This window comes from Panthera onca, chromosome B1, assembly GCF_046562875.1.
Source record: "Panthera onca isolate mPanOnc1 chromosome B1, mPanOnc1 haplotype 2, whole genome shotgun sequence".
In the NCBI taxonomy this organism is placed as follows: domain Eukaryota; kingdom Metazoa; phylum Chordata; class Mammalia; order Carnivora; family Felidae; genus Panthera; species Panthera onca.
This window is the reverse complement of record NC_138342.1, coordinates 132759440-132903618: the sequence shown is the minus strand read 5'-3', so window position 1 is coordinate 132903618 and position 144179 is coordinate 132759440. Positions and strand designations below refer to the sequence as shown.

The 144179-nt window shown below is 37.8% G+C and overlaps 1 long non-coding RNA gene across 1 annotated transcript; it reads right to left on the bottom strand.

Annotated features, from left to right (window-relative positions):
* Positions 1–127871: 127871 nt before the first annotated feature.
* LOC145715414 (uncharacterized) lies at positions 127872–131151 on the bottom strand. The gene is made up of 2 exons (XR_014137550.1): positions 130822–131151; positions 127872–130361 (listed from the first exon to the last, which is right to left on the bottom strand). It is a non-coding gene; the product is annotated as an uncharacterized LOC145715414 (long non-coding RNA).
* Between the last annotated feature and the right edge of the window lie 13028 nt (positions 131152–144179).

Genomic DNA, 144179 nt, shown 5'->3' with positions numbered 1-144179 from the left:
GTGAGAGGAAGACCTGAGCTAAGATCAAGAGTCAGATGCCTAACTGTTCCAGGCACCTCTGGAACAGAGTTTCATTGGAGCATAGCCATCCCCATCCACTTCAGTACTGTCTAAGGCTGGTTATTTTCAGTGCCATAGCAGAGTTGAGGAGTTGTGGCAGAAACCTTCTGGCAAGCAAAGCATAAATTATTACCTGGCCCTTTAGTTTCCCGATCCCTGATTAAGAACAAAGTTACTGACATTTTGCAAACAAATTACTTTCCAAACTCCAGTAGTTATCCAAATAAATGTTTTCGCTTATATGTCAGGAGAGCGGAAGGAATTTGAACAAGAGAGACAGCTGAACTGTCATCGTTTCTTTACTGCAGCTACCTTTCTCTAACTCTCCGACGTATCTTAAGTGTCTGAATTCTCTAGCGGTTTATGGACTTAAACTGACACTGAAATATGCCAGGATTCTAACCTACATAACCTCTTAAAATCTTATCTTGATTGATTTCATTCCTCAGAATTCTCTCTATTCCATACTATTATTTGGCATTTTATTTACATATTATAATAGACTGGATTATTTGGTACATATGTCCTCAGTGACCTCTTTCTATTTAAAAAAATAGTTCCCTTGACATTTTCTTGCCAAAGGTATTGGCAGACACTATTATGCTCTATTTATACTTCAATAATTTTCTTGAAGGAAGATGTAATTTTCCTTAACATTTAATCCTAATGTAAAATTAGCGTACTTTATTTAGCAACATCATTGTTAACCTAATGGCTGCATTATAATTAATGATAGAGAAAGGCAGATTAAGATGACAGATTTATCATTATGCTTAGCAAAACATATGATACTAGTACTTTTAAGGGGATGCATTTAGGTGCTATTTTAAATAGCACTTAATTGGATATATTCAAAGATCTTCTCTTAACAGAAATTAGAGTCAACCTGAAGCAAGTCTCTGGATAATTCAAGTGAAAAATATCTTCCCTTGATTTTCTAGGTATTTTTAGATTTTGTTTTTTTTTTACATGTGTGATGTGTAAATATCTGTGGTGGGGTAAATAGATGATTACTAGATAGATAGATAGATAGATAGATAGATAGATAGATAGTTCTTGCCTGCAGGCTGGTCTATAGGAAGTATTTGACAAACAGTACTGTTTTTTTTTCCTGTACATTCTTTTCCTTCTCGCCAATAGATATCAGAAGTTGGGAAGGCCTTTTGAAAATTCTTATTAACAGAATTCATGAAAATGGCCAAATTGGGTAACCATCACCTTACAGTTTTCTTGTTAGACCTGAATTATCCAAGTAAGCTTTTTATATGAACCATCCAACCAGAAATTTGATTGCTTCATTTGGAACTCTGTAAATATAGGCTGGAAAAACAACCATATTTAGGGGGCAACGAAACCTGGGAGGATTGTTGTCCTATCACCATAAATGACATTCTTCACATTATTATAACATTAAAGTCTATCTGTGCACATCATACTCACAGCATGTAACTATTCAGCATCTACAAAGGTCAGAAAATAATTGCTGAAAAAATATGAGAGCTGCTAGATCATTTGCTCTAACACCATTACTTATATGGCTGAATAGTACAAAGTCGTGTGCGTAGGAAGACAGCACCATGCTATAAGTCACAGGGGTCTGATATTGTGTAATCATAGAATGTGCAGAAGGAAGCAGATAGAACTGAAAAGAGGAGGCTCAGATAAGGCATTTATTCTAATTACCTTACCCAGGAAAAGGAAGTGGATCCAGAGAGCAATTCTTGTACGTATCTGTACATATCCTTCAGGGACTCTTCATCGTATTAAACTTACAGGCATCCTGTGGGTTCTTGAAAAAAAAAATGTTTATTTATTTTTTGAAAGAAACAGAGACAGAGCATGAGTGGGGGAGGGGTAGAGAGGGAGACACAGAATCTGAAACAGGATCCAGGCTCTGAGCTGTCAGCACAGAGCCAGACATGGGGCTCGAACCCACAAACTGTGACATCATGACCTGAGCCACAGTTGAACGCCCAGGTGCCCCTTTAAAAAAAAATTAAATGCTTATTTATTTCTTGAGAACTGTGGATTCTTTCAATCCGTACTCAATTCCCAGTAGTTGCCAGAACAAATCATGTGATTTCTTTTCTCAGAGTTTACTTAGTAGGCTCTTTTTTTCTTTCTTTCTTTCTTTCTTTCTTTCTTTCTTTCTTTCTTTCTTTCTTTCTTTCTTTCTTCCCCCTGCTTGCCTAGCTACTTCCCACACCTTCAGGTCCCAATTTAAAACTCTCTTCTTTGGAGTGACCATCCTCAACTCTTAGAATTTATTTTGATGCCCCAATGTTCTCCCATAGCATTCCTTTTTCATTACACTCATAATTATTTGTTTCATATATAGTTTCCTCAACGAAATGAAGTCTATACCTAATGTATGTGCTCACTGTTAGTGTAACATGTGTATTTCCAGTGATGAGGTCAGTGCCTGGCACTTTCATACTTAATACACCCCTGTTGAAGGTACAAAACAGACTTCTGGTGAGGCAGCTCTAGAAGTTTCAATGCTGCATTTAGTCTACTGAGAAGCAGACACCAGGATAGGATCAGTCAGGCCAGAGGTTCATTTGTGAAGGGAGCAAGAGAAAGTGGGGAGAGCCTTCAGACTGTGATGCAGGCCTGACTTCTGTGGAAGGGGGAGGGGAGGGAGGAGCACTGAGTAGAAAGAATGCTCTACTACAGTGCAGTTGAGGCCAATGGGGAGTCACAGAGTCAGAGGTGACCACGGGAAGAGTATTGGATCTTCCCAGAATGCATCTTCTTGTGGATGCCCACCATGCTCAGTTACAAGCCAGGAGCAACAATGGCAGCAGATCCAGAGAGGCAGTGGCCACCAGGGCCATCACCCAAATATACTCCCTGTGGCAGGAAAGCAGAGTAGCACATTTTCATGGCTGCCGCACAGGAACAGGGAGACTCCCTACCAAGAGCTTTGGGGGATGCTCATTTATACAAAACCACTAAAATTGAATGAGTCCAGTTAGTGTAAGGACAACTTGCTATGCTAAGGAAAAACATTGACTCATATCTTATTTGGCTTGGATATTTTGATCTAGTGGTGGTAAAATTTTGCTTCTTGTTTTTACTTTTCCAAAATCAAAACAAAATATTAAACCTTCACAAGAAGATGTGGGAAAAAAGGTTAAAATAGTTTTGTTAGGTTTAAAGGTTAGAATAGTTTAAAGGTTAAAACACTTGAACTGTATGGACTACTTACTTATGCTACCAGTGGAACAGGTAGCATGATTTTCCTCACTAATCATTTCTGACGTACTGCTGGTAGGTTACCATGAAAGACCAGCGAAGGCAGAAAATCCCACATGATGCCTTTAATGTTTAGTGAGTAGGCAGGCAGTATGCCTCTGGCATCTATGATACCCCTTAATTCCTGGGTTTGGTTGTTACATTTCAACCAACTAGGCCATTTACATTTTTTTTTAAATATGAAATTTATTGTCAAATTGGTTTCCATACAACACCAAATGCTCATCCCAAAAGGTGCCCTCCTCAATACCCATCACCCACCCTCCCCTCCCTCCCACCCCCCATCAACCCTCAGTTTGTTCTCAGTTTTTAACAGTCTCTTATGTTTTGGCCCGCTCCCTCTCTAACTTTTTTTTTTCCTTCCCCTCCCCCATGGTCTTTTGTTAAATTTCTCAGGATCCACATAAGAGTGAAAACATATGGTATCTGTCTTTTTCTGTATGACTTATTTCACTTAGCATAACACTCTCCAGTTCCATCCACGTTGCTACAAAAGACCATATTTCATTCTTTCTCATTGCCACGAAGTATTCCATTGTGTATATAAACCACAACTTCTTTAGCCATTCATCAGTTGATGGACATTTCAGCTCTTTCCATAATTTGGCTATTGTTGAGAGTGCTGCTATAAACATTGGGGTACAAGTGCCCCTATGCATCAGTACTCCTGTATCCTTTGGGTAAATTCCTAGCAGTGCTACTCCTGGGTCATAGGATAGATCTATTTTTAATTTTTTGAGGAACCTCCACACTGTTTTCCAGAGCAGCTGCACCGGTTTGCATTCCCACCAACAGTGCACACACATCCTGTTTCTCCACATCCTCTCCAACATCTATAGTCTCCTGCTTTGTTCATTTTGGCCACTCTGACTGGCATGAGGTGGTATCTGAGTGTGGTTTTGATTTGTATTTCCCTGATGAGGAGCGATGTTGAGCATCGTTTCATGCGCCTGTTGGCCATCTGGATGTCTTCTTTAGAGAACTGTCTATTCATGTTTTCTGCCCATTTCTTCACTGGATTATTTGTTTTTTGGGTGTGGAGTTTGGTGAGCTCTTTATAGATTTTGGATACTAGCCCTTTGTCCGATATGTCATTTGAAAATATATTTTACCATTCCATTGGTTGCCTTTTAGTTTTGTTGATTGTTTCCTTTGCAGTGCAGAAGCCTTTATCTTCCTGAGGTCCCAATAGTTCATTTTTGCTTTTAATTCCCTTGCCTTTGGGGATGTGTCAAGTAAGAAATTGCTGCGGCTGAGGTCAGAGAGGTTTTTTCCTGCTTTCTCTCCTCTAAGGTTTTGATGGTTTCCTGTCTCATATTCAGGTCATTTATCCATTTTGAGTTTATTTTTGTGAATGGTGTAAGAAACTGGTCTAGTTTCATCCTTCTGCATGTCGCTGTCCAGTTCTCCCAGCACCATTTGTTAAAGTGACTGTCTTTTTTCCATTGGATATTTTTTCCTGCTTTGTCAAAGATTAGTTGGCCATACTTTTGTGGGTCTAATTCTGGAGTTTCTATTCTATTCCATTAGTCTATGTGTCTGTTTTTGTGCCAATACCATCCTGTCTTGATGATGACAGCTTTGTAGTAGAGGCTAAAGTCTGGGATCATGATGCCTCCCACTTTGGTCTTCTTTCTCAGTATTACTGTGGCTATTCAGGGTCTTTTGTGGTTCCATACAAATTTTAGGATTGCTTGTTCTAGCTTTGAGAAGAATGCTGGTGCAATTTGATTGGGATTGCATTGAATGTGTAGATTGCTTTGGGTAGTATTGACATTTTAACAATATTTATTCTTCCAATCCATGAGCACGGAATGTTTTTCCATGTCTTTGTATCTTCTTCAATTTCCTTTATAAGCTTCCTATAGTTTTCAGCATACAGATCTTTTAAATCTTTGGTTAGGTTTATTCCTAGGTATTTTATGATTCTTGGTGCAATTGTGAAAGGGTCAGTATCTTTATTTGTCTTTCTATTGCTTCATTATTTACATTTTTTAAACATTTATTTATTTTTAAGAGACAGAGAGACAGAGCATGAGTGGGGGAGGGCAGAGAAAGAGGGAGACACAAAATCTGAAGCAGGCTTTAGGCTCTGGGCTGTCAGCACAGAGCCCGATGCAGGGCTCGAACCATGAGATCATGACCTGAGCCGAAGTCGGATGCTTAACCAACTGAGCCACCCAGGCGCCCCCAAACTAGGCCATTTAAAACAGGAGGATGTATTGCCTTTGTTACTAGATTTATTTAGCAAGCAAATTGAAGTTGATTTGAATGACATAATCATCCCCAGCAACAAAAAGCTAAAAAACCAAACAAAAACAAAAAACAAAACAAAACAAAACAAAACGAAAAAACCCCAAACCATAAATTCTCTGTCTTTAAAATATTGCAAGACTTGGGGGCTATACGCTGACAATGCTTTATGTCAAGATCTTTGATACGCTTCATGCAAAAGTCTTAAATCTTGGCAGCTAGGAGTGGGCTTTAGGAAACTATTTTGTTCAGTGTATCAAATAGGATCAAACTAGGGAGGCCTCTACAGACGTGGGTTAAACCGCAAAGTCTGCATTCAGTGAAGATACCCCAACTCACCTCGACATGTTTCGAAACTACTAAGGACTCCTTTTTTGTTTGTTGTAGTTGGAGCACTGATTTTTAAAAAGTCACCGAGGAGCTCAGTTTCATCTAGAAGCCTCTGAGGTAGCCTAGAATTTATTCAAGATCTGGCAAGAGTTTGCCTAAAATGACCTATGAAATTAGGTTAAAAGCGTTCATTTTGAATAGTTGATTTATTTCTTCCTTTGAAAAGATGACATTTGCGAAAGTGGATGATATGTGAAAAGGATTCTCAAGGATAAGGTAAATAACAGCACCATTCTCAGCACCAACTAAAGAATATTTTCAAGTTATTACAAAGTTAAAAAGCTGAGCTATAAGAAAGAAAGATGCAAAGTATGTTTTTACGAGTGAGACCAATAATTCTCTGGTGGCCTTTTTGGGGGGCCATTCTATTCAGTACTTCAGTTCCCATAACTCTATTCGCCATTTTTTTTTCTTTAACTGAACACATTTATTGAGTGCCAACTATGTGCCAAGCACTGTTCAAGGAGCTCGGGATACAGCTAAAAAAACACATCCCTGACCTCTTGGAGCCCACTTTAGAGGAAGAGAAAATAGTTAATGATCAGGTACACAAGTAAAAATATTGCATGCCAATAATGATTAAAAACTATGAGGAAAAAATAAGCATAAGAAGGGACTAGATAGTGCCCAGGAAAGGGAAGAGACAGTGGAGTTGAATGTGATTTATTGTGATTTATAAAATTCCTAGGTATATTACTCAGTTCAGGCCACTGTAACAAAATTCCACAGACTGGCTGGCTTAAACAGCAAATGCTTCTCACAGTTCTGGAGACTGGTAGTCCAAGATCAAAGTGGTAGTCCAGGCGGTTCTGAGGAAAGCCCTTTTCCTGTTGTACAGACATCCTCTTTCTCATTGTATCCTTACATGGCAGAGCAGAAAGAGGAAGCCTCTGTGTCTCTTCTTATTAGGGTACTAATCCCACTCACGCTAGGGAGTGGGAGGCTTCACCATCACGATTTCAGCATATTCAAGGACCTCATTTCTTAAGACTATCGCATTTGGCATTACGATTTCAACATACGAATTTGGGGGGTGTGGGGGGACACAAGTATTCAGTCCACAATACGAGGCCTTTTTGTTTTTATTAAACTTGTGGCTCCTGGTGAAAAATCTGTCCATGATATTTTCAAAGAATTCGAAGCACGGTCTACATTTGCAGACTAGGAAGGTGAAGATTTAGAAGCCAGAGAAGGAAGAAGATGGGATCCAACTCCAGCCCCTGAGAAGGGCCATTCATGCTTAGGTTACATGTGAGATGCTTCCATTTACTCAAGGTTTGATTGACAGATTTCTTATTCACTCATTGTTGCTCACACCGTTCACTACTAGGATCCTTATTGCACAACCCCGCCTGGACTTTGTAAATTTTTCAGTCACTACCTAATTTATCATCAAAACAGGACCCTCTTAAGAGTGAGAAGGGAACACCTAAAAATTACACCAAAATAACGCAAAATAACCCAGGACTGTTCCAGGAAATCTGACATGCGTGGTCATTCCACTTTAAATCCAGGAACTCAGCATCTTTCACATCAGCCCTGGGCACTGGAATCTGCTGAAGCCGGGAACTCTGAGCCGGGCATCAAGGCTTGTGAGATGCACCCGGCAATCATTCCTCCAAGTCTTGTTAATCTAGTAGGGTGCCTCAAGAGAGCTGGGCACAGATCTAGGATACCAAAAGTCTAATGGACCTCATCTCTGCCTCAGACTCAGTGAACCTCATCATCACCTTCTGGGCTGGACCCTCTGCCTTCTTCAAAGGGGTGGGATTCTCTCATCCTTAATTGTAAAATATCCTCCAGAGTTTAGACTTTCAGAAAAGAAAAGCCTGAAAGAAAATGTCTTTAGGTATTTTTTCATTTGAGAGGTGGTCAGAGATTACCAATAGGGAGATCAAAGGCCTGCTTCATTACTCATACAGCTGACTGGGGAGTGTGGTTTTAGATGTGTGGCCAAGTGGGCTTATAAATACTTTATCTCCTGGGAATCAGATGCATCCACTTAGCCGTGGGCGTAGTTGGACAATGTCAGGTCTCCTCGGCAGGGGCAGACCCGACTCAGAAAGGTCACAGTACGAATGAGTAGAGGTTGTGGCAAGCTGTTTCCCAAAGACAGAGCCTAGGAAAAGTTCCAGTTCCACACTGCAGATAAATTACTTTTCCTGTCATGGTGACCTGTAAGTCCACAGTAGGGAGGGAAACCAGAGCGATTCTGTAGCCCAACTTCCTGACTATGGGAACCCATGACAAGGGAAGGGTGGTTTCCCCACGGGAACGCTCATTCTCTGATTTGTCCACAGCAGCAGAACCAAAGTAAAGTTAGCAGCAATGAGTATTTCTGCCCAAGTGGTAGGCTTTATGAGTACAGATCCTCTTTTAAAAAAATATTTTATTTTGAAGTAACCCCTATACCGCAGGGTGAGAGTCAACCTCACAACCCTGAGATCGAGAGTCACACACTCTACCGACGGAGTCAGGCACACCGTATACAAATACTCTTTAAAAGAAACCAGATTTCTTTCCTAATGTGTAGTTCACAGTGGGTCTTCAAACATATTTATTATGTATGCCTGCACAAGCAGCTGAATGATGACTTTCATGTTATTTCTTTACACAGAAACCATTAAATGACTCACTTTAATTTTTAAATCAAAGTGGTGTTTTCTTATCCAGTCTAGAGCTTTCATATCTGGTCCTAGCAAATCTTTCCACATTATATTCTACACTTGACCAACAGAATCTTCCAATTCTAATCCGCAGGGGCTAATGGCATGCTCGTTTTCATTTCTAATTGTTTGGATCATATTGTTTTCCTTCCTCTCTCATTCTATAATACCCAGTTCTATTCTATTTCCTTCCTACCCATTCTATAATACCCAGTTGAAATTTCACTTTTTCACTTGAATTCAGGAGGATGGGTAAAATAGGTGATGGGGATTGAAGAGAACACTTATCATGTTGAGCAGTTGAAAATTGTTGAAAGTAACATAATGGACTTGAAACTAACATGACACTGTATGCTAACTATAACAGAAATAAAATGAAAAACATGAATGAATAAATAAATAAATAAATAAATTCTTAATCGAATTACACAAGATTTCTTTTTTTCCCCCAGACTGCTATGACTTATACTGACTTGTCCAATTCAATCGTTTTTTTTTCCCAAATGTTTCCTTGCATGGATATTGAATTTTTCAGGTGTATACGTGTTTTCCCTTTAATGAGTAGGAGTCTGGAAGATAAGAAACATACCTACTTTTTTTTTTTTTTTTTTTTTTTTTTTTTACTTTCTCTCATGCCTAGAAGAACACTGAGCAGGCAATAGTGGCTCAGTTCATCTCCTGAGTGTGTGATACATAAACAAAAACCTGATGTGCTGTGTCATTTCCTGCCTGTGCTCTGCTGTTTAATGACCAGCAGAACATCCTTCACAGCGAGTTATGCTTCTGAGTCAAGCCGCATTGTAATCAAACATTCTCCAAATGAAGTCAGATTTTAAACTCCAGTCACTGTTGTCTCCTTCCGAGCAGAGATGACTATTTTTCTCAGGCAATTCTGAGACATAACCCTTCATCAAAATTAGCACCTAATTATTATTAGTAGCAGTACATCAATTAAAATGAATACATAATTTTATATCAGTTTAGTTTGCACATTACATGGTACCTTCTCCTTGCTTTAGCTTTAGAATATGCTTATGTCATACAGTAAAACTGGGGGCAGAAATTTTTACATTTTTAGATGGCAACTTGCAATGATATCATATGTCTAAAAATGTATAAAAACTTGGTTAATTAATTCCATTTCTATAGCCTAAGGAAACAGAAGTATGTGCAAAATTTAGTTAAGGATGTTGTTTATTGGGGCATTATTTATAAGGATGAGAAGTCGAAAACTAGTTCTATGTCAAGAAATAGTAATTGAGGGGTGCCTGGGTGGCTCAGTCAGCTCAGTGTCCAACTTCGGCTCAGGTCATGATCTCCCAATTTGTGAGCTCAAGCCCCGTGTCAGGCTGGTGCTGACAGCTCAGAGCCTGGAGCCTGCTTCAGATTCTGTGTCTCCCTCTCTCTCTGCCCCTTCCCCACTCATATTCTCTCTCAAAAATAAATAAACATTAAAGAAAAATAGTAATTGATAAAATTAAATTCTGATATGTGTATTATATATATGTGTGTATTATATACAAATATATGGTTACTAAAAGCATGCAAAATAATTTTATCAACATGTAGATAAGTTATGGTAATAAATGGTTGATGAACACCATGGATGATATATCATATTAAAAATATGAAATATACAAATAAAAAAATGGAGGAAGGTGCAAAACCTTTGCACAAAGGCGGTACTGTGTTACTTGGTGAGTGGGGTAATACATGTTTTTTTCTTCTATTCAATTACTAGTAATCCTATAATTATTTTGCTTAGCTTGGGGTTGCTTTGCCAATACTTAAAATTGGAGACAATTTTAAATTTAAACCTAAATATTAAAGTATGTTATTGTCAAGAGAATTTGAAAAATATGCATTCAATAAATTTAACTATGGTTGTGAATGCTCAGTTAACTTCGGTGGTAGGGATGTGGGATGGGGCGGACCTATTTCCACGGTAAATGAGCTCTAGGTCATAAGAAAGGAAAAGGTTACCAAGGTTTGAAAAATATCCTCTACCTGTGACCACTGGGAAAAAGTGCATCATTTTCCAAAAGCAAATGGCCTCTATGCACAGTAATCTGCTTCAGCAGTCTGTACAGTTTTATTTGCCTCCTCCCAATGATGTACATACTAATTTGTCATGAAAATTCCCTCGTGTGCTATGGAGGTCACAGAGTTAATGACAGAGGCAAGGTTTACAGGCAGTTCTTCCTTTCTACAAACAATGATAAACTGTCATATTCTGCTTATTATAAATACGTTTGAAAATAGCAATGAAAAAATAAATATTTTCACAAAGAGAATGAAGGCAATAAGAAGAAAAGACTAGATTGGTGTTTATGAAAGATGTCTGTAGAGTTTATAACAACAATAGTTATTATTGTCATAGTACCTTTATCCTGTCTTTATGAGAACAGTTTAAACAATAATTCATTAAGATTTGTAAGTGGATTTAAGGAATGACTCACTGTTACTCTGTTCTTTAGTGTCTGAGCCCTTATGTATATCCTACTGATTTTTACATGTATTTACTGAGTGCCTGCTGTGTGTTTCCAATCCTGTGCTGAGGTTTAGTAGTGAAGAGTCCCTGCTCTTAAGAAATTGAGGATTCCAGGGGCACCAGGGTGGCTCAGTCAGTTAGGCGTTTGACTTCGGCTCAGGTCATGATCTCATGGTTTGTGAGTTCAAGCTCCACATCAGGCTCTGTGCTGACAGCTCAGAGCCTAGAGCCTGCTTTGGATTCTGCGTCTCCTTCTCTCTGCCCCTCCTCCACTTGTGCTCTGTCTCTCTCTCTCAAAAATAAATAAATGTAAAAAAAAAAATTAAAAAAAAAAGAAATTGAGGATATTCCAGGGGCGCCTGGGTGGCTCAGTCACTTGAGCATCTGACTCCTGATTTAGGCTCAGGTCATGATCCTGGGGTCATGGGAAAGAACCCTGTATCGGGCTCTGTGTTGAGCATGGAGCCTGCTTGGGATTCTCTCTCTCTCTCTCTCTCTCTCTCTCTCTCTTTCTGTCTCCCTCTGCCTGTATCCCCCCCTCATGCTCCCTCTCTATCTCTGAAATAAAATAATAATAATAATTAATAATAATAATAAAACAAAATTAAGAAAATAAATTGAGGATTCCAATTTGTATTCGCATGTTTTTTACTATAAGCTAACATTCTTGGCTCTTAGCACACTCCCATGGTGTTTTACACGGGTTGTTTTGGAAAGAAATAATAGTAGAGGCTTTTCCCTTATTTGCATAACGCCATCACAGGAAGGTCTCCAGACCAAGCCTTTGCAAATCTGAGATGCCTGAGCACAACCCACAGAAAAAACCCTTGGGAATCAGTATCCTGGGAAACCTCAACCAGCTAAATCTTCCATGTCTTACTGCTTTAACCACACTTTGCCTAATATATCCTGCCTCAGGCTTTAATATCTTTGATCCATCCCACCTTCTTTCCCAACGGGGGGGCCTTTTCTTGGCAGGCTCCTGAAATCCCATCAGAAATGTCCCTTCTTCAATGGAACTTCTCTCATCTCACTACCTAAATTAGGTCTCCTCTCGTTATTTTTGGTCTAACCACCTGCACCCCTCTCTGTTTGTTCCTTTCCTAGCAAAAATGACAGCCTGTAAACATCTTGTTCATTTCCTATTTACTCATGTATTGTCATCACATCTCTTAGACTGTAAGCTGCATGGGGGCAGTGATTATGTTCACCTTCATTACTGAATCCCTAATTCCTGGCATAATTTATAGACATCTAAGAGACACTCTGTAACTATTATTTGAATTAAAAAAAAAAAAATGAATCAATTAACTGGCTGACTACCATCACCTTCCTTTGGCAGAGAGTTTCCCAGAAGTTCTCTCTGGAATGTTGGCAAAACTTTGGTTTGTCCCTCTTGAAGCACATTGCGAACCGACCTCTGTATATGAGTGATTGTCTCCATGCAAAGACTATCTTAAGTGCTGTCTTCCTGAGCAGCGTACTGTGAGTGGGACGGGTCCATTTAAAAGATTTGGGCATGTGACAGAAATGTAATATTCAATTTTAAAGCAAACTCAAAGAGGTTAATTATCTTTTCCAAGGTCAATGTTCGAATCTGGATTTGTCTGACGTTAAAGCCTGGGCTGCGTCCATGCCAAACAAAAGCCCTGGCTGATGTAATGAGATTGAATTTCTTATCTGCCGACTTCAATCCCAAATGGCATTGTATTCTGCACCTCTGGAAGAGAAAAAAAAAAAAAAAATGGGAGGAGAATTGTTGCTAGGCAACCAAGGTACCAGGATGTCCTGGTTGCAGCATAATCGGTTGGAACCTGGCAAATCTCCCAGATTAGAATAGCAGGAATAATTATTTATCTGGCCTTTAATATCCTCTCAGGGTTGCCTTGAATTCCAGTCTCTCATACGAAAATTGTAAACATTGTTTTCAATTTCACATCATCCAAAATGTAATTATGTTCCTCGGGATAATGTAAAACTCTATTGGCTAATGATTTAACCTATTGATGAGTTTCTCCCAAATTATAGTATTATGGCCCTGGGAGAGTTTCTGCGTGAGCCATGATTTTCAAAAAGGAAGTTTTCTTCGTTTTAAGATGGTTTTATGTCACTTGAATGAAATCGCACATCCAGACAATTCCATGACTATTAAATTCTGTAAATATAACGAGTAATTTCTGATTCGTTTCAGCAGTAGATGTAAACTGATAGTCGTTAATCAGTCTCACATTCCCAAGGAAGATACTAAGCCAGCCGTGCAGAACATCCAAAGAGAGGTTCCAAAACTATTGTGTGACACTTATGCACTCCCTGCAAATACAGAAGGTTTGAAATCAAAGTGGCGAGGAGAGTTCAAGATGGTTAAGCCTCCTCTGGAACCAAGCTGTGCTGCTGCGTGCCCACCCCTCCACACCCCACAGTCACAGTGAAGGGGTGAGAGCCATTTATTCACCTTAAGACTAGTGAGGGGAACTTCAACCACCCACCAAAACAAGTTGCTGTGGGCCCCCTGCATTCGAAGGACAAAGTGAACCAATAATGGCTTTTACCTGAAAAATCTCAGTTGTTTGGGTGCCTGGGTGGCTCAGTCAGTTAAGTGTCCAACTCTTGACTTTGGCTCAGGTCATGATCTCATGGTTCATGGGATAGAGAGAGCCCCACATCGGGCTCCATGCTGACAGTGCAGAGCCTGCTTGGGATTCTCCATCTCCGTCTCTCTCTGCCCCCTGCTTGCTCATGCTGTCTCTCTCTCTCTGTCTCTCTCTCAAAATAAATGAATAAACTTGAAAAGAAAGAAAAATCTAGGTGGTCATAAACTGCCCTAAGCAACCTTAAATCAGAGCTGGGAGTAAATTTTGAAAAGCAACCACACAGGCACTGATTACAGTTCTAAGGTTATGTGTGTCCCATGGATCCGTGGGCAAGACCTGAGAAGGATGAGAAGGGTGCCCGATGCCTCTGGTCAGAGGGCCCCCTGGAGGGGCAGAAAGACCTCCTGAGAAAGATGCTAGAGGTGTTCAAAATTGTGTAGCTGGGGACAAAGTAAGGAGTCATGAATGGCCAGCCAGAAATAGCAGTTCCCAGTCATGGGAGATAGGGCCAATGTCTGTAACCGCTCTAAGACAGAAAATGCCAGTATCTGGCTGAGTCAAGAGAGGAGAAGTTACTCTCAGCCCTTTGTACTGTAGGCCTCCAGCTGGAGCAGGGCCAAGCTGGGAGACAGAAGGCCTTTAACTGTTAATCAACACTCCGGCTGAGATTGTTACACTAAACTAGACGTTTTAATTACTAAACAGACTCTGTTTGGGAGTACAAAGTAGCTGAAGGTCTCTTCACTATGACAGTGTCCAGAAGAGGTATGGAGCCTGTCTTAGAGTGCGTGGAGAAGAACCAGCTCAAGAGTGGCATTCCTGAACAATGAGGGGAAATAACATAATGGTTTTCTTTGTTTCTTTCGATCCTGCTCCTTCGTGCCCCTGGTTTCCCATGTCTTCCTAATTGGGAAAGCTCCACTTGGCGTTCCTGGACTTTTTGACATAATTTCAGACACTTGATAAATGAATCCCCTAGTCCACAGAAAATAAACGGTGAGTGGTAGGGAGGGTGATAAAGAGTCACGGTAAAATGAAACACAGTGACAAAAATTAGACATGGTAGACACCACTCAAACTCCATAGTATTTGTGAGTTTTCATTAAATACAGCAAAGGCTCATTAATGTGAGGTAGCCAAGCAGAACTGACAGGCTGTCTTGCATGTGCCAGGCATCCACTGACACTGACACTGCTTGTGATGCCCTGGACCAGAGCTTCTCCGTGGGGGTGCTGCCAATGGGGTACAGCTGGGTCAAGCCAGAGAGGACAGAGGTTGACACACCCTTGCCTCTTCCCCCCCCCCCCCCCCCCCGGTAAGCTGCTCAGATATGATCATTTCTACACTTGCCCTGATTTGCAAAATGTTGAGAAGGAGTCCTCTAGGCAATTCTGTGAGCTGGATATGAATACTCCTATTTTATAAAGTAGGAAGTGAAAGCTCATAGAGATGCCCAGTAAATTAGCACTAAAGAACTAACGTTCAATCTAACTTAAACCCTCCACCATATATATTTTTCCAAATTAGCTGCAGATTATGAGGCTGCTGCTTTTCACTATGATTACAAAGCATGACTTGGAGAATGATATTTCCAGAGTGCAGTATAACACCTTGATTAGAGCTTTTGAGCAATCTAATATTATTTATTTGTATATAACTGATAGGTATATTCACTGTAAATAAGAACTAACACTGTATGTAAGGCATTATTCTAGGTATCTTATATGTGTTCCTTTATTTAATCATAAAAAATCAACGGGAGACACCATTTTTACCCTCATATTACAGAGGAGGAAACTGATACAAGGAGAGTATAAGGAACTCATATGACACAGTAAAGTAAGCAGAATCAGGATGCAGGCTTAGCTGGTCTGACCTCAGAACCGGGGCACCTAACAACAACTGAACACTGCCTTTTTTTACTGGATAAATATTGAATTAATATATAAGTGACAAAAGCCATGGAGAAAAGAGGGTAATTAAAGTTAAAGTCAATGACATATCAGTTATTTTAAGGTTATTTGGTCACAAATTAGAATTCATATAAAGTTAATTTGGGTAACGAAAAACAAATAACCCAGTGAAGAAATGGGCAGAAAACATGAATAGACACTTCTCTAAAGAAGACATCCGGATGGCCAACAGGCACATGAAAAGATGTTCAACATCGCTCCTTGTCAGGGAAATACAAATCAAAACCACACTCAGATATCACCTCACGCCAGTCAGAGTGGCCAAAATGAACAAATCAGGAGACTATAGATGCTGGAGAGGATGTGGAGAAACAGGAACCCTCTTGCACTGTTGGTGGGAATGCAAATTGGTGCAGCCGCTCTGGAAAGCAGTGTGGAGGTTCCTCAGAAAATTAAAAATAGACCTACCCTATGACCCAGTAATAGCACTGCTAGGAATTTACCCAAGGGATACAGGAATACTGATGCATAGGGGCAATTGTACCCCAATGTTTATAGCAGCACTCTCAACAATAGCCAAATTGTGGAAAGAGCCTAAATGTCCATCAACTGATGAATGGATAAAGAAATTGTGGTTTATATACACAATGGAATACTACGTGGCAATGAGAAAGAATGAAATATGGCCTTTTGTAGCAACGTGGATGGAACTGGAGAGTGTGATGCTAAGTGAAATAAGCCATACAGAGAAAGACAGATACCATATGGTTTCACTCTTATGTGGATCCTGAGAAACTTAACAGAAACCCATGGGGGAGGGGAAGGAAAAAAAAAAAAAAAAAGAGGTTAGATTGGAAGAGAGCCAAAGCATAAGAGACTGTTAAAAATTGAGAACAAACTGAGGGTTGATGGGGGGTGGGAGGGAGGGGGGAGTGGGTGATGGGTATTGAGGAGGGCACCTTTTGGGATGAGCACAGGGTGTTGTATGGAAACCAATCTGACAATAAATTTCATATATTGAAAAAAAATAAAATGAAAAAAAATTCAAAAAAAAAATAAAGTAATTTGGGTAAGAAAAACTCTCTAAGGTGGGACAGAGCAGAGCAAGCACCAGGTGGTAGGAAAGCAATAATGACACTCTTAGACTGTAGAATTAGAGCCACATTTCAAATCCATGCTTACCACTATGTGGTCTTGGACAAATTCTTTCAGATTTAAGCTTCACTTCCTTCCTTATAAATCTGGGTGATTGTAATACCCTGGGATCATTGGATGACGTTATGTAGGTAAAGAGCTTAGCACAACATTGCCACATAACAAGCAGTCAATGGTAGTTAACATCATCATATGTCTCAAATAAAAACATGCTATAAATAATAACGGCAGTAGCAATACTTTACTTTTCAAAATATCGAGAAAAATTGTTACAAAGATTAAGATTATAATCTTAAATTTAACATGGTAAAGCAAAAATATCCAGATCTGAATAATTTTTGCCCTTCCATCCATTGACAATACAGAGCAGAAACCAATTCACTAACCTCTGTAACTTTGAGAAACTGATCATCTTTCTAAGCTGTAGTTTATTTATACATTAAATAAAATAAATACTGTTACCCAGGAATATGAAAATAAAATAATGAGACTGTAAAGCTTATTTTGTAAACTGTAATATATATGTTATATACACACACATATACAATATACATACATATATACACACAGGGGTAAAGAATTGTTGTTATAGGAAAATGTAGGTCATAATAAGGAGTTGTAGAGGGTCAGTCTTCAACAAGAATACCAGTGCTCAAATTTGAATTTCCAATGTTGTTTACTTTTGTCTCAAAATGACATTTATTTATTTGAAATGATATACTTACCAGACAAAAACATGTATGTTTACTACATTTCCAAAATATCAGTACTTGTTATACAGAGATCATATTTTGTTACTCTAGAATCTTAGGTTGAAATGGTGTGGGCTTTAAGAATGATGAGGTTTTTATTTATAATTAAGATGATCTCACTGCGTGATTTTAGCATATGATTTAATCTTTCTATGCTTTCTATGTGATGGGGGTTATAAACCTTACTCTTTCTACACTATAAGTATGTTTCAGTGAAATAGTTTGCCTGATCGTATGTTGAGCCCCTCAAACTGTTGGTGCTTTTCAATCGTATTGGGCCATTTTGAGTATTTCCTATGTGTTTGAGAGGAGGGCATTGACCAAATCAGATGGGGAAAGATAGTTATTTCAACTCGACTTATATTCACTTAGCCCTTACAATATGCCTATCAGTGACTCTCCACTCTATTAGTATTTGCTGCTTGTAATTTCTACCTAATACCAGTTTCCTTATCCAACTCTTTTCACTGTAATTTTAATATTGGAACTATTTTAGCAAGGGGCCAGGGGGTGTGGTTAGAATCTGGAAGATTCCAGATTAATGGTTTATTCACTATGTATGCAGCATCACTTGGGAGATGGGATCTCTGTGGGAAGATGGAATGAGTAGCAGTAGATGGGTGTCCAAGTTTATAGGCCCAGGGCAAGGGTGAGCTGGTCAATCTCTAATCATGGACTCTGGAAGGGAGGGCAGATTTGAGTGTTTGCCAATTTCTGTTGTGTAAATGCTCCCCCACTTTGGCTGATTTCAAGCTACTAACATAATCTAATTGAACAGGAAGTTGGGAGTCTATGAGCATAAGTAACTCTCTTGAGTCAGTGTGGTCCAGGCTCCCATACAACACTGGATCTGGGGCATGACATGTAGAAGGAAAAAGCACTGTGCTTGTCCTGCCCCCCCCCCCAAAAAAAAAACACTCGCAAGATTTGCTTTTTAGAAAGAAATGATGAGAACCAAAACCACATTTGTTATCTTTCCATCCCAAAACTAGAGAATTTCTGAGAACAATAATTTGAAGCTTTATTTTCATGGTTTCACCATCTTATTTAGGAAAATCACAGTTATACAAAGTCTCCCATCCCTCTTACAAGATATGTCCTCCTTTATATTCTGGCACTAATGAACTTTAATTGCCTTTTTTTTTTTTTTTAGCTAGGAATTTCTTTTCTATTTTTCATTTTTTAAAATAAGGGTGCAATTGTGGCAATTGGGCTGTTGCATTTACTTATTTTTCTGGATGAATGTAATTATTTTGCTCCATATAACATAATATTTCTTTGGTTTTTTAAGTATGAAAGGAGTCAAGACATTTAAAGCTGGGGCTGAGGTTATTTTTTCTAAATATAAGATTGTTATTCCTTTTTCAAAAATGTTTATTTATTTTGAGAAAGAGAGAGAGAGTATGTGATTAAGAAAGGGCAGAGAGGGGCGCCTGGGTGGCTCAGTCGGTTGAGCGACCGACTTCGGCTCAGGTCATGATCTCGTGGTTCGTGAGTTTGAGTCCCGCGTCGGGCTCTGGGCTGATGGCTCAGAGCCTGGAGCCTGCTTCCGATTCTGTGTCTCCCTCTCTCTCTGGCCCTCCCCCGTTCATGCTCTGTCTCTCTCTGTCCCAAAAATAAATAAACGTTAAAAAAAAATTAAAAAAAATAAATAAAATAAAATAATAAAAAATAAAAATAAATAAATAAATAAATAAATAAATAAATAAAAAGAAAGGGCAGAGAGAAAGAGAGAGAAAAACAATCCCAAGCAGGCTCTGCATTGCCAGCACAAAGTCCAATGTGGGTCCAATCTCATGAACCATGAGATCATGACCTGAGCCTAAATCAAGAGTTGGATGCTTAACCGATGGAGCCACCCAGGTGCCCCTAAGAATGTTATTCTTGAATTGTGGTTTATATATACAATGGAATACTACTTGGCAATGAGAAAGAATGAAATATGGCCTTTTGTAGCAATGTGGATGGAACTGGAGAGTGTTATGCTAAGTGATATAAGTCACACAGAGAAAGACAGATACCATATGATTTCACTCATATGTGGATCCTGAGAAACTCAACAGAAGACCAGGAGGGGAGGAGAAGGGGGGGGGGGGGAAGAAGTTACAGAGAGTGAAGGAGGCAAACCATAAGAGACTCTTAAATACTGAGAATAAACTGAGGGTTGATGGGGGGGAGGGGTGATGGGCATTGAGGAGGGCACCTGTTGGGATGAGCACTGGGTGTTGTATGGAAACCAATCTGACAATAAATTTCATATTAAAAAAAAAAAGAATGTTATTGTTGGATAGTAAGGTTCTTACACAGCCAATGAGTTTAGTCACTGTAACATTGTGATGCATATGTTCATAGAACATCCTGGCTGCACTTGTGAGTTTTGGCAGTGAAAAGCAGACACAAATCTCTGAATGGTCATTCCAATCTAGGAGGGAAGATCCAAAGATTAATACCATATGATACCAAAGATACGACATATGAAAAACATGGTGGATAAACTGGACTTTTTGAAAATCAAAAACTTCCACTCTGTGAACGATAATATCAAGAGAATGAGAACAAATCAGAGACTGGGAGAAAATATTTGCAAAAGACCCATCTGATAAAGGACTGTTTTCTGAAATACACAAAGAACTCTTAAAAGCAGCAATGAGAAAACAAGCAACCTAACTTAAAAATGGGCCAAAGATTTAAACAGACACCTTGTCCAACAACAGATACAGATGGCAAATGTGCACATGGAAAGATGCTCCACATCATGTCATCAGGGAAATGTAAGTTAAAACAAAAATGAGATACCATTATATACCTGTTAAAATGGTCAAAATGCAACATGAACTGAACATACTCCACATGTGACCCAGCAACTTCACTTCTTGTTGTCCGTCCAAAGGAATTGAAAATTGATGTCCACATAAAAACCTGCAGTATAAGCATTAAAAATGTTTCTAGAAGAAACATTTATTCATACTTGCCAAAAGTTGTAAGCACTCAAGATGACCTTTTCTTTCTTGATTAACTTCTTTGTTTCAAATTTTTATTTAAATTCTAGTTAGTTAACATATAGTGTAATATTGGCTTCAGGAGTAGAACTTAGTGATTCATCTCTTACATATAACACCCAGTGATCATCATAACAAGAGCCCTCCTTAATGCCCATCACCCATTTAGCCCATCCCCTGCCCTCCACTCTCCGTCAACCCTCAGTGTGTTCTCTATAGTTGAGTTTTTCATGGTTTGCCTCTCTCTCTCTCTCTCTCTCTCTCTGTTTTTTTTTTTTTTTTCCTTCCTATACATTCATCTGTTCTGGGTTTTTTTTTTCCAAGTGGTCCTTTAGTAGGAAAATGGATAAATAAACTGGTGCAGCCAGGCAATGGAATATTATTCAGCATTAAAAAGATCTAAGCTAAAAGCCATGAAAATACATGAAGGAACCCTAAATGCACATTACGAAGGGAAAGAAGTCAATCTGAGAAGGCTACATACTGAATGATTTCACTGATACAACATTCTGGAAACAACCAAACTGTAGAGACAAAAATCAATGGTTGCCAGGGGAAGGGGAGAGAAGGCATAAATAGGCAGAATATGGAGGATTTTTAGGGCAGTAAAAATACCCTGTATGATATTTTAATAATGAATACATGGCACTATACATTTGTCCAAACCCATAGAATGTAGAACATCATGAGCAAACCATAAAGTAGACTATGGGTTTTAGGTGATTATGATGTGTCAGTGTAGTTTCATCCTTGGTAAAAAATGTACCATTTGATGAGTGATGTTGATAATGTGGGAGGCTGTGCATGAGTGGGGTACAGGAGAAGTCCTGCACCTCCCTCTCAATTTTGTGGTAAACCTGAAAAAATGTTGTAAATTTTTCTTTTTTTTTCCAAAAAGAGAAAGGAGGGGCTCCTGGGTGACTCAGTCAGTTGAGTGACCGATTTCGGCTCAGGTCATGATCTCATGGTTTGTGGGTTCGAGCCCCGTGTCAGGCTCTGTGCTGACAGCTCAGAGCCTGGAGCCTGCTTCAGATTCTGTGTCTCCCCCTCTCTCTGCCCCTCCCCTGCTCATGCTCTCTCACTGTCTCTCAATAATAAATAAAACATTAAAAAGAATTCAAAAAGAGAAAGGAAAAATAACTAATGCCACAGAAGATCCTAGAACAATGTATTCCCTTCATAATATTATCTTTATCCAGTCAGGTTGCCACTGATAAATCCAATGGAATCATACAATAGCACCAAATTGATACAAACAGCATTCTCCTCCAATGATAAGTTGTTCTGGCAGTTGGCGACAGGGTTGGGGGTCTCCTGACCCATAGTCCAGTGTCGTTATTCTATGGCACAGCCTCTCACCTCAGGCACAGATGTGGCTTCTCTCTATAAAAGCTGTGCCAACTAAGATATAACTAGACCTATTCAAGAAGTTGCCACCAGGATCTCAAAAATAGACTGAGTTAGCGGGCTGTTTATCTCTTGCTGTAAACAATGAGTGATTTAGAAGGGCCTGACACCTGAACAAGACACAGTGTGGTTTCCCTTGTTGGCCTGTGTGTTTCTTATGGCCTCCAACTATTATATTTCAGATGCTTGGAACTGACAGAGCCGTGGATGTGCAGTAGGCATTGGAGATGCGCAGCATTTTGTGTGAGGGAGAATAATGCCACACTTAGAAGTAGAGATGAGGGGGGGCGCCTGGGTGGCGCAGTCGGTTAAGCGTCCGACTTCAGCCAGGTCACGATCTCGCGGTCTGTGAGTTCGAGCCCCGCGTCAGGCTCTGGGCTGATGGCTCGGAGCCTGGAGCCTGTTTCCGATTCTGTGTCTCCCTCTCTCTCTGCCCCTCCCCTGTTCATGCTCTGTCTCTCTCTGTCCCAAAAATAAATAAAAAACGTTGAAAAAAAAAATTAAAAAAAAAAAAAAAAAAAAAAAAGAAGTAGAGATGAGGGGCGCCTGGGTGGCTCAGTCAGTTAAGCGTCCGACTTCAGCTCAGGTCACGATCTCGCGGTCCGTGAGTTCGAGTCCCGCGTCGGGCTCTGGGCTGATGGCTCGGAGCCTGGAGCCTGCTTCCGATTCTGTGTCTCCCTCTCTCTCTGCCCCTCCCCCGTTCATGCTCTGTCTCTCTCTGTCTCAAAAATAAATAAAACGTTTAAAAAAATTAAAAGAAAGAAGTAGAGATGACAGATGGTTTTGACTGAGGTAAAAGAAAATAGCTTTATTTTCCATGCTGATACCTATATGATTTCATACACATAAAATGAATTTTAATAACTAGCACAGGTTAAAATAAACAAACAATCCTTCTTTGAATTATTTGGGAAGGATCCCCATGGTTCTCAAAAGAGGCACAATGTGTCGTCTTCATGAAGAACCAAGTAAAAACTGTTATACAGAGAACGCCGCAAAAGAGAAAGAGATAACCTTATATTCACTGAAGCCTGGAAGATTCTTCTATTTCTCCCTTACCCAGTCAGGTTTTTTTCCAGTCCCTGGAGCCCCTAAGAAAAAGAGACCCAGTTTCTCGCCACTTGATCAGTCAATTAATCCATCGGCATATATTTATGTATTTTAAATAAGTATTTCAAATATTCCACCATTTATGAGGCTGTCAAATAAAATCTTTACCGACTGAAAAACTTTTGTTGCAGAATTATCTTTTTGACAAGAACCCAAAAGGATAAAAAAGCTCACATTCTGCATTCAAGCAATTATGTAACAATACCCGCTGTGACACACACACGCATAAGGAATTAGAGGGAGGTAGACTCTTGGATTGTTAAAAGAAAAGAAAGTGACAATAAAATCAAGGCCTCACCTCAGATCCTGAATCACAATGGGCCACATCTGCAGAAATGACAGAATCTTGACATCTGAAGGAACCGTAAGCGATTTTCTCATGACAGCAGTATAAAATTCTTCTTGAAGACAGCCTGGCAAGATTGCAGGAAAGAATAAAAAAATAAATAAATTAAAAAAAAAAAAAATCACAAATTTGGAAATCTCAAGGTCAAAAGACAGCAGAATTTCAATTAATGAAATCATTAAATGTCACTTCATCTTTGGTGGATGGAAATTAGATAAGTTAACAGCATCACGGCATAGCTGTCCTCTCAAGGGTCAGAGGTCCATGGCAGTGCATGTTTACCCAAGACCCTCCCTTCGAGACCCCTCTTCCCAAGATTCACTGTGCGAACATTGTGGGAAACATGTTAAGGAAGCTTTCATGTACATGCAGTTTCACTCTGTGCAATTCAATAGAATGGACACACTTTGAGCAAACAAAAACCTATTAAGAGTTTAAACATATAGTGTTTTCCTGCATTATCATTTTCTGTCCGACAGGAGCATTATGCTCATCTCCTCTCATATCCCAGACAAATCTGTCAGAAATTCCTCTCCAGAACACATCAGAGTCCAAACCACTCCCCACCACCCTCACTGTTACAATGCTCATTGAAGCCACCAGAATCTCTCATCTGGACAATCACCTCCTAACCCGCCTCTCTGCTTTTACCCCTGGTCTTCCCAACGCAGCAGACAAGCTGATCCTGTGATCCTTTTAAAATCTAAAATGCATTTTTAAAAACCCAGCAAGTTACATCATGTTACCCCTGTGTTTAAATACTGCGTTGCGCTCTGAGACAAAGCCCATATCCTCCCGGTGACCTACAATCTGGCTCCTCTCTACCACAGTCTCCCTTGCTCCCTCTGCTCCAGCCCCGCGCAAGCCTCCTCCAGCCTTTGGCTTCTGCTTGGAAGGCTCCGCCCCAGGGAAGGGCGTGGCTAAGTCCCTCCATCAAGAGTCAACTGTCACTTCCTCAACGAGAACTACCCTTCCCACTCCAAATCTCCCCACCCTGCTCTACTTTTTTTCCCTCTCATTTTTAGAGACAAAGTGCACACATGCCCAAGTGGAGGTGGGGGGCGGAGAGGGAGAGAGAGAGCAGGAAAAAGGAAGGGCAAAGGGAGAGAGAGAGAGAGAATCTCAAGCAGCCCACCCCCCTGGGATCACGACCTACGCTGAATTCAAGAATCAGAGGCTTGGGTGCCTGGATGGTTCAGTTGGTCAGGCGTCTGACCCCTGATTTCGGCTCAGGTCATGGTTTCGTGAGTTTGAGCCCCACATCGGGCTCTGTGCTGACAGTGCAGACCATGCTTGGGATTCCCTCTCTCTCCCTTTCCCTCTGGTCCTCCCCTGTTTGTGCTCTCTCTCCCTCTCTCAAAATAAATAAATCGATTTAAAAAAATAAAAAAGAGCCAGAGGCTTAACCAGTTAAACCATCCAGGTGCTTCTTTTCTTTTCTTCTTTTTTTTTCTTACAGAACTTAGCACCTAGTACTATACTAAACGGCTTGGGTTTTAGTTACTATTAATCATGTCTCATTGTTATAAGTTCCCTGAGGAATGAGGAAGGAGGGTCTTTGAGTCGACCACTGCAGTATAACATTCTGCGCACCTAGTTATTTCTCAAAAAAATACCTATTTGTTGAATGAATAAATTCTAGACCGTGGCATAAAAGCTCCAATCACTGGAGCGCTGGGTTGAAATTTACTTGTAAAAAGACTGTGCTTGCTTGGAAGACATAAGAAAGTAGGGCCACACCATAACGGCATATGAAATAGTTTGCACATTGAGATAAGTGATTATAAACCATGTCATCAACATTTTGAATAGATCATCCAAATTAGGATGTGATGAAGAAATCTCATGTTAGGAAATAAGAAATAATTCGTGAATAAGAGTTAAAATGACCAATCTGCTTAGAACGATTTCTTAATTCATTTACATAAAACGAGGATAATGACATTTGAACAGCCACTCTGTTTTGCAAAAAAAATGTTCTGCGTATTCCATAGTGCTCCTGTTCCTGGTAGTGCTGTTAGTTTATGGGAAGGCTCTCTTCCAGGTTCATTATATATGTTCTCTAATCTTAAAAAAAAAAAAAAAAAAAAAAAAAAAAAGGTTAGGGGTGCCTGGGTGACTAAGTTGGTTAAGAGTCTGACTCTTGCTTTCGGCTCAGGTCATGATCCCAGTGTTGTGGGATCAAGCCCCACATCAGGCTCCTCGCTGAGTGTGGAACCTGCTTAAGATTCTCTCTCTCTCCCTCTGCCCTACCCCTGCTCACACACTCTCTCTGTCTCAAAATAAATAAACAAACAAAAAACAACACTTACTCTTAAAACAAATAAAACAAAACAAGGTTAGTATAAGGTCCCTGTTCAACAGAAAGAAAGTTGAGGCTCAGGGGCTATTCAAAGTCTTGTTCAAGCTTACTCAGTTCATTTAAGATTCTACTCATGTGACATCTTTCAAGATGGTGCCAAAGTCTAGTTGATGAGTCTATCTTCCATGTTCAAAGAGCTCAACATGCTGGCACAACAGTTTACTCAATGCTTCTGTGACAATTTCCTTATGTTTACCTTTCCCGCTCCTTGAAGAGATATCTTTGATTCATATTTGTTTCAGCTTTGTCTACAGCAGTTTGGGCGTACTAAGTTAACAAACTAAAGCCATCCTGCAGATATTTTGGTAATAGCATCTGTCATTTTGATGTTCCATGATATGATTCTTTCATTTGCATTTCATAATTTCACGCTGGAAAGGAAAAATTATGAGTCCTAAGATTATGGCAAACCTACTTAGATGAGCCATCCTAAGTTCAGAGACATTTAAATATGATTCGTTGGAATCTGTCCTAATTAATTGCCAACATGATCTGGGTACAAGCGTTCTTTCAGTGTTTGTGGTATCTTTTCTACAACTTCTTAGCTCATATCTAAGAAAGTTGTGTTAATACACCCCCAAACCACTCTGGCTTTACGATGATAAAAATAGAGTAAACTAAGCATGTAAAATGAATGGGTTTAAAAAAAAAAAACATTAAGTAAAATGCATTTTTTTATTGGCTTTAACAAAAATTATCTTTAAGGAAACATTGGGCTGCAAACAGAACAGAAACTTAATTTCCAGAAAATCTGGAAGGATATTAACATGACTACCATTGTATGAAACTTGTGGCACATAAGTGTAGAGCTCACTGAATTTTTACAACCTGAACACCTATGTAACTGACAACCAAATAAAGAAACAGAACTGACAGGATGCCAGAAGCCGCCCTTGCTCACCACTCCCTTCCCTTCCAGCCACTACAATACCGCCCCCTCCCCCAATACAAGGGTCATTGTTAGGCTTGGTGAAGTTCTTGATTCTTCATTTCTTTTCAAATTATTATTATTTGTTCAGCTCTGTTGAGGTATAATTGACACCTAAAAATTGCATATACTTAGACTGTCCGAAGTGATGTTTTTTTAAGTACATGTCACAACGATTTAACAAATGCATCCATTGTGAAGTGATTACCACAATCAAATTAATGAACACATCTATCAACCTAACATAGTTACCTTTGGTGCCTGTACATATGGTGAGGATACTTAAGATCTCTTGGCAAATTTTAAGCGTACGATACAGTATTGTTTCCTATACTCACCACGCTGTTCATGGTGACTCTGAGCAATATTTTCCCATTGCCCCCAACCCCTGGCAACCACCCTTCTACGCTCTGGTTTCATGAGCTTGACTTTTTTAAATTGCACGTGTAAGTGAGATCATGCAGTATTTGCCTTTCTGTGTCTGGCTTATTTCACTTAGCATAATGTTCTCCAGGCTCATCCACGTTGCCGCAAATGGATTCTTCACTTTTTTATGACATTTCTACACATTTGGAGATGAAATTCATCTTGGAGGTTGCCACTCTACAAATGGACAAAAGTTGTCGAGCTGGCACATCGTGGGTTGTCTTGAAAGCAAGACAAAGCAACACACTTTTTTCTTCATTGTCTTCTTCTCTCAACAAGTAGATTCAAGTCCGATAGTTTATGTCTTCATGTTCATCTGAATTTTCTGGAATGCATAGGTTATTTAAAAAGAAGTGAAGGAGAACCTGAAGAACTCTCCCTTGATAGTCCCAACGTTTCCAAAAAATAATTATTTTAGACATGTAAACATGGCCTTAATCTAGAGAAAGCTTTGCAAGAGAATCTTAAGAACCTTAATCTTAAATATTCAGGGTTCTCATTCTTTCATATTAAATGTCTTATCATTGACAATATTGTGGTTTTATTTTTATATCTAATGGACTGACCTTTTACACAATTTCTTTGGTAATGTTAGTATGAGTAATGTTAAAAATGTCCAAATGAGGTTAATATTTTGGTCAAGGAGGGACATAGTGGTGCATATGCCATGGTCAGAGTTTTCTTAAGGGAAAATCATGCTGGGAAAGCAGTTATGTTGAAACTAATCTGCTTAGTGTCATGAAGAGGAATTTTGTAAGTAGCGACATCTGTTTGACCTATCACATGGAAAATGCAAACATTCTGCCTGTGTAAATTTACAGCAGATTCTATTTGCTACCAAAACCTCAGTGGCTTTCTCTTAGGCTTACTCAGGAAATAAAGGATATTTATTTTGTATGCTTTTATTTTTCTAAATATAAAATAAGATACATTAATTATAAAACTTTGTAAAGTTGAAAAACAAAAAGAAGAAAAAAATCATCTATAATCCCCCTTTTCACAAATAACTCTTAAAATGTTACTCTATATATTTTATTTTATTCTTGCATGTATGTGTACACATATTTTTAACAAGATAGGATAATATTTTATGTGTTGTTTTATAATATGATTTTTATCATTTATTAATGCATTTTAAACATATTATCACATTATTAATTATTTATTTGCAAAAATGTGTTTTATTTCCAAGCTGTATTTCAATAAACATACAGGTGAAATTGCTTTTATAAGTTTTTTGTCTGTTTTATACCCAAATATAGACACATATATGTATAAAACATATATATGCACATGTATATATGAGTGTATACATGAGTAAGCAGATTATTTGTATTATTTGCCTATGTTTCCACTGGTGTGTTTGGTATTTCCATTGGTATATTATTTTCTAAGGAATCAATGTATTAAGAATTTAGTTGTTAGACTTTAATGACTCAAATAATTCCCATTTTAAAATTTGTCTTTCAGAGTTTGTCCGTTTTTTTAAATTTACATTTAGAATTCTTTTCTTTACAGATTCTTTCTTTAGTGTGAGCTTTGGTAATAGATTGCCCATAACACAATTATGTAAATATTCACCCATATTTTCCTTTACTCCATGCATGATTTAATTTTTTAATAGTCTTTAATATTTTTCTGCAATAATATAACTTCAGAAGACCTGCAGAAATAGCACTTTACCTCAAGATTATTACCTAGTTATAAACATACTTGTTGGATAATTCATTCTTTATCCACTGATTTAGAATGAATTATCATCTACTAAATTCTGTTTTTTTAATGTTTATTTTAGTTTTGAGAGCGATAGAGTGTGAGCGGCAGTGGGACAGAGAGAGGGAGACACAGACTTCGAAGCAGGCTCCAGGCTCTGAGCTGTCAGCACAGAGCCCGACGCAGGGCTCGAACTCACAAACCATAAGATCATGACCTGAGCTGAAGTCTGATGGTTAACCCACTGAGCCACCCAGGTGCCCCTCATCTACTAAACTCTTATAGTTATTTTGATCTATTTCTCAACTTTCTACTCTGGTTCCATTTATGTAATATTTTATCATTGTTATACAAGTTTGTTTAAACTTTTTGATCTTGATAATGCATTTTAATTTCAAATAAGGCGTATCTCTTTGCTTAATTCATAATAATAACAATAATAATCCACTACATTAATAGTAAAATAATATTATATCACTATGCATCCATTTATTCCCTCCAAGACTTTGGCTTTTGTTATCATGCATTTTGCTTCTACATATGTTATAAAAAAAAACCTTGCAGTATATTATTATTTTTGCTCTAAGCAAATACCTCTATAGACATATTTACACACACATTTACCATTTCTGCAACTCTTCATCCCTTTGTGTAAATCTAATTCCATCTGGTGTTGTTTTCCTTCTGCCTGAAGGACTTCCTAGATACATCTCAAAAGTCTGCCAGTTAAAATTTGTCGAGCTTTTTTTTAATATACTAAATGTCTTTATTTCACCTTCAATAATTAGAAGGATTTTTTTTTCTGTGCATAGAATTTTTTTCTTCATCAGCTTTCAGTACTTTAAATGCCGCTCCAATATTTTCCAATTGCATTGCTTTCAACACAAAATGTCCTGTCATTCTTTATTTTTCTGTACTTTTTTTTAAGTTTATTTATTTATTCTAGAGAGAGAAAGAGAGAGAGAGAGAGTGTGTGTGTGTGCATATGAGAGCAGGGGAGGGGCAGAGAGAGCGGGAGAGAGAATCCCAAGCAGGCTCTACACTGTCAGCATGGAACCCAATGCATGGCTCCCATTCACAAACCATAACATCATGACCTGAGCTGAAATCAAGAGTCAGGTGTTTGAGCCACCTAAGCACCCCACGTTTTTCTGTACTTCTACGTCTTTCTTTCTATGACTTCTCTCAAGGATTTTCTCTTCATCTCTGTTGTCATCATTTTGATTATGATCCTTGCTTTATTTTTCTTATTTTATTAGATCAACTGGAATTTCCATATCAAAATTAATGCATAGTTTTAGTAGAAGGCATTATCACCTTCTTGAGTTTAGTGAGTATGCCAATGATAATGGCAAGGATTATAATAGTTATCATTATGGTGAAGGCAATGTTACCTCACAACATTGCACTAATCAAACCAAACATAGTATAGCATAGTAAAAAGAACAGGGTTTCAAAGTGAGTATAACATAAGCCTTTATCCTTTATATTTAACCTATATCCTTTATATTAGTTTTGCTAATATTTTGGAGAGTAAATGAGATGTAATTCTTCACTGCTTTAACCCCGGCGGTGTTGTGTGACTTATTTCTATGACCTGATATAATCATCACCTTGCAAAGTGCCTTTGTAATGGGCTTAATGTCATGGGCCTCTGTCACTATCATAGAACATATCTCAGTAGCCCCTTCTTTTTTTTTTATTTTTTTATTTTATTTTATTTTTTTTTTAATAATTTTTTTTTTAACATTTATTTATTTTTGAGACAGAGAGAGACAGAGCATGAACGGGGGAGGGCCAGAGAGAGAGGGAGACAGAATCTGAAACAGGCTCCAGGCTCTGAGCAGTCAGCACAGAGCCCGACGCGGGGCTCGAACTCACGGACCGCGAGATCGTGACCTGAGCCGAAGTCGGACGCTTAACCGACTGAGCCACCCAGGCGCCCCAGTAGCCCCTTCTTTTAAGGAGGCTGAGAGATATATGGAACAGATCTGGACCCACAGACCCTTGGTGTGAGTAGAGCTACCCCAGCCACTGCATTCTGAAACAAAGCTGCACCAGCCAACTTAGATTTGTGAGAACAGACGTTTGCTGTTTTCTACCACTGAGTTTTGGGATCATTTGTTATATAGCATGATAGTAGAAATAGCTAGTGAATACAAGTCACTCCTTCTAATACTTTGTCACTCAGTATTCCATTTATTCATTAAAAAAATTTACTAAGCACCTATTCTATGCTGAAATGATGATAGGTACTAAAGTTGCAATAGCAAACAAGATAGAAACAATACTACTCTCATGATACTTATATTATCTGAGGATGCAAAGAGAAACAAAATCAAATGGAACAAAATAATTTCAAATGATAAGTTTCAACAAGAAAACAAACAACAAGCTATAATGAGTCACAACATGCAGTTGTTTACTTTCAATAGGGTAGGAAGGAAAGTATTCTGTGAGCCGTAAAAGATGACAAGGAGTTTGCTATATGCTATCATATACTAATTTAGAATTTATTCTGAGTGTAATGAAGAATCATGGAACGATTTTAACCAGGGAAGTGACATGATATACCTTTCATTTGGAGAAACTTAATTTCTCTCAAAAGAATAGATTAAAAAGGGCAAGAGAGATCAAACAGGACTCTGGACTCGAGGAAAATTGCAGGAACCCTACCTTGGAATTTTCGTTATCTCATCTCTTCGGGAAAAGTGAATCCCTATAGAGCTTCCTGGGTTTGTGTCACAAAGTAGCAAGAGAGATGTCAAGAAGAGAAATGTGGCCCAACATACATTCGCCACCCTGTCCAGGGATCAGTAGTCAGTCCATGGAGGGTAGTCCAGGTAGATGACAAGAGGCCTAGCCAAACAACTTCTATAGAAGTTAGAAGGTGCAGGGAGATGCCAAGTAGATAACTCAGGGGAGAAGTTACGACACTTTTCTTTCCCCACCCACCCCAAAAATTATTTCCCCACCATATATGAGATAGGAAAAATTGGTCTTGAATGGGAAGTGTCTATTGCTTGGGGTTACAGGCAAAATGAGGAAAGGGGAAGTGTAAATGGGGTGTCCAATGTCTACTAGCTCAGCCTACCTCATTTTACATCACCGTTCCACTGAGGCATCTCAGCACACCCCAAAGGTGCCACAGAAGGTGATTTAAACATAACTGTCCTAAGGAATTAGTCCTTGGTAAGGTGCATTTAATGATTTGATGTCTGCACTCTCTGGTCTGCTGCTCAGTGAATTCCCGCTTTTCCTCTATGCCTACGTCCAGCCATGTCAGACTGTCTCCAGTCCCTGCAGTGCACTTAGTTATTTGTGTGTCTGTTTCTCTCTCTCTCTGTCTCCAAAACAATGCTGTCTTTGGATCTGCTAGCCAAACATTGACTGATTTTGAGAATCTTCCTGACGGTCTTGGATTAGACTGAGTACATGTGTAGCATGGATGTTTCTGTGCATAGATGTCCACAAACCAGTTTTATTGTGAACCGACTGAGATCAAGGAGTAAATCTGGGTGTATCTTTTGTCTTTACATCCTGTTGACTAGCACATGATCGTTGACATATAGTCATAATAGATCACATAGGGGAGTATTAGTTAGCCATCGCTTTATAATTAGCTATCCCAAAATATAGCGACTTAAAACAACAAACTACAATTGCATACATAAGTGGACTGAGCAGTTGTGCCAATCTGGATTGGGTTTGGTTCATCGTGGAGGCCTTGCTTATGTGTCAGCCTGTGGTCAGATGTTGGTCCAAGGTAGCTTGAGCTGGAATGACTCATCGCTATTCCTTTAGGCTCTCCTCTACGAGCAGGATGGGTTGGGCATGCTCGAAAGGTAGCAGTAGTCTTCTGAGAGACTGAGCAGAAGTATGCAGGAAAGCCTTCTGAGCTCGAGGCCCTGAATTGCCACAATGGCCATTCTGCCATATTCTATTGGCCAAAAATCTTTTCAAAGTCCTGATTCATGGAGAAGGAAAATAGACCTCACTTCCCAAAGGGAAGAGTAGCAAAGCCACATAGCAAAGGGTACGGGTATAGGGAGGAATGAAGAATTGTGGCCATTTTTACTATTAATTTATAACAGCGGGGGTTTCATAAATAAAAATGTTGATTGCATTTGACAATTACGTTGATGTACTGTAGAACTACTTGTGCAAGACCTAAGATTGTCCTGAGGAGTGGGTGGGATGCAAATAGGATCCAAGATTTTTTTAATGTGATTTATTTATTTCTAAAGTTTATTTATCTCTTTTATTTAAGTTGACTCTACACCCAACATGGGACTCAAACTCATGACACCGAGATGAAGTCATGTGCTCTTCTGACTAAGCCAGCCAGGCACCCCTAAAAATGTAATTCAACCTTAAAGGAAAACAGCAAAGTTTATTGAACAATATCACCCTGGCAGGGTTGTTGGGCTTCACAATGGGATTGGGCATTTTTATAATTTAAAGATGTAATAAACTTAAATGAAAATACTTAGAGAGAGGAAAATGGTTGAAAAGGATTAGAAATCAATTCCCCAAGAAAATTTGAATGTTTTTTTGACTTAAGTAGCATTAATTTTAATTAGAGAAAGAGAGATACAAACAGATAATATTTATAGGTGGTAGTTCCTACAGGGGCCTTGTGTAGATATCTACAAATGTATATAAATATATATAACATATAAAACATATGTACATGCAGAAATGTATATCTTGCATCATTTTACAAATATAATAGAAAAATAATACATATTTAAGGAAAACATATAGAGAAAATGGGCTCAATGAAAATGTGTTGCTTTCCACAGAATGTCTATTCCCTTGTAATTTCTTACAAAATCTTTTGCACTGTCCTGCAATGTTTTATTTATTTATAATTGTCTTCAGAACAATAGAAGTTTGCCAAACTAAGAACTAGGTATAATTAAAGAGAGATATTTCTCTCCTGTGATGTGAATCTCCTGTAGAACCCTACTGATTGTTGCATAATAATTGTTAACATTCTTAATTCCATGAAGAGTATCAAACCATGAGAAACCTCTAGATATGTAGGACAAACTGGCCTTGCCATTCGCCTTGCTGGAATACCAGACAACAGTTTTGATGGCTTATGTTCATGCTCCATCAAAATGACACTCCCTGCAAGTGATCTTTTCCTGTGGCTTGAAACCATGTTCCAGCTGCCCAGGACCATCAGTGCAAAGTGCAGATGTTGGGCCCCTTGTTCAAAAAGCAGGAAGAAAGCTTTTGTCTTATTCTGTGGTCCATAGGTCCCTCTCCACCTGCTTTGGTATTTTTGATTTGCTATAAGATGTCAAGCTCCCCTGGGCACAGGGATACTCACATGGTAAGTGCAGGCTATTACAGATTCCTGGGGTCCTTGCACACCTGACCTTTGCTGTGTTCAGACTCAGTCCCCTGCTGGAGTAGAAAGCAATAGCAGTTACTGGGGAGTAGGTAGCCAAACACCCTCCCAAGGTGGCAGGAATGCAGCAAGGGGCTAGGGGTGATGGTGGCAGTAGGGGCTGGAACCATGCTTACACTGAGGTTTTACGTCTCTGGTAAATGATTCACTCCCATCAGCTGTCACGTAGAAACACAAATTCAAAGAAAATTGTTAAGAATTTCAAGAACATGATAATAGGGCATTAAACTAAGAGAAACCCTACTTCTGAGTGTGGGGCCTTGCAGTAGAGCTCCTATCACAAGCTCTGTGAAGCTGGCCCTGTTGCTGCAATTGTCCCACTGTAAAGACAAACCTGGACCTTCTGTCTCTGTCCAAGCCCCAGACATTGGTGTCCCGGCCCTGCAGTTTGACAATGCACTCTAACTAACCTTTGATTCTTGGCTACCGCTGCTAGGAATGAGGATGCTCCAGTCCTCCTCCCAACCTCCCCAGGCTGGTATTCTCTAACGTTGGGTTCCTGAGCCCCATCTGTCCGCTGATGGAGGAGACTGGATCTCTGTGTCCTGAATTTCCAGGCATCCTGACCTTGTTCTCAGCTGCTCCTCCATCACTGAACAAAATAAAATTCAGAGACCAGCTGGCTCTGATGTCATGCTTTCTCCTTCAGAGTAACTATACCTAAAATTTCCATGCTCAATGGGACACATCTCCTCTCTGCAGCTGCATTGAGTGAATTACATGGAACAAATAATATGTACTTCTCAAGCAAGCTGATTCCAGCAGAGATCAACTTCCCCATTTTTCATTGAAAGCTTCCCATCATTAAGGCCACCTATGTAGCTTATTCCGTCTCTCTAGGGAAGGGCTTGAAAAACATGACTCTCCAAAACAGTCACATTCTGGAATAGCTGAGACAGTCCTGGAAACTTAGTTCAGCCTGGGCTGGGTGGGCTGCTTTATCTGAGTGGATCTATTCTGCCATTTCCCATGAGATCAGCCATAGTGCTGGGTCCACTCATAATAGCAGAGTTTCAGGGACAGAACATTGTCATGAACACTGAGCGTTCATGAACACTGAGACCATCCAGGTCTGGAGAGGCCAACTGTAGGGAGCTGTGGGCAGATGCCGGGGCTGAGATTCAGCCAAAGTCACATAGTCCTAGAGACACAGATTACAGAAGAAGTCCTGTCTGCAGCAAGAGACTAGTAGAAATTTATCTCTGTTGCAGGGTCTTTCAACTTCAAGGGATTTTGACATGTCCAACCTTCCATCATAGCCAGTCACTCTTCCCCTTTAAAACATTGAATCACCTCATGGAGATTTTTGATAATGGCATTCCAAGTTTTATGCCTTGGTTTTGAAGTATAGCACCATTTTTTAATCTTAGAATACAAATAGAAAGAGCTGAATAACGTAAGGGATTGCCACAACTTTTCTTCAGGAAACCATGTCTTGGATTTACTTTTCCACATAGTAAGAACATTATTTTATTATTCATGACATTCACATAAAGGCTACATTTTATTCACTACATAGCATTGTCTCTAATTCTTATCAACAATACACACTCTTTATCAACAAAATGTTTGTCTTTCATAGATTATCAAACTACCTCATAGCAGAATGCAATCCAACATTTTCACCCCGGGCTTTTCTAGAGCTTTCGGTTTCATGTCTATCACCCACTTTCCAAAGACCAAAGGCCCCTGGTTCAAAGATACAAGTTTGTGATGAATTCTAACTCCCTTCTAGACATAAAATCTTACATGACCTTGACTGGGGCCATATTATTATTTGAGGTTCCTCAAGGTGACAAAATTGATGCACTTCAGGTGAACATTTTTTATGCAAAATTCTATTTCCCATAATTTCCTAGGGGTTCCACATGCCTTTTGTTTCCAAGTAACACTGCTTGCTTAGTGTTTGGGAAGATGCACAAGCTCCAGTCTTCCAGCAGAATACTGCTCTGTCCCTTTAGGGATCACTGGGGACACTCCTAGCAATGAGAGAGGAAGTAATGATTTTTTTTAATTAATTTGCTCAGGAGAGCAATTATTAGTGTGGGTGAAACCCAATTACAAGTTCATTTCTTTTTGGAGATACAAACAGATATGTTTCTGTCATAAGTATAGACACACTAATATAAAAAGGATAAGAAACCCGAAGATCTGAAGGTAGAGAGTGTAGGCATGATAGTCTTAAATGTCACTCATTTGTTCTGAAGATCTATATACTTTTTACCTTTCAGGAGAGTTTGGAACCATCTTTAACAGACCTTTCTTGAGAAAAGCGATCATAATTACATCAGTGTGTAGGGCTGCTGTAACAGAGTACCACAAACTCGGTTCCTTAAACAGAAGAGATGTATTGTCTCATAGTTCGGGACGGTTGGTCCTTCCAAGGGCTGTGAAGGAGAATCTGTTCTTTGCCTCTCTCTTGCTTCTGGTAGTTTGCTGGCAATCTCTGACTTTTCTTCGCTTCTGCTGCATCATCTTGATTTCTGCTTTCATCTTTCATGATGTTCTCTCTATGTGCATGTCTGTGTTCCAATTTTCGCCTTTTGTAAGGACTGCATTCATACTGGATTGGGGCCCACCCTACTTTGTATAACCTCATCTAGACTAATAAGTCTGCAACAACTCTGTTTCTAAATAAGAGCATATTCCTAGGTGCTGGACACTAAGTTTTCAACATATGACTTTGTGAGGGATACGATTCAATCCAAACAATAACCTGTTTGACTCATCTGCACCCAGGAGTAGATGAATCATTAAAACAGCGGTGTCAGTGGTTTCAGATTCCATTTAGTGGATTTTCCCAGGTTTGCTTATGAATCTACTTTAAATATTTCTCAAGGGACATTAAAACCTTTTGTTCTGTAAACCCAGGAAACCTCAAAGTGCTCCATCCACAGGGTCATAGTGGTCTCCAGCAAGAGTTGGTGGTTGCACTTTTGGGACCAACCCAAGGGGCACTGTTCCCCAAAACAATCTTTGTTTCTCTCTTTTTTGTAATATTGTAAACTTCTGAACCTAAGCACCCAGGGAAATTCAATGTTTTAAATGTACAAGCTTTATATCTTAAGCCTTGAAAATAGAACTGTTCAATTAGAATTTTGTGTGTGCAAACTCTATATCCAATGCGGGACTTCAACTCATGGTCCCAAGATCAAGAGTTGTATGCTCCACCGACTGAGCCAGGTGACTCTTCATCTCAACATTGTAAGTTTGAGCTTCACATTGGGTACAGAGATTACTTTAAAGAATTAAAAATCTTTAAAAAAAAGAACTATTCAACTATTATAAGTGGAATACATGGTGTTCCCCTATTTGTTCTAACAAGATTTCATTTACATAAAATGATAAAAAATTTCTATGCATAATACTGTTCTATTATACCGTGTAAATGAAATATTTCCCCAATATGTATTCTTTTATAATCTGAAAATCAAATTGAAAATGGACCTTGCAGGGCTTTGGAACAAAATAAATCATTTGGCAAAATGAAATGGAGAAAGTTTACTTTTAAAGTTAAATATACTCTTTAAAAAAGGATATAAAGAACAAAATACTTTAATCACAGACATTACAACAGCAAAAAAGAGGCATAAAGCACAGAAGTAAAGAATATCTTGCAATTTTTAAATGTTGCACATTAGGAGAAATGTATTTCATGAGTAAGAATGTCATTAAGTATCACATGCCAATCAATTTCTGTTCACCTTGCTCCTGAAATGACTGTCGACTAGACTTATTTAGTTCCACACTCACTTCTGAAAAGCAAAGTTGATGGGTCAGTTACTGAAATATGTGAGAAGTGGAGCTGGAAGAAGCAAGAGATTGATAAACTGTCAGAATTTTGTCAGTTATATAGCAAGAATGACAAGTCAGGACAGTTGTGAGGCAATGACTGGAAAATGCCCAAAGAAGTAGGTATAGACCTCACCCCAAGGAAAGGGTTGTCAGGCTAAATGTCAAGACTCTGTGTAGTAAGGCAAATTCAGATACCCTCTGGAAAGCTGTTAATATTCAACTAATGTTTCTGGGAGTCTCAGAACACATATGTTCTCCCTTTTATGTGAAGACCAGTTTTCCAATAGAGAATATTCTTTGAGAAAATGTAAGGGACATCAAGAGCAGCATCCAGGCCCCTGGGTTTTGGGAAGCAGCAGACATGAGTCAAGGACTTTGATCCTCCAAATCAAGGGTTAGACAATCCTGGATTCCCAGATCTCAGTGAAAGGCAAAGTAGAGACTGGAAAGTCTTGGGAATCACTAATAGGAGTCAGAAATGAGAAAATCATCCATCAGTGACTCAGATAGAAGGAGCACTTCAATGTTTTACAATAGCTTCTTGATGGGACCCCATTCAGGATATGTGGGGCCGAAAGTTTATACATTCTGGAGAGGTGGTTCTCTTGAAAAAAAATCATAAATACAAAACCAGGTATGAATGTAAATACTAATTTTAGAATGACAAAGGAAAAGACAACCAAGTTCCGGAGTCTGAGAGATTCATCTTCTTTCTGAAATATTTTAAGCCAATTTACCAAAAAATGGTTTCCTAGTTACACTCCCTGATTGCAGCCTGGGATTTCCTCCCATCTGGAATATGTTTACACCTCACAGCAACTCCCAGATCTCAAGGATTCCATACAAGGAAGGAGACCTGAAGCTTAATCTTCTTTATCTTCACTAGAAATCCATCTTGTTCTGATTCAACATAATACAGATCTTGAATGATCAGACTTGTACTTAAAAATGGCAGTCAGGGGCGCCTGGGTGGCTCAGTCGGTTAAGCGTCCGACTTCGGCTCAGGTCACCATCTCGCGGTATGTGAGTTCGAGCCCCGCATCGGGCTCTGTGCTGACTGCTCAGAGCTTGGAGCCCGTTTCAGATTCTGTGTCTCCCTCTCTCTCTGACCCTCCCCCGTTCATGCTCTGTCTCTCTCTGTCTCAAAAATAAATAAATGTTAAAAAAAAAAATTTTTTTTAAATGGCAGTCAGTGTAGTTCTGAGTCCTATTAACATTGTGGGATTCTAAATCTCGGAAACCAGAAACTTATGGATTATCTGGTCTAAACCGAGTATTTGTCATATAAATGTATTTGTAAACTGAAGCCCAGAGAGTTAGAGAAATACTAAGGATGCCAAGCCAAGCTCCTCGCCTGATGCCCTTTCCATTACAGGCCACTCATTGTCCACTGCTAACCTGCCTTCTTTTGTATCAGAACCAGAGTGTTAGCTTGAAGAATATGTGATTTATTCCATTTTTACTAAACAGCATTCGCTGAGGGTTACCTCAACCTATATTCACAGCTGAATGAAAAGGTTTTGCACTTCCTTCTTCCTAAGCACAGTAGTTCAGCTGAGCAGGACAATGAGCTGAGATGACAAATGATTCTAGGTCTGTAAGTCTAGCACCCCAAAATGGAGTAATATCTGTTAGTCACTCGTAGACCAAATAGTGTTGGATACATTCTTATAAAGTGCTAAAAATGTTGCTTCTATTAATACTAATCCCTACAAATATAAGTATATTGGAGTTATTTGCATGCTATTATTGATATAAGTATCATCTAAAAGATGTGACCACTGTCACCGTTCTGTGTCTCACTAGACAGCCTGAGTCAGCTTTATGCCATTACCGTATTATCTTTCTGTTACGGTTTGATTTTCAACGAGGCTCACACTACTGAGTCCCATCTTCAGGTTTAGTAAACGGGATTTATTTTCGAAGCTCTTCAAGTCAAGTGGTCTCACTTCACGCTTGGTTCTGGAAGACCTGTGCCTCATCACTGTCTTCACATCTGCCTTCTATTGACTGTAACAAAGTTGTTTGCTGAGGTCATTTCTCATTTGGCTCATGAATCCTGACCTCTAAAGCGACTTCCTTATACATATTGTCTCAGAAAGAAAGAATTTGACTCAAGTATCTTAATTTGTGGTACTCTGTGCATTTGGAGTATGACTAAGAAACACTACTGCTTTCTAGACGGGATCACTGGGTCCATGGTGGGTGTCAGCAGAACTGTCTCCCTTCATTATTATTATTATTTTTTTTTACTTTGCCCTCTCCAGTCCCTATGAATATGAACCTCAAATGGGCACCTTCTGTAGATCTGAGCCTTTATTCCCAAGTCCATTATCCAGGGTTCAGGAATGAGTCTCCACATCCCAGCACTTCTTACCTTGACACAGGGATTGCTAATTCGTGGATCCTACTCTGAACTTCAGTCCCACATTGATGCCATAATCTGCCTACTTACCTGGTTTGCTACTGCTGCTGATTTTCAATAGGGAGTTAGTGGTGGTCTTATTCTGTGTGTGTGTGTGTGGTTTTGATTTTTTTTTATTTTAATTTATTTTTGAGAGAGAGAGAGAGCAAGCAGGGTAGGTGCAGAGAGAGAAGGGGAAAGAGGCTCTGAAGTGGGCTCCAAGGCACTGACAGCAGTGAGCCTGACGCAGGACTAGAAATCACCAACAGTGAACCATGAGATCATGACATGAGCTGAAGTTGGATGCTCAACCGACTGAGCCACCCAGGTGCCTCTCTGTGTGTATTGTTCTATTATATGTCTATTATACATTTTTGTGTGTTCTAGTATATGTCTAAATTATCCACCTATATTCATTCAACAAATATTAAATACTTATTAAATGTTAGGCACTTACTAAATATTAGGCAGAAATGATGATATACAAAACATACATCGTATATATGAGACTGAAGTCTAGGCTTTCTTCCTATCTGTCGACTATAAGTATGAACTGTGAATTAACAAACACTTGAAGAAGCATGATATGTCTCTATTTCCTATTTTCATAGACACTATGTATTTTGATTGTTTTATGTTCTGATTGGTTTAGGGTTGACAGATGACCTCTTTCATTTAGACTTTCATACTGAAATATTTTAGATCTCTGTAAATTAATTTAAAAAATGTACTGTACATCTGCTCTTGTTTCCATGTGAAGCATGTGAATTAAAGTGGATCATGGTTCCATGATCTGAAGAATGATTACTTGAGGTGATTTCAAAGACAGAACAGAGTTTACTCAAGTGAAACATTTTTCTAGGGGAGTAGTTACAAATCCTTTTACAGTTTTGAAATTGAGTTTGATAATGGCAGTCTAGAGAAAAATTAATACGGGTAGACTAGTTTACAACAGAAATCAGTTTTCTAAAGGGACTAAGTTGAATTTTCTCAAGAAATGTAAAGTAACCTGTGAATCTTTCACTTTTCTAGAAACAAGACTAGGAAAATTCTATACCAGAAGAATCCTAATACTCAAGCATCATGGGAATTTTTTAATCTATTTTAATGAAGAAAATGTTACCTATCAGCTTATCACTGCTATCACTGCTAACCAAGTAAAATAATGCAAAAAAACAAAACAAAACAAAACCAAAACAAAAAAAAAAAGGCAACAACAACAAAAAAACCAACAACTGTATTCTACTCACTGATTTATAAATCAGTACATTCTATAATTTTTTCCAGGTATTAGAAAGTGTTGTCAGGGACACCTGGGTGGCTCAACTGGTTAAGTGTCTGACTTCGGCTCAGGTTATGATCTCAAGGTTGGTGAGTTTGAGCCCCACATCGGGCTGGCTGCTGTCAGCACAGAAACTGCTTCAGATCCTCTATCCCCCTCCCCTCCCCCTCATGCTCTCTCTCTCTCAAAAATGAATAAATATTTCAAAAAAAAGAAAAAAAGTGTTGTCAGAATTGTGCAGCAATTTTTGAATAAACTCAATGGTATGATTAAAACAATGTGCAGCTTATATTTACAACACTTTGCAACCAGAAAGGATTATTTTTGTTATATACCTTTGGAGCCCTTTTGAAGTTTGTTTCAGGTGCCTACTCTGCTCTCAGTTTGCTTCTTCACAGGTCAAGGATAGCACTGGGCCTCAGCTGTCCTTTTAGCCTGTTTGGACAATGTGGATAGTCATTGAGTTATTCAGAATGACTCTCTCAGGAACTGGATTAAGACACAGAGAAGCTTAGCATTAGTCAGTGGTGGTCCTTGGAAATAGGAAAGTCCAGAGACTGGAGAACAGGGGAGGTCACTTGGGGCTGTACTCGTGAAAGAACCCAGAGGGATAGTCTGCAGAGAAATGCATAGTGACAGGGATGAGGGGCAGAAAAAGGATATGCTTTGGCTCTTACTGAATTATCTCCATACCCTGCCCTTGAGTTCTGGGAGTTTCAGCCAGCCCCACCCCACAACCTATTGACTCTTGATGGTAAGTAAATCCCCCTTTGTATAACAGGAGTGAGCGTGTTTCTGTTTCTTGCAAATACGCCTCAGTTAGCTTTTTTGATAAATGATCACATCCTCTTTAGCTCATCAAAGAGCTTAACAAAAAATTCAAAATTAGGGTGATTGGAATATGAAAATTGCTATTAAATTTTCCTTAGCACCGGCATATTTTGGAGGGATTATTAGAGTACTATTAAATGAATAGGTACTTATGCACATTTTATGATGTATGAGGGTACTCAAAAAAAATCTTCAAAGTTCTCTGGCTGTGTGTGGTGTATGAGAGCATCAGAGGCGATATGTGGTTCTTCTTCCTCTCAACTGCCTGTCTCCAGCACACCCTCATCAATGTCTTTTTCAGAGCAGCTGGACGAGCAACGGGGACACAAGGAGATTAGTGAATATTCGTGCATTTTAGCTGCTGCCAAGGTGAATCTTTCCAAATCCTGATTATGTTTATTTAAGTGAAACATCTGCCAGTAAAAACGAGACATGTTTATGGGTAACGGCAGTCCTATGGCTTCTGTTTTCTGAATAATGATAATACTGACACTGGCTGGACAGCCTCGTCCTTGGGGATTTTCTTTTGTTTTTATTATTATTACTAATACACTCTTTAGAGTGAACTTCTTGTGCCACTGGGATTGCTAGCAGCTACCGCAATAAAAGAGTTGTTTGTGGCCTTTCCTGTTGAAAAATGGCCGACGGGGGAAGGGAAGCACTCAGGAAGCAACTGAGTTTGTGAACATAAACAAAGGGGGACGTTTCTTTCCAGAGTTTAGACACTAACCAGTGATGAACCAGCTGAGAACTGCGAGAACACAGTACATTCTCACAGATACGAGTGGCCCAAGTGTGAATTGTTCTGGGTTCCCCCCCCCACCCCCCCGCCAGGATTCTGGGAATAGGAATAAATACGAAGTTGTCTACTATCTGGGGATAAAATTACAGAAGATAATGTCGTCTATGTAAATAATAGTAGAAGTAATAATAGAATTACAGAAGATGATAAAGTCTCTGTAAATAAATAGACTTAAATTGCATTTCCTGAGTATAAATATTTCCATTATCCTACCCATAACTTTATTTGAAAACAAAACAAAAAAATGGACTATTAGAAAACCATCAAACTTGAGACCACATTGAACAAATCATTCAGGGTGAAGTGAAGAACGGTTTCTCTAGGGCTAAGACGGATCAGGCATAGTCCCTGGCCTCATGGATGTTCAGACTAGTAGAAGTGGCAGAAAGGCAGGCATATATGTACTTGCTTGTACCATGTACTGACTGAATGGGAATCATAGGGCTGGCAGTGAGGTTACAATAGCAAATGTAGCAACATATCCCTGCTTTTGTGGACTGCATTCATTTCCTAGGGCTGCCCTAACCAAGAACCACAAATTACATGACATAAAACAACAGATGTTCCTTCTCTCACAGTATGGAGGCTAGGAGCTGGAAGTTGAGGTGTGGGCAAGGTCATGCTGTCTCCAAAGCAACCAGTGGGGAATCCTTGTCTAAGTAGGTTCTGGTGGCCCTCGGGCATTCCTTGACTGTAGCAGTTACAACTCCAATCTCTGTTTCTGTCTTCAATGGCTGTCTTCCCTCTGTGTCTGTCTTCACCTCATCTTTTTGTTGTTGTTGTTTATTTATTTATTTTAAGAGTGAGAGAGAGAGAGAGCACGTGAGCACAGGTGAGGGAGGGGCAGAGAGAGAGGGAGAGAGAAAATTCCAAGCAGACTCTGCAAGATCAGTACAGAGCCTGATGCAGGGCTCAAACTCAGGAACCGTGAGATCATGACCTGAGCTTATCTGACTGAGCCACTCAGACGCCCCCCCCTCTTTATCTCATCCTCTTATAAGGATCCTGTCATGTTGAAAGAGGGGCCCACCCTACTCCAATATAACCTCATCTTAACTAATTATATCAGCAATGACCTATTTCCAAATAAGGTTACATTCTGAGATACTGAGGATTAAGTCTTAAATATGTCTTTTTTGGAGACAAGATTTAATCCATAACATGGAGCATCTTAGGGAATCATAAAAGTGAAACAATCACGACTCTAGAAAATCATGAGATATAAAGATAAAGGAAGAATTGATAAAGAATTGCTGACCCATTTGAGCCTGAGACAGACGAAGATGATGAAGAGGTTTATTATCCTAGTTCTCTGGTTCATTACCATCTTCAAACCAACCTTGTTCTAAACTGAGAATACTGCTCTCGCCTCCCTCACCAAACACTTCTGCAAACTAAACACAGTAGGTGCAATTTTTTACCTGGAATCTACTGTGACAGGACCTGGATTCCCTGCCACCTACTATCAGACATCCCACATCAGAGAATTCACCTTGGCGACCCCCTGGCAAACCTCTGTCACCAGGATTCCCTAGTCAGCTACTTCAATAAGGGCAGAACTAAAATCCAAGTTATAACTATGCTCAGACCTCATCTTAAAGTGCTGAAATCACATTACTCCAAAATTCATTTCTTGGTCCTCTGACCTTATGTGAAAATCTTTCAAAAATCTTCCTATGATGGTGCCTCCATATTCCTTCTGCAGCCTTTCCCCATATGTGTGGGTCAGCCAATGCTTGGCCTTGCCTTCTACCATTGAGTCCCAATTACGACATATTGATGCATGGAAGAAAACAAGCATGGGGCGCCTGGGTGACTCAGTCACTTTAAGCATCTGACTCCTGATCTCAGCTCAGGTCATAATCTCTCAGTTTGTGAGTTTGAACCCCACATCGGGCTCTGCACTGGTGGTGCAGAGCCTGTTTAGGATTCTGTCTCTCTTTCTCTTGTTCCTTCCCCACTTGTGCTCTTTCTCTAAAATAAATAAGTAAATAAATAAACTTAAAAAAAAATAACACAAGGAGGTTGGCAAGAGTAGCAAGAGGATATATGCTACTATTACCTGGGGAACAATGGATAGTGTCTAGACTACATGAGGAATAGTGAGCCTGCAGTATGATTATTATACTAAACACAGACTGGACTGAAGGAAGTCGGCTCCATAAAGAATCTGGGGCTTGAAGGTGTTGCAAGCCATTCGTATTATCAAAATGAATCAATCTAACTGTTAAGGTTACCTCTGAAGGTTTCAAGTATATAGAAACCAAACCAAGAAAACTGTTTGCAGAGTATACAAGCATAGTTTTATCTTTCCCATTGTTAAAGGAAAATACCCTAACACAAAATACATTATTTGCAGTTTTTCAGAACAACAAGCGAGTTTATTTTGAAAATGGAGCACACTATTGATTTTCCAGCAGACACTTTATCTAGACCGCATTTTCAGGGAAAGGAGTATACATTGATCTTCACAATGGCCCATTCAATACAAACCTTGTCCCAGAACAGGTATTTCCAGTGGTACACTTGCATGAATAAATACAATAACTACTGCTTGAAAGAATGACACATTGTGTGAGCAGAGATTTCAATAGCACCAAAGGAGTTCAAAGTCACTGTGACATTACTAGGCACAAAGAATAGGCTTGGCCAAAGGCACCTCTGTGGTTTGGTCAAGGAGCTTGTGATTATTTCCTGAGGTGTTTACCCATCAAACTTCTGGTTCTTATTTTGAAAGACTGAAAAACACACACCCTGGGGCACCTGGGTGGCTCAGTTGGTTAGGGGTCAGACTCTTGATGTTTTGGCTAGGTCATTGTCTCACTGTTCATTGAGTTCAAGCCCCAAGTCAGGCTCTGCATTGGTGGCACAGAGCCTGTTTGGGATTCTCTCTCTCCTCTCTCTCTGCCCCTACCCCGCTCATGTTCTCTGTCTCTCTCTCTCTCTCTGTCTCTCTCTCTCTCTCTCTCTCTGTCTCTCAAAATAAATGAACACACACACACACACACACCCCTTATCCTGTTACATTCTTCTAAAAAGTTTTAACCTTTTTTGTTTATGAAAATAGTACAATCTCCCCACTCCAGAACATCTATTATTTTCCTAAATAAAGGAAAGTACTCAATAGAACTAGTTCTCTTTGATTCAGCTTGTTTATAAGGTTTTTCTTTCCTGCTTTAATTTTGAAACATTAAATTACTGTACAAAATGACAGATAGAATCTGGCCTGTTGTTTTATGTGGATATCTTCCAGATTAGAGAATATTTATAGAAGTTTTTGTAATAAAACATGTCTTCTGGAATTGTACTTCCTAGTAAGAGCTGCATTTTACCCAACCACTTCCCTATTCTTTTACTACTAATAAAAATATACCGACTATGATCAGAGAATTTTTTCCTGCAAATTGACCAAAAATTGCAAAAGTTCCCTTAATTTGGGTGTTCAAAAAGTCTGTCTGGAAAAAATAAATTTCAAGAACTATGAGAGATATAATGAAAACACACACAAAAAATAACTTTGGAGAGTAGTTAGGAAAAATTATTCCAGGTATAAGGAAAAGCTTGGAGGTCTGCATGATTCATGATGGCAACAATAAATAAATCCACTTAAGATACAGGCAGAATGCTAAGAAGAATCTCAAAAGTAAGGACATTCTTATTAGAGCCTAAAATTAGTAGCTGACATTTACTGAGGGGTCACTATATGCCAAGTCCTGTGCATGAATTACTTGATGTAACTTCCTTCCAGTTTTATAAAGTAGACACTACGATTGTGCTTATTTCATAGCGATTAAATTGGGGAATTAGAGTAATTTGCCTCAATGACCACAGCTTATAAACCAAGGCTCTATGGCCGCCCACAGGATGGCTGTGCCACAGGGCCAGCTGGCAAAAGGAGGTCTGGACCCAGATTAGAAGAACTGTAATACTGTTTAAAATGTTTGCAACTTTTGGTTTGTGGGGAAATTGACCAGTTCACACAGATATTAATAGTTTATTTTCCCTTGGAGAAAATCAGAGGTAACACAATTAGATACAATGGTCATTACTTTGATTTCTTTCTAAACGTAACTTGTCCCTATAAGACATATAAGAAAGCTTGTAAATAGAATTCTTTTTTTTTTTTTTTTTTTTCTATGTTTTTCCCTTTCTCACCTGCCCCTAAGGTGCAGACAGTGGATGGAGTTAATGGTACTTTACCACTCAGGGCACTTTGGCATCACTGGTCTTCGTAAAGCCCTTCTGTTTTTCTCTTCATCCCATCCTCACTCTCATTGTACTACAAATGTGTTCAATGACCACCCCAGGTTCTAGACATATCCTGATGAGTTGTGTGGAATTTTTTCTGACTGAATCCGTCACTGGGTAGACCCCATTCCTTTTTCTGAGTAAGGCTGAATGGAGCTCCAGAATGAACTCACACTGTCTTCTCACCAAGCCTGAATGAGGATTCCCATTTTTTCTGTCCTCGTCAAATTTTACTGTTTTTGTACTTTCCACATTGGTCTCATTTGAAGAGCCCTAAAGAATCCTGTCACTGTTCTCATTCCTAGTGTGAGCATTTTTCTTGTCATACACTTGGCCATTCAAGCTTCCCCTTTGGAACTGTTTATGTAGTGAACTTACTTATTTTCCTAGGGGGTGTCTTCTTTTACTCAGTGAGATATTTCCCAACTCTGACATCATAAATATATTCTCCTTTATTTTTGTCTAGTATCTGTTCATTTTAACTGCCAAATTGAGGACTTAAATTAATCTGGAGATTATTTTTTGTTTACATGTTCCACAATTTTATTTTACTCCATATAATGAAGCCTCATGAAATTATCTACCAAATATTCTTTCATTGTTATTGTTGATGATGATAATAGAGATTGAATCTACCTTTATTATGTACCAAATTTCCAAACAAACTAGACTCTGGGGTTTGTATTGCATTTCACTGGTCATTTTGTTCCTAGGCTAGAAACATGCTATATTATTTTATTTTAACTTCTTTACAATGGAATTATGGAAAGTCTTCATACATGTTAGGGTGAGTCTCCTTTGCTCTTCTTATTCTTAATCTTTATTATTCATACAGTCTTGTATTTCCATATAATTTTTAAATTTAATTTTGGTCAATCCTTTAAAAAATTCTGCTGACATACTTCCAAAAAATGCACTGAATTTATAACCTGATTTGAGAAGAATGGCATCTTTACAATGTTAGATTATGCCAGGCATGAACAGCGTTTAGGTTTATTTAGGATTTTTTGTGTGTGTCTTTTGATAAAGTTTTTCATATAGATTTTGTTATTTGCTTATTATATATTGTAACATACAACAGAGAAGAGTGCACATGCTGTGGAAATAGCTCCAGGAATTATTAAAGTGATCCCATCCATGTAATTGCCACCTACATAAAAAATAGGAAAATTTATCAGCACCCCAGGAGTTTCCCTTATTCCTGTTCCCAAGAAAATTTCCTTCTCCTCAAAGTAAATGCTATTTTGATATCTAATATTCTGGTTTAGCTTTTCTAATTTTTAGGTTCTATATAAGTGGAATCATACAGAATAGTGTTTTCTGTGTCTTATCACTTACCATTAAGTTGGTGAAATTCATCTATGGTGTTTTATACAATAGTAGTTAATGGCTATAATTTTGCCCAATTTTTTTGCCTTTTCCCTCCTTTTTTTTTTTTTTTTTAGTTTTTAATATTAATTCCAGTATAGTTAACCTAGAGTGTTCTATTAGTTTCAGGTATACAATATAGTGATTCAACAATTCTATACATTATTCAGTGCTCATCATGATAAGTGTACTCTTCACCCCCTATACCTATTTCACCCACCCTGCTACCCACCTCCTCTCTGATATGCTTCATTTTAAACTTTATTTTTTTAGAGAAAAAGATTATGCAAGTGGGGGAGAGTTGTAGAGGGAGAGAGAGAGAATCTTAAGCAGGCTTCATGCTCAGTGCAGAACCTAACATGGGGCTCGATCTCATGAGCATGAGATCATGACCTGAACCGAAATAAAGATTTGGATGCTCAGTGGACTGAGCCAGCTAAGCATCCCATGATAATGCTTCATTTTAAACAAGTACCCTCTGTTAAAATAATTTTTTTCAACAAAACATTTTTTACTTGACTCAGAATACATGGCTCTAAAAGATATATATAAAACATTTCATCCAAGAAATATAGATTACACATTGTCTTCAAGTACATGCAGAAGAATTCCCTGGTTAAATTGCATTAAAAAAAAAAGACATGACAAATATCACAAATTTAAGAGGACTGAAATCATATCAAGTATATTTTCCAACCACAATGCTACAAAACTAAAGATCAACAATATAACAAAGCTGGAAAACATATAATGTAAATATTAAATATTTAATATGTAAATATTAAACACACTACTGCACAAGCAATGGGCCAAAAAGAAATCAAATGGCAAGTCAAATTATGTCTCAAAAGAAAAGAAAAAGAAAACACGATATTCCAAAACCTATGGGATGCAGAGCAAAAGCAAATGTTAGAATGAATTTGTGCTATAAATGCTTGTATTAAGAAAAAAAAATTCAAATACACAACTTGATATTATACCACAAGGAATTAGAAAAAGAAGAAACTTAGCTGTAATTTAGTAGAAGCAGAAGATAACAAAGACAAATCAGAAATAAACTAAAGACCAGAATAAACAATAACATAACACTGAAAGTAATGACCAGTTTTTGCAAAAAAATAAACAAAACTGGCAATGCTTTAACTACATTAACTAAGAAAAAAAAAAAAAGAGAGAGACAACTCAAAAGCCAAAATGAGAAACGGAAGAGACAACAATACAACAGATAACTACAGAAATACATAGTGTGATAACAGAGTACTATAAAGAATTATATATTAACAAATCAGATAACCTATTTAAAAAAAACCAGATAATTCCTAACAATGCTTGTAACCAAGATTGAATCATGAATCCTGAGTCCAAGAAATAGGAAGTCTTCTTAGACCAATAACAAGAGTGAAAGTTGAATTAGGAATCAAAACAGTTTTGCCTATATTTATTTATGCACTTGGAAATTTGGGTTATTTCCAGTGTGGGCTGTTATAAAAAAAAAAAAATCTACTATGTACATACAATTTGGCAGATACCTACCAAGGAGTGAAATTGCTGGGATGTAAGTATTCATATGTTCAGCTTTAGTCAATAGTGCCATGAGATTTTCCCAAGTAATTGTAACAATTTACTTTCCTACCACCAGCAAAAAATTCCATTTACTCCATCTTCTCAACTCAGGGTACAGCCTGCCTTTCTTTTTTGTTGTGTCCTTAGTGCATCACAATGGGAAGAACATGGTGTTGTTTTGTCCCCTTAATTAAGCATGTTAACTTTGCTGACTTGATTAATGTGGTATCTGCCACTTTAATTTTTTTTTTTTTTCAACGTTTTTTATTTATTTTTGGGACAGAGAGAGACAGAGCATGAACGGGGGAGGGGCAGAGAGAGAGGGAGACACAGAATCGGAAACAGGCTCCAGGCTCCGAGCCATCGGCCCAGAGCCTGACGCGGGGCTCGAACTCACGGACCGCGAGATCGTGACCTGGCTGAAGTCGGAGGCTTAACCGACTGCGCCACCCAGGCGCCCCTCTGCCACTTTAAATTTAAGAGTTTTCCTTTGTAATTAATAAGTAACTTGGGAGAGATAATCTGAACCTGTGTAAATACTTTGTTCCTCTTCTGCCTTTCACCTACTGATGATATTCTAACTATATTTTTCTCCTTCCTCTCTCTCTACCGATACAGATATAGATGATATAGATATAGATATAGATATAGATAGATATAGATATAGATATAGATATAGATATAGATATAGATATAGATATAGATATATAGACATAGATATATCAGGCTTTGTGTTGTAAAGTAGCTTCTGTCCTTTTAGAACATACCTTAAAAATTTCAGTCATCTGATATATGCTATAACTTGTTTCATGGCTCAGCATGTGATTTATCTTGGTGAACACTCTATGTGTGCTTGAACTTTATACAATGAATATTTATGTTTTGATAGAATAGTATTTTGAAGATTTCATTCATAATTTTTAAATTGGGATGAAAGAAGGCCTAAATTCAAATTTGAAAGGTAATTTAGACTCCTGGAAATATATAATTTAGTTATTGGAAATGTGCTCTATTATTTTTAATAAATTAAAATGAAATTCTCCTCAAGATCTAAGTGAGTAAAGTACTATTCTTTCATCTTCTAGCACGTTAAGAGCTTAGAGGCACCTGGGTGGGTCAGTCTGTTGAGTGTCCGACTTTGACTCAGGTCATCATGATTTCACGGTTTGGTTTGTGAGTTTGAGTCCTGCGACCAGCTCTACATTGACAGCATAGAGTCTGCTTTGGATTCTCTGTCTCCCTCACTCTCTGACTCTCTCTCATAAATAAGTAAATAAATGAATAAATAAACCCTTATAATAGAACCACAACACAGGAGCTGCTGGGTCCATTTTGTGATCCTTCACTCACCAGAAACATCTTCCATTTCAGTGTGTGTCATGAAAGGTCATCTACAATTATGGAGTCTCTCCTCACTTGCCTTTCTGCCTTTTCACCATACTGTGGTATTCCTCACATTTTATGTTTATAGGATTCCTACAATATTTTTGTTAAAACTACATATTCTTGGTACTTGCTTTCATATATTCTGATTCTTCAGATTTTAGATAGGGCTCAGGATTTAGCATTAAAAACAAACAAAATCCAAGCAGATTTGAATGCAGGTGGTTGGGGTTTACATTTGAGAATGCTGCCTGTATAATGTCTTCACTCATCCTGATGTTTAGGCAGATATTGATGAATCTACCCTTTTTCAATCCTTTGTCTTTTGGCACCAAAGGGCATAAGAAGTGGGCTCCTGGAATATAAATAAGTACATTGACTCACAATAGCAACAACAGGTGTTTTACTGCAGTCCCAAATCTTTTTATTTTAAGTTTATTCATTGGCACAAAAACAGACACATAGACCAATGCGATAGAATAGAGACTCCAGGATTGGACCCACAAAAGTATGGCAAACTAATCTTTGACAAAGCAGGAAAGAATATCTAAGGGAAAAAAAGACAGTCTCTTTAACAAATGGTGCTGGGAGAACTGGACAGTGACATGCAGAAAAATGAAACTAGACCACTTTCTTACACCATTCACAAAAATAAACCCAAAATGGATAAAGGACCTGAATGTGAGACAGGAAACCATCAAAACCCTGGAGGAGAAAGCAGTAAAAAACCTCTCTGACCTCAGCTGTAGCAATTTCTTACTTGCCACATCCCCAAAGGCAAGGGAATTAAAAGCAAAAATGAACTATTGGGACCTCAGGAAGATAAAAAGCTCCTGCACTGCAAAGGAAACAATCAACAAAACTAAAAGGCAACCAACAGAATGGGGAAAGACATTTGCAAATGACATATCGGGCAAAAGGCTAGTATCCAACATCTATAAAGAACTCACCAAACTCCACACCCGAAAAACAAATAATCCAGTGAAGAAATGGGCAGAAAACATGAATAGACACTTTTCTAAAGAAGACATCTAGATGCCCAACAGGCACATGAAAAGATGCCCAACATCACTCCTCATCAGGGAAATACAAATCAGAACCACACTGAGATACCACCTCATGTTGGTCTGAGTGGCTAAAATGAACAAATCAGGAGACTATAGATGCTGGAGAGGATGTGGAGAAACAGGAACCCTCTTGCACTGTTGGGAATGCAAACTGCTGCAGCTGCTCTGGAAAACATGTAGAGGTTCCTCAGAAAATTAAAAATAGATCTACCTTATGACCCGGCAATAGCACTGCTAGGAATTTACTCAAGGGATAGAGGAGTGCTGATGCATAAGGGCACTTGTACCCCAATGTTTATAGCAGCACTTTCAACAATAGCCAAATTATGGAAAGAGCCTAAATGTCCATCAACTGATGAATGGCTAAAGAAAGTGTGGTTTATATACACAATGGAATACTATGTGGCAGTGAGAAAGAATGAAATCTGGCCATTTGTAGCAATGTGGATGGAACTGGAGGGTATTATACTAAGTGAAATAAGTCAGGCAGAGAAAGACAGGTACCGTATGTTTTCACTCATATGTGGATCCTGAGGAACTTAACACAAGACCATGGAGGAGGGGAAGGGGGAGAATAAAAGTTACAGAGAGGGAAGGAGGCAAACCATAAGAGACTCTTAAATACTAAGAACAAACAGGGTTGATGGAGGGTGGGGGAGAGAGGAAACTGGGTGATGGACATTGAGGAGGGCACCTGTTGGGATGAGCACTGGGTGTTGTATGGAAACCAATTTGACAATAAATTATATAAAAATAAATTTAAAAAAAGTTTATTTATCTTGAGAGAGGATGAGAGCATGTGCAAATGGGGGAGGGGCAGAGAGAGGGAGAAAGAAAGAATCATAAGCAGGCCCCACGCCGTGAGTGCAAAGCCAGACACGGGGCTCAATCTCACAAACTGAGAGATCATGACCTAAGCCAAAACCAAGAGTCGGATGCTTAACTGACTGAGCCACCCAGGCACTCTTGCAATCCCTAACCTTAAGGTTTGAATATCAATTCACAAAGGCATTTTTCTTGATTTAAGCTTAAATACAATAAAAGGCTAGACTATCTAACAATCAGAAATTCTAAAGCATATCATTCACAAAGTAATAAATTATCTACACAGAAGGAAGATCTACTAGATAAAAAATATAAAGAGTATCCTCAACGTAGATACCCTATTACATGGTGCTAATCATTCCTATTGCTGAGTATATAGTATAAACAATAGAAAGCCAGGACTCTGTGTTTCCCCTATGAAGCATCCTCTCTGTGGTGGAAAGTTAGTAGAGCCAATGTGAAGGCATCTACTCTCTGCCAGGGATGTTAATATTCTCATATATGCCAACTAAGGAAAGTTAAATCACTGCTTTTTAGTTCTTTATAAAGTTTTTAATTCTTCACCCATCTCTTTCAGTTGCTCTGAAAATGTGTATTTCTGTGATAAATTGCACAGGTCTTTGAAGAGCTCTACTTTCCAGCACAGCATAGTATTAATAGCTCTATTTTAATTGGATAGAACTTTCATTTTCATTTTTTTTTTTTTGAGAAAACCAATCTGTGCTAGTTGTGGAAACAATTATCCAACATTCAGCTTAAAACATCTATTAGAACGATCTCTTGGGAAAGTCAAAAGCCAGCCAGGATTAGTTCTCCAAGAGGGAGGACAGTTGTTTACTCTCAAATGTCATGCAATCCAGCAAATCTGTAAGGTTTATTTTTAGCATAAATTTAGCTATTTCATTTTCCCCTACAACTGAGTGAGAACATTAAAATGATTAACATGGTCCTAAATCACTGAACAACCTCATGTTAGAAAGACAGGAATTAGACAATGTACATAAGGAAATTGAGAAGGGCTGTGAAATTCTAATTTCCACCTCATTTTTCTTGTAATATTTTCCAAATATTCTTTCTCTAATATTTTATGTGATCCAATAGTAAAAAATAGAATAGACAGTTTCAAAGAAGAGTAATATTGACGCTGTCTTTAGAGAAATCATTCTGAAGACTTTGGTGTCTTTTTAAATTCCTTATTATAAAATAATAACTGCAAATTTAACAACAATAATAATTATACTAGTAAGCACCTGCTTAAGTTCCAAGATCACTGAAACAGGAAGGCAAAGTAGTAAAAGAGACTCTCTTTGAAAATACGTCTTCTTAGGTAACTGACTTACAGAAGGCCAGTTGACCTCTGGGGATATGGTTTTCTTAACTTATTGAATTTAATGTCATTATAGATGTATTCATAAATAAAGAAGCAGAAATAATATTCAAACATATCTTTAAAATGACAAAACACAATCTATTACAGTAAGGAAATAAGCGTTCTGTTAATAGCCTGATTTCTAGGCCTAAATAATTAGATTCTCAAGTAAATCGGTAGTTTCTATGAGCTTCATCAAAAATGAAAAGAATTGGACTGAATCAAGTGTTCTTTACCTGGGTTATGATTTGTGACCTCAGAGGAAGAAAGCAAGCCTAACACAATATGAAAACATTTGAAGAGGGCCCACAGCTTTCTGTTTGAATTGTCAAAACAGTCCAAGGCTAGGAACACACTAGAAAATCCCCATGTCCCAGTTGCTCTGAAATCCTAAGCTTTGTATGACTTTCAATTCCATTTGGGTTCTGATTAAGGAAGATTCCCTTTTTCGGTGAACTTATAGTCCAAGTGATTATATATTATAAAATCTAAATTGCCCTTTGTCCATCAGAAATATTTTCTTATAAATAAAAATATAGAATGATTAGCCTTCCTCAGCATAATATTCTGCAAATTAATTGTCATGAAGTTCCTGAAACATTTTTGTTGTGTACAAAGATGGCCCAAGTTAATTACAAATTCCATTTACAAGGAGAAATAATGTCCATAAAAAGAAAAAGAAAAGTTGTTTTTATATGTAATAGGATTTGTCTTGAAGAACAGATGGAAAGTAACCCAGAAGCAGGTGGGTTATGTACACATTGGTTATGTAAGAAGATGCAAAAGCTTTGGCTTAATGAGAAAGTCATCTTCAGTTAAGAGCGTGGGAAGACATTTTTCCATTGAAACAAAGGCATAATGATGAAATACTAAAGCTGTCAAAATAGAAGTTGCTTTAGCAACTGTGTTGAGTTTTTGTCTTGGTGTCTAAAGAAGGGAAAACTGCAGAGATGGAGCAGGTACAAAATAAGGTGAACCTGAGCTGGGTATTGACAGAATGGGGTAATGCGTTGACATCTGGTGGAACGTGTTTCTGGCTTAGTCAGTTTTATTCTCCTAAATCTCTCTTCTCCTTGTGAATTGTCTCATGTGACAACATGCAGACCTTAGACATATAATAAACTCAGCCTCTGATTTTGAATTCCCAGAATATAAAGATTTTTGTTTGGACATCCTGGGGCTAATCTGTGGTGAGGTTCCTAGGAAATTGCTTGAGTTCTTTAGACTCTTAAAAGCATACATTACTTACGTGAGGTTTTTTTTTTTGTTTGTTTTCCTAGTCTGTTTTAATACTTTTGACTTTGGAACTGCATGCATGTTAAGTAGAGATGGTATAGGAGAAAAGAATGGAAGGATATTCCTTCTGGCTGGATTTGAATTATGAATGAACTAGAGGTGTGTTGTAAGTGTCTCACATCAAACAGGATGAAACACAGTCTAGTGACTATTGATAAGAATGCATATGCCTTAATATGAATTCAAGTGCTTTCCAGAAAAAGGAAAAAAAATCCCTAAAGTGATGTTGGAAGAAGATGCTAACACTAGAAGGTACAGAGGCTGGGCTAGAAGTGATTGAGAGCTTTTAGAAGTGCATTCATTCACTTTCTCCATGTGCTATGCATTGGAAATTCAGAGAAGAAAGCAAAGTTGCTGCCCCAAGGAGCTATGAGTTTTGGGATTAAGAAAGGTAGAAAGATTTCATTCTTTTTCATTGCCGAGAAAGAAGATGTGGTTTATATATACGATGGAATACTACTCAGCAATGAGAAAGAATGAAATATTGCTATTTGCAACAACATGGATGGAACTGGAGGGTATTATGCTAAGTGAAATAGGCCTGTCAGAAAAAGACAGAAATTATGTTTTCACTCATATGTGGAATTTGAGAAACTTAACAGAAGACCAAAGGAGAAGGGAAAGAAAAGTAAGTTACAGAGAGGGAGGCAAACCATAAAAGACTCTTAAAATACAGAAAACAAACTGGGGGTTGATAGGGGTGGAAAGTTGGGGGGTGGGGAAAATGGCACATGGGCACTGAGGAGGGCACTTGGTGGGATGAGCCCTAGGTGTTGTATGTAAGTGATGAATCACGGGAATCTACTCCTGAAGCCAAGACCACATTGTAAACACTATATGTTAGCTAATGGGACAGTAATTGAAGAAGAAGAAGAAGAAGAAGAAGAAGAAGAAGAAGAAGAAGAAGAAGAAGAAGAAGAAGAAGGAGGAGGAGGAGGAGGAGGAGGAGGAGAAGGAGAAGAAGAAGAAGAAGAAGAAGAAGAAGAAGAAGAAGAAGAAGAAGAAAGAAAGAAAGGTGGAAAGAACAGAAATAAAATTGGGATGGCAAATTTTCAGAATGCAATGACTGAGAGTAGAAGTAGCCTACAGAAGACTGGTTAGAATGTTATGTTTTTAAAAAAACAGAGAAAAGTAATAGTAAAATCATTGGTGGAAAGATCTCAGGGACTCTCTCCTTAGTGACTACTGAAGTGACTGTGGAGAGTGGTTTTGCCGTGAACTTAAGGGGCTGCCCTGGGTTTCAAGACACTGATAGAACTTTATTCATCTGGAGCCTTGAAGAAAACAGAAAGAAAAATTGAGTCTTGCACCATAGGGTGAAAAGTTCAAATGAACTAGCAAAAAAATGAAGTCAAGGAGTCAACAATTGGAAGTAGAGGGAAAGGGAGCCTAGAAGAGCTTCTTTAACATATGTAAACCTTTTAAGCTGAGGCAGTAACTGGAGTCTGTGTGCCTATCATTCAACTCTTGCATATGAATTATATCCTGAGAATCCCTGCCTCTGAGGTAAAAATAGTCATGCAGGTGAACAGGCAGGACCTGCACCATACCTCATAGTGCCTAGTGAGGGAAGGATACCATCAGAGAAGAGAAAGGAGACAGACTACTGACATCTAGGCCCTCATACCAAAGGGACAAATATACTGTAACCCTGACATGTTAGCACTCAATAAATGTCACAGTAATGGAATAAGGAAAGAGAGGTACAGATGTCCAGTTTTCCAAAGGAAAAGTATTCAAGAGCTATGTTGCAAGAACTCAGAGGAAATTTCTTTGGGAATTTGTATAGGGACATTGGTTGGAGACAACTGAAGATCAAGGTTATAAGGCTTCAAACTCTAGGAAACAGAAAAGTTAAGCTGTGATTTATTTTCTGTGTTAGAGAGTAGGTTTGGAGGATACCACAAATTACTTTCAGGAAGATTTAAATGTCTTTGGTTTTCACTTCACCCTTCGACAATTTTTGGAACACTTTCCCCTTTCAGAGGTAGTAGTCTTTTGTTGTTGTTATTTTTTTTAAAAAGTCGTTTTTTATTTCTTATTTTTGAGACAGTGAGTGGGGAAGAGGCAGAGAGAAGGGAGGGGATAGAGGATCTGAAACAGGCTCTGTGCTGACAGCAGAGAGCCCCATGCGAGGCTGGAACTCATGAACCATGAGATCACGACCTGGGCTGAAGTTGGACACTTAACTTACGGAGCCACCCAGGCACTGCCATAGGTAGCAGTCTTATTTATTCCTGGATTCTCAGTGGAAAATAAATGGCACTTGTAGACAGAGTGAAGGAAGACACATATGGCTTCTTGATCACTACACTATGACATTACTGATCTTGCAGTAGTCGCTTGTTGTTGATTATCTAGCTTTATCCCTTACCTCCTCAAATCCATGTCTTTATCCCCTGATGATCTTATCCTCATTATGAATTTATCCCCTTCATACTTAACCAGATAGCCAGCATGTGGAAAGGAATTTATTCTATGTAATTTAAAATGGGGAATCAGAACCATTCTGTGGAGGTTTCCAGGGAACAATTTAAGATAAATAAAAGTAAGAAGTCTCTAGGAAGTCTTCAAGTTTTATGAAGTTGTAATGACTTGGCTGGTAAAATAGTGAATTCGGTACCACCAATGTTATTCACAATGAGGCTGGATGGCCCCTTAGCAGGAAGTAAGGGAGAAATTTCTTGCATTGAATAGGAAGGTTGTTAGATGACATCTTTGGCTTTACTTCCTTAATAGGAGCTAGATGGTGGAGCTCCGGGGGAACAGAGGGAAAGAGGCAAAGCTCTTTAAGCTGTGGTGTAAACTCATTGCTCACACCAAGTATGTAAACAAACCCACACAATGTTTATAAACAAAGTAATTTGGAATTCAAGAAAGTTGTCCAAATTTCATGAACCAGACAGTTAAGCTCAAGAGCTCAATTTACAAAGCCAAGAAAGATTAAAAAAAAAAAAAAAAATCAAACAAGTCCAAACACAGGAGGGAATTAAAAAAAAAAGAAAAGCTGGCATTGTCATTTGCAGAATTCTAAGAAAGGGACAGTCCACACACACACACACACACACACACAAATAATAAATAAATAAATAAATAAATAAATAAACAAACAAACAAACTTAAAAATATTTTTCTTAAAGCAAGTCTCTGGCTTGCCTCTGATTTATGTGAGAAAGGAAGAATAGGAATCAGGGCCAGGATCGGTGATTACTGTACCTATAGTGGTGAGTGAAGGCAAAAGCTGGGGTCTGAATGTTGAGAAGAGGTGGCCACGTGAAAGTCTAAAAATGGAGCATTTCCAGAAGAAGACATGGTGAGAGTAGAGTCCTAAAGTTGAGAACAAGCTTGATGGGTTCTGGCAACCAAAAAGAAGGTCAGAGGGGCTGGAGTGTAGCGAATAGGGGGAAAATGGAGGCAGATAGGTTAAAGAGATAGGCAGGGACCTCGTCATGTAGGGTTTTGTAGAGTTTATTTAAAAATTTGGAGTTTATCTTGTTCCTAAAGAACACCACAAACTTTTTGGCCTAAGTAACTAGCAGTGAGGGGAAAACAATATTCATGGTATGAGACACATACTCTTTACCTCAGACTATCATGGAAGACAGAGAAAGTTGAAACAAGGGCCTTAATCATATTTCTAGCAATGAATGCCATTAGGGTTTTGAAATGTAGGACCTGCATTCATCTTGGTTATGGGAAAGAGCTCCAGTCTTCAGGAAGGCCTAGCCATGAATATAAGGCAGCAATGAAACCTTCGGTCTGAGGGAAGTTGGAGAAGTACTTCAGATCCAGAGTGGTTAATGGGAGGTTGTAAATTTTAGGAATAGGGGATATTGATGGTATATAATCCCATGAGTAAGTCAATGTGAGAAGATAGAATGAGCCCAAATGCAAAAAAAAAAAAAAAAAAAAAAAAAATGGCCCCTTGGTGGCTAACTTTGAAATCCAGGATTCTGGGTCAGATCTATCATGAAAGAGAAAAAACTGAGGAGAGGACAGCTGACTAGCCAATGATATTTTGAAGTCCTCACAAGTTTGCGGTGCTCATGGTTCTTATGGAGCTGCCTATGTCCACCAGTAAGTGTGACAAGTGAAGGCTCCAGGTAGGAAAATCTTTGAGGCTTGGGAAGCTATAAACAGAGACATTCAACAGGGCAGATAAGAAAATTGCACTATAACGTTTTGTTTTAAGGAAATGGAACCTACTCAAACCACTATATTTATAAGTCATACAACCAAATGAATGTTTCTCCAAAAGAATCTTGGGAGCCAGACACCAATTCCAAAAATGCTTTTATTTCTTATGGAAACTTCAGAGCTCTTTTACAAAACATGTCCATCTGCATACCTGCATGAATATACGTTTCTTTCTTTAGTAACATTTCTCTTTTTCTGATCTATGACTGAAGGCTGGTTCTCAAGCCAAACCTACTTAAAAGAATAAATATATGACACCATTTGTGATTTTTCAAAAAAAGAATGTTCTTTTAAGTTTTAAGGCATTTTCAAAATTGTTTTGAGCATGACACTGTCATAAAACATGGGATTCCAAAGGAACTACGGGATTATTTTGCTTTTATCCATAACGAGTTCTTAAAAGTTCATCTGAAAAATTCAGTATGCAAAAGTCAAACCATAAACAGTCTCATAGAAGCTGGCTTGAAGATGATGTTTTAAAATGTATTTAAGTACTGCATAGTTATACATATTTCTTTCTTTCATAATTAATGGCATGTATCTCATGGGTAGACAAAGCAAAGGATTTGCTCCTGTCTAGAATTGTCTCAATTGTATTAAGTTTTATCATTTGTATCACGCTTTTGTTTATTCATGTTTTAGTCTTTTTTGAATAAGGAAGGCAAGAAGCAGTCAAATGTTTAAATAATTGCATAAACACTGCTGTACAGGTAAAGATAGCAGATATTCATTAGCACAGTAAGTTTGGAAAGAAACTGTCCAGAGCTAGTCCATTCATACCAATTATTGTTCCCACCCTCATGGTCCAGAATAACTGCTGACACTGAACTACCATGTCTGAGTTATAGACCTGATAGAAAAGATAAGAGAAATAAAGAGGCGTCCGTTCTAGAAGTAGACCCTCTATACTCAGATTTTCCAGAAATCTGGAATCCTGTATGTCTACTTATATCTCACCGGCTGGAACTTAGTCATATTATCACAAGCTAGCAAGGAGCCCAGTTAAAACTTGATTTCTAATACTATGGAGATAAATGCGGGGCCGTGGATATTAGAAAGCCATCGAGGAGTCTCTGCCAAGATTGATTTAATTTCCTTAAAGTACTGCTTATGCTGAACTGTCCACCTTCAGTTTCCTTCCATCATCTAGACAGGACCAATCATTTTCTCCATTACGTGGCTACTCATTCTCTCACTTTTGAATGAAACCTGAGTACAGTTTAGGACACCAACATTTAATTTGCAAAATTATTATATTTGAAGCCTGACTCTTAAGTAATTATCAATTATTTGAATGAACAGATTCTAGCTTTTTTCTTACTAAAGAACTTCGTTGTATAATATAACCAAACATCTAGCTCACTAGAGAGAACACCATAGGGAATGTAATTGAAAATGATATTTTAAAGCTAAAATTGGTTAAATCTCAATCAGACTAGTTTGCTGTTTTAGTTCTGTTTAACATATGCTTGCATTGGAGAAATTAAAAAATATATATATTTATACGAGTAAAAATTGGTTAAAATGACTTGAGAAACACAAACTCTCTTTCTTTGTGGCTTTACCTAGCAAGGATGCTTTTTGGAGAATTTGTCTGAGTGATAGTATTTCAAATGCACATCTTGGCTGTTGTGAATAATGCTGTAAGGAACGTGGACTGCACATATCTCTCCCAGATCCTGATTTTGGATAGATACAAATACATAGAATCGCTCAATCATATGGTGGTTTTATTTTCTAGTTTTTTTTTTTGTTTTTTTTTTTTTTTTTTTTAAGAAACCTCTATACTGCTTTCGATAGCACTGCACTGTTTTACATCCCCACCAACAGTGTTCCAATTTCCTCACATCCTTACCAATACTTGTTAACTTTTCTTTTTTGTTTGTTCGGTAATGATCTTTCTAACAGGTGCAAAATGGTATCTCGTTGCGGTTTTAAGTGCATTTTCTTGATGATTAATGATGTTGAGCATCTTTCATATCCCTATTGGCCATTTGTATATCTTCTTGGAAGAAATATTTATTCAAGTTCTTCGTGCAGTTTTAAAATGGGGTCATTTGGTTTCCTATTTGTTCGTTTGTTTATTACTATTGGGTTGTAGAAGTTCCTTAAATATTTTGGAGATTAACCTCTTATCAAATATATTGTTTGGGAATATTTTCTCCCATTTTGTAGATTTCCTTTGTTGTGTGGAAGCTTTTTAATTTGGTATAGTCCCACTGATCTATTTTTGCTATGTTATTTTTACCTATTCTTTTGGTGTCATATGCATAGAAACATTGCCAAGACCAATGTCATAACGCTTTTCCCCTATGTTTTATTCTATGAGTTTTATAATTTCAGGTATTAATATTAAATCTTTAATTTATTTAGAGTTGATTTTTGTGTATGAGTTAAGATAAAGTTCCAGTTCTACTTTTTTGGCATGTGGATATCTTGCCTTCTTAACACTATCTGTTGAAGAGATCATCCTATTTCCACTGAGTACTTTTGTCAAAGATCAATTGACCATATACGCATGGGTTTATTTCCAGGACTATCCACTCTTCCGCAGAGTTATTTGCAATAGCTGTGATGTGGACATAATCTAAATGTTCATCAACAGATGAAAGGATAAAGAAAATATGATACACACACACAGGAATATTATTTGGCCATAGAAAAGAAGGAAATCCTGTCATATGCAACAACATACAAAAACTTGAGGGCATTCTGCAAAGCGCAATAAGCCATTCACAGAAGGACAAATACTGCATAATTCCACTTATATGAGCTATCTAAAATAGTCAAAGTCCTAGAAGTAGAAGGTAGAATGGTGGTTGCCAAGCCCTGGGGAAAGAGGAAAATGAGGAGTTGCTTTTCAATGTGTATAAAGTTTTAGTCATATAAGATATAAATAAGTTTTAGAGATCTGCTGTACAACATTGTGATTATGTTAACTATACTGTACCTTTGGGGCACCTGGGTGGCTCAGTCGATTGAGTGTCTGACTTCGGCTCAGGTCATGATCTCCCGGTCTGTGAGTTCAAGCCCCGCGTCGGGGTCTGTGCTGACAGCTTGGAGTCCGGAGCCTGCTTCACATTCTGTGTCTCCCTTCTCTCTGCCCCTTCCCCCACTCATGCTCGCTTGCGCTCTCTCTCTCTCTCTCTCTCTCTCTTTCTCTCTGTTAAAAATAAATAGACATTAAAAAAATTTAAAAAACAATACTGTACTGTGTACTTAAAAATTTGTTAGGGGTGTAGATTTCACAGTAAAAAATAAAAAGGAAATAGATGGGGCGCCTGGGTGACTCAGTTGGTTTAGCAGCCAGCTTCCGTTCAGGTCATGATCTCGTGGTTCACACGACAACCACGTTCAAGCCCCACATCAGGCTCTGTTCTGACAGCTCAGAGCCTGGAGGCTGCTTCAGATTCTTTGTCTCCCTCTCTCTCTGCTCCTTTCCCGCTCACACTTTATCTCTCTTTCTCTCAAGAATAAACATTAAAAAGAACTTAAAACAATAAACATTAAAAAAATTAAAAAAATTAAAAAAGAAATAAATAAAAAAGAAATAGAAAATTCACGTTAGTATTTGAATTCAGAACTTACTGAGATTAATTTCTAATCATTGTATGTTACTTCCAAAGAGCCAATTACCTATAAATATGAGAAATATTTACATTTAAATATGTGTTGTGAATTTAAGTTCCCTTCAGAAGTCACACCTTCAAAAGTGTCTTTCTAAATAGGCAATCATAATAACTTAATATGATAATGGAAAACATCAAACAAAACAGATATTAGAGCAATTAGAAAATAATGAAATAATCTTGTTTTTTAAGTTAATAAAATTTAGGCAAAATAAAATATAAACGTACATTAAAGTTGATATACACTTTCTGATTGTAAAAATAATGCAGTTTGCTAAAACTATGCAAACTATGACAGGGTAAAGGAATCTTTATCTAAAATTTTAGCTGCTTGAAACCAGGACATAGGTTTCTATCCCTACAATTTTCCCTTTGGTTCAGGTTTTAAGTCTCCTTGTACCTAAAGAAAATTAGCAGAAGGAAAGTATTTGGGATTGAGTACTGAATTGTGTTTTCTGTAGACTTCTAATGCCAATGTGAATAAAAAATGCTAATGTGTAATGTCTGGCAATAAATGAAATTAGCGAAGCTCCCATGGGAAAAATAACCTCACTCACATAATATCATGCATTGTAAGGAATCATTAGAAAAGAATTGGTATTTGTCTCAAGAATTTTTCCTTAATCACATAAAAAAAAGCACTGAAATATAAAAGTGCTATGTCACATGCAAAATTTAACAGCAAATTACATCTAGCAGAAATAAATTACATTTCTAATCATCAAAAAATGATAAAAGAAAAATAATAGAATAGAAGTATGATTTGAATGATTTGTCATTTAATATCCTCTTGAACGTTTCTAGCTGTGTTCTTGGGCAAGTTGTTGAGCCTGTCTGTTTCCTCACCTACAAAGTGGGGAAAATATAAGCCTTGCTGACAGGACCGTTGGGTAGACTAAGTTTACACATTAAAAGAACCTAAAGTGATAAATGACTCACAGTAAGTGCTCAGTGAATATTAATTATAGTTATTATTATTTTTTAAATCTTATTTTCCAAAGAATTTTCCCTGACTGCGCAGTAATTGCCTCACAGCCCTTCTTTTTTTTTTTTTTAATTTTTTTTTTTAACGTTTTTATTCATTTTTGAGACAGAGAGAGACAGAGCATGAATGGGGGAGGGTCAGAGAGAGGGAGACACAGAATCCGAAACAGGCTCCGGGCTCTGAGCTGTCAGCACAGGGGCCCGATGCGGGGCTCGAACTCACGGACCGCGAGATCGTGACCTGAGCCAAAGTCGGCGCTCAACCGACTGAGCCACCCAGGCGCCCCTCACAGCCCTTCTTTATACAACTACCTTTTGCCGAAAATAGATTATTTACAAGAATCCAGCTTTCGTGGTAGCAATTATCGTTAGTATGCAAACAAGACATCTCTGTACCAGGTCATTCTCCACCACTGTGTGTGTGTTCAGAATTTTTTTAATGTTTATTTTTGAGAGAGAGAGAGAGAGAGAGAGGGAGGGAGGTGAGGAGGAGAAGAGACAGAGGGAAACAGAATCTGAAGCAGGCTCAGGGCGGACATCAGAGATCCTGCAGGATGCAGGGCTCGAACTCATGAACCACGAGATCATGACCTGAGCGGATGTCTGATGCTTAACTGAGCCACCCAGACGCGTCTGATTTTTTTTTTTTTTATTGAAGTATAATTAACATACAATGTTATATTAGTTTCAAGTAGACAACATAGGGACTCAGCAAGTCTATACATTATTCAATACTCACCACACAGTAGTTACCATCTGACACCATACAACGTCCTTACAATATTATTGACTATATTTGCTAAGTTATAATTTTCATCTCCATAACTTATTTATTTTATGACTCAAAGTTTATGCCTCTTAATCCCCTCTATTTCACCCATTCCGCCACCCACCTCCCCTCTGGCAACCACAAGTTTGTTCTCCGTATTTAAGGGTGTTTGCTTTGTGTGTGTGCTGTTGTTAACAGTGAGTCCTACCGCGATTCGATCACTAGGACAGAGCTCTGGCGAAGAGGGAGCTGAGGCAAAACGAAACACAACAAGACACTGCATTCCCTCATAGGATTGCATGATTTCTCCACAGTGAGTGGGGAGTTAATCTCTGGATTAAATGAACAAAACAAAAAAAAAAAAAATACTGAAGTTTTCTTTTTTCGATTAGCCTTTTCTGTAGCATTGTCTTTCACTCTCTTACATAAATTGTGCTCATATTTAACTTGTGTATGGTATGTTGGAGTCAAAGTTGTTCATTTTTTATTCGTACAGAAAGCACTTCATAAGATCATAATCTCTGAACCAGACTGTCTAACTTCAGATCTCTGCCACTCACCAGCTGTTTAACTCCGGGTAAAATACTTATAATCTGTGGGTGTTGGTTTTCTCATCTGTAAAATGAATGTGAGACCAGTCCCTGCTCCACGAGGCTGTACCGAGGATTAAATAAGTTACTATATGTAAGGCGCTTAAAATAGTGCCCAGGCCTCATAATGCTCAACAAACATTATTACTACTGTCAGGGCTATAGCTGTTCTACCACCTAGCTTATCTATATAAAATAGCTTGCGAATTTTGGAATATTTTACTTTATTTTCAAGCCAACGCAATTTTTGTTATTGTCTTCACAGCACTTAAATTTATCGCTTACATGAGCAACCACTTAATATCAGTCTCTAGAAGTTTCTTTACACTAAGGAGGCTACTGTTCGATTCTAGGAAGCTGCTAACTCTGTGCCCTCTCCAGCTTGCAAGGAAGGTGAGCAGACCTCTGCTCCCTTCCCAGAGCCCCACACTCCATTCAGAATCCAGAGTAAACAGAGAATGGCCTGACACTTAACTGCAGAGAACAAGCTCTAATGGTTGGTGGTACTAGATAGGGAAATAATTACACACCGTTTTGATGCTAATATTATCCCCACAGAAAAGTCGTGTTAAGCTGTGATTATTATCTTCCTTAGGGGGATCACGTAAGTTCATTCTTTGAGGGCTGACTAGACCATTCTTCTAAGTTTTACATTTATATATTTAACTTTCAACTGGTCATCTCCATTTAGGTATCCAACAGACACTTCACTTTCAATGTGTTGCAAATTACCTCATCATCATCTCTCTGAAAATACCTTATGGGCGCTCGGCTGAGTTTGTAGACTATGAATTTGCAACAAGCCATTAAGCAGAGCCGTGGGCTTTTTAAAAAATTGGTTCTGGGGCACCTGGGTGGCTGGGTCCGTTAAGCATCCGACTTCGGCTCAGGTCATGATCTCAGGGTCTGTGAGTTCGAGCCCCGCGTCGGGCTCTGTGCTGACAGCTCAGAGCCTGGAGCCCGTTTCAGATTCTGTGTCTCCCTTTCTCGTTCTGCCCCTCCCCTGTTCATGCTCTGTCTCTCTGTCTCAAAAATAAATAAACGTTAAAAAAGAATTAAAAAAAAAAAAATTTGTTCTGTTCAAAATATATAGATTCTGATATTTGGCCATGGGTTTTATGTGTTTTATGATATGATGCAGAAATTGATCAATTAATGAACAGAAAAATACAGTGTGGAAATCTAAGTGGTAAGAAACCTAGTATCCAGAAATCAATAGTTCATAGTTAAAGTGAAGTCAGATTTACATGTTAATGACATCTGGTAAAACTTTTATTGGTTTATCTGTTCAATAAGGAAGGTCATGTGAAAAAGGCATTTGCCAGAATACTGAGTTTATACTTCATAAACTTTTTTGTATATTCTTTGGTCTCTCCTTCGTTCTTTGATGGTGTAAATTACCAAGAAGCTAAAACAAAACAAAACAAAAACTTTAAATAACACTTTAAAATTTCAATTAATTACCATGTAAAAGACTAAAAAGTCTGACATTTTCTAGTAACGCAAGGGCAGTTAAGTTAAAAAAAAAAATAATGGGGCGCCTGGGTGGCTCAGTCGGTTGGGCGGCCGACTTCAGCCCAGGTCATGATCTCGCTGTCCATGAGTTTGAGCCCCGCGTCGGGCTCTGTGCTGACCGCACAGAGCCTGGAGCCTGTTTCGGATTCTGTGTCTCCCTCTCTCTCTGACCCTCCCCCGTTCATGCTCTGTCTCTCTCTCTCTCAAAAATAAATAAACGTTAAAAAAAAAAAATAGTAATGCCGAAAGTCCATGTTGTAGATGAGAAATTTGGGCCAACCGTAGCTTTTCATTTACTGGGACGAAGACAAAACTTACTGTGATAGTTAATTTTACGTGTCCAACTTGATAGGGCTAAGAGATGCCCAGATAGGTGGTAAAACATTGTTTCTGGGTATGTCTGTGAGGATGTGTCCAGAAGAAATCTCCATCACCAGTATAAGTGGGCATCATTTGATCCACTGAAGGCTTAAATAGAAGAAGAAGGGCAAATTTGTTCTCTCTGTTTGAGCTGAGATATATATGTTCCTCTGCCCGTGGACATTGGTGTCCCTGGTTTCCAGGCCTTTGGACTTTGGGCTGAATTGTACCACTGTTTTACCTGCTACTCCAACTTTTAGACAGCAAATCTTGGGGCTTTTCTGCCTCCATAATCACACAGGCTAATTCTTATAATAAATCTCATATTATCTCTTTCTCTCTCTCTCTCTCTCTGTATGTATGTATGTGTCTGTGTATGTATCTCCTATTGGTTCTGTTTCTCTGGAGAACTCTAATACATATAGTGGGCCCGATTTATTATTGTTATTGCTTTCATATTAACCATTTATAACTAGAGACAAAGCAATATTTTGACATGTTATCTTTGCCATTTTAAAGTTAGTAAATGAGCTTTATTATGCATTTAAGAAGTTGACAACAGTAATAGACCAAGTCCCTCTTTTCTTTCTTTCTTTCTTTTTTTTTTTTTTTTAAGTATCAGCAGTGGGTGTAAGGTGCAGCTTTGATGGGTGGGCAGAGTTGCTCCCCCTGGCCTTATCTGATATGGGAGGACATAAGGAAACTCAAGTGCTCCATATTTCTAATCATATTCTCATATTTACAAAAGAGTAGCTTTTGTAAAAATATAATAAAATAAATGTAAGATACATGTAAAAATAAATTAAAATAAATTTAATTTTAAAATGAATGTAGATGTGCTTAGTGGCAAGAAGAGTTTTGTCTGTTATGTGTGGTGTGTGTTTAACCTCTCTACTAATGTGAGAGCTGGACAGTCAATCCAGCTCTCCTGTACCATTTCCTTTATAGATGGAAAAAAAATGCATGTTAATTTAAGAGAATTTAACATTATTGTTTAGAGTGAAATAGAACCCTCAAAGTTTTCAGTAGCTTTTTTTTTTTATCATGACTCCTTCTATGAGGCAATCAAATCATCATCAACAACATGTCTCCAATGAGGAAACCAGATCAAAGAGGTCAAATAATTCCTCCTCAGTCACATAACTCTGAAACAGAGCATTGGATCAAGATCAGAAAACCTGGCTCCAAGTCTTTCCATATCTTCCACACAAACGTCTTGTGTTTTGGAAGCAACAACATTTGACCTCATATGAATCACCACCAAAGTGCTTAAAACCTGGAGGAAGATAAGGGCTAGCAAAATTTACATAAATCATAGCCCAGAAAAATAGCCATAGTTTTGTCAAGCTATCAAATACTTGACCGCTCTTTCTTTCCTGCTGGAGTTTACTTTTGGGTTACGAGTAAAGATTCTAAAGTGATTATTTAGATTTTGCCTGCTGGAGTTTACTTTTAGGTTAAGAGTAAAGATTCTAAAGTGATTATACTCATAAAACCTTGTTCTTACTCAGAACTAGTGTCAATAGAATCATTCCAAAAATTCTAGTCAGTGCAATTCTAGTTGAGAACCAAGGATACATAAAGGTGTGAAGTATTCTAGTTGGGTTCAGTGCTACAGGCTTGAGGTAAATTCACATCCTAGCTCCACCAGAAGAGGACCCCCATTTAGAATTAGTTATACTCCCCACTGCAATTTCAAGGTCTACTGCAATTCCTGACATGATAATTTTAAGTGAATACTCTGCTCCTGAAGCAGGCCAAGCCTGGGAATGCAGTTCTTGGGGAAATATTCCCTACTTTCCATATCACATCCTGACATCAAGACTTATGGGGGAGGTAAGTCCACTTCAAGACCGTCTTGGTGTTTAGGTCCATATCCAACTAGCCTGGATGTCTGAGTAATCTAATTGTGTAATGATCCTGCAGAGCAAGCAGCCAGCCAGTAAACTCAGGGGTATGCCACAGCAAACATTTGTTTTGGTTATGTGTCTATAGGTTGTCTGGATAGTTCTAAGGATTTAAACTAGATTCCACAAAGTTCACTCATTTATCTGTGGTTGGTTGCAGGGGCGTTCTTACCTAATGAGGGTCTGAGATATCTGACCAGTTCTCATCTTCCAGCAAGCTGGTCTGAGGATATTTTTTTCTGGCAGGAACTGAAAAGAGAGAGAATGAGAGAAGGAGGAAGTGGAGTGATGTCTGGAGGCTTAACCTCGACACTGGCACACTGTCACTTCTGCCACATTCAACTGGCCAAAGCAAATCGTAAGTTCGGGCCAGATTTAAGATGTATAGAAATATTTTTCTTTTATGATTGGAAAAGCTGAAAAATCACATTGCAAAGAATATGGATGCAGCAAGGAGTGGGGGTGGAGTGGGGAACTGAGGCCATTTTTACGATCAATATAGGACGTCTGGGAACCTGAAACCTAGCATGTAACACACGTTTCTTCTAAGAGTGAGTCCTGGCTGCAAAGCTGGCTCTCCGTGCTATTCCCCAGTAGACCAAGAGTAGTGACACGCTCTCTAATTTCCTTTCCATCTCGTGGTGCCCACCACATTCTCTCATCCTTGGCCTTTCTCCCTGGCATATTTACCCAGAGATGTTTCCTGCCTACAAGGGCAAAATTAACACCCATAACGAGAAAGGGGCACAGGCACTGTCTTATCTGAATGGATACTTAGCAGCCAAAACAGGCACTGATGCTGACAGCCAGCACGGCTTTGTGGTTGAACCAAGCTCTCCATTTCCCATGAGAGAAACTTGCCGGAACTTCTGTCTTAGACCCAAGTGCACCATGCCTCTGAAATATCTCAGGTAGAGTTTCTTTTGAATTCTAAGATATACTCTAGGTAGTCCATTGGTAATGTGAAATTCAGCACAAAACTCTCTATCTGTGTATGTGCATTCTTCTGAAGAGAAGATCTATAATTTCCTCCAGATCCTTAAAAAAAAGAGTCCATGACTCAGAAAAGTTAAGAACTGCTACTTATTTGGGTTAAACTAATAAATAAATCAGCACACAAGAATGCCACAGAACAGAGCAGATGTCACTGTCCAACAGAGCACTTTTATATCCCCAACAGGATATATAATTGATGTAGTTTAGGGGCATTTTAAGGACTGAAGGGAGCAGCCTCAAGGCAGGTAAATTTGTAAGAGTGGATGTCGCACTTCTGAAGGGCTGCTTAACCAGGTGAGTTCCAGAACCCTTAAAAGTATCCCCAACCAGAATATGTTTCAAATGATTTCAATTTAACAGGAATTTGATGATATATAACGGCAATGCCACCCTCCCATCCCGGAGTTTTATTTGTCACTGAGCGGGAGGGCACTGAGAACATCATAGAGAAAAGAAAGAACCCTGTAAAAACTGGAATCTGCTAATCAGGTAACCACCATCACTTCTGTTCCATATGGAGAACTTCAACAATGATTACGATCGCTGTCACGGCAATCACGTGCATGCATGGTCCTCCTGTCTTTTATTAATCATATAATAACAAAGGAAATGATTGGGATTTTTGTGAAGAATGTTATTTACTTCTTAGTCAAGAATGAATCCTTTCTTCTGGAAACCTGGAGTAGACAAGTCTGTTTGGGCTGAGATCAGAGCATATACACTGCTGCCTGGTCCTGCTTTTGGAATAAAGACAGAAAACACAGTGAGGGAAGAAGCATTTTTTGGTGATGAAAAACATTAGCAGAAGGATAGAAGTGCCTTGAAAATTAGTCTGAGAACTTACAGTCATAAGTAAGTAGAGTTTACAAAACATCACTTGGCACCAGCGTCTAACTTATCTCTCAAGACTCAGAAAGAAGGGACTTTTCGCATATTCTTAACCTTTTCTTGGAAACCTCACTGAGGGGCAATCGTGGGCTCTGCCATTTCAGGACATTAACTAAACAGTATACACACCTCGGTGGGCAACTCTTCTCTCTTCTTCACCCCCACAAACGGAACCAGAAAGAGCCAGGGCCATTTCTATTTCCCAAGGAGGGTTGCATCAATGACTGGTTCATGCCCACCATCGTCACACACAGCCACTGTCCTTACTAATAACCCCTTTGATAAATCCTGTTGTTTTCCTCCCTCCACGTAGAGGGTCTTTTATTTCTATGAAATACTTTAAAAGAGTCTCCAAGTCATTTCAATATTAGTAGACCTCTAGGTCAGACAGAATCTCTTTTTAATTTTTAAAGGAATTGATTTCTTAATTTTCTTCATGTCACCAGAAGCAAAATCCAATGAACAAGTGACAATAACAAAACGGATATAAACTAACAAAAGTGGACCAGATGCTATTGCGACCTTAAACTGAGTGTTCACTAACGTTATCGTAAGACTGCAAACATTTTTCTACAAGTAAACAAATCTGGTTCATCTATCCGTCTGAGTGGGTGGGAGGTGGGGAATAGCAGGAGAGAGTATTGGGAAAATGCTTGAACCTAGAAAGGAAAGATGAAAATTTGCAAATACTGCAATGCACACAGGACACCGTCAGGTGCTTTCTATATGTGATTTTATTTTCTGCTCACAGAAAAGCCATTTTACAGAGAGAAAATGTAAGTTCCGAGAACTTAAAACAACCTGCCCAGAGTCTCCCCTGATGGGTTTTGAAGTAAGGATTTTAACCCAGGGATGGTTGAATACACAAACAGCACAAAACCTCTGCTTTCACACAGTAGCTTTTGAATCCTTGGGCAAAAGCAGAGGAAACTAACTAAATCAAGACTACAGGTAAGATTCTTTAATTAACGTCACTAAAATACATACAACCTTTTAAAAATGCTCAAAGCGGGATCTGAAAAACAAAAACAAGACCTTTCCCTGGGGTCTGCCTGAATCCCAGAGGATTTGGGTTTTTTTTTTTCTGTACTTTTTCCTCTGTGAAGGACAAATTGCCGGGAGGCCAGCATTTACATCTTATTTTGAATCCATCCACAACAGCTTGTCTTTTTACACTTCTGTCCTTGAGAATGTTCTTCAAGCCCCAGCATCTTTTTCAAAGTCTGTGTCTTAATTTGTAGCTCAAATGCAGAAGCAGAATTTACCCTTGAGAAAACATTTGGAGCCATCTCTTAATATAGGGCATGAGTCAGAATCCAGCAGAGCCAACCCATGATTCTATAGTATACAATTCACTTTTTGGCATCAGACCAGCAAGACAGATGCATAAAAATAATAAGAAATAATAATTCTTCTAAAATCCCGTAACACTGAAAGAGGAAAGACCACTTAAAAATTCATATTATGTTTATAGGCATCAATGGATTCAACTCACCACTGTACTGGGAACCTTTAGTATTTCTCCAAACATTTTCAATAATTAAATCATATTTTTTTTCATGTTGCCTAACATTTGCTGGCACCAACAGCGCGCTAATCTCCATGGAGGGCCAAAGAAATCAAGATAATGATCTCCTACTGCCAATCCACAGGAAGGTTTGCAAGTTTTACTGTAGCGTATTGTACGATGTCTATTGCAGACTCCCCATTACCAAACAGACAGCTTGAAGCGATAACTGTAACAAAGAAGATGAACTTAGGAAGAAACGTGTGGATGAATACATAGCCCTGAATCTAGCCCACGACAACTTCGGCACAAACACAGAGTGGGGAAAAGTAGTCTAAGAGTAGGGCTTGTGACAAAGAATTGAAGGCATTTTATTGTAGGTTTAAAATAAGTTACTGTAAGGAGGAAGCTCTCAGACAAGCAAATGCTATTTTGAGTTTATCAATAAATGGATAGACTTAAAATAAGTGACAGCTCTACCTATTGTTGTGCGACTCACCTGCTAAACGGGCTGTTCTCTGGAAGGAGACAGTGACAGTTTGGAAACTTCCCAAATGGGGAATGAAGAAAGGAAATAAGAATGCTTTCATTTAATTTATGTGAGTGGATTTCACATGAAAATAGAGGATCACTGTCTTCAAACGTTTCACAGGAGGTCATCCAGAAAGGGGACTAAAATGATATTCCTTGGCTTTGGCAAGCAAAACAAGGCCCTGAACACAGAAATTATAGCCAGGGTCATTTTGACTCAAAATAAGGAAAAGTTTCTAACATGAGTCATACAAGTGATCAAATTGCCCCCAAAGTACTGAGTAGTGTCTTTGGTGTCTGGGGCTAAAGAGGGAGATATGGTAAGAAAGGGTCAGGATGCCATGTCCAGGGAGAAGTTGCTTCCAAATGACTTCTGTGTTCCTACACTGTGTAGAGAAATGACCTAGGTATCTTTACAAAAATAAGCTAAAGGGAGAAAATGATAATTTTTTTTTTTTTTTTTTTTTTACAAATGTAACTTAATCTGTATGGGAATTGATCCTCAATCAAAATACAAATATCCCATGACAGATGTCTTCGCGGTATTCTGAAAGCTCTCTTTGGTTCCGTGTTTATTTGCTTATCTTCTAATGCATTTTGATGTTCTTTTTGAAGATAATTCTGAAACTACAAAGTGAAGTTCTGCCTCACTCCTTCCTTTGCCTTGGTAAAATTCTCTAGTGGTGGTGGGTAGGGTTAATTGAACAACCATGATCTCTCTTTGGACACATACGCACCCAACCCTTTGTAAATGAGTAATCCCAAATCACTCTGGATTTTTCTCTTTGTCTAGTCTTCTATAATATCTACAAGTTAACGCTATCAAATCCACACAAGTCTAGGTAATGGGGCTGATTCTCTGGGGATAGAGATTATGGGTATCCTTTCCTCTTCCCTCAGAAGCTAATTAATACCAACACAATGCCATCAAAATGTAGTTCTAAAGTAAATCATGCAATTCTGGATTACTTAAAGTTTAATATGGGTGTATCCACTCTGTGAGCTACAAATAATAACAAACCTCTATGTTATAGAGCATAGGTACCTTCATGAAAAGAGGCATGATTATAAACAACATCAGTTGAAAAATATACCTGAGTATGTTCTGAGACATTTAGAGACAAAGACAGAGGAAATGGTGGTTTCCCACAATTCCTTTTTGCACTTCCCTAAGATTGAAGAATGTAACTATATGCCTGCCCATTATTGAGACTTCCAGAATGCATTTATTTCCCTAGGACTACAGCCTCCTCGTGCCATTCTTACTATATATTCTTAAATATTATCATTCTTCCCTTTCTTTCCTCTTTTCCTTTCTTCTCCTTTTCCCTCTACCTGTCCTTCCTTCACCCGCCATTTCCTTCAGTGATAATCAAAGGCTATTTCTCTGGCTTGTCTTTAGGCAATCTGTGTAGAAAAATAAGAGAGCTAGGGCCACTTATTTCTCCAAAACAAGTGACATTCAAAGGTCCTGGAGAAGTTGTTGAAACATATATATATATTCCAATTATTCCAATAATTCACATATTTTAACTAAAACTGGTATGAAAATTAATGAATACTGTTTCTGCAAAACAGTATGTGCTTTCACCAGGCTAGGAAGCATTGTTTATTTATCTATTTTTTATCATGAAAATGGAGCCTGGGGCTCCTGGGGTGGCTCTGTCTGTTAAGCCACCAACTTCAGTTCAGGTCCTTATCTCACCAGGTCCTGGGTTTGAGCCCCGTATTGGGGCTCTGCATTAACAGCATGGAGCCTGCTTGGGATTCTCTCTCTCTCTCTCTCTCTCTCTCTCTCTCTCGGCCCCTCCCCAACACGCACTTTCTCTCTCTCTCAAAATAAATAAATAAACTTAAAAAAGAAAGAAGAAAGAAAGAAAAAGAGAAAGAAAGAAATAAAGAAAGAAAGGAAGAAAAAGAAAGAAGAAAGAAAGAGAAAGAAAGAAAGAAAGAAAGAAAGAAAGAAAGAAAGAAAGAGAAAGAAAGAAAAAGCCTAATAGCAGTTCCCAGCTCTCCAAACCCTCCAGCCCCAGGGGTACACGGCACCGCTTATCACAATGCTAGCTGTAGACATTAGATTACCAGCTGAGGGAGCATGGCCTGTGGATCATAGCCTTCTCCCTGTCAGTTTGAGTATTGAAATAACCTCTGAGGACAGTGAGTTTCAAAAATGAAGTCAGTGACAAAGGAAAGGAGCTGTACTCAGAAAAGCTACCATCTGAAAAATTAAATTCTCCTGGGAACAAGTTAGAGAAACCTTCCCCGAGATTAAAAATAATAATAATAAACAAGGAACCAACAAATTAGTTTCAAGACAACTGACACTTAATCATTCTTATAGGTTTCACAAATGCTGGGCTGAGAGTAAAAGCTTATAATTTTGGTACCAGCTCTCCACAGGAGAGACTAAACACAATTACAAATGATAAAAACTATATACACGGAATCCATTTCTTTGTTTAAAAATATGTGTATTCAAAGTAGTGGGAAAGCTAGCAAGAGAGAAATAGTCTGTCTAGAAAGCCTCCCAGAAGAATGTAAGCAGTGCAGAAAGAGAGTTACTTACAAATCAAATTTAGAACTTAAAGGTATCTTAAAATTATTTTATCCACGCTTTTATTTTTCAGATATGGAATTAAAGAGAGTTTTAAAAAAAAAGGTTGCAAAATTCACGCAGGGAAAAACTACACCGACCCTCGGATTTCTTGAGGACTTACTCAGAGTTGTCTCTATCCAACAAACATTCTATTCTGTAAGCACTTACTCAGGCCCTAACACATAGATGATGGTTGTTGACTTTGGGTACCACATAAAGATAAATATTCATCCAAACTGCTTATGATATAGGAGGAGGTATACAGTATAAAGAGATTTTTCTAACACAGAATATAAAGAGCTATGTGTCATAAAGGAAAAACAATTTGAGTTCTACTTTATTAAACACGGCCTTTGAGAACTAGCAAATACTCAGCAAGTTTATAAACAAAGACCATGACCCGACAAATTTGTTGTTGTTGATGATGATACTATTAAAATATAAAGAAATCGGGGCGCCTGGGTGGCTTGGTCGGTTAAGCGTCCGACTTCGGCTCAGGTCATGATCTCACAGCCCGTGAGTTCGAGCCCCGCGTCGGGCTCTGTGCTGACCGCTCAGAGCCTGGAGCCTGTTTTGGATTCTGTGTCTCCCTCTCTCTCTGCCCCTCCCCTGTTCATGCTCTGTCTCTCTCTGTCTCAAAAATAAATAAACGTTTAAAAACAATTTTTAAAAAAATAAAATATAAAGAAATCAATATTCTATGGTTCTGTGAAAGCTACTTTTGAATACAATTATTGGGCCATAGTGTTTCCTTAACCTTTAAAAATTATTTGTTTTTCTTTTATCTTACTTATTGACCTCTCGATACATTAATGTTCTGATTATGAACAAATTTACAGAATGATTTTTATTTTTCTAGATATTGTTCTGATACAGCCCCATTGAAAAGTGATTCTGATACAACAATTACAAGACTCCTAAAATGATGCAGTGCTATTGAAGGCCAAGCACAGTGCAGTACATTTCTTCCAACTAAAAATTAGTTAAGTTAGTCACATACATTAAGGATATATTGCCTTTGAAATGAATCTATGCATGTTTTATTTGCATATAAGTTTTACTCGGATTTGGTTCTTACATTGTCCATGAAAGTCTTTTCTGGGGGAGGAAAGTCAAAATGTGATCTTGATAAAGACAATGAAGACGGTTGAGTGTATGGCAAGAAGTTTAGGAATTATTTGGAATGATCACTTAATTGTTTTCCTTTGTTATCGGAAAGAAACAATGGAGATAGGAAATCTCTCCATAGTTTCATTACAATATAAATTCCTTTGACAATAAATAAATCCCATATTTAATTTTGTGAACATTTCAAAAAATATAAGAGAAAATTAGTTCTTCATTTCTTTCTCTCCCTGTTATCAACAATATGTTTCTTCCTCTTTTTCTTCCTGACTGTCACAAATTATCACCGTCAAGTTTTCCTAAAAGCTCAAGCCCCTAGAAAATCCTGGAAGCTGTTTGTTGTAAAGCATTTTCCTAAAATAAATCCTTTTCACAAATGAGCTTTATAGATGAAAACAATTCTTGATTACATAAGTGAAGACAACCGTTATGTCCCCTATTATATGGAATGGCAAGCCATTCCAGGATATTTATAAAATCCTACTAATCCAAAATCTGAAAACCACACAAAAAAACAACAATAAAAAAATAAGAAACAACAACAAAAAATAACTACAAGCAACTTAAAAATAAATACCGATATAAGATCTTTCTTTCAATTTTTTAATTATTTTTTTAAAATTACTTTTATTTTTCAGAGATAGAGATAGAGATATAGAATGTGAGCAAGGGAGGGGCAGGGAGAGAGGGAGACACAGAACTTAAAGCAGACTCCGGGCTCTGAGCTGTCAGCACAGAGCACAGTGTGGTGCTTCAACTCAGGAACCATGAGATCATGACCTGAACTGAAGTCAGATGCTTAACCCACTGAGCCACCCTGGCGCCCCAAAATATCTTTCTTTTAAATTGAGTCTTCTCTTGTCCTTCCCACAAACCGTAACTGATTTAGGAAAAAAACCGCCAATCTAATTTTTCAAAGTAGGGTAGAAGCCACCAGAAACTTTCTGGTTGCTGTCTGTAGGTTAAGGGCCAAAAGCCTATTTTAAGACTCTATGTTTTGCAGTTTCTGTGAAACTATCTGGGATTCTGCACCCTGAATTAATAAGACTAGATAAAGCGCAAATATAAAACAGATGCTTCCAAAATATGTCTGAAAGAAGCTTAATGGTATTTTGTTTCCAGTTTTAATGAGAAATGATTGACATACATCACTGTGAAACTAAGATGTGTAGTGGGATCGTGTGATTTACATATATTGTAAAATGATTCCCACAATAGGTTCAGCTAACATCCATCACCTCTGCATGTATCATTACTATGTTGACATCACTCCCTAATGGCGCTTTTTTAATGGTACCAGTGATGGTACTTGACCTTGTCCAGTTTAGTATACTGAGTGTTATTATACTCTATGAATCATAAACATGGAGAAACAATTTCATCTCCCTTAATTCCCGGGTTAGTATTCTAGGGCTGCCAGAACAAAGTACCACAAACTGGGTAGCTTAAGCAACAGAAATTTATGGTCACAGAGTTCTAGAGGCTAGAAGTTCAAGATCAGATGTCAGCAGGGCTGGTCCCTTGTAAGGAAAAATTTGTTCTGTGTCTCTTGCCTAACTTGTGGTGGTGTGCTGGCAATCTTTGACTTTTCTTTGGCTCGTACAAGCATCATCCAGATTTCTGCCTTCATATTCACATGACCTTCTTCTTGTGTGCGCGTCTCTGTCCAAATTTATCTATTTAATAAGGACGCAGTCATATTGGATTAGGGGTCCTTGCTACTCAAGTATGACTTCATTTTACTTTACGAATTACATTTTTAAAAGACCTAGCTATTTCCAAATCAGGTTACATTTAAGCTACTGAGGTTTGGGACTTGAATACATAAATGTGGGGCAGGGGGGCACAGTTCAATCCATAATAATTCCCAATGGACAAGGAGAGAAACATGAAAACTAATACTGTAACATAAAAATAATAGTTTGCAATTTAATTTCAGCTGAAATTCCAGTCGGGTGATCATGTTTGCAATGTAGAAGCCAAAATAATGAGATGTACTCTTTCATCTAAAGAAACTTAGGTTTTGATATTGATTGTATGCAGTTGATTAGAAGGTTAAATAAATGGTTAATAAATCTGCAGATTTCTCTATATTTTGGGAGGTGCTTAGGTGGTTTCGTTGATTGAGCATCTGACTCTTGATTATGGCTCAGGTCATGATCCCAGGGTTGTGGGATGGAACCCTGTGGGGGGCTCCACACTGGGCATAGAGCCTGCTTAAGTTTCTCTCTCTCTCTCTCTCTCTCTCTCTCTCTCTCAGCGCCTGGGTGGCTCAGTCAGTTAAGTGTCCGACTTTGGCTCAGGTCATGATCTCGTGGTTCCTGAGTTAAAGCCCCACATCAGGCTTTGTGCTGACAACTCAGAGCCTTGAGTCTGCTTGGGATTCTCTCTCTCCCTCTCTCTCCCTCTCTCTGTGTCCCTTCCCTCCCGCCTCTCTCTCTGTCTCTCTCAAAGTAAGTAAATAAGAATTTATAAATAAATAAATAAATAAATAAATAGATAACTAAATAAACATTGAATAAAAGATTCTCTATCTCCCTCTGACATTCCTCTGCTCACACACACTCTGTCTCTCAAAAATTCAATTAATTTAAAAAATTAAAAAATATATTTTTTAAATTTGTAGATAAAGAAATTTTTTTCAAAAACTTTTTCTCTTCTTTCAATCTTATTCTTTTTTCTCTTTTTAAAATTAGATATTATTTAGCTAGTTATAATACAGTTTTAATGCCAGTGATATTCATAATGTGTTCAGTGCAGTTAGGTCTCGATTTGTTATTGTGTTCTTAGTAAAAGCAGAAATTCATTTTTTTGTAACATGTATGTTTTGCCAAAGTTTACTTATCAAATTAAAAATCAGCACCTAATACAATTTAAAAATATGCATATGAACTAAATACACTTTGGGAAATCCCTTCTTAAAGGATCCAATTGCTTATAAGGAGTTTACTGCAGTATTATTTATAATAGCAAAAATCTGGAAGATATGAATTGCCACTTAAAAAGGACTTCTTAGATAAAGGTATATTCACTCTATGTAATATTACAGTTATTACAGATAAAGATTTATATCCACATTTGTTGATGGAGGAGTGATGCTCAGTGTATATTTTAAAGTTAAAAAAGAAAAAAAAACAAGAAAATTTCCAAGAAATGTGTATCATATGATGCTACTTTTACTTTAAAATGTATGTATGCATATGCTCTCAGATTTTTACTTTATTTAGTGGGCTAAAATTCATTCTTCTCAATAAGGTCAAGATGGTTAGTAGGGTTTTTCACATCTCCTATATCCTTAGCGATTTCCTACTGATATATTTTTAGTTCAATTTTCTTTTAATTAGTGAGGAAGGAGCATAAAATATTCAAAAAATGTTTGCAGGTTTCTCTATTTCTCCCTTTGTTTGGTCCACTTTGCTTTTGTGTTTTGAAGTTCTTTTATTAGGAGCATACGTATCTATAACAGTTATGTCTTCTTGACAAACTACCCTTTTATCACTGAAATTTTCTTATTTATCTCTTATAAGTCTTTGTCTTGATTTTTCTGATATTAATAATAAGAGTCCGCTTTCTTATGCTTACTGTTCCATGGCATATATTTTCCATTCCTTTCTTTTAAACTGTTTTTTTAATATACAAAGTTTATCATTTGTGATAACATAAAGTTGAGTGTTGCTTTGTATCCAGTCCAATAATCTTGCTTTTTAATTGTCATATTTATTCTATGTACACTTAATGTACTTATTCATTAGTTAGAATTCAGTTTACCATTTTGCTATTTGTGGCCTATGTGTCCTATTTGGTTTTTGTTCCTGTGTTCTTCTTTTCTTGCTGGTGTTGTTAACCAAATATTTTTGTATTCTAATTTCATTCTTTGACTGGCCTTTAGCAAAAATTAATAGTATTTTTTACAGTTAACATCATACTACTTCATAAAAAATATAAAAATATTGAACCAGTGTAACTCCATTTACATGTTTTCAATTTGCATGCTATCATTGTCATATATGACTCACCTGCATATTATAAATCCCATCAAACAGTGTTGTACATTTTTATTTTTATTTTTATAGTAAGTTTATTTTTTTAAAAAGTTATAAAGTATAAGAGATATTTGTGTATACATATATTTTTACCATTGCAGTCCTTTTAATTTCTTCTTGTCAATTTAAATATCCTGTGAGTATCATATTTTCTTTTGAGACTGAAAAACTTGCTGCAGCATTTCTTGTGTTTTTACTTCTATGAAAATGACCATTGGTCACACTCTGTTCATAATTTTAGTATTTTTCCTTTCTTTTCTTCAGCTTGGATTAATCTCTGTTCATTTATCTTAAGTTCATTGGTCCTTTTTTATGCTCTCTTCAATCCTATCCAGAAAATGTTTTATTTGAACATCCCAATATTCAGTTCTAGAATTTCGATTAGGTCATTCTTTATATTTTCCATTTTTCAGATGATATTTTATACCTGTTAATTCATTACAATTATAATCATATTCTTCTTTTTTGTGCTTGATCATATTTACAATAGTCATAGCAGTCTTTTCTGCTAAGTCAACATCTAAATTGCCTCAATGTTAAATTCTATTTACTATTTCTCTTGAATATGGTTATCATTTTCCTGTTCCTTTGTACGTCTGGTAATACTTTATTTTATACTGAATATTTTGGATGACATGCAATAGAGAATCTGGGTTCAATTTTCCTCTGATGAATCTTGATTTTTGTTATAGGAGGCAGTTTATTCAAGGAAATATTTGAGTGCAGTTTATACATTGCTATCTCCTTTCTCAGATTTCCTCTCTCTATTTTCAGCTATTTTGACGTTCCTGCACTCAGCCCTCTGGATCCTAAAACCAGTAGGAGTATAGCTTTCTAATTGAGCTGTAGCCACCCAATGCTATAGGAACTAAAGTAACATTAAATAAAAAAGCAAATAAATGAAAAACTCACCTAGTCTTTCCTTTTTCAAGGCTTGAATCATTTTGTCCAGTTTCTCTCTGCTTTTAGTTTCCCTCCAGTGCTTAAAAGATAATTGTTGTTTTTTAAATATATCTTGTTGATAGTTTATAATTATGAATTTTAGGAGATTAATCTTATATAATCTATCATTAAGAGAACTTGGATTTCATGTATTCATTTTAAATTAAAAAGAAACAGATAAATAATGATGTTTAACAAAATTTGAAAATACATAGTTTAAAAATATTTGATTGGATTGAGCCTGTCTTGCTTTTAGTATTTTTTGTTTTTTGCCTTTTGGTTTTTGGTTTTTGTTTTTTGTTTTTGAAGTATAATTGACATATAAAATTGTATTAGTTTTAGGCCATATTTATGGCCTAAAACTAATATAGATATAGATATAGATATAGATATAGATATAGATATAGAGATAGAGATAGAGATATAGATATATAGATATAGATATATAGATAGATAGATATAGATAGATAGATAGATATAGATATAGATATAGATATAGATATAGATATAGATATAGATATAGATATAGATGTAAGGCATATATATATATATATATATATACACACACACACACGTATCTTGTCTCTGGTGAAGCAGGGGCTTAAATCACTCTAAGCATTTAAATTAATCTTACAGAGCTAGAATTCCTTGAGTAACAACAAATCTTTTTCTTCACTTTATATGGGGAACAAATTCAATATAAATGTTATTCTTTATTCCTCTAAACAAAATCATAAACCAACAGCATATCAAAACATATCCCACTGGGAAACAGGAACTTCTCAGGCATTGTGTGTGAGTTCAAAACTGGTGAAAATCTTCCAAAAGGCAATCTGGCAGTGCTTGGTCAAATTAAGAATGGATGTACCCAGTGATCTAGCCTACTGATTCACAGATGTAGGCTGTGAATCCGTAGAAATTCTCAAAGAGACTCATGACTGTTAGGGTCACTGACCTGGTAGTTGAGAGATAAAGCATTGCTGAGAATACACAAGCACTGTTCATGGTGGTAGAGTTTTAGATGTAAACAAAGTGCTCATTACTAAATGAAGTAAGGTAAATGTGGTAGACATACATTGTGATTTACAGATATTGGTTAGAACCAGTAAATCTGATGTACGTACATAAAAATGCATAGATATTTTACACATAGAGTTGAATGAAGAACAGATGAAAGTGAGATAGATACCTCTTGGGCAATAATACTTATATAAAATAAATACTTGATAAATCAAATTAAATTAATAAAATATATTGCCAGATAGGCACAAAACAAAGATTATTTTTAAACAATACATATGTATTTAAAGGCATGTATATCGGACCAGAAGAGTAGGTATCTATGGAGAATGGAAATGGAATTGAGACTTTGGATGAAGAATGGACCAAGAGGAATGAATTGGCTTCACAAGGACCAATGATAACAATAGTGTAACAAACAGAAGAGTAGGTTCACTTACCTCTGCCATTAAATGTATTTAAAGGGATCCTTTTTTTTAAGTTTATTTATTTGTTTTGAGAGAGAGAGAGTTCAAGCAGGGGAGGGACAGAGAGAGAGGGAGAGAGAAAGAATCGTCCACACTGTCACTTTGGAGCCCAATGTGGGGCTAAAATTCACAAACTGTGAGATCATGACCTGAGCCGAAATCAAGAGTCAGATGCTTAACTGACTCAGCCACCCAGGTTCCCCTGCCATTAAATATATTTTAGAAAAGAAAATAACTCCCATTTGAGCAAAAACAAACAAAAAAGGATAATTTCTTGTACATTTTAGCTTTTAAATTTTTTCTGATGTGCAATTTGCAATGCACTACTGAAAGTAAGTTGAATGCTGAGTAATAGGAAATGGTTAAATAAATTATAAGAATATTTAGTCATTAAAATCACATGACATTAAAGATTTAATTAAAGTGACAGTTATTACATTGAATAAAGAAATGCATGCAAAACAGTGGGAAAATTACAATTCTAATTTTGTTGGAAATGTACATATAAATAAAAAAAGAATGAAAAGATTCCCCCCCAAAATATTTACAATAGTGAGTATTACTTTTTTCTTTGTGGTTTTCTGTATTTCAATGCATAGTGAAATTTCTCTAAAAATCTTTCTCAAATTTTTATTAATCATTTGTATTATATCTTCTTTGAGATGTTCTTATCTTCTTTCAATTTTTTTACAGAGATATTTGTCTTTTTCTAATAACTTTATAGCTGTTCTTTATGAATTCTTGGGACTAATGTTTCGTGGATTATGCATGGCAAATATTTCCTCTTAGCTCTTGATTCCTGCATTGTAGTATTTTCATAGTGTTTTCTACTATATATAAATTTTTTTTAGTTTATTTTTTTATTTTTAAGGCGGAGGGATGGAGACAGAGAAAGAGAGAGAATCCCAAGCAGACTCTACACTCAGCATGGAGCCCAACACAGGGCTCAGTGCCGTGAACTATGAGATCATGACCTGAGCTGAGATCAAGAATCAGATGCTCAACCGACTGAGCCAGCCAGACTCCTCTGCTTACTAGTTGTACTTCATTCTTTTTTGCTTCCTGGTTAAGTAATTTACTTACAACTACAGGGGCATAAGATACAATTTATTTTGGGTGTATAGATAGCTTTTTCACATTTAGGTACAATTGACTTATTTTTCTTTGCTTGCTTTTTAATGGTCTGAATTCATGGTCTAATATTATTTTCTGCATGAATAACCAGTGGTCCCAGCATGCAACAGTCCATTCATTACATAGTTGGTAATGTCACTTTTTTCATGTATGAAATTTTTATAAATGCCTATGTGGTCTGTTTTTAGAAGGCTTATCCTTTCTATTGATTTATCCTTATACTAATAACACATTATTTCAATCACTAGAGCTTTGTAACAGGTCTTACTATCTTTTGGAGCAAGCACCTCCATTCATCTTTTAAAGAATTGTGTCATGTACTTTTAGGTATTTTTGTCTAATATACATTTTAGCTTAAACAGTATTTTTTAATGAAAAACCACTTATTTAGAGGTTTTATTGAAACTTCATTCAGTGTTTAAATTAATTTGAGATAGGGGGTGCCTGGGTGGCTCAGTTGGTTGAGCATCGGACTTCGGCTCAGGTCATGATCTCTCTGTCCATGAGTTCAAGCCCCGTGTCGGCCTCTGTGCTGACAGCTCGGAGCCTGCGGCCTGCTTCAGATTCTGTGTCTCCCTCCCTCTCTGCCCCTCACCCACTCATGCTCTGTCTGTCTCTCTCTGTCAAAAAAAATTCACATTAAAAAAATTTTAAATTAATTCGAAGTAGACCAGATATCTTTGTGATTTTCAGATTAACTGCCTACGAATACGGTATGCCTGCCCATTTATTCAGGTGTCATTTATGTCCACAACTATGTTTTTTAACGTTTTTTTTTATTTTTTAGAGACAGAGAGAGAGAGGCAGGGAGGGGAGGGGGCAGAGAGAGAGAGAGGGAGACACAGAATCCAAAGCAGGCTCCAGGCTCTGAGCCGTCAGTACAGAGCCCAACGTGGGGCTCAAACCCAGAAACCTTGAGATCATGACCTAAGCCAAAGTCAGACGCTTAACCAACTGAGCCACCCAGGCACCCCTCCCACAACTATTTTTTAAAATCTCCCGATATCTAACAGATGTATTCTTAGACACCTTATTATGCGGCATAATTAATGAAATAATTTTTTTCCCTAACATTATCTTAGGGTATGGGAAGATACAGAGTTTTCTATATTTTCTTGAATCTATTGATTCTGCTGAAGTTTGTCATTAAATAGGGAAGTTTCTATGTATATAGTCATATTTGCTACTATTAAAATGAATGTTTTCTTTCTTTTAAAAGACTTCATTTCCGGTATAGCATTAAAAATGCTCACTCTGAACCCAACTGTCTGGGTTTGTTTCCAAATTTGCCACTTTCGAGTTGTGTGAATGTGGGAAATTTATATAATTCCCTAATGCTCCAGCTTTCTCATCTACAAGATGAAGAATATAATAACACCTGTCTCCTGGATTGTGATGTGGAATATATAAGTTAATATATGTAAAAATCTTAGAAAAGAGCCTGATACATGTTAAGCACTAAAATAAAATTTATTGTTACTGAGTTGGCTTGGATACTTAAAATAATGGTGAACAGAGGTTCTGTAGTAGCAGAATACTTGTCTTTGATCTGATTTTAACATATTTTAATGGGTTATAAAATTTCACTATTAAGATTTTATCGTCTTCTTTTTTCATAGATGTCTGGTAAATTGCAAAAATGTCTATTAATTCTCCACCCTTTGTGACTTTGAAGTTCCTTCCATCAGGATGTGGAATTGATATCCTTACCTGTTAAATCTGGACAGGTCTAGGGGTGCCTGGGTGGCTCAGTTGGTGAAGTGTCCCACTTCAGCTCAGGTCATGATCTCAAGGTTCATGGGTTCAAGTCCCACATCAGGCTCCGTGCTGACAGCTCAGAGCCTTGAGCCTGCTTTGGATTCTGTGTCTCCCTCTCTCTTTCTGCTTTTCCCCTGCTTGTGCACTCTCTCTCTCTCAAAAATAAAGAGATAACTTTATAAACAGGCATTGTGATTTGCCTTGAAAAACAGAATGGCATGCTTCTATTATCTCTTACAACTCTGCCAGCTGTCAGGTGAACAACCTTGAGTTAGTTTGCTGTAAGATAAGTGATCAATTGTATGGACTGGAGACAAGGCTTCCAGGCTGAGGCCACCATAAACCAACTAACCTGACAGCTGACTGCAGATGCATAAGCAGGCCCAGCCCAAACCCGAACACTCACCAGCTGTGTTCTGCCAGGTTTGTAACACAAAGAATTGTGAGGTAGGGCTGGCCAAAGGTCTTCTGTGCCCACTCAATGCTTCACATGCCCAGCCATGTGGCCGGGATCTCAATAGGTTCAGAACCCATAGCTCTCTCTCCCAAGCAACTTGAGCTTGCGTGACTTCGAATGAATGAATGAATGAATGAATGAAATACATAACTAAATAAATTTAATTCTATGTAAACAGATGACTATTGGAGTAAGCCACTAATTTTTGTACCTAATTGACACAATATTCTTAATTTTATCTCTTAACATTTTTATCATAAAGATTCCAGCATAGGATAAGTGTTAATATCCATTATAAAACACTCTGCTTCAAAGATTATCAATATTATGTCATTTCTGTTTCATCTACCCAATTTTCCTGGCAATTTTTTAATGGAATATTTTAAAACAACATTTTATTTATTTATTTATTTTAATTTTTTTTTTTAACGTTTATTTATTTTTGAGACAGAGAGAGAGCATGAATGGGGGAGGGTCAGAGAGAGAGGGAGACACAGAATCCGAAACAGGCTCCAGGCTCTGAGCAGTCAGCACAGAGCCTGACGCGGGGCTTGAACTCACGGACCACGAGATCACGACCTGAGCCAAAGTCGGACGCTTAACCGACTGAGCCACCCAGGCGCCCCTAAAACAACATTTTAAAGTAAATTCCAGACAAGCTACCATTTCAATTGTATATATCTCTATATATTTTATATCGTTTACCAATAGGGATTTAAACAAATTTACTATACCCCTACCTCATTCAGCAACATTAATAATCAATTCTTGGTATTATCTTGTACTTACTTAATGTTTAATCTTTCTTGACTGACCCATAAAATATATTTTAAAGATATTTGTGCAAATTAGAATCCAACTAAGTTTTACAAATTGTACTTGGTTATCTCTTAAGACTCTCTTCCTTTCTCTCTCTCTTAAGACTCCTTTAATCTTAACAGTGGCCCCAACTTTTTAAACATGCAAATACTGTTGGTGAAACTGGGTCGCTTGTTATGTAGAATATCCCGCATTCTAGAACTGGCAGATTGTATTTTTATGGTGTCATTTAATATGTTTCTCTATTTTTTGCATTTCCTGTAACTCTTTTCATAATATTGAACTCAATTTTTAACCATCTTCTGTAAGAGTATCATTGAACATTTAATTATACTTGAAGAAAATGTTTTCATAAGTATTCAAAGAAAGCACAGCTGTTTTTTTCATATTCTCTAGACTTTTTTTCAGCTAAACATTCCATGCATGTCTTTCTAGAACTTATTATATAAAAGAAGATAACTTGAGAGTGACCTCAAACTGTGGGAAATAATGTTTTAAAAATAAGTTGACTTATCACTTCAACTAGAATACTCCATTTACATTGGCCAAGAATACTTTTGATAACACTCACTTAAAACAGAGAAAAACTCTACTTAAGGAAAGGAAAATAAAAGTTCACTATATTACAATGAAATTTTTGATAATATGGACATGTATTTTTTTTTTTGAGTTAACTGTCAAAGATGTTAGCCCAAAGTTAAAATGTGGTTACCATACAAAATCAAACCATTTCATTTGTTTATAAATTAAATTCTTCCTCTCCAAAAACCTGTAAGAATTAAGAAGATTTTCATCAGGTGATAGATTTCCATATAGTTATTTGGTAGAAGAGAAGAAAAAGCCCCGAAGAAAATTTTACAATAGTTTATCACGTATTTTGCCAGAGTAAAATTATACAGGACAACTCATTGAAGTGGGCCAAAAATCACATTTTGTGGCTGTTATTCTGGCCGGAGTTGTCCCAGAATAGGGAACACATAGGGTTTTGTGATAAAAGTTTATGTAATTTCTGACACTGAAGACCAAAAAATGGTACAGAAGCCAAGAGAAAAGTTTTGTTTGGTTAGTGGTGACTTGGGCACTTAAAATCCACACATATCCTTACAAATGTTTTTTTTTTAAATTTTTTCAACGTTTTTTATTTATTTTTGGGACAGAGAGAGACAGAGCATGAACGGGGGAGGGTCAGAGAGAGAGGGAGACACAGAATCAGAAGCAGGCTCCAGGCTCTGAGCCATCAGCCCAGAGCCCGACGCGGGGCTCGAACTCACGGACCGCGAGATCGCGACCTGGCCGAAGTCGGACGCTTAACCGACTGCGCCACCCAGGCGCCCCTATCCTTACAAATGTTTATGCATAGAACACACACACACACACACACACACACACACACACACACACGCACTCTTTGGCTGTTTGCTTTCAGACAACATTGCTAAGTAGATATGCTTTGTAATGAATACACTAAATGATTGTGAGTTAGATGGCTCATTTCATATTCACCTTGAAATACATTAAATCTCAGGCATACATGATTTTAATGAGCTTCAGCGTGTGTCCTGTATAGTCCAGGATCCTAAACTGCAGAGGTGTTTTTATTCCACGTGTGATATGGCCTGAAAAAAAATGCTGCTTGCCCATCAATTCTTCCATATGCACACAGGAAAGAAACATGCAACTGACTGAGCATTTCCACTAGCTTTTCTCAGAAATTATAGACCTTAACATGTCTATGATTTAATTACTTTGTTGGCTTTTCTGGGTACTACTATAGACATTTATGTTTTAAAGAAAAACATAATGGGAAAAATTTCATGCAGTCACTGGAAATAAAAAAATTAAGAAACGTTGTGATTTTTATATTTTTCACCCATCTTTTGACATTACCTACCTTGTTTTATTGTCTGCTTTTAAATAATAATGTAAACAGATTTCAAATTAATACATGAAAACAATTTTAGTAAAATGACATCCTCAGGTCATTATGAAAATCAGAATTTTGCAAGGAAAATTATTGGTTTTATTCCAAGTTCATATGGAAATTTAAGACTTAAAATAATTTCTTACAGGTACTCTTCTCTAGACATATCCACTCATAGCAGCCTAGAAATTATATGATGTTTTGGAGGGTAGGACAAATACTACATTTCATGTAGTAAAAAATCAATAAAATAATTATGTAAAATGTGTTTACTTTGGGATAGCAAATATGTTTGCTTTGAAGATTACAGAAACTTCCAAGTGAATAAAAATTAAGCTTGTTTTAATAGTCTAAACTTCTGTCAGAATCAAGTAATCTGAAAACACTGAATCTCTATTCATTAATCTTATGTATGAACAGTATGCCAGGACACTAATCTGCTAAAAGGATTCTTTTTGTATTCAGGAAATAGTGCATGAAAGGTAGTCAAATAGACTATATGCTTCCATTGGCCTGAAAAAGGTACTGTAGTTTGGGGCACAGGAGTTGTTTTTTTCTTGTGTTTTCTTCTGATTGGCAGCATGAAAAAGGGGGTTAAGAGTCAGATGGGGATGTCAGATTCACCTTTGCAACTTCCTTCTGAAAATGTCAGAAGTTGCTTTACTTCTCTGGATCTGTTTCTTCATGGGTAAGTTTATGGAGTAACCAACTTACCTATATTATTAATATTCTATGATTTTAAGAAATGACCACTGAGTTAGGGAAATCTTCCTTTTATGTATGAAAAATCATTATCTCTTAGATTATGTATGAGAAAGAATTATGCCCTTCTCAACTATTAATCTTCATATATTGAGCAACTACTTTGCAAACTATTGCCCTGGATGGCCTTAAAATTGGAGCTACAACTCTAAAAGAACATTTTGTCATTTATTATTGTCATTATTATTTTATCTCAGCAAAGACTAGTTAGATGAGTTGTTCTTAAAGATATTTAAAAGTTCACTAAAAATTTACCTTTCAACTAGTTGTGCTAGTATATAACTTAAATAACCATATGAAAGTAACTCAATTAAAAACAAGAAAAAAGAGAAAGAAAACACTTCATTTAAATAGAACAAGATCCCTCATGTAGGAAGAGGATAGAGATTTTGAGGTTACTACAAGTGTATTAAACACCAAATGTCTTTTCATTTACACCTGGTAAATAATTTCAGCATATTATGTTTGGTTTTAGCCTTTTAAAATATAAATAAGCAAAACTAATGGCAAAAAGTGGATGGAAAATAAATACAGAATATATAAAATAAAAATACATACTTCTCAATCAAAATAAGTGCCTCCTTAAGTCTTTTAAGCTTCCAGTATTAACTTATAGCATATCATATTTCTCTAGGTGTACATATTTTCTTATATAAAAACATACACATAGATACATTAATTTTTATGGTTCTATAGTTTTTAAAATAATTATCAAAGCTATGTATGTGCTGATTTTATTTTATTGTTTAGAGCTTATTTATTTATTTTGAGAGAGAGAAAGAGGGAGCAGGGGAGGGGCAGAAAGAGAGAGGGAGAGAGAGAAAATCCAACGCAGACTCTGCGTTGTCATTGCAGAGCCCAACAGGAAGATAGAACTTAACTGACTGGGCCACCCAGATGCCCCCCCCCCCCCGTTTTTTTAAGTTTATTCATTTATTTTGAGAGAGCGTGTGTGTGTGTGTGTGTGTGTGTGTGTGTGTGTGTGTGTGATTAGGGGAGAGGCAGAGAGGAGCAGGAGAGAGAAGCACCTGTTTTTAAAGTTGAACTCCTACCCAGTTTATGCATTGGTTGGTATATAGCTCTAGAATAAATTGCTAAAGTTGAAATTGTTAAAGACTATGTGGATTTTAATGTAATTTTGCCAGACTGCTCTCCAAAATTGTACTCCCGCCAGCAGAAGGAAGTCCTAATTTCATCACATTCCCACCAACACTGTGCGTTATGCATCTTTTATTCTAATTCGGTTACTCAAATCTGATGTCACAACTTTAATCCTGATAATACACACACTTGAAAAAAATCCTGCTAGCCTTTTATCTTTTTATGCCATTTAAAAAGCGACTTTATTTATGTGACCAGTTGGGCCTATACTGTAAACAATAAAATGCCTAAATTTATTATACTGTAAATATAAACTTTTCTTACTTTTTTCTGTATTTCTGTCACAAGTGTGGTATTTAACATAATAAAAACTTATGTTTCTTTTCTATGCTATGTTATAATTTACATAATTATTTGAATAAGGAATTTGACATTGTGGGTTTCCATTTTTAATATGTTAATTTGTATTTTGGCAAAATAATTTAAGTTAAATTATAACTTCTTACTTGCACATAAGTATAAACTATATTGATTATTTCATGGAATATGTACTTTATTTAATTCATCTCATTAATGGAAAAGAGTAAATCAAATTTTTTAATACCTTTCTTTTTTTTTTCTCTTTTTCTTACTTATTGTTTTTTACACACACTCACACACATACACTTTACACTGGGTCAAGAATGAAAAATGAACATTATCATGCACATAACTTTCTTTATCTGTAATTATTTCCTTGGAATAGATTTCCATAAGTAGTATTATCATGTCAATTATTTTCTTCTTTATTGCATTTGGTAAATATTGCAATGTTGATTTCCCAAAAGCAGTTATCCCAAGTATATACAATTAATTTAAGAAAATAGAGCTATCATTAATGACTAGCATTGGCTATTTATTCTGTGTTTGCCTTACTTAAGTGACAAAAATGCTCCCACATTTATGTTTTTATTTGTATGGCTTTTATGACTAGAACCATGGTACTAGTAAATAATGTTTGTTTAATAGGCTTACGTATCCTTAATGAATACCTAAATATGATTATTTATTCATACTTTAAAATTTTCTTCTACAGTTTTATATTTTAAATATATTAACTCTTCAGTGTACGATACTTTCCCATTCTTTGGTTTTCTTTTTTGTTTTAGGATATGCTTGATTAGGGGATTTTTTTTTTTTTTTTAACGTTTATTTATTTTTGAGACAGAGAGAGACAGAGCATGAACGGGGGAGGGTCAGAAAGAGGGAGACACAGAATCGGAAACAGGCTCCAGGCTCCAAGCTGTCAGCACAGAGCCCGACGCGGGGCTCGAACTCACAGACCGCGAGATCGTGACCTGAGCCGAAGTCAGCCGCTCAACCGACTGAGCCACCCAGGCGCCTGATTAGGGGATTTTTGACACATACTTTTTCAGTTCTGAAGGAGCCAAGTCTTTTCTTTTGTGATTACAGCAGTTATATCTAAGCTTACACAGGTAAGGCTTGGCAATTAACTAGTTCTAGTATCTTCTGGACTTTCTTGGTATGCTGTTTTAGAAAACAAATTACAAAAGAGATCAATTCAATAAGAAGAATATTTTGGGTTCCTGGTCTGAATTCCAGTGTGTGTGTATATTGGGGGAGAAGGGTTCCACACAACACCAAGCCATTCTTGGCTACTAACAAGGTGTCTGAGAATTCAACTCAATTCTGACACTATCTACCTAGAGAAAGCATAAAATTCCACAGATTGAGGGCTCAGCCTCAAAAACTGTCCCCAACCATTATAGACTCTAATCACAACTCCAGGCTGTTACCTGTGCTTTTGATGACCAGCTACAAATCGGAGGTTCCAATGGCCCCCACCTCCAACTCAGGATTGTAATTCCAAGTCCAAGTAGCTACCTATACTTCTGATCAATTGGCTATAAATTATAGGTTCCCATGACCTCTTTCTTGAGTTTGATTAATTTGCTAGAGCAGCTCAGAGAACCCAGGGAAACATTTTATTTACTAAATTATTCGTTATCATGAAAGGATATAACTCAGGAAAAGAGCCAGATGGAAAAAGATGCATAGGGCAAGGTATGAGTAAACCACATGGAGCTTCCATGCTCTATCCTCAGGTACCACTCTCCCCAGTTTTGGTATTACATGGGCACGATGGATTAACTCATTGCACACTGGTGATTGATTCAACTTCTTGACCCTTTCTCTTCCTCAGAGGTGTGGGTGTAGGACTGAAAGTTCCAACTCTATAATCACATGGTTGGCTCCACTGGCAAAAAGCCCTATCCCTAGGTGCCCTCAAAAATCAGTTCATTACTATAACAAAAATATCTTTATCATTCTTATCACTTAGGAAATTATAAGGGTTTTAGGAACTCTGTGGCAGAAATGGGATGAAGGCCAAAGATTCTCTAAATAACACAATCTGCTTTTATAGACATTATTTTTAAAAGCTATTTAAAATAAATATCTAGCAATTTGTGTGGGTGTAATAAGGTGGATACTTTCCTTTTTTTTAATTTTTAATGTTTATTTATTTTTGAGAGAGAGAAAGAGATTGGAGGCGGGGGCAGAGAGAGAAGGAGACACAGAATCTGAAGCAGGCTGTAGGCTCTGAGCTGTCAGCATAGAGCCTGATGCAGGGCTCGAACTCACAGACCATGAGATTATGACTTGAGCCAAAGTCAGATGCTCAGCCAGTTGAGCCACCCAGGCACTCCTATTCAGTAATTCTTAAATTGTAGGTCAAATTGGCAACAGACACAGGTTTAGAAAGATTTTCCATAAATTTTTCACTTACATGTAAACAGTTCTAAAAAAATGAGAATATTTCATCTTTTTTATTTCTTAATTTTAATACAATACCTGTTTTTTGGTTTAAAGTAATACATCCTGCTTTAGTTTCCTATTAGAAATTGCCACTGGGGCACCTGGGTGGTTTAGTCAGTTGTGTCTGATTCTTGGTTTCATCTCAGGTCATGATCTCATGGTCGTGAGATTGAGCCCCACATCGGGCTCTGCACTTGGTGGGGAGCCAGTTTGGGATTCTCTCTCTCCCCTTCTCTCTGCCCCTCTTTCATGCACACACATGCTCTCTCTCAAAATAAATAAATAAAACTTAAAAAAAAAAACTTGCCACAAATCTGGTTGCCTATAACAACATACATTTATTCTCCTATAGTTCTGAAGGTCAAAAGTCAAAGATGAGTCTGAAGGACTGAAAGTCAAGGTGACTACAGCACTGCTACTTTCTGGAGAATCCTGGGAAGAATCTGTTCTTTGCTTTTTCCAGCTTCTGGAGGTTGCCTTGCACACTCTTTGGCTCCTGGTTGCCTCCCTTCAATCTTTGCTTCTGTCTTCACAACACCTTCTTCCCTGGCTGATTTCCCTCTCATAAAGGCCACCAGGATTATATCTGACCTACCCAGATAATTCAGGATAATCTTAATTTAGATTATCCAAGATTACATCTATACAGACTTTTTGCCATATTAGGCAACATTCATCCCCCCTAGGGATTAGGATGTGGAAATATTTAGGAGACCGTTATTCAGCCTACCACATCAAAGAAAGCAACCCTTTACATAGAATCATGACGTTGTTTCAGTTAAACCTGTGGAGACAAAGAGTTTTGTTGTATTTGTGTAGTGATTGATCAACCTTATTAAAAAGAAAAATTAGAGGCAAAAAATATAAACTAAAATTATTATATTCTTTTTCTATGCTTTCCCAAGACTATATATGCATCCCTTTTTTTAGTAACACCTCTATATTTGCATCCTTTACACTCTATCATTCAATAAAGGCTACCACTGAAGATACCCCCTAAAGAATCAATATGGATGTGAACTCAATCCAATTTTTTTCAGGATACTAAAGAAAAAAAATGTAGTTACACATATTTAAATATTCCTCACTGATATCTCAGAACAACATTGATTTATTCAATTTATTTATAAGAATATTTAAGGAGGAGCACCATGGGCAAAATGAAGAGGTTGTTCTTGACTCCATTTACTTTTGCAAATTCATCAGAATCACTGCTTGATCCGATCCCCTGTAATGATATCCTTGGGGTTTGTAAAATTGTAGTTCAGATTAAATGAGTTTACATTTCATAGAATCATTTATTTTCTGTCAACCTTTATCTCCATTCTCCCCACCTACCACTAAGATGTCCTTTGTAAGATATCTAGTCCTTACTTTGTCATTTAAATCATTTTAGCAACCTCATTAACCATAAATCCTTACATGCATATTTCTATTGTCTTTTGCACTTCTGTGCTTATGACATATTTTTCCAGCTGAAAGTAATGAAATGTCTAACCATCTTATTGTGTCATATTTTGTATTTTGTTCCAATATAACCATCTATTGCTAAACCAGCATAATAAAGTAAGTAATAGTGCAGTAAAATGAAATCCAGTCAACAAAATTTCCTACTAAGTGCTAAGTACTGTTCCAGATGGTGGGGAGCAAGATACATGTAAACTCTATCCCATTTTGTGAGTTAACATTTTCAGTGAGGATAGCAATTATATTCTTGCTGTTAAGTATTATCCCCTCTTGAGGAGGACACCTTCTGAGGCCCTCTTGAGGCATGAAGTGTTTTGTTTTATTTTGTTTTGTTCCCCCAACCCCCTCCACTTGCTCCTCATTGGGACTTTCAGATGATTATTCTTCCTTTTGCTGTAAACCACCCCCCTTCCCCCCCCCCCCCCACCAATCCCTCACCAAGGCTGTTATCTGTGGAAACTCCATGACAAAGCCCATATATCTCAAATATTTGTTCCTGGTTTCCTAATCCCATCTGAGTCTTAGCTACTGATTTACACATAGATACTTCTTCCAATTCCCTGGACTCTCAGGTCTTAAAACCCTTATCCTCTGAAGACCTTGTCTTCCATCTGTCTCAACCACTCTACCTGTGTGATTACCAACAAACACAACCCTTCTGTAATTTCAATCCCCTTTACCAACTCTTTTAATACCACTTTCTTTCCTTCCTGCACATTCTCTTTGGTTCTCTTGCTTCAGCATTCCTCTAAACCTACTGAAATTTCCAATTTTATGATCTTATCTCTTTTCATATATATATATATATATATATATATATATATATATATGTGTGTGTGTGTGTGTGTGTGTGTGTGTGTATTTTTTTTTTTTTTTTTTTGCTCCTTATCTAGCTTAAATTCCATGGTCCTTACAACACTCCCATGAAATCATCCTCAGCTTTCATGCTTTTCTCTTACTTGGCAAATCACAACCTGATTAATCCAACTCTCCACCTATTCCACACTTACACCAGAGCGCTTGAACATGGTGGATTATAAGTATGAAAGCACTGGGACGCCTGGGTGGCTCAGTCTGTTAAGCGTCTGACTTCAGGTTAGGTCATGATCTCGTGTTTCAGGAATTCGAGCCCCGCGTCGGGCTCTGTGCTGTCAGCTCAGAGCCTGGAGCCTGTTTCAGATTCATTGTCTCCCTCACTCTCTGCCCCTCCTCTGCTTGCACTCTGTCTGTCTCTGTCTCTCAGTAATAAATTAAAAAAAAAAAAAAATTAAAAAAAAAAAAGTATGAAAGCACACTGCCATGGACCTGAAAGGAGCCATCAGCTGCCTGGTGCTCACCTCTGCCGTTCATTCTCTCCATACCTTTTCTCTTCCAACTTCCAACACTCCCTCTTTCATTATTGCTCTCAGGTGAGGAACTTCTTCCTTTATAATGGGGAAAATGGAAGCTATCAGAAAAGAATTTCTAGATTCCCTTTCTATATCTCCAACTTACTGGCATTTGCACCCATGAACTCTGCTTTTAGTGAGCTATCTGTATTTTTATCTAACGCTGACTCCTCTACGTGTGCCTTAGATCTTATTCAGCAGCAATTCTTCCCTCTATTTCCTAAGTCACCAAATTTTCTCCCTCAACTGGATTATTTCCAACATCATACAAGCACCTAGTCCTTTGCCTCATTAAAAAAAAAAAAAAAAAAAAAAAAAAGCAAAAACAGGGCACCTGGGTGACTCGGTTGATTAAACGTCTTACTTGATTTCGTCTCAGGTCATGATCTCTCACTTGGTGAGATCCAGCCCCGCATCAGAGCCTGCTTGGGATTTTCCCTCTCCATCTCTTTCTTCCCCTCCCACTCTCTCACTCTTTGAAAATAAACTTAAAAACAAAACAGTAAAACCTTTTGATCCCACCTTCCCCACCAACCACCATTCATTTTTTTCTATTCCCCTTTGTGCCAAAACTTCTCAAAAAAGAATTTATATTGGATATGTCTAGTTTCTTTCCCTGAACTTTTTAAATAAAAAAATTTTTTTAAAGCAACTTGAAGTTATTTGTGTAATATTAAAAACCACGTAGGACTAAATGTTGGGGGAAAAATAATTGGAACATTGATAGCAATTCCTGAATTACCCAGATGGTGATATTGTGACTTCTACAAAGATAGAAGAAAATTAGAAGTATTATTTCCTTGTAATATTTGAAATAAAATGACCATACAAATAGGACTGAGAGGCACTGATGCTCTCATGCATTAATGATAATTGTGTTTATCTTATTTTTTATTTTGTACTTATACAGGGCTATACTTAATCTGGTCTCTCAACATCCATCAAGATGTAATCTATACTTTAGGGACATACATTTATTAATGTAACAGTCAAGAGTAACCATTAATCCAATAGAAAACTCTACTTTTTATAATGAAATTGAAATTTGTTCAATTTTTTAACTGGGTTGTATTTAGATTTGTATGGAGAATAAGCAAATTAGTTTCCTGAGATAAGTATTTCAGAACCAGTTTCTAGCCGCAGGTTAAAAGCTTTTAATACACAACGTTAAAAGGTCTATTCGTGAGAACATTTCCTGCAATGTTTGATTGCATTTCAAGGTAAATGAGAAGTGAAGTCTGAAGCCACATTCTGAAACCATTTAGCCTTTCCAGTCATGCCCAGTGACGCCAAACTTGAATGTTTTGAGGAAAGTGAGTGCTCCCAGTGCCAACACTAGGGAAATATTTGCACAGTTCTCCTTCGGTGCATATCAACTTGAGTGCTGCTTTTATTTACTCTTCATAAAGCATTAGATTAAAAAATTAGTTTCAGAACGGATGGCATTTCTAAATATTCAGTTAAACTATAAACCACCTAGTGTTCAGTCATAATACCTATGTCAGTTTACTTCCCTTAAGTCCAAGTCGAGAACTGATGATTTCATGGAAATAAATTCTGAAAGAAGTGTGTTCACATAAACAGGAATTAAATGCTAGATGTAGAGATTGTACACTCCTTTGTCTTTATAGTTACTGAGCAAAGGATTTATCAGTAAAAGGAATACATCATCTTCATTATTTCTATATTAAAAATATTTAATTATGTTGCTTCCAGTTATTTACTGTTTAATAAACTGTAGTTCTGCTCTTGTGTGGTCAGTTCATGGTGGAAAAAGAAAGTAATTATGGTAACATATTTGAATAACACCATCTGCTTTTTAAAATTTGCCTTTGCCCTATACAAAGTGTGCACAAAATCTGATTAGAGCTTTTGCTAAAGAACGTCATTAAGAATGGAGAGAAGCAGTGGAGAATGAGAACAGTGGTAATTCTAAGGCTAATTAATCTGTTTTATGAAGACAGGAGCAGACTGAAATACTGTGTCAGTGAAAGAAAAGGGGGGAATTCAAGATGACATCATAATTTCTAGCTTGGGTGACTAGATAGATGGTAAAGCCATCAAAAAAGATAATAAAGAAAGAGAAGCTGGTTTTGGGGGAAAACCCATGAATTCACTTTTGGATAAGTTTCACTTAAAATGTCCCCAAAATGTAGACTGACACATTTTTTAAGAGAATGGTCACAATGTAAATTCTGGAGTCATAAGAATATGGTTGATAGGCGAAGCCCTGTGGTAATACCTGAATGAGTGAAAGGAATCTGCCTGAGGAGAGCGTCTTAGAACATATGAATCTTGAAGAAACAGGGAGAAGAAAACTAGCCAGGATAAGGGAGAATATGAAGACCAGAGAGGTAGTGGGGGTCTGTGACATAAAATGATGAACTTAGAGAGTTCTTCAGATGGGGCTTGAAGGTGAGGTTTGTGGGAACTCATTTCCACAACCATTCAACCATTCAAATGGCTGCATAAACCATTCAAATGGCTTCCCCTTCCTCTCTTTCTGCTCATGAAACTTATCTATCCTGCCTGGTACTAGCCTTCCTTCTCCCAAGCTCAGAGTACTCTCACCCCACAGCTTTCTACACACCTAAAAGCATTTTATCCAAAAGTACCCTTCTGGCAGCTTACCATTCTTAAGTATTGCTTAAAATTTCAATCTTAAAAAATAAAAATGGCAATCTTATCCCCTCCTCATATTTCTAACTCTCTCTATTCCATGCTATTTTTTTCCATGATACTTAACCATGCTCTAGGATACCATAAAATTTATTTTATTTTATTTTATTTTGGTATGCTTACTATTAAGTGCTTTCCCCCACAAAGGTAGGACTTTTAATATTCTTTTTTTCATTGATGTATTTCAAGTGTCTGGAGTAGTCCTGAGTATATCAGGTGCTTGTTGAGTTAATGAATAAAGGCACATATCTTCTACAGTCATTTCTAGTAGTGGTTGTTTTTCTCTCTTACCACAAGACTCCTTGTTCCTCATTGTCTCTTCCAGACCGTTCTCTTTGCTTGACTATGCAATCAGTAGTGTTGGATTCCATATAATCAAAGTCCAGTCCCTCCATATCTTCCTGTTACCATCATCTATCTGCTTCATTCCCAGGGAACCCACCCCTCCCCACACTTCCCCACAAATCTGTCCTCCTAGGTTTCAGTTATTGGATCACTGTCAATCTCCTCAACCCTATATACTTGGCAATTTCTGTTTGCTCCCCAGATCCACTTCCCATTCTTCTCCAGTTTGCTCTGTGTCCTATGTGGATTGCATCAAAAATCTCCCTTGACTGCCGGCTTCCTCATGGTTGGGCGAATAGGAGTGATTATAGGACACTAGAGGGCAGAAGGAAAGTGAAGAATCCCCTCCCACCCAGTAATGGAGGGTTGGCTTGCAGTCTTTTCAGATGACTAGCTCCATGTCACTTCCTATCTAGGTTCCAGCTTCCTCTCCTTCACCCTTAAGGTTTAGGATTGTTAGCCCATTGGTAATCACAGGGTACTGTATGGCTATTCCATGTGGGATCCTTAAACCTGGATCCCCATCTGTAGTCGTTTTATCAAACTTTTCTCAAATTGCTCAGTTTGAATATGCCATTGGTTTTCTGCTAGATTCCCTGACAGATGTCACCTCCTATTTTTCTACCTTATTTTTTCTGGTATTCATAGTATTCACTTTCAGAAAATTTCTCCTGATTGCAATCTTTAGTCCATTGCTCTTACTATCTTTCACCGTCCTTCATTCTCCTTATGTCCTCTCTTCCCTCCATATTCAGCTCACATCTCATCATCAATCCTGATAATCACATTCTTGATTCCATTCTCATCCCACTCTAGCTGAGTTGTACTGGCATAGTGAAAATACACTCATTAAATCAGCTTTCTGTCTATTCTGTGCCTGCACCCAAGCAGGTGAATATAGCAGAAAGAGCACGTATAATCATGCTGAATTCATAATCACTACCCAAAACCACACCCTTAACAGCACCTGGCAGTCATACTGTACTCCCCCATTCATTCCCTTCCTCTTATCTCTTCTAGATAAGATTTTTTTTACTTCTCCCTTCTCTTCTCAAGCTGCCAAAATCTCCTCTCTAATCTTCTTTCTCAACTGATTACTGTTTCTTTTTTCACTAAGGAACTTGTAGCAATCAGAAGAGCTCTGATCATCATATGTATACTTCTATTATGTTTTGTGCTGCATTTTCTAACTTCTCTCCTGCTCCTATAGGTGAATTATCTAGCTAAAGCTGACCCTTCCATTTGTCCATTACATTCCTTTTTCTATTTCTTATTCTCCCCACTCTTTGTGTATTACTATTTACTATGCAAATAATTATTCTCCTGAATATACAAAAATGTGGTTATTTCCCCCATCTAAAACAAATAAAATCTTATTTGAATCCATTTCCCCATCCAGCTACCTGCCCATTTCTCACTTTTTCTTACGGCAAAATTTCTTGATAAAGTTTGCAATAGTTACTGGCTCCAATTCCCCTCTCCCTATTGTGTCCTGAACCTGTGTCAACTGTGTTTTTGCCCTCTACTAATCCACAAACAATGATCAAGTCACCAGTAATCTCCACATTGCTAAATCCTATGGTCAACTCTCAGTCCTTATCATAGTTGATCATCCAGCTTGTGGCAGTGAGTATGTCTCTTCCTTGAGATGCTTTTTCACTTGGTTTCCAGAACATCATACTCTCCTGGTTTTGCAGCTACATATCTGGCTGATCCTTCTCATGTTCCTTTGGTAGTTCCTCTTCATTTGTCCAACCCTGAAATTTGGGAGTTCTTTTAAATTTAGTTCTTTTTTCTGGTACTATGTTCTTCCTTTGTTTTATTCGTGCATTATAAGTGTTTTAATATTTATGTTAATTATTAAATTTAATTTATATAATTAATAATACAATAATTTAATATATATTAAAGTAATTTTAATATAATTATAATATTAAATTGTAGGAAATTGTTTTTAGTATCAGTATTTGACAATAACCTCAGTTGAAAACATTTGACCAGTTTCCTTCAACATCTTAGATGTTTGATTTCTTTCTAAATTTTTTTTCAGCTTTATTGAGGCCTAAATGACAAATAAAATTACAATATATTTAAAGTATACAACATGAAGATTTGATATAAATATACATTGTGAAAGTATTTCCAGAATCAAGTTAATTAACATGTCCATCACCTCACATATTTACTTTGGTTTTTTGGTAAGAACATTTAAGTTTCTCAATCATACAATAAAGTATTATCAACTATAGTCACCAGGTCAGACAGTAGACCCTCAGACCTTATTAATTTTATAACTGAAAGTTTGTCTGTGTTCACCAGTCTCTTCCTATTCCTCCCTCACCCCCAGATGCTGGCAACCATCATTGTACTCTGTGTAAGTTTGATTTTTATATTTTTAAAGAGTGCAAGTCATATTATACAGTATTTTTCTTTCTCTGTCTGGCTTATTAACTTCACATAATGTTCTCCAGTTCCATCCATACTGTTGCAAATGACAGGATTTCCTTATTCTATACCTTGGCTATTATGAATAATGCTATAGTGAACATGATAAGATAGATATCTCTTTGAGATGGTAATTTCATTTTCTTTGGATATCTACCCAAAAGTGGAATTGCTGGTCATACCATAGTTCTATTTTTAGGTTTTTGAGAAAACCTCCGTATTATTTTCCACAGTGGCTGCATCAGTTTGCATTCCTACACACAGTGTGCAAGGGTTCTCTTTTCTTCCATACCTTCACCGGCATTTGTAATATCTTCTTTTTTTTTTAATACTAAACACCCTAACAGGTGTGCAGTGATACCTCATTATGGTTTTGATTTGCATTTCCTATATAATTAGTGATGTTGAACTTTTTTTTATGTATCTGTTGGGTATTTGGGAGTCTTCTTTGGAAAAAAAAAAGTCTATTCAGGTCCTCTGCCCATTTTTTTTTTTTTAATTAAAAAAAATTTTTTTAACGTTTATTTATTTTTGAGAGAGACAGAGCATGACTGGGGTCGGGGCAGAGAGAGAGGGAGACACAGAATCTGAAGCAGGCTTCAGGCTCTGAGTTGTCAGCACAGAACCTGATGTGGGGCTCAAACTCACAAACCATGAGATCATGACCTGAGCTGAAGCTGGATGCTTAGCTTAACTGATTGAGCCTTGCAAGCATCCCTGCCCATTTTTTAATTGGATTACTTTGGTGTTTTTGCTATTGAGTTGTACGAGTTCCTTGACTATGTTCGATATTAACGTCTTATTAGATATGTTGTTTGCAAATAAATACTTCATCCTATTTAGCTTGTCTTTTTATTTTGTTGATGGTTTCCTTTGCTGTGTAGCTGTTTTAAATGTGATGTAGTCTCATTTGTTTATTTTCTTTTTGTTGCCTTTGCTTGTGTCACCTTATTAAAAAAATTGTTGCCAAGAGCAATGTCAAAGAGCTTACTCTCCATGTTTTCTTCTAGGATTTTTATGGCTCATGTCTTGCATTAAGTCTTTAATCTGTATTGGGTTGTTTTTTTGTGTATGGTGTAAGATGGGTAATCCTGTTCCATTCCGTTGCATGTGGTTGTCCAGTTTCCTTATATCATTTATTGAAGAAACTATTCTTTCCCCATTGTATATTCTGGGCTCCTTTGCCAAAAATTAATCGCTCATATATGCATGAATTTATTTTGGGCTTTCTATTCTACATTCTTTATCTATGTGTCTCTTCATATGCCAAACACCATTATTATTTTTTTTTTCATTACCATAGCTTTGTAATATAGTTGGAAATCAAGAAGAGTGAGGTCTCCACTTATATTCTTCTTTCTCAAGAAGCATTGTTTTGTCTATTTCTGTGAAAAAATGCCATTGGAATTTTGATAGCAATTGCATTGAATCTGTTGATCATTCTGGGTAGTATGGGCATTGTAACAATATTATTTCTTCCAATCCATGGGCATCAGATCTCTTTTCATTTATTCGTGTCTTCTTCAATAACTTTCATCAATGCTTTATAGGTTTCAGTGTACAAATCATTTACCTCCCTGTTTAAATTTACCCCTTGGTGTTTTATTCTTTTCTTAATTTCGTAATGGGGATTAATTTCTTAATTTCTCTTTTTAATTGTTTATTGTTAGTGTATAGAAACACAACTGATTTTTGTACTTCTATTTGAACTCATGTCCCATACTCACCTAATCTCATAGCTTTAAATGGTAATTACTGTCAAATGTATATTTCCAATCTGGACGTCTTCCTTGAAATCCAGACCTATTTATCTAACTTTCTACTCTACTTTTCCCCTATAATATTCAACAGGCAACTGAAACTTCATGGGAAGAATACTAGAGAATGCAAGGAGAGAGAGTTAAAAAATAAATCTTTAGTTTTACAGCTGGGATTTTCTATTGCAAAGTCATACCAAAAAAAAAAAAAAAAAAATCTGCCCATTTACTCAGAAACAATTATTTTATATTTAATCCTCAAACACTCTCCTAAAATGGGTTGAAATGATTCTGTGTCACTCATGAGAACCAAGGCTCAGAATGGCTAAGCAGATTGAGATCACAAAGCTAATGAGCACCAGAGCTGGGCTTGAACCCAAATCATCAAAATCCACTCCACCAAGCTGTTCCAGTGTGTAGATTTCTGAATCAACCCAGATAACATACTCTAATCAAGATCTTGATGCTGAAAAGAAGCAAAGGTTTCCAGAATGAAGTTAGGACAGCTGTAATAAATTGTTTTAAGGATCTTAAAAATGTGTTTGTGTTATTTGAGTCTTTTTCATTATCCACATCCCAAGGGAAATACTTGATTCATTAATTTTAGAATTTATCTCTGAAAAACTGTATTTTGAGTATTGTTTAAAGTTTATCACTTATAAATCACTTCCATTAAAAATTACGTTCCTTGGATATTTATTAATGGCCTTAATTTCCCTTCAACTGTATTTTAAGGCTTGCTTCAATCACAACCAAATAACAAAAATCCATCCATGCATGGAAATTTTTAATAATATATCATCGAGTACCTAGTCAAAGAAGGAAAGGGAGTTTTGTGGAAATCCTTTCTCTATATTCTACAAATACAATTGATTCATCTCTTAGGAGAAACAAGAGACACTTATTGAGAAATATGTAACACTTTTCGGGGCGCCTGGATGGCTCAGTCGGTTGCATCCGACTTCGGCTGAGGTCATGCATGATCTCACAGTTTGTGGGTTTGAGCCCCACATCAGGCTCTGTGCTGACCGCTTGCTCAGAACCTGGAGCCTGCTTCAGATTCTGTGTCTCCTTCTCTCTCTGCCCCTTCCCCGCTCACGCTTTGTCTCACTCTGTTTCTCAAAAATAAATAAATGTAAAAAAAATTAAAAAAAAAAAAGAAATATGTAACACTTTTCAAAAAAAATAATAACATGATAGAATATGGCAGGATTGTTAACCCAGGGATCTTTCCTCAAAATTAATCATTTTGATTTTATCATGTCACATAAATATGAGCAAATGTTTCTAGCATTACTTGAACCCAAGCTGCCATCAGTTCTCACCTGTCAAAGTCCAGCAAGCTGGGAAAACAGAAACCACTTGAGGCCTTTCTCATGTAGTCTGTGGTTACCTGTGTAACGGAAGACCTGAGAAGCCAAACAAGAAAAAGCCAGGCAACTCCAAGGTTAACAGCATCAGGGAGCATCCACCATCCCCAAAAGATGAATGGCAAGATGTGGGTTACCAGAGTCTCGAGGCTAGGGTTGTCTGGTAGGATCTGAGACCATGGTGGAGTCTACGTGTCAGGAACACAGACATCACCAGGAGGAGACTTCTGACTGGGACTGGAGGCAGAATGAGCTGGATAAGTGAGAGGTGTGTATGGTAGGAAGAGTGATGTCCCCCTATGAATATCCACAACTCAATCCCCAGAACCTGTGCATATGTTACTTGACACATCAAAAAGGACTCCACAGACATGATTGAATTAAGGATCTTGAGATGGGGAGATTACCCTGAATTATCTAGATGGTCCAATGCAATCACAAAGGTCCTTATAAGTAAAAGAGACAGGAGAGTCAGTGATGCGAGCACAGAAGACAGAGAGATGTAGTTAAAGATGCTACTCTTCTGGCTTTGAAGTTGAGGAAAGGGTCACAATCCAAGGAACACAGGTGACTTCTTCCAGCCAGAAAAATCAAAGAAACAAATTCTTCCTTAGACACTCCAGAAAAAACACAGTCTTGCTAACACCTGATTTTAGGCCACTGAGACTTTCTTCAGACTCCTGTAAGATAATAAAATTATGTTGTTTTAAGCAATTAAGTAGACACTAATGTATTGTAGCAGCAAATAGAAAACTAATACAGGATGAAAATAGCCAGATTTCTACCAACCTCCTACTCTCCAGTCTTCTACCAGTTGCTCAAAATGGTAAATGCCACCAAAAAGGCAGAGAAGCAATAGTTCTCTGCTAGACAGGGGAGAGATGGGAACAAGGCAGGGATCTTCCTTCATCCATTCCTAACCCCTACAAACCATTTTCTTCTTCTGGCCACTATATTTTAAAGTACGGGGTTTATTTGGTTCTCTGACACTCCTATATTCTTACTCTATAGAGTAAGAATGCTTCAAATTCCATTAAGCAGCAAGTGACCACAAACATAGATCTTTTTCCCTGACTTCTCCATTAAACTCCAGACCAGTATACTAACTGCCTGTTTGAAATTCATCACTTAAATGTTTCAAGGTTAACTCAGAATCGATTTGTCAAAAATGAGCCTCTAATGTTACTCCAAATCTGCTTCTGTGTTCAGCCTATAAGGGATTATATATAAGGATTTGGATAAGGCAAGTTTGAAGGTTTATACACTGTTTCATGTCTTTCATCCTTCTCTCCAATCCTGTTCCTTGTTCAGGATTCCGTCCTCCATGAATTCAACTGTGCAAGGAAGAAACAAGAGAATCCTTCCTGGCCCTTGTCCAATTCCTCACCATCCCCATCTTGCATCCCCAGTCTGCTTGGCAGTCAGACTGATCTTTCCAGAATGCAAACGTGTCAAGACATGAGCTCTTCAATGGTTACCCAATGCTTTTAGGAAAAACAGTCATATTCCCAAAGCTGGTCCCAAGACTGTGCATGAACTGGCTCTACCTGGATCCTCAGCCTCGTTTCAAACCCCACTCCCTCTTGCACTCTGCCTAATTACCACACTGGCCTTCTGTCTCTTCAAAAGGCCAAGTCATCTTCTTGTACAGAAGGTTTATATATGCCTCTCTAGTCAGCTCAGGCTGCAGGATTGTTGTAACTAACAGAGATTGTGGCGTAAACAGCAAAAATTTATTTTCTCACAGTTTTGGAGGCTAACCCTCCAGCATGGAAGGTTCCTGCTGAGGTCCCTCTTCATGACTAACTTCTTTTTTGTGTGCATGCAGGGAGAGAAAAAGAAAGAAAAGTCTCCCATGTTTCTTCTCCTAAGGCACCAATCTTATCATAGGAGCTCCATCCACATGACCTCATCTAAAACTGATTTCCCAGAAAGCCATATCTCCAAATACCATCACGGTGGAGATTAGGGTATCAGCATATGGATGGGGAAGAGAAGTAGTGGGTATACAATTCAGTCTGTCGTAACGCCTGTGTCTTCAACACACTGCACACCTCCTTATAGCTGAGCTGTAATGAATGTTTTCCAAGGCAGCCTCGTAGGACCCCTTCCTACGAATATAACCAATCTTACTATAACACAAATTATCATGTCTCTTTCTTCATAATAAACTTTAAAGGTGAAATTTTACATTTATTTAGGTGGTTGCCTCAATAACACATCATCTCCCATATTCTGTTGTTGTCTCTGTGGAGGAAGAGACATTATTTTTTTCTGCTTACCTCTGTATCTTCACTGTCGAAAACAGTGCCTGATGTAGAGTAAGTATTCAATGCCCATATGCCAGATGAACTAATGAATGGGCAAGCTAGTTCCAAATTTCATTTCACCACCTGTACGACCTTGCACGGGTTACTTAATTTCTATGATCCTCAATATTCTCATCTTTAACATAAGAATAACACCTACCTCCAGCAGTGGATCTAAAACATCTGGTGCAGGGGCGCCTGGGTGGCTCAGTCGTTAAGCGTCCGACTTCGGCTCAGGTCACGATCTCACCGTCCGTGAGTTCGAGCCCCGTGTCGGGCTCTGGGCTGATGGCTCAGAGCCTGGAACCTGCTTCCGATTCTGTCTCCCTCTCTCTCTGCCCCTCCCCTGTTCATGCTCTGTCTCTCTCTGTCTCAAAAATAAATTAAAAAAAATTTTTTTTAAACATCTGGTGCAGTGTGCAGCCAGCATTAAGTGTCAGTAAGTGTGGTTGATGAAAGATTTTACCACATAGTTTAAATGCCCTCATTAGTGTTCAAAAATGAGAAAGATCTTCTCTTTGATGAAACTTAGGTCAGCCTCCTCTGAGCCCTGCCTTTACTTCTGTCTCTGTTCCTGTGGAATCCAGTCTTAGCAAGAATCCTAAGTCCGTTTAGTCGGGATCGTCCAGCTTTGGTATCTGAAGCCCTCCATATGTAACTGAATTCCTCCTTCCCCATCCTGGATATCTTATCACCCTGGCTTGTCTTCCGCAAGAATCTTATCAAGTCTCTTTAGCCAGAACCCTCCCCGCCCCGCCAAGCCATGCTTCCTCTTCTTAACTGCTCATCCACTGACTCCCACCTTGCTCCTAGGCTATACATCCCTGCTTTTCCTTATTCAGACTTGAGCCTGATTTCTCTCCCCAAACCCCTAGTGCAGGAATCCTCTTGAGTAAAATCTTCCTTACTATCTTCAATAAGGGTCATGGAAAATGTTTCTTTAACAAAAATACTTGAAATAAAATACACTTAGTGTATTCATTGTTATCTAGACCCAAGTGAGAGCCTTATGTCATTGAGAAATAAGGAGAATAGGCAATCTCTTTAAGAGAACAGAAAAGAAGTATCATAAAATCTGAAAAAATCAAGATATAATGATTCTAGTAAGATTGATGAAATATTACAGGCAAAAATATTACCCTTTTTTTAAATACACTTGGGAATAAATTACTGGGAGACAAAATTGTCATATATGAGAATATAGTAGTAACCAAACTGTAATTCCCATAACTCTGTGGCACCTCTGAGTTCCATTTAATGCCCTTTGGGTCCCAGGAGAAAAGGCCTGTCATGGAGAGGAAAACTGCTGTTATTTGCCCATATCAGAAAGGTTATTACTAGAGGATCAGAATAAAAGATCAAAGCTATTTCATGCCACTTGCCTCTGCACTTGAGGGCAGGTTCAGACAATAGAGCAGAAATTCTAAGACCATGCTATGCTCCTTTGAGGGCATAATTATTCTTTTTTTAAAGGGGGGAATAAATAAGTCAGTAAACCAAGATATAAGATCCTTGCCTATCATCTGAGCAAAAACACAGTAAAATGTAGCCAAATACAATGACGTTTACTTAACAGAAAGTATGGATGACTTTATTCTGCATAATGTATCAAAGAGCTAAAATCAAGGTCACTAAAATTTTAAGTTTTAATTATATATCACATGGGGCTCAGATTAATAATATTCAAAGTCTATTAATCATGAGTCTGGCCTTTAGTGATCAGAAATGTACAAATTGGGTATAACCTCTATAATGGAAGCAATTTTAGCTCCACCATGTTCGGAAGCAATATCTGACTCCCAGGGGAGTTCTCTCTCTGTTTTCCCTTTGTGTATTTAGCATTCTTGCATTTCTTTGTAGTTATTTCCTTATTGTTCATCTCTCTCAAGCTAGGCTAGGAATCTTCTACATATAAGAACATGGTATTATTTTGGCAACCTTAAGATCTAACACCTGAGTGTCATAAAAGAACAGACTTACTATACATTGAAAAATGAGAAAACTTAATATTTTCAATAATAGTAGTCACCATAAGTAATATTTACAATTGTAAAACATTAAATTTAACCTAACAGTTGATAGTCATGTGCATGCTTATGAACTGATCACTACAGAGGGTAAAAAAAGATATGCAAAAAGACATCTTTTTACTTTCAATTAATCTACAGTGTAACGTGTGAGATGAATTATCAAAAAAATGAAATTAGTGTCATTCGAAAAATATCAACAAATTTGTGGATTCAAAGGAGAGATCGCTTATGCAGTAGTCTGAATAACAGCCACCCAAAGATCTCAGATACTTATCCCTGAAATATGTAAATTTTGCCTTATAAAGATAAAGGACCTTTGCAGATATAATTAATTATCTTGATTTGGGGAGATTCTACTGGATTGAGCAGGTAGGCTCTCAATCCAGTCACAGGTGTTACCAGAAAGAAGCAGAGGGAGGTTACCCAGACAGAAGAAGAGAAGGTGATAAGAAGACCAACAGGGAAAAACTTAAAGATGGTGGCCTTCTCGAACCAGCCAACACCTTGCTTTGAGCCTATCTCCTACTAGGGATCAACCATGAGTTCTCAGATATGTGAGAATTATTCCACCAAGGTGGAGGTTTCTGTCAACCACCTGGTCAACATGCATATGCAGACCTCCTACATCAACCTCTCTGGGCTTCTATCTCCACCTTGATGACATGTTTCTGGAAGAAAGGGATACTTCCTCCAGGAGAAACACCACATCCCTGAGCTTCCTTTGAATATGCAAAACCAGAGAGGCAGCCTCACCCTCTTCCAGGACGTGAAGAAGCCTCTCAACATGAATGAGGTAAAACCCTGGATGCTATGGAAGCCACTTTGGTTCTGGAAAAGAACTTGAACCAGGCCCTTTTGGATCTACATGCACCTGGGTTCTGCCAGTGCAGACCCCCATCTGTGTGGTTTTCTGGAGAGTCAGATCCTAGATGAGGAGGTGAAAGTCATCCAGAGGATGGCGACCACCCAACTAACTGCAGACTGGCTGAACCCCAGTCTGGACTGGGCTAGTATCTCTTCCAAAGGCTCACTCTCAAGCATGACTAGGACTTTCTGAAGCCCAGCAGCATCTGAGGGACCCCTCTGGCATCCCTCTAGTGCCAGGGCTTGTTCCTGAGCCTCTCCCTGCAGTCACTCAATGGCTTTTTAACCACCTGGAAGCCCTCTCCCAAGCCAAGGATAAAACGGAAGCAATAAAACTTTTTGCAGCAAAAAAAACAAAACAAAACAAAGATAGCGGCCTTGAAGATTGAGGTGATGCTGCCACAAGTCAAACAAAGCCAGGAGCCACCAGAAGCTCAAAAAAAAAAAAAACAAAAACAAAAAAAAAAAAAAAAACAAGGGACAGGTTCTACCCTCTGCCTCTGGAAGGAGCATGGCCTGCTGACACCAATTTCACCCTTCTGACCAGAACTATGGGAAGATATATTTCTTTTGTTTTAAGCCACCAAGTTTTAGTAACTTGTCAGAGAAGCCATGGGAAACTAATACAGGCTTTAAGTAAGCAATAGTGGAAAACAGGAAAGACACATCTGAAGAGTAATGTAATATTTATAAGGAAATGGAGGCTGACAGGGGAGGACTGAGGGTGGAGGAGAGTGTCGTAGGCAGTCAGTAACATGAGCAGAATTCAGTCACAGTGAAATTTCATATTCATTATGTCAATTAATTCCAGGAAAGTGATGTTAATAGACAAACTAAGACCAGAGATAAATTCTACTCCCAGTGAACTAAAGCCAGCAAGCCATAAAACTCATATTTAGTGGCATACTTTCCATGTATCAAGCACGGTTCTGAATACATTATAAGTATTTGTCTTGGTCCGTTTGGGCTGCTGCAACAAAGTACCATATGCTGTGTGGCTTATAAACACCTGATTTTTTTTTTTTTTTTCTCGAAAGTATAGACCCAGCATGGTCCAATTCTGGTGAGATCCCTCTTTAAGGGTGCAGACTCTCAGCTTTTTGTATCCTCACATGACAGAAAACAAAGAGGAAGCAAATTGTCCTGTGACTCTAATATGGGTACTAATTCCATTCATGAGGGCTCATTCTCATGATCTCAGCTAATGTCAATCACCTCCCAAGAGCCCCATCTCCTAATACTATAGCATTGCAGGATAGGATTTCAACATATGAACTTTGTGGAGACCCAGACATTGAGTCCACAACATTAGTTTATATAAAAAATCACAACGTCTCTAGTATTATTCCTACTGACATATAAGGAAACTGAGGCATAGACATGTTGAAAGCAACTTGGCCAAGATGACACGGAGAATATGTGAGGAAGCTCATAGGTTCTTCACCACTGTCACTGCTACTCTGGCCAAGTAGCTTAGTTTGGTTTTAAGGGAATAGAAGGAATAATGAGGATCAGTGTAAAAATAATCTGACAGTTCATTTTAAGGATAATAATTCTAATAGTACTTATTCTACTCTCAATCCAACTTGTCCTCTATTAAATCATTTGAAATTAAAACGTATTCGTATATTCAACTCAATTATTTTCCTTTACTGTTTTCTTTCCAGGATCAGGAAAAAAATACATGCAAATTACTATAATTTATTTATAATTGGAGCATGAAAAACAAGCCAATACTCCATATCAATAGCCTCACTTAAGAAAAATTCTCTCCAATGTCATCCTGAGTTTTATTTCATTGGGGATTTTTTTTGTTCAGAGGAACAGGCATTTTGACAAATAAGAGCGTTTAGTATTTGTATGGAATTTGTCAATTTTCAACAAGAAATTAAATTACCATTTTTAAAGGAGGCTTAGTTCCTATAATAACATGTTTAGGTATGTTATCACCAAAGAACTTCTCAGAATGTTGTGAGAAATTCCAGTTTGGAGGAGCTGATGACTGGATCTGAAGAGACCTAGGACTTGCCCATTTTGGTTTGTGTTTTTCTGACCACCATAAGTCTTCTTCCTCTTTCTTACATATGTTTCATTTCTGACTAGCCAAAATGAATGACTATTTTCAATAATCATTTGTGTGAATTGTTGACTTGCAAAAGAAGTTAAATGTGGAAGGACCAAAGTAGGTCAGCTTTCACAGGGTGATTGATCCCTTGATGGAGATAATGATTTAGAAAATGGCTCTAAGCTTTGCACCTAAGAAACATGGAGGTAGCTCAGCCAGTTGAGCAGCTGACTCTTGATTTCTGCTCAGAACATGGTTTCAGGGTCATGGAATTGAGCCCTGTGTCCAGCTCCATGCCGAACATGGAGCAGCTTAAGATTCTTTCTCGCTCTCTCTCTCTCTTTAAAAAAAAAAAAAAAAAAAATGAAAAGTGAAAAGTGAGAAACAATATAGCTTTAAATTATCATTTACATTTACAGTTATGTTTCCTGAAGAAAGATTGATCATACAGTTTGGTGCAGACACATGTTAAGAAAGCTTTGCTGTCTGATACCATAGATTATGACAGTCATATATGTACAGCTTGGGAAATGGGATGCATCTTTTTTGCTTAATTAATTGCAATCAATCCTACAAGGTCTTTTGAGAACCATTCAAGAAGAATGTTGACTGTATGTTTAAAGCCTGGACTTTGGGGTCATCTCTGGCCCCAATATACCTAATAGTGCATGGCTTTGAGAGGTGTATTACCTCTGAGTCTTAGCTTGCACATCAATAAAGTTGAAATGTTGGGATTATTTTGAGGATTAAATTCTATCATACGTAGATTACTTTACACTGAAACTGACACAGAAAAGCTCATTAACTGCTCAATTATTTTTATCAATTGCAGTAATTTGTTAATGTTAGGTCTTTAGCCCCAAAGCATACATACCTACTTATACACATACATATGTATGTCCACAAACACATTTAGAAACACACAACACGCTAAGCAGCCACATCACAAATGTAAATAGACCCTCTTGTAACTCAGTAAGAACATAAGTAATATTTAGCTTCAGCACATAGCCAAAACTACAAGAAATATCCTTATCCCACTCCTTATGAAGCGGGGTCAAGAGAATTCATGTCAACATAATTAACAATATGTGTCACCACCTATTAGACTCAACATACAGCCCTGTGGCTATTGGCAATAGCAGCGACACAGAAAAGGCAGCTAGTGGCAATGACCTGTCGCTCTCTATTATTATTAAGAGAACAAGATAGAATCTCTCTCTGACTATAAAGTACTTTCCCAGTTTAAATTTAGCACAATGCTCTTTTTGATTATGAAGTTTTGCATTCTGATGATTTTAAATCACATGGACTGATTCTGTATCATGAGCAGTAGGTTTACTAAGAAAGCCAAGAGAAAAATTTTCAAATAGATATGTATTCCCTCTGGTACTTTGTCCTCTCCTGAGAGCAAAATGGAGCTAAATAAAACCCAGGACATGTGAAAAGTGAAAATATGTTATCACCATTTCAAGTTCAAGAACTTAGGCTGTTTTTATAGAAAGGCAGAGCAACACATCAGGATGGAATTAGCCATCATCTTTTGGAAGAGCTGTTAGGCAGATAAATGTCAGTTTAGGGCAGTGCTGTATGCCCTGCTAAGAGAGTGCAGTAAAATACATTGGCAATCCCTTTATGTCTTAAATAAAGTTTCAGGGACTAAAAGTCACTCATTAAAGCATGCTTTTATTTTTATCCCTCTGGTACTGAATTTTCACACTGTGTGCCAACACATTGTTTCCACACTGTGTGTAACACAACCTAAAGAAATTTATTGGCTAAAATTAAGAACCATGTCCATCCAAGACATCTTAGCAGGGATCCCACTCACCATTGCTTCCTTATTTTGCTGCCTTGTATATTCATTTAAAAAGCTCTGCAAGCTTCAATCCTGAATTGAGCTTATCATCTGAGTATTCTGCTGGTATATTCCAACTAGCCTGCAAGGCTGGAGAAAATCACACAAGAGTAGAGATGCGAGCCCATGCAGAGTCATGGTCTCCAGCCCCATGTGGGTCCTTGGTGTCACCCAACAACCCTTTGTGTCCTAGTCGATGTGATTTCCCAGTGCCTCCAGCAGCTATCTCCAAACTTTGACTTCAGTGTCCGAATCTACTACCCTATCACCTTCCTCTCACTAACAGTTTTATTTCCTATATCATTTCATTTTCACTTCATTCATTACAATTTCTTTTTCCTAAGTTTATTTATTTATTTTGAGAGAGAGTAGGGGAGGGGCAGAAAGAGAGGGAGAGACAGAACCCAAAGCAACCTCTGCCTTGTCAGCATGGAGCCCGATGTGGGGCTCAAGCTTATAAACCATGAGATCATGATCTAAACTGAAACAGACACTGAACCAACTGAGCCACCCAGGCTCCCCAAGCAATTTCTTTATCACAGAAAAAGAACCCTTCACAGGAGGTCTCCCTTGAATGTTTTGCTACATACTCTGCATAAACTTCAGTTCTTCGGACTTTCCTTCCTCTCAGTAAAGGAAGAGGCATCACTTCGTACCCAAATTAAATCTATCCACCCTTCTTCTCCCATGACTTTAGGACTTCAATTCATCATATATTATCTCTCCCTCCATATCTTTAGAATCGCTCTTACTTTCCTAGTATAATTATGATAAAGGTTTCTCAATTCAAAACAAAAATTCCATCTCTCTCATGACTCAACATCCCTGTGTAGTCATTGCCTTATCATCTGCTGTTGGAGCAGTGGTATCCTTTTCCATCCAACCATTGCTCAGGCCATTGCCATCAGGCTACTGTCACCACCATTTCTTTCCAACTGCTCTTTGTAAAGTCAACAATGGCATCCTTGATGTGTTATCTAATGAATTCTTTTCAGTCCTTATCTTAATTTTTTTGTGGATGTTTGAACTTTTAAATTCTCTCTTTCTTCAGCCTTGGTGATTCCTCCCGTACTCTTTTGCTTTTCCCCTGCATCTCTCTGGCCACTCTTTCTTCTATTCATCTCCAAATCATATTTCCCATCACTAGCCTGAGGGCCTGTGACATCTCCACACCCAGTTCTTATTGCTTCACACAAAAAGACAATGCAAAGTTGTCAACAGCCCTGACCTCTTGCCTGAATTCCAAATCGACTTATCTTGTAGATGAGTCTTCCTCAGTTCCCCAGGGGTTTATAGCCTAATCAAAGTCAACATGCTTAATATTGAACTTATTGACTGTTCCTCTTAATTACATTCCTTCTCTAAGTTCCCCACACAGCATCTAACCACTTACTTAAGCCGCATACTTGTGGGTCATTCTAGAGTTCTTTGTGTTGTTCGTCCCTCTCACCTAATCAATCACCAGCTCTTACAAATTTACCTTCTAAAGGTCTTGGGTTTGTGAATTTCCCATTTATCTTAACTGCCATTGCTTTTTTATTTGACATATATATATCACCATACCTCCCAGATTTAAAAAGACGAGAAAGAAGAAAGGACAGAAGGGGGTAAGGGAGGGAGGAAGAAAGACACTTTCCTTTACCAATTACAATCATCTATGTTCCTTAGTCCAGATCCTTATCAAATGTTATTACATCCTTATTGCTGCCAAATATAGTTATATAAAATATAAACATGATTATAATACAACCCAGATTAAAATATTTCAGTGTATTCCCATTTGATTAGGGTTGTCCAAACTACTTTAACAACTAGGCCAAGTGGTAATGACCCAAACACTGGAAATGTAATAGTTTAGATTGAGTGGTAACCTGGCAGTGACCAGGTTGATCAAGCCTCTGGCACCTTCAGCATGTGGCATCCAAGGTTATCCAGAATCTCATCATCCCAGTGGGCTGGAAAGAGAAAAGAGAATGGGGGCATCCATAGGGGAAGCACCTGTGGCTGCTCACTTTTCACTCACTGCAGCTCGGTCATATTGGTTACACCCTGTTCTGAGAGAGGCTGAAATATAGTCAAGCTATGACTCAGGAAGAAAAAAGAGATTTGGGTTGAGAACTAGGTCTTTGCCTTATTTCCCCATGGATCCAAAATAACTTCAAATTCCTTTGCTTACCATACTAAATCTCTCTACTTTCCATGTCACCTGGCACTAACTTCTTCTCTACGTTGATCCATCAATCTATGATTTTGCCATAACCAACTTACTTTCCTCAAACTTTTGCTCAACTAGACCTTCATGGAATCCATGGTGATGTTTCCCTCTGTCTCAGTCACCAGTTTCTCTACGCCTCCTTCTTTTCCTTTAGCTAAACTCTCATCTTTATTACCCGTTTCAGACCACTTTTCATGACACTAATTGGATGTGCATAACCTCTGGCCGTGTTCCCATAGCACCTTGTACAGAGCACTGAACGAAATGATATAAGGGGCATCTGGGTGGCTCTGTCGGTTAAGCATTCGACTTAGGCTCAGGTCATGATCTCGCAGTTCGTGAATTCAAGCCCCATGTCAGGCTCTGTGCTGACAGCTCAGAGCCTGGAGCCTGCTTCAGATTCCGCATCTCTCTCTTTGCCCCTCTCCCACTTGCACTCTCTCTCTCTCTCTCTGAAAAATAAATAAACATTAAAAAATAATTTTTAAAAAATGATATAAGACTTAGTTCACTTGTCCGTTTTCCCCACTGACTATAAACCCTGATGGTGCCTATTCATGGCAATGATTATTTAACATAATGTTTCTTTTAATGCATTCAAAATTATCCCTCTGCTTCTTCTAAAACTAACTAAATTAGACTCATTTTTTATTCCAAAATATTTCAATATTAAAAACAAATTTGATATTACACAATTTTTAGATTTTTGCATTTGTCAGTTAAGTGTTTCAGAAATTATCCTCTGGCAGTGTCTGTGAAAATGCATTTCTTGAGCTCACTTATAGCCAGTTTTATAAAAATTGACAACTCAGAGCCTGTGTGCTATTGTCTAATTAAGTATATCATAGGAATCAGAAATATCCACATATATGCACACAACCACACCTGCAGGTGTGTATATACTTGATTAGGAGTATTTTATATTCACACCTGCATAAACAAGACAAATCACAAATTGTTTTGGAGCATCTGCTATTTGATAGACCTCATATGTTATTGTGCAAAGAAAACTTTGATTAGAATGCAAATAAAATCAATTTTAAAACAGTTTTTCCTTGATTCTATGTAAGTCAAGAAATAGGTAAATTTTTTAACACCTGTCTATATTAAGAGATGATAATATTTTAATTGGAAAGTAATTTACTAAATGTATGAAAATTTACTCAAATACAATTTTATTATAAACATAATAAAGTATTGGATTGAGAAGAGCTGAATTACATGTCTGTTTTACTAACTAGTTTATGGACTATATGATATTGGGCAATTAGCAACCATAATTTTTGATATTCTCATCTGTTAGTTGGAGATTTACCGCACTCACAGAGTTAAGCGATCAACCCTAGAGAGAGACTCTGTGAAAAAAGAAAGTATTATTTTCAAAAAGTTATCTTTTCAAAAGCTTACCCAATGACATAATAATCAGAATTTGTGGCCAACTAGCCTTGAGTCCTAGACCAGGTTATACTTGAACTTCAGAAGATCATTTTACCAATTTACGAATGAATAAACTTCTCAATAAAGGAAGATCTCCATGTATGTGGAGTTTGTATGTGAGTGTGTGTGTAACTTTTTGTGTATATACACATACATATGCATACTGTGGTGTGGGGAAGTCAGTGGAGGGACGGGTTCTCTCTGGTAGGGAAGAACATGAACATTACTGATAATGTTTATAATTGCCAGCACAGAGTGATAAATGCCAGTGTGACTTTTATTGATGTTATTAGTTTTAATTCTGTAATGATAACATGTCCCTAAATAGCCTGCATCCGGGGTGAACAGATCTCACTGCGCCCACTATTTGTTACACATAATACATGTGTATTTATTCACCAATAAGCAGTATCATCAACAGACAGGGTTCTCACATCAAAACACTGCTATCAAAGACATACCTATGCCAATAACTTTCAGTGAGGCAGGGCAACTGTTTATGCCAAGCTATCTAAAACTCTGAAATATATATCTAATATGCCTTCAAATACGTATTAAAGAAAGCTGTCTGCTGGATAAAGGCTCAATTAAAGCTATTTTTTAAAGCTACAAAAAATTCACAAACTACTGCATTCCCACGTCCCCCTTCCCTGTTTGCCTTAACATCATTCTTCCTCTCCATAATAATTGTAGAAACAGCTACATGAGAAATGCCTGGTGACTTCTCATTCCTTTTAGGAACTATGTTTGCTATCTGGATGACAACAAATGCCCGTTCTGTTTTCATCCCTTGCTGTTCTGTTCCGTGATGGGAGTGGAGCGCGCCCATCATCACAAACAGGATTTCTCCAGGCTCTGCTCGTCCACTTTCACTGTAAGAAGCTAAGTGTTAAGGCTTGGCTTTTTTTTTTTTTTTTTTTTTTTTTTTGCCTGTTTGCACATATGCTTCTCTCTCTCTCTCCTGCGGAGAGGTTAAGCCCCTTGATCTCTATCCTTCCTCAGCAGGATCACTTTTTATCTGCTCTGCTCCCCCATGAGGATAGTGGCTGCCTTTTCTGTTATTGATAAATTAATTAGCAACCTTGGAAGCCTGGACAGTTTGGATGGATTCTAAAATCCTCTCGCTTGATGACTTTCACTAAGTAGAATATGTTTATCCATTTCACAGGACCTATATTTTTAGATCAATGACCTTTGGGTGTGTGATTCATTCTGATTTCATTTTTTCCCAGCGGGTGCAGTTTCACATATGTCTATTTAAAAATAATAAAGCAAGCAATGTTTTAAATGGAATATAATCTATTCTACACCTGTTTCCTTAGACTATTTTGATAGAAGTGAATGGTTTCTATGATAAATTGTACGTTTATAAACAATATACAGCTAAAGGATTTATGTATTTCTCATTAAGGTATCATATGAATATTTTAATTTTAAAACCAGTTAATTGAATACAATCTTTTGCAAAACAGCCATATACTCAAAACAAGGTATTTTTAGTTGAAATGACAGAAATATTTTCTAAGTATAATTTATTTGGGCAAGGATTATTTTGTAGAGCTTTATCTAGTTTTCTTGTTTCTTATGTAATGAGAAATACACCCAGATAGAAATAACTCTTTCACATAAAAATTGTGTAACACAATCTGCTTACATGATTTTGTCCATTTTGGTCACCAGAATCTTGGTTGTATATAGATCTTGATATCTCTATGTAACAATAAAAAAAAAAGGTAACATTTGCCTGGAGACAAGGTCAAAACTATAAAAGATAATCTCTTGGACATGACTCATTTAGAACCCAGAAATATAATTATAAAACTTACTATAAATATTTTCATACAGTGTGCAGTGAACACATTTCCTCTTTGTTCTCATTCAATTTCCTATTAGATTGACTTTGCATAGAAGAAACAAGCCACTTCCCCTTTGTACCTGAAAGATCCACTTGTTCTTCCCATCTGTAGATGAAATTTCCAACCAAGGTACCTAATACTTTTGGGTCACTATTAGGCTAGGATACTATATAAGTTATCATTCAAACCATGTCACTGATGAAAGAGAAAAGGATGGTTATTATCTACATAAAAGCATAAGGTAAACATCAGGGCTGTCCTATGCAAATCAGGATGTAGAGTCACATGACTTTTTCCACTCACCATTATAGAAAATCTCAATTTTTGCCCAATTACTTTTCTCCCCTCCACCAACTCAAACCTGCTTCAGGAAATCTACAGAGGAAAGAGCATGGGTGCCTTTTTTTTTTTTTTTTTTTTTCCTTTTCTACCTTATCCCCTACTTATGCAATGCTGTTTTGGTACATTCTAAGATGAGGTATAGAAAAAAGACAGGAAAGATAAGGGGGAAAATGTCTTACCTGATTAGTACGGTTGTGGTATGGTGTTGATACTCTTTAGATGAAGCAGAGGCCCAAAGCAGACTTTGTTGATTTCATACTGGGGACTTAAGACTGTAGTTCTAGAGTGGCAGGTCTAGAGTGTTTCCTCCATCATGGCATTTTTGACTCTCCACCCAGCACTTGAGCTTCTGGTATTTCTTCCCTTTGTGGGATCCATCATACCTTTAGATGGTCCTCTTAGGCAGGGTAACTTCCAAACAGTCCCAGCCTACAAAGTCCACAGTTGATCCATAGCAAAGATGCATTTTCACACTGTGATGGGTAGAATTTGGCCTGCATTTCATACAGTATTTTTTTGTACTTCCAGCTCTGGAAAGCCTCTTACGTTGAATTTCTTTTAGCAAAAACAGCCCAGCCTGCATCTCCCTGGCCTTAAGGAATGCATCCCCAAACCTCTAAAAGGTAGTCTTGAAACTTCTTTCTGTCATCTGGCACATGTGAGAGTCAAGCATTCTACCATCTTTCTCTATCGGGAGTCATGGTGGTGGGCAGGACAAGTCCATAGCCCATCAGCAACTCTCTCCAAAATAATCTTCGCTGACATCACTGGCCTCTTTATCTCTGTTATATAGGCTAGGGGTGAGGATTAGCTCATATCAGCAGGGTTGGTTTCACTATTTCATAGTCTGTCTGGTATAAGTGATCCAGCCCTTTGCTTTGGGTTGTGGAAGTGTGTGCCATTAACTGTTTACTTGTTGTTCTCAGCTTTTAGGTTCACCCAGTCTATAATATTTTGATAGAGCAGCTTGAGCAGACTAATAGAGCATTACTGTATCTTATGGCCTGAGTCCCAGAAACACATATCAAAGACCTACAGAAAACACTCAAATAGCCAGAAACTTACAGGACATATTTTTACTTATGAAAATGACATGTCTTAAATTTATGTACATATAGTGTCTAGTTCAGTAACTGCCATATAGTAGGTGCCCAGCAAATGATAAAACCCAAGAATGCAATATAATTGCAATGTGATTGATCTGGTCATCTCTCATCTAACTTTCTAGGACTGAAATGGCCCTATTCTCATCCCCATTGCTCGTATGTAATTACTTCCTGCTTAGGAGTTCTTCCTGTGAGCTTTAAGAAGTTGTATATGTATTGTACAAAGGGCAGCTTCGACACAATTTTTCTTTATGCAAACATGTCTGTCTAAATCATATTTAGAAGGTATCTGCTTGGGTGATACTGTAACACTCTTGGTCTATACTAAATATTTTGTTTTATATCTGTGTTCTTCATTAACAATGTTTTATCAGCAACAGCGATTTTCAACATTTTGGAGTCAGAGGATCCCACGAGACGTTAATTAAAGCTGTAAACTTATTCAGTAGAAGATGCGCATTTACACAACACAGTATTTTGGCTATCGTTTCAAAAAGTTCTGACGCCCAATAGTTGGAGATCCCAGGTTACAAACTCCCCAGATCCCTAAGAACAGGGTTTCTGCATGGGGTAGAATATGAGGATGGGGGTGTTTAGGATTATTTCACAGTCCTTCAGAGGGATGAGAAATTGTTTGCTTGTAATTTAAATGGAAAATGGATTCCCCCTGGGAAAAACGTGTGCTCTTCGTGAAACTTTTCTTTTTTACACATTGCCTGATCCCTCCTCTTTCCCATTGTCTTAGCCCCCCCCCCCCCCCATTATTATCCTCTTCATTTTAAACAAGCACTAGAAGCTCAATAAGGGTCTTGGTGTTTATTTGCTTTTTGACAAGATTGCAGCATATGTACATGCTGAATTTCCCCTCAGAAATCTACTGTTCACTTTGCGATCATCAATGTCTACCCGAACAGAGAGATTACCACATCCACAGCCCTTTGCCCTTTTCTGATCAGAAAGAGCTGTAAACACTAACATGGAGAGCTTCAGAGTAGCTCATGTTACCTAAACGACTGCATTAAAAATGGCTGAGAGCCACAGGGGGAGGGAAGTGCACCCGAGGGCTCGTGGCAGGACTATCTTCTGTGAATGGTATTCACACGTCTCTGCTTAGTAATCTCTGCCAAGTGTCTCTGCCAAGTACTTGAGACCTTGCTCCCCTACTTTTGGGGCCTGTTTGGGACTGATGAAACAGCTTTCAAACACTAAACAGAATGTCAAGCATCAGAGAACTTCCAACTTTCTTCAGAGGAGTTAACATTATTCTCATGTCAAAGACCTTTAACAGGTGTGTTGTTTTGCTTTCCTGAAGGGAGTGGTTTTGGACCTTGAATTATATTCTCTCATAATTGTGTCCTAAGCAGTGTATATATTTATGACAACCATTTAAAAAAAAAAAAGATATTTCTATTCTCTGGTTTTTGGTTTCTTCTGACCAGCTTTAGGCCAAAGATGGCGGAGAACATTTCTAGGTCTAGGTCTTGGTAAAATTGAAAGGTAAACATACTCTATTTAGTCCTCATTACTCTTCTTTCAAGCTACTTCATCTAATTATGCCGTGGCACATTCCAAACATGATTCCCAGTAACATAAACTTAGAAGCTGTCTGACAAGCTGATTCTCTAGCCATTGTGGTCTCTGGATTTCATTAGACTGTAAGCCTCTTGAGGGAAGACACCATATCTTTTTTTAAGTCTATATTTGATCTCCATTGTCTAAAGAGTAATTATCCCAAAATAAGTGGGCAGTAAATATTTAAATGAATGAATAAAAGAAGATAAACATTTTACAGTTCATTTTAATGTTTTTATTCAAGTTCATTAAAATACTTGACAGGGCACCTGGGTGGCTTGGTCGGTGAAGCGTCCGACTTCGGCTCAGGTCACGATCTTGCGGTCCGTGGGTTCGAGCCCCACGTCGGGCTCTGTGCCAACAGCTTAGAGCCTGGAGCCTGTTTCCGATTCTGTGTCTCCCTCTCTCTCTGCCCCTCCCCTGTTCATGCTCTGTCTCTCTCTGTCTCAAAAATAAATAAACGTTAAAAAAAAATTAAAAAAAAATACTTGAGAATTCTGTAAACCCTAAACAATACTATTATTGACTGGAAGAACACTCTTGAACATAACAGTATCATATTCCAATTCTTGCAGAAATTAACACACCTTCACTAATATTAATTATAGACATGCATAATTATTGGCAATACTGTTGAGGTATTCAGGTAACTAAACTTGAAAAGAACCTGTAGTCAGAGTAGGTTTTTCTATTTATCATCTTCGTCCTTGACAACAAAGCAAGTGTGTTCACCAAGATCCTCATAGCTTTAAAATTCCGATTTTAAAAGGCAGAAATAAACATGTTAATAACTTGCACTCAAAGCCTTTCTGTAACTCTGTCTTTAGCAAGAACTCTGTGGGAGGAAATTGTCTCATAAAAAGTCTTATTTGTCATTTGGATAATTGATCCCTCCACAATGGGGTCCAAATACACTGACTTTATTGAACTCCACTTTGGGGAAAAAGTGTTACTGCTCTATTCCAATGTATGAAGAGTCCATCAGAGATCACAGAGCTCTGAAGATAGAATTCTTGTAGGGAACAGAATGAGCCTGCCGGTCACTAAAAATAGCCAAGAATATTTATTAAAAAATAAATAAATAAGTGTTGGCCATGTAAGTAATACAAATAATCTTAGACAAAATGTGTTGGTTTTTATCCTACGATAATATTGAGTTTCTATGGGTATTTGTGTGTTGGCAAGGGAAGGTAGGAGGAGCAGAACTAGTTATTTTTATATAGTTATGCCCACAATAGTTCCAAGTGATTTATCAGATGCAATATAAGAGGATCATTTAACTATCTGAAGGTTCCAGAATTCTTTTTTCAGCTTTTCAAAACGACTGAGTTTTGAGGACATATGATAAAGTGCTGGTGAATTTTTAGGATACACACCACATATACCACCTCCCCTCACCATCGTGCACAGACACACACACACACACACACACACACACACACCATACAGGATTTTTCATTTTCAAAGTAAATCTGTATTCTTTTTTTTTTAAATTTTTTGATGTTTATTTATTTTTGAGAGAGAGAGTGTGTGTGAGCAGGGGAGGGGCAGAGAGAGAGAGGGAGACAGAATCCGAAGCAGGCACCAGGCTCTGAGCTGTCAGCACAGAGCCCCATGAAGGGCTTGTACTCACGAGCCTTGAGATCATGATCTGAGCCGAAGTCGGATGCTTAACCGACTGAGTCACCCGGGCGCCCCAAAGTAAATCTGTACTCTGAATTAAATTATTGTATAGCCAACATTAATGAAATTTAAAAAATGATTGCCAAAGATACACATCGTGCCGTGTTACCCACTCATTTCCCTGATGGTCACGTTCAGTGGTGTGTGTGGAAGAGTCGCTGCATGGCCACAGAAATACCGGGAGAGCCATTTCTGAAGTTTATTTTCCCATTTGTGGCGTTACAGGTATTCCATTGTGTTCACTCTTTCCTATGATCAATTACATGCCTCTGAGAACTCCTTCTAGGCTAAGCATCCAATATATGACCAGAAGACAGCAAAAATAAGAGTGATTCATATAGACAGGAAACTGAAACTGTAGTGATTGGCCTTATTTTCATGAAGTGAGCTTCTTTCCTAGCACACTAAATATTCTTAGTGATAAAGACTGCATAACTTTGAATTAGTAAGATGCTTTACGTGACACACATAGCTTCTGCAGAGAACGTACACCTTAGTCTCAACCATGTCATGAAAAGAAAATACAGAAAGAAATGAAAAAGTTAAGTGTCAGACCAAAAGCTGCATGAGTTAGCCATTGATGGGAACTCACAGTGACTTTCCACAGCCTGTGAAGTTCACCGGTGGCAACAGACCTGCACACACGTAGATATGCATCAATCCATTGAGCGATTCGTCACTCTTCACAATCGAGGGGGCCTCTTCTGTTTCTATACTTGATCAGCAAAGGTCATCCTGCACTTACTCATCCTTTCAAGTTAACAATAGCTCTGGAACTTACGCTGTGCTACCAGTAATTGTGTATAATTCTACCCACAAGAAATCCTGTGAAAGATGAAGTCATTAAACTGAGATGAGATGAGATGAAGGTCAACCCCATCATAATGTTAAACAGCAAAATGACGATTTTAAAACAGAAGTTCTATTCAAGCTATACAGAACAATAGGAATAAACAAGGGTCAGGGAAATTGAGTTCTAGCTTGAGATGTGCCTACTTGCCACAGGACTTTAAAGGAGTCACACAGCATTTCCGGGTCTTAGTTTCCTTACTGACATAGCCAGTGAGTGGGATTGCGTATCCTAATCTCTTTCCATATGTAGCATTCCTTTTTTGTAAATACAAGTCCAGTTCTAGCTTTTACGTCATCTCGTTCTGGAAGCTATAAAGAAGGACAGGTAAATCCTGCTAGTCCTGTACCCACCTGAGGCTTACCTCAGGGAGGTGGAGTTTTCTGCTGCAAAGAATCATTTTATGCTTCTGCAGAAAAAAGATGTTTCAGAGAGGCATTAAAATGTTCCTTAATGGAAACAACTTCCTTCATGTTCCCAGTGATAATATTGGAAAGACCACTAAAATTCTCTCCTCTGGGTTAAAAAAGTGAGGAAGGCAGTAAAGTGCAAATATTATCTGGGAGAATAAATATGTTAGAGCAAATTCTTTTTATGATTTTTTATCTCAGCATTGTTATACTCTAAAATATGTTTGAGGACCGCAAAGATTAAAAAAAATTTTTTTTACTGTTTATTTATTTTTGAGAGAGAGAGAGAGAGTAAGAGCATAAGCAGGGGAGGGGAAGGAAGAGAGGGAGACACAGAATCCAAAGCAGGCTCCAGGCTCTGAGTTGTCAGCACAGAGCCTGATGCGGGGTTCAAACCCATGAAGAGTGAAATCATGACCTGAGCCAAAGTCAGATGCTCAACCGACTGAGCCACCCAGGTCCCCAAAGACATTTTTAAGCATAGGATATAAACATAGAGCATTAGAAATGAAAACAGAGAAAATTTAAACATATTTATTAATGTGTTTTAAAATGATAACAAACCTGTTAGATATTAACACGAGTTGCATATTTTATGAAAAGGTAACTGTATTTTTCCAAATAAAAATTTTGTGAGAAAGGTGTCACTTTACACTTTGTAACTGTCTCGTGTCTGCTGAATAGATTGCAGCTGTTTTCACTGATTTACTGTTTACTTTTGATCTGTTTTAATGTGTTGTTTTGATGGAAGTATTTGAGGAAAATTGAACTCTCAGATAGAGTTGGAAAAGGGAGGAGTATTTTAGTAGTCCTTTCAAATAATTGTGGATATGCTTTTTGATACGACACCAAAACTTCACAACTTGTTGGTTTTTTTTTTTTAATTTTTATTTTAGAGAGAGAGAAAGCATGAGTGGGGGCAGAGGGAGAGATATAGAGAATCTTAAGCAGACCCCATGCTCAGTGACGAGTCCAATGTGGGGGCTCGATCCCACCACCTTGGGATCATGCCCTGAGACGAAATCAAGAGTCGGATACACAACCAACTGAGCCACCCAGGCATCCCAACAACTTGGTTTTTTTTTGTTTTTTTTTTTGATGATTAGCTGCAATACAGAATCTGAAGCCATACTAATCACGTTTTGCATTGTGATACATTGCAATCCATTGTTCTATCTTGCACTTTGAACAGGTCTTCTCCCATGTTTTATTTTGTAACACCATATACTGATCATTTGACAAATGCTGGTTTGCTAAGTTGTAAAGATCTTCCAAATTGAATACACAAGACCAGAACACTATATTCGCTAATATCACCATCAGTCTCATCAGGAAAGTCTTAAGTATTAGGAAGCCAGCAGGCTTGCAGTGCTGAGACAAGTTTTCACAAACTCCAATGTTTGCTTGACAGCTTGAATTTTATCATTGACAACAATAACTATTTGGCTCACTCTGTTCATTTTCACAAAAATATTCCAAGTGTGAATCACCATAGTTTGTCCGATATTTGTTCAAGTAAAAATGTGGTTCTAATAAAAAATCAGCTCGTTGAGCTCACAGCTTAATCACACAAGAGCTTGTACTAAAGACAACCATTCTTTGGAATGCAGCCGCAGTTCTCTATGCAAACGTCTCATTTTGTCTCACAGGATGTTAAAAGAGTTGCCCTCAAGGATTGAAATTTAATGAAATAAATACTTATTGCCTCATCAAAGGCATTCTTAGGTGAAAGTGACTTTAAGAAAAACAGCAGTAAAATGTACAGAGACCTAGTAGTTTTCATGTCACTGCTTTGATTTAGACAAAGATGTCAACAGCTTTACCTATCATGGCTTTTACATCATTACTGCAGATGAAACAAGGAAAGGTAAAACAATAAAATGAAATGAAATAAAGCAAAATAAAATAAAATAAAATAAAATAAAATAAAATAATAATATAAAAAGAGTTTTAACCTTACAGATATCTAAAAATGATCTCACAGACCTATGATCCTAGATTTCTGTGGTCAAAGTTTGAGAACTACTCCACAAGATTAATACTCTCAGATTACCCTGAGCACAAGAGGTCCTTCCTGGTTGGACCTCCTGGAGCCCTTAGCAGAAAATATTTGACAGATGGAGGCCAAGAAATTAGCAAAAGGGAGAAGCTGTTGCAGAAAAGGGCAGTGGACAGTCTTAAAAGAAAGCGTCTCATATTTAATGTCTTCCATAGCTGAGTTTGGGCATGTCCCACTCTCCAGATCTTAAAGATTATGCTTAAAGTAAATTTTGTCATTTGACTTATAGATGCTTCATACATACCTCCTGTTGGTTAAAAGAACATGTTTACAGTAAAATCATTGCAATGATCCATTCTGTTTCTGTTACTGCTTCAGTAATTGAGCTAAATACGGTTTGTGTTTTAATCAATATTTCCATTCTGCTGGTCTTTGAGTTCTACAGAGAAGGAAACCTCAGCCGAGGGAAGACTGAGCTCTTTTTGGTAAAGGACAGTCGTGTCTTGGATAATCAGTCAATTATTGACTGTTGACTGTCACTAATCAGTCAACTATTCTTATGAAATAAAATGATATCAATGGAATAGATATTTCAATACTTATAATGAGTTGGTTTTCCAACGAATGGCTGATAACTTGATTTTTGTCTCCTATTTGGCCTTCTTCCTTCAGGTTCTTACTTTCAATCCATTCTGATGTTGCAACTTCTTGAAAACCAGAAAAACCACCTAATTAGCTCCGCATTTATTTCAATTAAGATTTTAATTTTGAGGTAATTTTAGATTCACATGCAATTTTAAGAAATAATACACTCCTGTTCTTCTTTTTTTCTCCCCTGCAGCCACTTCCAACAAAACCTGGAGAATCTTCTCACCCACAAAGCATTGAAACCTCACTCTGTAGCCACAATGTCACGAAATTGACAGCAATGGGATTTGAATCCACGTGTGCAGGGCATGACAGATTAGCGATCCATCAGCTTAACCATGCCGCCACCTCATCACCTATAAGAAATAATACAGAGAGATCCTGTGTATTCTGTATCCAATGTCCGCCAATGAGAAAACTATGACAATGCAAAAATATAACATAATGCAATATCACGAACAGCATACTGGTATTGATAATCAAGATACTGAAGGGTTTCATCACCACAAGCATGTCTCATGTTGCATTTAATAGCCACATACACTTTTTTTTTAAGGATTTTATTTTCAAGTAATGTGTACACCCAATGTGGGGCTCAAACAACCCCGAGATCAAGAGTTGCATGCTCTACCGACTGAGCGAGCCAGGCACCCCACCACATACACTTCCCTTTACTCCCACCCTTTCCTTAACACTTGGTAACTGCTTGGTAACCACTAATTTGTTCTATATTTCTATAGTTTTATCATTTCAGCAATGATATTTAAATGGAATTACACAGGTTGTAACCTTTGGGGATTGGCTTTTTTCACTCACAGTAAGTCTCTCGAGATCCATCCACGTTGGTTGTTCTACGTATCAGTAGTTCTTTCGCTTTTATTGCTGAGTCATATTCCAAGTTTGTTTATATTATGAGTTTGTTTATATTATGAGTAATATTCCAGTTTGTTTAACCATTCACCAGTTGAAGGACATCTGGATTGTTTCTCGTGATTAGTGACTTCAAATAAAGCTACTAGTCTGTGTAAAGATTTTTTGGTAAATGTAAGTTTTCATTTCTCTGGAATAAATGCTCAAGAATCCAGGTTTCTCACTCAGTTCCTGTTGACTCCCAAGTTTGGAGAGGGGGTGGGAGTTGGTCGTTAACTGCTGGTTAGGGGTGGGAGTTCCGGTTCCCCACTGGGGTTCCACTGGTAACTCTCTGCCTGGGACTGATAGGAAAGCCTTGTTAACGTTCCCTGTGCAGCCTCTACTACTAACTATGCTAACACCACTAACTACCAACGCTACTAACATTATGTAGACTCATTACCACTCAGTAGGATGAAAGCTCAAGGTCTCTACTTACCCTACAAGGAAGATTGGGTGCGTTGTCACAGTCTGGCGAGGGTGGAAGTCTAGGCTCCCCACCTGGCCATGGCTGGCATGGATGGGGTTAGAGCCACAGTTTTTTCCTGTGTGATTGGTTGAAGTAGTTATTTGTTATTGTCTAAAGGTTTTCTGTCTTGCTTAGCTTATCCTCTTGTGGTCGGTCCTTTGGCTAGAGAGAGAGCAGGTTATCATCAGAGGTGTTTGGTTTGGTTTTCTTCTGTGCCTCTTAGAGTTTCTGGATTGCTGGCTCCTTAAGTCTGGGATCTATGAGGCAAAAATAAAACTGAAGTAACTCATCACCATGTTGGTCCTTTGATCCTGAGGTTTCTAGCTGGTCTGCCTTCCTCTCTCCACCTTTCAGCGTCTTCTTACAGTTCCCGTATATGTACATGTACACATTTTGCTTAATGGGAAAAATCAAAAACAAAAACACGTCTACTCCATTTTTCTGGGAGTAGAAGACCACCTCCATTATTTCAAGGGATACAGCTCACCGCACACCTCCCCCCACCCCCGCCACCATTCTGTCTGGCATTTAAGCATGGCTCAGTACACCTATTCATCTTCTCATTGTTCTGCTGGAGAATTTTTCATTATTCATAGAAATAATTAATAATTCTGAGGTGCCTGGGTGACTCAGTGGGTTAAGTGTCCAACTCTTGTTTTTGGCTCAAGTCATGATCTCATGATTCATGAGTTCGAGCACCTCATCGGGCTCCGTGCTGATACTGAGGAGCCTGCTTGGGATTCTCTGTTTCCCTCTCTCTGCCCTTCCCCCACTTGCACTGTCTCTGACTCTCTTGAAATAAATTAATTAATTAAAAGAATAATAATTCCTATTTTGATTTTTTTTTTTTTGCTTTTTTGAGCCTCATATGTGAAATCCTTTTGCTGCTCCTTATGTCTGTATTGAAGCACACTTTCTCAGCATGTACTTCACCTCCTTTAAGAAGTCACCCCAGCTATGCCACCCCACCTTGACTTCCCACTAGTCTTATAATAGTTGTTATTTGGGGGTGCCTGGGTGGCTCAGTCGGTTAAGTTGGTACTGACAGCTCAGAGCCTGGAGCCTGCTTAGGATTCTGTGTCTCCCTCTCTCTCTGTGCATCCCAAACTTGTGCTCTATGTCTCTCTCTCTCTCTCAAAAATAAATAAACATTAAAAAAGTAATAAAAAATATAGTTGTTATCTGTACTATTAATTTTGTTCCTTATTACTCGTCTTGTTATCCAGTGGCCTTGTGTTATTTAGTGACTTCTGTTATTTAATTACTTTCCCACTACCTTCTTGACCTCAAATATAGAGATTCTGTTTTAAGGTCTTTTGGGTTATTTTTTTACTGAAAATACTTTTAAAACTTCCTGCTTGCTTTCAAATGGTGTAGTAGTTTCTGAACTACTGTAAATATTCTTTTGCATGTAAAAAGCTTCTTAAAGATAAACCTGAAATTTTCAGGACAGGATTAGCATAGGGCACAGAATTTCCCAATACATTTGAACACACAAAAAAATCTAGTAATCACTGTCTTTTAGTTAATGCTTGCATTGGATAGATGAGAATCAGAAGCTTTGGACAGAATCAACTAGAAAGGAAAAGGATTAGGCATTATCACGAGCTATAAGTTACAGTGCCCATATGTTATCACCTTAGCCAAACCAATAACTAGTGATTGAAATGTATAATCAAGGCTCTTATTGGAGCATATTATTAGCTTCTCTCTATATAAAATTCCTGGTAACGGCTTTGCAATTATTAAGCTGCTTCTTATATTTGCTGCTTATATTTACTGATGATTTATTATTTGTTATTTAAAACTTCATGTCCTTGCCCATCTTTTATAATTTTCAACATTCTTCCAGGTTGTAGTAATAAGACCATGTAAGGATTACTTACTTTTTTATCTAGCAGAAAATTTGCACCAATGAAGACGGAAACCAGACTGATTTATAAAGCTGAATCTCTAACTTTGATGAGAATTTTTGAAGGGGAAAGAAAAAAATGGCTTGAGGAACAAAAAGTATTTTGCATCTCAAGAGCAAATACAGCTCTCAGGCTCAATTTGCTCTACTCTTAAGTATTAGCTGCCTTTCCGGAAAGTCATGTGCAAAGCAAATATATATCAAAACATATTTTCCACTGAAGAATTATAAGTTTTAGAGGCTTAATACGGAAAAAAAATCTCAAGTTATAAGACTGTTTTCAAACAAATATAGTTTTGGACATCTGCTACATACTGTTTAGGTTGGGAGGAGATCATAATGAAAATTTTAGAATAGTACTCAAAAACAGCAATTAAGAATCCTTTGCATTTCTGTAGTGCTTTATAATTAACAAGGATCATCTATATACATTACTTCATCAATGTGATTCTCCAAAAATTCTATATATTGAGCAACGCAGTTCTCATTTTAGGGGCCTCTGCCTTTACTTTGAAAATCACTTTCTTTGCTAACCAGTGGATTTTCTATGCATTCTAAATCCTCATTCCGTGTGCGGTGACTTCATCATGTGTACCATCGATCCTTGTGATATTTGCACATTCATTTTAAGCAAACACACTAAAAGGTATCACACAATTAATTTCCACCCCATCGGGCATTTTTCCCTAGTTCAACAGTGAGTTGGTGATTAAGAAATGCAGTGCTGCTGTTGTTCCGGGTCCTCACCTGACCTCAATTACCGAATGAAGGCAGGAGGCCTCTAATCTTCTCGTTTTCTGATGCCACGTTGTGAGCAATCTCATTAGATTCTAAAGTCTAGAGCATACAACTCCTGCTTAGAAGACTCAGTTACTCATCTGCGTCGGAATGTAAATAAGCATTAAGTGTATGTGTGTTTCATTAAACAATTGCAGGGTAAATATAGCTCCTGACTGCGATTTTAAATCTCTTTCCATATATTTTTTAGAAGTTCTCTTCATGCTTCAGTGAAATGGTTATATACGAAAAGGTACATCTGTATAATCTGTGTACCTAGATCATCAAAAGCATTCAATGAATTTGCTTGTTGCAGACTTACCCCAAATCGGGCTTCTCCTCTCCTTCCTGAGCACCCTGCTGGATGACATTTCCCTGCCTCGCTTCAACGTAGTTATGGAATACGACTGACCCAATAGAATGTGAACAAAAGTGAAAAGCATCACTGCCCAAGCTAGCTCCCAGAATCCTCCCCTGCACCAGTCCCCCCCCCCCCAACTGTCTGGAATATTGATGATCCCACAATTACCTTAGAAGCCATACCGAGAATGGCAGAATATCCATTACCCTACATCCCTGAAAGACTATGGAGAAGGGCTCCCCACCAACCTGTTCACCTATTCTGTAGCATTATATGAGCAAAACACATTTGCATTGTGTTTGAACTTTATGCATTTTGCATCCACTTATTACAGTTGGGGGCGAAGCCAGGTTTTGTCAAACTTACGCACACGCAATTTGAGAGGTTGTCTTCAAGAAAAATAATACAAATTACAAATACAAAATTCACACGAGTAAACATTTAGAATGAGACTTTTAACATCCCGATAAATGATAGAAACCTTATAAATTTAGGTCCCTTTTCTCTGAGACATGCTTAGGCAATTGCCAGGATTTCTTACGCAAAAATGCTTCCCGGTTACAGCTTGGATTATCCTTCATACCTAGAACACCTGAAACTCCCAGAAACTCTCAGCACCCACAGAGGTTTGGGCGAGGGAGGGGCTCCAGAGCTTAAGTTTCATTAGCTCTACAGTGAACCTGCCTTTGGTGACATCAGTTAGCCTCTCCTCACACCAGAATACAAGCCTTCTTCAGGTCCTACAGTGAGGCACAATGACTAAAGAGCACAAAGCCCAGTGGTAATACAAGTAATACCCTCTTGAGAAAGAGGGACAAAATTGTTCCACTGATTTGCTCTAGGCTTCAGAGATGAAGCAATTTTGCAAAGCTTCCTCAAGTTTTTAGTAACTGGTATTTCTTGAAAATACAATTTACTTCGAAGGTATTGTTTCTGCTCCTCTTATCTATTGACAAGATATGGTTATATCACACATACGTTAGTTTGCCTACAAAACCCTTTGACAGTTTGACTTTTTTCAGTAAGTGCCAATATAACCTTTAGTTAAATGAACTGATGGCATGAAAATTCCTATGTTATAGAGTCGTGTTATCTTTAAATTGCCCAGACCTTAAGGCTATTCATTTCTAAAAGTTATTTTAAGATCTAAAAGATTTTTTGTAATGTTTATTTATTTTTTGAGAGAGAGAGAAGGAGAGAGAGACTGGGGGAGGTGCAGAGACAGAGGGAGACACAGAATCTGAAGCAGGCTCCAGGCTCTGAGCTGTCAGCACAGAGCCTGACGCGGAGCTTGAACTCACAAACCATGAGATCATGACCTGAGCCGAAATCAGACATTTAACTGACTGAGAACCCAGGTGCCCCTATTTTAAGATTTTTAAAAATAACATAATATCAATGAAAATCACGTGATCTACAATATCCATATTATAATAATAATCCAACAATGCCTCACAGCATTTACACATTTACACATAATCCCGAGGGGTTAGATGGGTCTTGGCAGTGAACCTAGTCTGGTTCTCCTCCCTATCCTCATCCCTCTACCCCTCTCAGTCCTCTGGCTGAGTCCCTCTTCCTCAGGGTCAGCTCACTAATGCAGCACAGCAAATATTCACACACCTAAGAATCTTTCTCAGTCATGTAATGCTCTTGACCCATTCTAAAATCTAGGAGAAGGCAGCTAACCATGGCCTCAATCAATATCAGGAAGACTCCCAAATCTTCCCCCTCTTGCCTCCACAGTGAGACTTGACAAGAAAATAAATCTCCCAGTCAAGGCATTTCCTCTGAATCCAGCACCCTCTCCTCTGCCATTAGTCCTAAATGCTACGCTCCTTCTACTCTCAAACTAACTAGAACTCTGTGTCCCGAGAGCCGTCTTTCCATTTATCATATGCTAGAAACAGGAGACAAAGAGGGAATGATAAAATAACACAATCTGCTTTCTCTTCAGTGACTTTTTCCCTACAAACGGTTCATTAGTCAGAGAAACAACTTACAAATATCATACTGAGGTTTTGCATGCGTAACAATCTTGAGAGCTGCAGCATTGAGCCATATCACCCCCTAGAGATTGTTTGTGGGCACTGAGCACACTCGCTGTGTTACTGAAATAGAAGGTTCTCTGTGTTTCAGACACATTGAAACATTTGCTGAGGCACATCTCTTGAATTGGAAGATTCCATGTCTTGTTTTCAAATCTTGTTGGGATGACAAAAGGGGAAAGAATGGGAATTCCTGATATTTGTTGGGAGGGTGACAGGTTTCCTCTTAAAATTTGCAAATATGCAAATGTGTTTAGATGCAAATGCGTTTAGATTGTGGTAATAAGTTTATGAAATATTTCACATAATACCTGGCCACATAGGTGCTTAGAATATATTGAAAGGAAGGAAGGAAAGAAGAAAGAGAGCAAGGGAGGAAGGAGGGGAAGAAGGAAAGGTGAGAGAGAGGACAGAGGGAAGAGGGAGGGAGGGAGGAAAGAAGGAAGAAGAGGGAAAATTACAGTATGAAGTGGTCAGTCCGAGATGCAAGACATGGATATTGTGGGGGCAGGCAGAGAAGGGGACTTATTCCAGGTACGGAGTTAGACTCCACCTTGCCAACACCCTACTCGGCCTGCTTCCTCAGTAGCCCTGTGTCACTTCAGCATCTCTCCAGGTTTGCAGGTTCTGGGAAAGAGATGATTCTATTATAAAGGAAAGAACTGTGTCTAAGAGCTGGTGGAAGAAAAGCAGGAGTTCCTCTGTAAGACACAGAGAGAGAAACCCCTAGAGGGCTTATCAAAAGGGCAGGCAGTCAGTGGGAGGTGGGGTCAGCCCCACAAGGACGGCTAAGCTGTGGATACCACAGCAGAGGAAGTAAAACGCTTCAGACAGACTCTCACATTTATATTTATGGGTGGGTGAGTCCTCTCCCCAGTAGCTGCAGACAGAATAAGTACTAAGGAATGGAGAAGATTCCAGAAAAAGAAAGACTAGGTTTTCTGCATCCCAAGTACGTAGCGGCTCAGAGTACCTCTAGATCTGGAGTTCCACTATAAATACGACATATTTACTCTCAGTAGCAAGTGAAGCAAGAGGAATTTGAATTCACAAGTAGTGCTTCGTATGTTATTTTCTTTCTAACTTTCTGTGTATTTTAGTATGATAAAAAAGTCTTGGGGCGCCTGGGTGGCTTGGGCGGTTAAGTGTCCGACTTCGGCTCAGGTCACGATCTCACGGTCCCTGAGTTCCAGCCCCGCGTCGGGCTCTGTGCTGACAGCTCAGAGCCTGGAGCCTGTTTCGGATTCTGTGTCTCCCTCTCTCTCTGCCCCTCCCTGTTCATGCTCTGTCTCTCTCTGTCTCAAAAATAAACATTAAAAAAAAAAATTTTTTTAAAAGTCTTGCTCTCCTTTAATGCTATTTAAACTTTCAGAAAAATCTCAGCACAAAGCAATGATAATTATAAAAGGAAAATATTGTTTTAATATTAAAGAAATATTTTCTTTTTACTTCAATCAAGATAATAGCTGAGTCACAAATTTGAGTCCGTTGTTTATTATAATATTTTCAATTCTAAGTAAATTTCAATTCTAAGGACACACTTTTACCATCTAGCTTGTTGCACTGTTATATTTTCACAGCCAAAAGTGCAGAGAAACGAGATTTACAAACAAGTGTTGGTAACAGTGGGAACATTTAATGTGAAACATGCTCACATATTTTGGAAAAAAACTGAGATAGATTTTACTCTGAAATTTTCTAAAATGTTTTCTGAAAATTACTTTGATTATCAAAAATTTTATTAAATTATAAGCACTTCTTTTAAAGGTCTTCCCACAAAAAAGTGAGTGCTTAAAAAGGAGGTTCATAAGCCTCTAATTAGTATTTTTTATTTATAACATAGCTTAATTTAACTTTAATAATTTTAAATAACTTCAATTCACATGTAATTATTTCCTTAGAAATTATTTTCTTTATTTATTTAATGTTTATTTACTTTTGAGAGAGAGAGACAGCGAGGAGCCCGATGTGGGGCTTGAACTCAGGAACCAAGAACCATGAACTGTGAAATCACGACCTGAGCTGAATCAAGAGTCAGAAGCTTAACTGACTGAGCCACCCAGGTACCCCTGCCACTGATCTTGTTAACTGCATAGCTCTCCCCAAATATTTTCTTACCTTATCAGCTGCATATTTTCACTACCTAAACTGTTGTCAAGATAGTTTTTTTGTAGTTCATAATTTTAAAAATAGGTAGTTCCTTTTTCACTCAGTGTATGAGAATCTAATGTTGCATATGGCTTTTTAAACAACATGTGTTTCCTCTAATGCCAAAAATTCTGCCTTTACAATTCTGATGAGGTCTTATAACATGCCTCCTGGGAGATAATCACTAGACTAATAGCCTCCAAACAGTGAAGTTACCCAATAGTGTGTCATGTATTAAATCCCCCCAATAACCACACAGATCTGCATTCAAGATAGTTGTCCTTTGCCTTTCTTACTTCCAAGTCTTGGTCAGTCTAGTAAACTATATATTAAAAACTCATTGTGAATCGGATGTAACTTATATTATACCTGCATTACCCAAGTTCTTATACAATAAAGTTTCTCTTTGGAAATCCTTGCCAAAATCAGGAAAACTCTCTTCTTTTTACCAGTCTTTAGTAATCAATAGCCTCTTTTCAAAAGCAAAAAAAAAAAAAAAATAATAATCAGAGCTTAAAGAGATCGAAATCAATCATAGTGTGATTTTTTAAATTTCTACTAAATTCTACAGTTCATGTGGTAATGATGTGTCACCCACACTAACCTCTTGACCAGCTTCTGGTGAGACTTCTTCATTTAACGTATAAATTCTGAGCAAATGAAGTACTCTTATCTTAGAGAAAGTGGAAGAAAAGAAAGGCATGTGTATGGCCAAGTTCCACTGATAGCACGTGGTGACACTTCCTCAAAGTGAAGCAGAAACTTGAGCCCTTGCCCCTCATTATAACTTCCCAGGATGGCATCTGATTATAACCCGTCTTACATTCTTGGGGCATTTAATGACAATTTTCTTCTATTAAAAATGTTAATAAGTAATTATTATGCATTTTTTTTTTACAGGGAAGAAAAGTATTAAAAATTCTCAGTTTATTTCAAACTTCTATGTCCTTCCCTTATAAATTGGACATATTTCCTCAATGGAATATAACCTGAATCCCTTGTATGCCATTCTTGAGAAACAGTAGTAATCCATCCCTCCCAGATGGGACAAGTATTGTCACATGGCAAACATTCAACAGTCTGATTCTGTAAAACATATTTATTCAAAGAGCTCCTGGATCAGTGAGCTAAATCTCTCCCAAATCCACCCACACTCATACCTTTAGTATTTCACAATTTCTACCAAATGGTCATTCTCTCCTCCTATCAAACTTAAGCTTAGTTGGAAAATCTTACAGAATGGCTTTACTTCCCACGTTGAAACATTCCTATGTCTAAGATATGCTTTATCTTCATCATTTTTATATGCAGCAAAAGAAAATGAAATTCCATGCAACTTTAATTCACATAAAATAGAATCTTGCTCGATGATGTGATATAGACTTTAAGAGTTGCCTTTTTTTTTTTTTTTTTTTTTTTTACTTAATTTGCACTGGCTCTTTTACTCAGGAAAATATTGGATTTGCAAACTTCATCAGACACTCAAAACCAATTTTATATCTGAATGGAATGGATAAGTATGGTCATAGTCTACACACAGAATCACATTAGCCCTGGGAAGAGAGAGTGACAGAGAAGGAACCCAAAGTTGAGAGAGATATAATGAATCTGATCACTACATTTCCTACCATTTATCCCATCTGCACAAATTCAAAAACTTTACCATATAATTTAATCCCTATGGAACTGAGTAATATGATCTTTGAACCATAATAAGATAATCCAAAAAGAACCAATTTGTATGTCCAAAAACTGAAATCACCTCTTCATATCTTTTTAAAAACAAAAGATATCTGTCTTTCATTTATTCTGTGCATACTTACTCAGAGATTATTATGTCCTAGGTAGTGTTCTAGCCCTTGGGATACATTAAGGAGAATAAAAGAAGAAAATGATTTCTGTCTTTGTTGGAGGGAGACAGAAACTTAGCAAATAACTAATAAATACATAAATTATATGGTATATACGAAGATGAAATTCTTATGGAAAAAAGGCAGAACACTGTTAGAGGAATGAGATCTGCCAATGGGTAGGTGTCTATCAGCAATTTGAAATGAGATAACCAGGGCAAACTTTGTTGGGTAGATGACAATTGACGACATGAAAGCAGTGAAGCAAACCACGTGGCTCTGAAGGAGGGTCATTTCAAAGAGAATAAATAGCAAGGGCCAGGACCCCATGGAAGCAAGATGGCTCGACACACTCAGGAAATACAAGGAGGTCAGCATGTCGGAGAAGAGTGAAGGGGAAGGTCAATTAGAAGGCAGATGCAAAGATCCCAGTGAGATATGATGGTTGCTTGGACTGCGGTGAAAGCAGTGGAAAAGGTGAAACATCTCCAGATTCTGAAAGTACGTTGAAAGTGGAGTCGATAGAATTTCTCAACAAAAATCATTTCAGTGTTCACCATCAATATGTCAGTATTTATCATCAACACGTTCAAAGGAAAGGAAAGAGAAAGAGAATGTGCGATTTACTGAATGCCTGTGATAAGCCAGGTGCTGTGCTGAGTTCTGTCCCAGATACCCCAGCAGCAAGCTAGAAGAAAAATGTCACCAGCACATGTCTCTGTGAACTAACACTGAGTTTCTGAGTCCTCTCTTGAATATTCCGCTATTTTACATTCCTTTCTAAATGACTAAAAGGTAAAAGATCCTAAATGGATGAATGCTAAGCGGATTATGTTGTTGTTTTGAACAGGCTTCTAAAAGCTTAGTTGTCAGAGAATCCTCAAATCAGCGAAAAAACAATCTATACAACAAGAAACACTTATCTGAAAAAAACAAAACAAAACATTTCCCAAAAGACACTTAGAAGTGAACAAGAGGCCAGGAAGAAAACCTCAAAATAGAAAATTCCTGGGAAGGCAAAGCTGCCCAACAAAATCCTTGTTTGTAACAAAGAAGGGGGAGCAGTGAAATGTTACTTATAATTGCAAGTCAGAGTTACATGGAAAGTCCTCCCATCTCTTATTCACATAACCTGTTAGCCCAGACCTGAAATCATGGCTCTGTGTCCCCTACTGAACCCAGAAACCTGGAAGCCCTAGAATATTTAGTACTTAGCTTTCCCGAGGGTGATATTAGATAGTGCTTACGCACTATGTACCAGGCACCTGTTAGCTTGTGTAATCATCACAAGCATATGAGGTGATTATCTTCAGTCTCCACACTTTATAATGAAGAAACTCAAGTCAGAGGGCTTAGGTCACGTGTCTGATGCTGCGTAGCCAGAAGTGGAGGGCCCTGAGTTCCAACACAGAAGAGAAAGAGGGGTTTGGATCACCTCTCTGAGAAATGATAGTTTTTGTATAATAGTGAGATCACTGTATGCAAGGCTTATAAGATAATACTATATTTTAGGCAGAAAACCTATCAGCTGTTCCTTAATATTTTCCTCCATTGCGATGAGGAATTAAGCTCCAAATAATCTGACTACTCCCTAAAGCATTTTCTTTTTGCCGACTGGACTTCACCGCGCCCTTCCCCCATGCCTACATCTTGCCCATAGGCGTTGACTCCGACCCCAAATGCCATTCCCTCACTCCCTGGCTATTTGAAACTCATACACCTTGTGAACATTCTGGCTCATACCACCCTTTCCTAAGGAGCTCATCTTTCCACTCCATCTTTCCAGTCCTTTGTTTTCAGACTGCCGATTCTGGGTCAGTCATACTACTTGTATTGCTATTGAGGTATTCATTGTAAGTGGAGCTGGGATAATGGTTACAGGTAAAAATGGGGTATGGAAAGATGCACGGGTAATTCCCTGTAGCTGAATGCTGTACTGTTGATGGTTTTCCATTTCCTCTCAATAGCAAAACAAAACAAAAATCACTTAATCTTGCAAATTTAAAAGCCTGTCAATTCCATGTTTAAAAAAAAAACACTTTTTTTTTTTTCTGTAACTTTTCAGTGGTCAGTGAAGAATGCCTTCCCTTCACTTCCACCCTCTTCCCTTCTGTCTGGGTAACTTCGGCTTTAGTGGGGGCTCAGGTAGCATCACAGAAATCAAGGTGCGGGGGGAGGGGGGCGGGGTGCCTGGGTGGCTCATTGGTTAAGTGGCTAATTCTTGATCTTGGCTCAGGCTCAGGTCACAATCTCGAGGTTTGTGAGATCGAGCCCCACATCAGGCTCTGCGCTGACAGCACGGAGTCGGCTTGGGATTTTCTCTCTCCCTCTCACTCTGCCCACCCCTCCCCCGGCTCGTGTGCATGTTCCCTCTCGTCTCTTTCGCTCTTAAAATAAATATTTTTAAAAAGGTAAAAGAAATCAAGGTAGGGAAGGGATGCAGAAGAGAGGGGCTCTTTAGTTCTGTGACCCTCCTCTGTTCTCCCAGGTTTCTGCAGTGATGTGATGGGTCAGCCAGTTCTTACCATTGGCCTTTCCCAAGACAACATGGGTAGCTGACATCCAGAGTCCTTTGTTTTCAGTGGACATATCCAGGTCCTCCTCATTCAAGTGGCAAAGACTTGTTCACTTTTCTGTCACTCTCTCTCTCTCTCATTTCTAGGCCCTTTTTGAAAACTCTCGCCAAATTCCAAAATTCGCTGGTTTTGGGAGAGTAGGAAGCCTCCTCAGTCTCCTTTTATACCTAATCTCCTCCCTTGCTCCTTTTCTTAACTCCCTTGCTGATCCATACTCTGGCTCCATGCTGAGCTTCTCTGTAAGGGATCCAGTGCCCATAGACCACAGCCTGAGAAAAAAAAGACACAAATCCTCTACACCCTGGGATCCCCCTTAAAAAATGTCTGCTGCCCTATCATTTCCCTCCAAGGCATGGAATGCAGCCTGAAAAGAAGCAGTGGGAGGAATTCCTCATTAATCTCTAATTACTTTTTCTCCTTCCTCTTAACCAAGCTCCCTTCCTGCCTCCTAGGTCTTTTCTGGTAATGTGTCTAGAATCAAAATGTCTTCCTTTGTCCTCTGTTCTTTTCTACTGTGTAGTTACTGATTAAACCCACTCTCCAAATCCTTCAGACTTGGCTCTTAATAATCAATACTAAGATTTTCAAGTTCAAAATTGTTCTTTTGTTCTTTATGCATGAAGTAGCAAACCTACACCTCAAGGCAGTACATACAAAAAGCCATTAATGAAGCCTGAAAGATAAGGGAAGGGGAAGTAGGGAAAGGCACTGAAAACCGCATGATTTAAAATCAAAATTTTACTCCACTACGGTCTTTATTTACTAACTAAATAGAAGTTCCCCATAAGCATTGATTGATGCATCTTACATATTTCCAGAGTCAGGCACTTAATAAGTATTGCTGACTTGTTGAATGGAGAAACAAAGCCAAAGTAAGAAAAATAAGTATCCAAAAATATGTAAAACTGTTTTACATACGTTGGACAAAGGAAAATTAACGATAATAATGGTGATAAAAATAACAGCTAGGGCTATGAACCAGGCGCTATTCTAGTGCTTTGCATATATTTATTTATTTTATCTTGGAAACTCCTCTATGAGTTAGGTACCATGATGAGGCACACAAAGGTGAAGCGATTTGCCCAAGGTCAAATACCAGAAATCCAGGAAGCTGAATCCCAACT